The 140,987-nt window shown below is 30.8% G+C and overlaps 1 protein-coding gene across 6 annotated transcripts; it reads left to right on the forward strand.

Moving 5' to 3' along the window:
• Positions 1-26,856: 26,856 nt before the first annotated feature.
• On the forward strand, positions 26,857-116,732 carry LOC129920720 (putative uncharacterized protein DDB_G0286901). 6 transcript variants are annotated; one of them, XM_056002269.1, is made up of 14 exons: positions 26,859-27,400; positions 35,389-35,565; positions 37,374-37,481; positions 37,952-37,990; positions 74,309-74,474; positions 79,636-79,833; positions 100,225-100,418; positions 100,479-100,706; positions 108,614-108,717; positions 108,801-109,008; positions 109,367-109,462; positions 112,237-112,722; positions 113,065-113,172; positions 116,512-116,732. In XM_056002269.1, the coding sequence occupies exons 2-14, from the start codon at positions 35,400-35,402 to the stop codon at positions 116,673-116,675; spliced, it is 2,265 nt and encodes a 754-aa protein (XP_055858244.1). In that variant the 5' UTR covers positions 26,859-27,400; positions 35,389-35,399; the 3' UTR covers positions 116,676-116,732. The 6 variants fall into 6 exon arrangements, with proteins under 6 accessions (XP_055858242.1, XP_055858241.1, XP_055858245.1 ...); XM_056002267.1 differs by having other exon boundaries at positions 26,857-27,400; positions 37,955-37,990; positions 100,225-100,706; XM_056002266.1 differs by having other exon boundaries at positions 26,858-27,400; positions 100,225-100,706.
• Positions 116,733-140,987: the final 24,255 nt, after the last annotated feature.

The following is a 140,987-nucleotide window of genomic DNA, read 5'->3' on the forward strand; positions in this document are numbered from 1 at the left end:
TAAAAAAATATGAAAAGACTGGTCAGAATCTGTCCAAACTTGTTTTGTCTGTATGTGACGATTTTGTTTTATTGAGTGACCTTTGAAATTTGTACCAATTACCATTTGCAGCAAAACAAAATTCAGTAGCAGTTTTTGAAGCAGTATTTACACCCAGTATTCGAAAACATAATTATCCAAAGATATCACATGTGATTGACCTTAAAAACAAGACACCGTCATTAGTTCTATAAAATGTCTTTTTTGCTGTTTTTAAACAAAAAAAAACATGATTTTTTTTCTGTTAAACCATTTTATTTTGAATGACACTTCGATGGCATCAACACAATACAAATTGAAACGTTACCTCATTTTAAATAAAATATGAGCTCAAGTTGTTTCTTTATGCGCAGTGTACATGTACATTGTACAATGTACATGCAACAAGAGATTTATATAAAATCGTACATATATTATAAAAATAAAATATATATATATATAACATACATACATGCATGTAAATAAAGTATCCATATGGTACGAATAAATAGTATGGTCTTCTTTGTCTTGGAGAAGCAATTTCGAATTTTTTTTAATGTGTCTTAAAGATGGTTTGCTAGTTTAAAAAGCCTTTGGAGCATGACGCCACGAGCCACACGAGAAAATAGGAAGATTTCTGTGTTTTTGTTTCTTTTTTTTTATTTTTATATGCCAACTCATTAAACAGTACATTCAGGTGCAGCTGTGGCTCATGGCAAGAGAAGCTAAGACTTGAGCGTACTTACAGTTTTCCTTTTTTTGTAGATCAGAATGGTTATGTGTTTTTAATTACGATATAATTTCGGTAGGTATACTGTAAGCTAGCCATTCATAAGAAAGTAAAGAAGGTGCTTTGCTCATACAAAATATAAGTAGCAAATATATAATTTTAAAAATTTCATATCAATCACAAAAATTCTTATCCACTCTATACCTGCAAGAAAGATAATGTAGAAAATATTATGTAACTTTTAAACAGCAAACAAAAGTTACTTTAGTAAAGTTTGACAGGTGATTCGCTTCAAAAAAGAAGATATCAAAAATATTTTCCCTAAGATCGATATCTTTGAGAAGACTTTTCGTTTTGAAAACAATTTAAATGTCGTAAACGACAGTTTTCTCAGGCGTACTGCCTCTTTCCAGGGTTAGATTTTCAAAAAATCTCCAAAAAAGAGGTATTCAATAAAAAAGAGGCCCTTATAAAAAAGTGTCAAAATAGAATAAATTAAGCACGACAGTCACGCAAAATACCTCAAATGCGTTATTTTTAGAGAATTCTTTTTATTAAAGTTAATAAGTTAAAAGCAAAGTGCATAAATACAAATAAAAGAAGAAAAAGAGGAACCAAAACATCAAAAAAAGGGATTTTTTGGCAATTTAAAAAAAAAAAGGGATCGGGCAGAAAACAAAGGAAAAATGTTTCTTTAGAGCCGCGAAGGTAGCCCTGCCTCTTGCCTCCAAGAGGAAGCGAATCTCACCTAAGAGGTTGAAAATAAGCAAAAAATAAAAAGACTCCTTCATTTTAGCAAAATTAAACGGATATTTTGTGGTGTTGTCTCCATGTTAAGTGATTAGTTGTATATATAAATAAAAATAAAAAAATTATTTTGATGTTTTTTAACTATTTTATTTTTTTTTTTTATTTTCGTTTTATACACGAAACTAAGTGGATTAATTGTTAACTATCAATAGCTTAAACTATTTCAGAAGTTTATTTCAAGCTTTGCCTATTGCATTTTCAGCTAAATTATCTAATAAATCCGTTTTACAATAATTATGTTTACCATTTGGGTAACTTTTTTTAAAACGAAAAAACCTGATGATTTTATTATATTTTCATGGCAACGTAATATAGTATCTATTATAATTATTATCATTACCGAATTCTCGAGATATCTTATAAATATAATGTTTTTTTCAAGCTTTGATGAAGTCCCAAATTCCTTTGTACCTATAAAGATTTTTATCGAATTAGTCAATACTTGATACATACGCAACTTAACTTAAGAGGTTAATTCTGTCAAACTTGACTTAAAATTAAATCTAAAAACCTACTACTACAACTTCAAATACATAAACGAACAAGAAAACTTTCTGATGGTAATGACTTCTTCCATCAGTCAGCCCCTGTGCAGTTTGAGTGTGTTTCAAGAAAACCATATAAACTGCGAGAGTAAAGTATAAGGTACAACACAAAATCATCATACAACACACAACACCATACATACTCTCTGCTGCCGTTCTCGACAAAAGGAATCACGGTCCGGTGATCCTCTTCAATTAAAAAGGTCGACATACCAATTCTTTGATATGTTTTCCCCATTCGGTGATATTATGGTTCATTTTCACTGTTGTTTTTTTTTTTTGATTTTTTTAGTTTTCGTTTGCAACACATACGGAACTCAACAGATAATTATTTGATATAATAAATTTTCGAATTAACAAAGAAGTGGAATAAAAAAAAAATAAAAAAATAATGACGCATAGTGGTGGAATAAAATGAGTATCTCTATGGTCTTTAAAGTACGTCTATCTACCTTGATAGGGAAATCGCATAAGTTTTCACTATTTAATGTTATGAATGAGTTATACACACACACACACACATGTTGCTATTTTCATGTTATTTGTCAATAAAGACGTGAAGTTGAGCGTAAAGTATGAGCATGACATTTACATGACATATCTACCTACCTATTGAAATTTCAACTACTGCTGGAACATTGAACTTTCTCGTCGTAAACGCATCAAATTTTCCAAGAATAATCTCTTGTTATAATTAACATTAACTGCCATATTATTCACTAGTTTAAAAAATACATCTGGATGTAAACAATGTCAAATGTCAAAAATAAATCCAATTCCATAATATTCACTACTAAAATCCAATCTTAAATCCAATTTTTTAAATCCAATCTCGTTAAATCCAAACAAATTTAAACTGCTCTCTGGAGGTCTGTTTAACTTTATAAATCCAGATGTAAAATTAATTTTCACAGTGTTCAGATGTTTTTTCACGTATTTTGTGAAGGAAAAATAAAGCTAAATGGAAATTATACAAAATTTATTGAATAAACATATAATTTTTTTTGAGTGAATAATATGACCAAAAAATTAAATCCTTGGATTTATAAAATTCAAATTTAATGGATTCGATTTAAAATTAACTTAAATCCAAACTAAATCCAGAGTGAATAATATGGCCGTAACACTGATTCTAAATTCAAGCTCTAAGTTTTTAACAAATCCTATGGAGTTAGTTTTGTTAGTTTCGATTTTCGCACCCGATATATGTTTAAATTTGCCGAAAAATTAATCCTCCGTCCCCCCTCAAAGATTACTAAAACATGTTGACTTAATTTTGTTTTACCCATAGGGTGCCTTATGAGACAACCAACAAGTGCTAGCCAATTATACGCTTCAACATAATACCGTATCAAAAGTGCAACCCTTATTAGACACTATAGAGGGTCAGAAATTGTTCAGTATATTTTTTCCGTCTAATTTCGAATGCGGGAGTAGAATTATAATATTTTTAGTTTTATAGCATTTTGTCCTGGTATTGTGTAGTTATATTAAGTTCCCATAGCTTTTTTTTAAATACTGATGAAGAAAGGGAGTCACAGATATTTTCTGGCAGTTTACAGGTATTTATATCGTGCGATACACTTGGCACCATGCAGTCCATACAACATTTAAATAGGAAGTGAGTGTGGGAAATTAACGTTATTTCAAAAAAAAAAAAAAAATACTTAGCTATAAGACTCAATCATCCCTAGAATTAATGAGAATTTTGTTCTCATTCAGAAAAATAATGCGATGATTGACGGATGACGGGTCAGTGGTCGAAAAAGGGAAATGAAAAGAGAAAACTTAAAACAATTTAGAGAAACCACCTGTCGGGAAAGGCTTATTGACATGTAGACTTTTTGGCTGCTTACCTGTATCCAAATGCATCAAGTTGAACTTTTAAATAATTGATGGATTTCATATTAGTTATGGGTAATGGATAAAAAATGGAGGATCATAAAACATTGCAGAAATAAAGAAAATGGAAAGAAGACAGAAAGATGGCATTATAAGTATTATTTTGATATTTTTAAACAATATGTGTGCAATTTCATTGAAGAGACAAGTTAATAGTTGGTAGGTAACCAAAATCAATATTTGTTAAGAGAGAGAAATTGTTAAAAAATAAAAAAAAAATAATCATTTTTATCAAAAAACAAAACCGACTTCCATGGCTAAAACTGGGTTTTATAGTTTTTCGAATAGTTTCGAATATGGCCAAAACTGAACTAAATTGCATTTCATACATTTCAGCCACCAGCTTTCCAATACAAAAAGAATTATCAAAATTGGTTCGCTCAGTCCAAAGTTATAAGGTAACAAACAAAAAAAAAAAAAAAAAAAAAATACAGACGAATTGAATACCTCCTCCTTTTTGGAAGTCGGTACAAAATAATCCAGTTTCATTTCTTATCTAACACGAAATTGTATTTTTTCTCTCTTTCACATCCTTCTTTTTAAATAGGTCGTTTATTAAGATATAGGGCGAGTACGCGAGTAGGTACTCAGTTGAGCATTCATTGGAAAAATTATAATTCGAAATTCTACTTTTATTTAAAATGTTAATTTCGAAATCATATTTTCGAAACGGAAATAATTTTGTTGTATTTGCATTGTTTTAAAATATTCATAAATTCTTTTTCTTGTTGCAAGAAATTTTTTGTCTGTGTACCTATTTGGCAAGTTTTTTGATCATAACTTTATCAGTTTATTAGACAGAATGATTGATATATGTATGTATCTATTAGCAGTTCAGAAATGGTATCGCATGTATTTTTGAAACTTATTTGGAAACAGGGCGTGTGAGTTTGACTTCAAAATCAGTACATCACAAAACAAGAATACGCTAAAAGAGTGTTCAGTGTTCCCTTCATTTCAGCTTTCATATAAGTCTCTACTGACCCTGCTGGCAACGGTTGCGGTTGCAGATTCCCCCTTTTATAATTATGTTTCCCTTCAATAATATTCCTTGTTGCATTGAAGTTATTCCCTATTTTTGTTTCTGGTTTTGGTCTAGTGAGTATTTTGCGGATGTGACTGACTGACGAGTAGAAAAACCGAAGAAACAAAAAGAGAAAAGTTAAAAACCTACAAAATAAGGGAAAATAAGGGAAAACAAGCAAAAGGAACAGCAAGCAACAGTTACAACAATAGTATTAACCACTGACAGTAAAGACCAGAGATACCCAAAAGAGATGAGAAACTTCTGACGTCATACGCGGTTTGCCTACAAGCTGCTTTAGACATTTTTGGATAAGTATGCGTGAAAAAATATACATTTTTGGCGAAGTATGCGTGAAAAATTGACATTTTTGCTTAGGTGTGCGGAAAAACACCGTGGCTACACTATGTGTGTTTTTCACATTTATTCACGAATACAAAAGAGATTACAACAACACGAAATAAACAAATGGGTTTTGGGGGGTAAAACGTACGAAAGTTTCCCATCTCCTTTGGGTATCTCTGGTAAAGACACCAAAGTAAAAAAAAGAAAGACGGAAATATAAGAGCTGTTGCAGCATTAAAAAGGAAACTTTGAAGGCATAAGAATGAACTTGCTGCCTAATTCTTGTCATCATACAGCCATCGCATCGGTTACACGGGGATGATATTTCTTACGTCCACGTCCAGTTTGGCCTGTAAGACAGTGTCGTAGCAAAAGTTTTTTTTCCACACGGGAAAAACACCCTCGGAAATAAATAACAATAAAATAAATGAAAATAATCAAAATTTTTTTTAGAGCGAAACAAAAAATAATTTGCAAAATAAATTCATATGTGCAACTCAACTAGAATCGCCAATATACCCATCTACAAACAAAACACGTTAAATTTTCAAAAAGGTGAATTATTAGCACTCGAAATATTTTTTTTTTACTTTCGGAAACAGATGTTTTCGGATCGAGTTCTTGAAGTTAGTAAGATATTTTCGGCAGATCTATTTACAGTGAACATATCTGTAAACTGAAACATGTTTCTAGAAGGAAGAAAAAAATTTCTATTATCTATTATAAATAGATCTTAAAGAAACCTTTGATGACTCACTCAATGGATATGGAGATAATTTTCAAATACATTTTTGAAAATCTCAAGAAATAAGTTTGTATGCCATTAGGCACAACAATTTGAAATTTATTTTTATATATCTAGGGTTTTCTAAAAAAAAAATCCAAATCCCCTTGCCCAAAAAATGTATTTCACTAAATTTTCTCCAAACCTATCGAGTGAGATATAAAAAGAAAGGTCTCTTTAGACTATATTCATATTTGAAAACTAAAAGCTTTTTCCAGGCCTGGTTGCTGAATTATTTTCAATAAAAATACTTTTCTTTTTGCATTCGGAAACAGTGATATTTTCCGATCAAATTGTCGAAATCAGTTTTGGCTTACAAATATGAGTTCACAGTGAAGTTATCGTGATTCATTGGTATTTAATTCAAACCACCAAGAAAAAGGTAGAATGTTGTGCTGTTTTGATCTATTAAATAACTGAATGCAATTTTATTTATTATTGCTCAACTTGAACCAAACTCTCAACTTTTCGAACTTGAGAGTTGACTTCAACTCGAGATTTTTTCATTAATTTTTCTCAACTCTCGAAATTTGGCCAACTTTTGGTTCAAAATAAGTCGATATTTGTGACAACTACTTAGTTTGATATTGAAATTGATTATTCAATTTATATTCTGAACTACTTTGGTTAATTCAAAACCATAATTGAACCTAATTTAGCTTAAATGGACTTAACTAAAATTTAATTATGACAAATTTTTGTTTCAAATCTACAAATATGCAACAGTCATACCCGGGCGCCATTTTATACTCTGCACCACAAACAAAATTCAAGTTGATAGTCGTGAATATGGAGAATTAGACCAACAAAATTGGAAAAAAAATTTAGTTATTATCAAGTAAAATCAAAAGAAAATAAAGAAAGCCAAGTTTCTATTTATTTATTTCTTTAACGCACCTTTCTCTCCTATACAGGTACCTACCCCCAACTACAATGAATTTAAAGAAGTATAAAAACATAATAATATATAAATCACTTAGTCTACAGTCAGGCCAGGCTAAGGGCGCTTTAGATACAAATGATTAAGTGTGGTAGATATATATCTTCTATTATATACCTATAAGTATTTACATATCTAATGTTCGTCTAAACGCCTTTCGGATAAGGTACATATATAAGAGTGCTTTACCGTCGCCATTTTCGTTGTCAGACAGTCGTTTTTATTTCCTAGTTGCTATATATGTACATAGGTATGTAAGCCTTAAAAAACACAACTAAATAGAAAGTATAGAATCGAGTAAAAATAGTAAATCTTTAATGAAATAAAAACTAAAACAAAAATTATTAAACAATACGGTTGGTCGACGAAGAGAGGGAAGGCTGGCTAACTGAAAGAAGTTCAACAGCAATAGCGCACTCCGATCACTTTGAAACATGACATAAGTCCAAAATAGTTAGAGACTGTAACTATACCTCATTATAAAGTTTTTTTTGTGCTTGTTTGTTTATGAAAAATGTATGTTTTGGATTCTTTTTTTTATGGAAAAAAAAAAAACAAAAAAATTAAATCACCGCCTCCGTCACGATCAAAACCATCAGCGATACAAATCGTGCCGCCCATTTTCTTCGCGTGTCTGGCATAAGTAAAGATCTCATTGGGTATTGATACAATTTACTTTTGTGTGTGTGTTCGTGATGGTGTAGGTATATATAGGCAATGACGATAGAGCTGCCATTAGTGCAAGTTTTTTTTTAGTACTTCTAAGTACATTTTCAATTATGTACACTTCATCAACATAAGGAAAGGAATGTTATGTTTGTGTAAATGTTAAGACTTTAAATAGCTCTTGCTCTGCTGGTCTTCTTAACACAAAGGACAATGGGCATTGCAGTGAATTAAAAAAGTCATTTTAGAGCTTTATTTCACAAAAAGTGAAAAAAAGTAGTACTAAATATTTTGATTTTACCTTATTTTTTACATTTTTTTTATTAATAAATCATTTTTTTCGAAAACTAATAATAGAAATAACTTTATTTTAATACTAGATTAAAGGTGGGATGTCTAGCTTTTGAAAAAGGTGAAACACTTTATAGTTAGTGTTGCCACTTTTTTTTAATATATTTTTTTTTTTCATTTTAAGTACTATTTTATAAAATGGTCAAAAACACCACTTTTGCGCTCGATTTCGACCTTACCCCCATATAATAAATTAAAGTACTCTTCAAGACCTTTCATTTGATATGCGTTTCATCACTGTTGAGCAATGTTGTAAGTGGGCCCAAAGTCCATACAAAAGTGCCCATGGTCCTTTTGTATTTTTTTTAAATTGCGAGTCCAATTGCGAGAAGATTCAAAAGGAAAACCTGTGTAGATGGATATATTAGTACTATTAATACGTTATTCTGGCAATAAAACATCCCCTATTCATTATGGCCTATTTTGTTTTATCTGGGAGCAAATGTAGGTCCGTTTTACATTGCGGAAGACACTATAGCCGGAATCATACAAAATTTCCAAAAAAGGTGATGATCAGTTAAATCAATAACCAGACGACAATTTTACGTGATAACGTCATCATGTCACAAGAAAAAAATGTTTTTACATTATTTCCAATATAAATTTTATATCATCTAAAAGCTTATTATTTTAGCTAAAAATATTATAATTTATGTACGGCATCTATACAAAAAGAGTTCAAAATTCTTTAATGCAATCAGTTTCCATAAACTCGACCATGTCGAAATTTGAAACCATGATTAGTCTTCCTTCCTAAAAATAAAAAAAAAAATAAAAACTTACCCCTAAAAATAATTAATATTCAGAAATTATAATATAATAATAATAATAATATTTTATTTGAAATGAAAGCAGATATTTACAAAAGTAATTGATACATTTCAGTTTCTTAATATTAACATTCAGTACTTCGATTAAGTGAAGTTTTAACATTACTTATACAAATAAATCAAAAAATATTTTGACATTAACGTTATGTTGTATGTCAGATTTAGCATGTTGAAAGATTAATATTAATCTGCTAGAACAATTATTCATCTAAATTCATTTATAATTAAATATCGATATTTTAATGCATTTGATAGATAAAGGTAGAGACTCTCATAATCCTGGTCGTTCAACAAGGTGTAAAATTCTTCCTTTGTTAAAATATAATTTCCCAAGTAATTTTTTCTCATAGCCTTGTAAATTGGGCATCTTGCTACCAGGTGGAATGTATTTTCAGGCTCATCAAAGTTGCAAATTGAACAAATGCCATCAGAAATGCTATTCAGAAATTCATATTTCGAAAACTCAAGTCCCAGAAAAAAATCCATATCAAACCCCTATTTTTTTTTTCATTATCATTTTTTTAGTAGGTACATTTTTTTAAGTTTCTATAAAAAATGTCGAAGAGTTGATCCTTAAATTGTTTTAAAAAAAAACTCTCCATAACTCAATATTTAATTTTTAAAGAATTTTGTCAACATATCTCGTTTTTCTAACCAATTTATGTATTAATTTTTTTTTTTTTTTTTTTTTTTTTTTGACGGGAGGAAATCTTCAAAAGACACTTGGCAGTATTCGACACCAAGTAGTGTGGGACTCTTAACCACTAAAACCACCTCTTTATCAGGACCAATCTTGAGAGATCGACATCAGATTTTTCTTTCTTAACTTTGTAAAATCACTTTGGGGGAAGTTTAAACTTTTAATACTTTCCCATGTTTTTTTAGACCATAAGCTCATGAGGCTTGGTTCTTCTTAATCTCCGAACATGGTTTCTTGTATTCAAGACGGACACCATTTCAGAATTGGTATGAAGTCTCTGCAGTCTCTGATTATGCGATACAGAGTATTTTTTAACAACTTCTGTAACCGTTTCTATTTGTAAGTCACGATGTAGATCGCTATTTCTTATGTACCAAGGTGCATTAACTATTCCACGAAGGACTTTGTTTTGGAATTTTTGGATGATTTCGGTATTTGTTTTCTTTGTACAGCCCCATAATTGGATACCATAGGTCCAAACAGGCTTTAGTATTTGATTATACAGCATTATTTTGTTTTGGGTTGATAAACCAAGTAACCAGTACATTTTTCTATATTTCAAGTCTATTTCTTCTCTTTTCTTTTTGATGTGCTCTTTCCAATTTAGCTTTGCATCCAAAGTCATTCCAAGGTATTTGGCCGTATTGGCGTAAGGTACAGCTTGATTATTAATGAATATTGGAATATTGTTTATCTTTTTATTTGTAAAGTTTATATGTGAAGATTTTGTTTCATTTAGTTTGATACGCCATTTTTCGGTCCAATCTCTGACTGTGTCGACGGCATTTTGTAGTTTTACTGCTGCCTTAGAGACACATTTGTCGGGTACCAAAATTGCGGTATCATCTGCAAAAGTAGCCATTATGGTGTGATTCCCAACTGGGATATCCCTTGTTTATAGTAAATACAGGGTAGGACCTAGGACACTTCCTTGTGGTACACCGGCTTCTATTTTCTTCAATTCCGAATATTCTTGATCGTACCTTACTCTAAACAATCGGTCTGAGATGTACGATTTTAATATTTCATAGTACTGTCTGGGAAGATCCCTTTGCAGTTTGTACTCAAGTCCCTCATGCCAAACCTTGTCAAAGGCTTGAGCAACATCTAAGAAAATAGCTGAACATACTTGTTTTTCTTCTAATGCTTTTTCTATTACATCCGTTATTCTATGAACTTGGTCTATCGTGGAATGTTTATTTCTAAAGCCAAACTGATGATTTGGGATTAACCTTCTTTCTTCTATAATTTTGCTAAGTCTCTTCAGAAGCAGTTTTTCAAAACTTTTGCCATAATTGGTATAAGCGATATTGGTCTGTAAGACATCATTTCTGTAGGTTGCTTACCTTGCTTGGGTATGACAATAACTTCAGCAATTTTCCAATGGTGTGGGACATACCGTTGCTTAAGGCATGCATTTATTATATATTGGAGTTTTATGAAGGCTTTCAATGGCATTTCTTTCCTAACCTGAGCAGTAATTAGATCGTAACCTGTTGATTTTTTATTTGATAGTTGATGTAAATACATACTTTTTATTTCTTTTAATCTTACAATTGGTATTTCACTTTCATCTATCTTATCAACAAACTGTAAGCTATTTTCAGCCGCGTCTGTTGGCTTAAAAACATTCGCAAGATGCTCCGCGAAAAGGTTAGCTTTTTCTTTTGGGTTACCGATCCACATCCTATCTTGAGATTTCAAGGGAGAGTTTAGTAACTGCGGTCTTTTCAGGCGCTTGGCTGCTTTCCATAGCGAAAAATCGGTCGTTAAATTCTTTAGGAAAGTACTGAGTGAATCATTTTTGAATTTATAAATTTGTTTTTTTAAGATTGTTGCTTATACGGTTAAGCGTTGTTTTATCATCTGGAAATGTAGTATTTTGCCATTTTCTTCGAGCTCTTCTTTTCTCTATTATCAGCTCTCTTATCTCTATAAAGGATATTTTATTTCATTTTGTCTTCTATAAGAAAATGTTGGAGTACTTTCTTCAGCGGACTGTTGCACATCAGCAATAAATTGTTCAACTTCATGGTCAATTTGCTCGATTGTATCCATGGGAGATCTTAAATTTATAAAACTTAAAAGCCTTTCTCTAAAATCACTCCAGTTTGTTTTCTTATTTACAAGCTTTGGATTAATTTTTTCTATCACTTCCGATTCACTTAGTGATAGAACCACTGGAGTATATGATCTGATGACAGGTCATAATCAAAACTAGTTGTTTTATTTTAAAAAATCGTGCGATTGCAAAATCGGGATAGTAAAAAATTAAAATAAATTAAAAAATGAGAGATTTTTCTAAACGCATTTAATTATAATCTTTAACAAAAAAGTATAATATAAAAAAAAAATTAAAAAATAAAGAATGTTATATTAAAAAGAAATCAATTGAATCGTTTATTTCAGAAACGACATAAGTCCATGAGCATAAACTTTTCAGGAGCAACAAAAAAAAAACTGTTTTTTACTTAAAATTCCACAACACTTCAAATTTAGAGTATGCCGAGTTATAATCTAGCCTAAGATGCATTTAGAAACCTTTAAAATATAAACTTTTTTTTAGGTCTTTGCGGGTTTTTAAGCCTTTAAAGTCGGTGGACTTATGTCGTTTCTGAAATAAACGAAATTTTTGTGGTAAAACTTTTGTTTTTATTTAGCTATAGTTTTTGAACCCTACTTTCGATTTTAATAAATAGCAGTAGATAGAGTAAATCTTTACCTTTTTAGATGTATAACTTAAAGGCTTGCGTGTGATGATGTTTGCCAAAAAAAATTAAAACTGGTAAAATGTCATATTATTCAAGAGTTAAAAATGCTGCCACCACCAGAAATCTGGCTATAACTTTTGAATCTTGAGTACAATTTTAATGAATTTAATAGATATAGATAGAGTAATTCTTTACCTTTTTATAGATATATAGCAAAAGGGGGTGCGTGTCAAGATTGCTGCCAAAATAATTTAAAACTGGTAAAAAGTCATGTATTTAACAGTCAAAAATGTTGTCACCGGGTGAAAATTTTCCATATATTTTGAACCCTTTTCTTTCAGTTTTCGTATTTTGGGGGGTCTGACATACTTAATTTTTTTTAGAAGATGAATAACTACACATAAATGAGAAATTTCCAAAAAAAATATTTTGGGAAAAGTGGACTTATGCTGTTTCTGAAATAAACGATTCAATTATTTACTTTAAAGTTTCAGAAGAACAATCAAATCGTGATAATCCTATAGATTTATAACATAAAATGATCACAACACCTTAAAATAAGTACACACTACACAATCAAAAGAAATTTCATTTAATTATATTCCCACTTATATTTGGATGCATTTCAACAGTTTTGATATTTAATTAAATGAAATTTCTTTCACTTGTGAACTCAATTAAAGGTTTTAATCATTTTATGTTTTTATTAAAGAAATACCGTCTTCATAATGTACAAATGTATTTTAGGTATATATTCTGTGGGCTTTACGACGCAAAAAAACAGTTTCACTAATTTTTTGTCTATTTCTCAAGATTTTTTTTTTAATTTATGCATTAAGCATTTAATATGTAAAAAGAACGGGATTTTCGGTATTTGACGGGATTTTAAAATGCGGGATTTTAAATAAGCGGGATTTCAGAAGACGGGATTTGAAAAATCGGTATTTTAGTAGACGGGATTTTGAAACTTTTTTTTCGGGATTTTCGAAAAACGGGATTTTAACACAAAAACATGAAAAAGTACGTATATACAAATACATACCACAGTGAACTTTTTTTCTTAATTGACCTGGTGAAAATCTTGAAAATATGTAGAATAAAATAAAATGCAAAACTTGGTCAGATAAGGAGCGTCAATTATTATAATAAAGTTTAATATTTAACACAAAAACAAGAAAAAAGTACGTATACACCACAGTGAACTTTTTTCTTAATTTGATGATACCTGATGAGAATTATGAGAGTAAAATAAAATAAAATGACATCCTGGCTCTTAGAATTAAAGTTTTTTATAAAAATGAATGTTGTAGTTTAAATTAATGAAAAGTTTGTAATTCGAGGTGGGAAATTTCAAGGTCCAGGCACAGTTCAAGCTCTCATTGCATTGAATTGAATAATACCATTTTATAAATATAAATATCACGCCGAAAACTGGTTTAACTCATTGTGTACAACAAGATGTCCCTAGTTGTACAGATTTGAATACATTTTTTCCGTTTTTTCAATTTAAAGTGGAAGAACAAGTACTTGCGACCACGGTTGCCACTCGCATAAAAAATTTCCTACCAAATTTTTCAAAAAAACCTACCAATTCAAAGAAAAACCTACCCAACGAAAATTTTCGATTTTAAGAGAATAAATTCTTGTTTAAAAAAATAAAATCCACGACTGGGTCGCACGAACTTGCTCTTGGAGTTAAAGTTGCTTACATTTTTAAGACTTTTTATATAGAAATAAAATTCGTTTAAAAAAAAAAAATAAAATAAAATCTGAAATTAAATTGCCCTCTAAAACAAGTATGCAATTTTGATTGATATATTAACGTGCATTTTTAGAAAAAAAATTTCAAAATCGTTAGAGCCGTTTTTTAAAAAAATAATTTTTTATAAATAATTTTTTGGAAAAAAAGTTTTAGGCTAGGCGCACACATGCGATTTTAGTCGCGCGATTATTCAGTCGCAAAAATGGATCACAAGGATTTCAATGCCTGTGAACACACATGCTTCCCGCGATTAAAAATTTGAAAATTGTGTTTACAGTCATTGAAATTCTTGTCATCTAATTTGCGACTGAATAATCGCTCGATCAAAATCGCATGTGTGCGCCTAGCCTTAAAATAAAATTGTAATCCCATTTTGTAGAAATCACTAATCAAGAATGTGAAATTAGTGTCAACACAAAACATGAAAATGGATGAGTTCAGACACCAACAATGAGGATACTGCGTTTACATACACTTCTTAATATTATTACTCTCGGTTTAGATGGGCACATTTGTTTGGCACAAGTATTTTGGGTAGATTTGACATAATTAAATTTTTTTTGTCAATTATTAAAAATAAAATTATTTTAGAGAAAGAACTTGGAAAAACCTACCAAATTGACTTCAAACCTACCAACCTACCCAAGGTAAAAAAAACCTACCAAACTGTAGGATCCTACCCACTCCGGCAACCGTGCTTGCGACGCACAGTGTGACAATTCGCATATTAAGCGGGATTTAATTAAAAAAACAACATACATGAATGTAAACAAAAACCAGTTTCTCTTAAAGCCTAAACCTCCCCCTCAATGAATGTGCACATTTTTATGAATTAGAACTAAGCACAACAAGAAAAAGTTTACTTAGAAATTAACTTTTGTATATTTTTTAGGAGAATGTCAAGTGGATTTTGCTTCTGTTGCAAGTGGTTCGTAAGGTTTAAGGGAAAATTTTATTTTTTATATTTAATATAATATTTGTGATTATAAACTTAAGTTTTTTTTTTATAAAGTGTTGTCATAAAAAATGGGGGTGCTTGGAAGCAAAAAATTAGTGAAAAACTAGCTATGTGTTTTATGTGTTCATTAGACAAAAAGTATAATTTTACAGTGTTTTTCAAGGTTGAGATCCTTTTTGTTTAAAAGCTGTATATATGTGGAACCAAAAACTGTTTTGTCTTTTTGCTCACAGGTGCGACACTCATACAAAATTTTTCGTATTCTAGGATGCCAACCGAAATTAGGAAAAAACAAATTTTTGATATTTGGATTTCTAAAAATCAAAATTAAGTGCTGCGATGCTGTGTTTTAATTCGTTATGGATAACTTTAATAATTTTCATTTTCTGAAGAGACAATTAAGTCAATAAAGGCAACCTTCAAAACTTTATGCTTGAGGTTTGACGAAAAAATGGCTAAATGTGGTCGTCATAAAGAAAGCTTTGAAAGCAATAATTGTGATTGGTTAAATGAAATCATTAAACTGACACAAATTGTTTTAAATGAAATTCCCTTATCATCTATAACATCTTCGTCACAAACCTGCTACATTTACGCAAAAAAAAACCATCTGAAATGAACATTCAGCCAAACTTTCGCAAAAGGAAGTGGACCAACAAGCAATGTCCTTTGGGTTAAGTCCGCTACACTCTTGGATCCGGTTTATGGAATATATCCTACACATCGCTTATAGACTAGATGTTAAAGTTTGGCAGGTTAGAGATCAAGGGAGTCAAGAAAAGGTCAAAGCAAGAAAAAAATGATTCAAGATAGATTTAGAGCTGAAACTGGTTTATTGATTGATATGCCTACTCAACAGTCCGGCAACACAGATGATGGCAACACGGCCAGAAGATTTTTCAGAGATGAAGAAAAAACTGCTGAAATTACAGGAATCGATATTGAAATCATAAAAAAGTTTCACATTATTTAAGAAGCGCTTGGGTCTGGGTATGTAATTGACGTAGATTCCTTTGAAACATTTGTAAGAGAAACGAGGGAGCTATATATCAGAAACTATAGCTGCGTTTATATGCCAGCAAGTATTCATTGGTTATTTCAAAAACTATTTATTAAATATCTTGATTTAAAAATAAGAATTTAGTATAAAATGTTGGCTTTTGAAAATGGTATCATTCATAACTGTAAGTGTTGCCATCGTTTTTAAATATTTTTTTCTTAATTTTAAGTAATTTTTTTAGAAAATTGCCGCTCCCTCTTAAACGGGGGGAAATTGACACCCTTGTATTTACCTCCTCTACATGAATTCGTTACATTCTTCACCATGAGTTATCGTACTTTTGCCCAAAAATGACCCCCATTAAACCTATTTTGGTTAAAAATATGAAAGAATATTAACAAAATTGTTGTTTAATTTCATTTTGTATATATTTGTTATAAATTCTATAAAAAAAAAATCCTCGAAAAGTTATAATCACATTGTGCGACGGCGCGGCGCAAGGTGCACAAAACATTTTAGCTATCACTTAGGAAGTTACCGTTGCTTTTGTTTACAGCTATTGCGTAATCAATTTAAAATAGTTTTTTTTATATATAAAAAATTTAAAATTTTTTTCAAAAAAGATTTTGGTATGCTATTAAAGAGGAAATATTATTGCACTCATAAAATCAAAGTTAAAAACATTGGCTAGTTTAAAAACAAAATTTCAAAAACATTGAAGTTAATAAAACATTTTATGAAATGCAAATGGACTTTGTGACCTATTCAGATTTTCTGTACATACTCAGAATTTATTTCAAAAACTGAATGCGAGATTAAAATTAACCCCCTTATGTTTTGGAAATACGTTAGTAATAAACGTAAATCTGACGGTTATCCAGCTAGTATGAACATTCAAAATTCTTCTAGTCATATCCCAGAGACAATATCTAATATGTTTGCTGATTATTTTAAAAGTGCCTTCGAAGATTTCTCTTCAACAAGCACTTCTTTTATCCCTCCTAACACACTAGAATATACACATATTAATTCAATTAATTTTTCTATTTCTAAGGCTGCTATACGTAAAAATATTTTAAAACTAGATGAATGTTTTAGTCCTGGTCCAGATGGTATACCATCATTTATGCTGAAAAAATGTGTGTCTTATATTTCTTATCCATTGTGTATTCTTTTCAACGAGTCTTTAAAATGTTGTAAATTCCCAAGTATTTCGTGAAGAAAAAATCTACGGTCACTAATCTATTAATTGCAGTTATCTACTTTTTGTTTGGATTCATTCGAAAATCATTCCCAAGTAGATTGCATCTGCACAGATTTTAGCAAAGCATTTGATAAATTAAGTCATAAAATACATCTGGATAAATTAAAAAATGACTTAATGATCATTTTGTTATGTGTATTTCGTCTTACCTTAAAGAAAGATATTATAGTGTTATGTTAAGAAGAAACCGTTCTTGTCAATTTAAAGCCAATTCTGGTGTTCCCCAAGGGAGTCACCTTGCCCCTTTGCTGTTCATTTCATTTATTAATGATCTTCCATCTGCGGCTCCCATCAACCTCATCAAATTACATGCAATACGTTGAAACTGGATTATCAGAACTATTCACAAAAACACTAAAATTGCATTTTGACTATATTATTAAGGTAATGGCACTCCCATCCAATCGACTTCCGAAGCTCACTGCTACGTATGCCCTCCAGAAAAAATCACTCTGGTTCAAGGAATGGAACTCTCTGGCGATGTACTGCGGTATAACCTTGGACCTAACAATCGAAAACGTCGAGACATGGAAAAAGCAGTTATATATTATTGTGTCATGTCTTGATCTTGATGAAAAATGGATAAAAGACTAACAGCTAAAAGCTGAATCATCAGGTCATCGATCGATTTATGCGGTATTGAACCATAACCTTTTGGAAAAAAATTACTTTCGACATGACTTAAGTACTATTCAAATATCTGCCATATTCAAAATAAAAGGTGAACTCATTTATCTTAACTTTCAACCCCACATATCTATCTATCTATCTATCTATCTATCTATCTATCTATCTATCTATCTATCTATCTATCTATCTATCTATCTATCTATCTATCTATCTATCTATCTATCTATCTATCTATCTATCTATCTATCTATCTATCTATCTATCTATCTATCTATCTATCTATCTATCTATCTATCTATCTATCTATCTATCTATCTATCTATCTATCTATCTATCTATCTATCTATCTATCTATCTATCTATCTATCTATCTATCTATCTATCTATCTATCTATCTATCTATCTATCTATCTATCTATCTATCTATCTATCTATCTATCTATCTATCTATCTATCTATCTATCTATCTATCTATCTATCTATCTATCTATCTATCTATCTATCTATCTATCTATCTATCTATCTATCTATCTATCTATCTATCTATCTATCTATCTATCTATCTATCTATCTATCTATCTATCTATCTATCTATCTATCTATCTATCTATCTATCTATCTATCTATCTATCTATCTATCTATCTATCTATCTATCTATCTATCTATCTATCTATCTATCTATCTATCTATCTATCTATCTATCTATCTATCTATCTATCTATCTATCTATCTATCTATCTATCTATCTATCTATCTATCTATCTATCTATCTATCTATCTATCTATCTATCTATCTATCTATCTATCTATCTATCTATCTATCTATCTATCTATCTATCTATCTATCTATCTATCTATCTATCTATCTATCTATCTATCTATCTATCTATCTATCTATCTATCTATCTATCTATCTATCTATCTATCTATCTATCTATCTATCTATCTATCTATCTATCTATCTATCTATCTATCTATCTATCTATCTATCTATCTATCTATCTATCTATCTATCTATCTATCTATCTATCTATCTATCTATCTATCTATCTATCTATCTATCTATCTATCTATCTATCTATCTATCTATCTATCTATCTATCTATCTATCTATCTATCTATCTATCTATCTATCTATCTATCTATCTATCTATCTATCTATCTATCTATCTATCTATCTATCTATCTATCTATCTATCTATCTATCTATCTATCTATCTATCTATCTATCTATCTATCTATCTATCTATCTATCTATCTATCTATCTATCTATCTATCTATCTATCTATCTATCTATCTATCTATCTATCTATCTATCTATCTATCTATCTATCTATCTATCTATCTATCTATCTATCTATCTATCTATCTATCTATCTATCTATCGATCTTCCATCTGTTTTTGTTGTAAATTTTGTTGTATTTAAATTTAGTGTTAAGTATTTTTTTTTGTAATTTTTAACGTTAGTATATATTATCGCATTGAATAAACAGCAAATTATCAACAAAACATCATTATTGTATTATATCTGTCACAGTTACTTTACATTAAAATTCTAACTTATTTCACAAAATGTTTGGAGCAAATTTAATATAATACTATCATTTAACACTTTAATTCTAAAGTGGTAACACTTTTGTCTAAGTATCGTACCAGAGAACGGGTGGCGTCTGGCTTGCAAAAGTATGCAGTAACACATACTGTTATGTTCATGATTCATATGTAGCTTAGCCTAATGTGTGTGCAACTTTATCCATTTGATATGTGAAGAAGCCACAAACTGGCATACAAAAACAAAATAAAATAAAATAAAAATTGACGATGATGAACAAATGATGACCGACGATGCGAGGTGACGCACGTGGTAAAAGGCGTGTTTTACTGAAAAAAAAATAGCTAACCTTAATTTGTTGCCTACATTTCTGGCAAGAAACCTCAAATAAATATTATTCTGCAGCTCGTTGTCATAGTGTTGTATGTATCTAATATCAAAATCACGCACAGTAAGTGTAAGTACAATACCAATCTGAAGCGACACGCGATTTACCTTTATATAGGAAAATGCCACGCGCCATCTGCAGCTGGGTATTCTCTTAATCGAGAATTAGCCATGATTATATATTTAGGTATTTAAGGTTTTCTTAATGTTAGAAATCCGAAAATTAATAAGCCCATAGATTTTATTTTAATGGGTAAGTCAATTTTATCGGATTGAACACCATGGTATTGCTGTAGCGGTAGTTCGTAGATCTGGCCAAGTTGTACGATATGATATTTGAAGTAGGTGTTGTTGTTACTGTGTGTTGACAATATTAACTATGTTGATGATAGTGAAGATAGTGATAGCGATGTTGACGGTGGTGATTTTTAAAAAAATAATACCCTATTACCTCTTTTAAAATCTTAGATTCTGTAACAGGTGTGGTTGTCGTTTTGTCAGGATATCTGTCGGTCTGTAAAAGGACCTACGAATTGGTTAATTACTTCGTACTTGGTATGTAGCGTTTCCAGGACCGTATGCAGAGGGGTTTGTGGAATTAATTTTTTGGATCAAAAATAACGCTAGGTACCTGTCATATACCAATTTTAAAAAAGTATAATTTTCTCGAAAACGGCTCCAACGATTTTTCTTAAATAAATTCAAATGTTAGTTTTAAAACAATTTATATTATTTAATGAGATTTTTTTCGAAAATAACTACTAACGGTATACCTGCCATATAACCGCTTTTTTTTATCTGATTTTCTCTCAAACGACTTATTCAATATCAATGAAATTATTTACAAAAAAAGTTTAAAAATATGAAAAAATTGAAAAATCAAATTTTCGAAATCACAACATTGATTTTTTTTTTTAAATTTCGATTTTGAAATTGCATGTTATTATTAGAAATTTAACTGTATAATTTTTTTGGAGCTCAATTTCAATTAAAATAGTTGTTTTTTTTTTTATATTATATTTTTAAAAATTTTGTATGTCATACCAAATTTGTGTAGGTAATAATAGTCTTCAACATTTTAGCAACTTGAGTTCTAAGACCAAGTTCATGCGAGTAAGTCGTTTTTACGTGTGTTTTTATTTAGTGCGATTTTAAATGTGATATTAGAAAAAAATATTTTCAAATTTTAAGTGGACTTTTCTAAATATGCTACAATATGGTTCTTGGGTTTTTTTTAGTTTTATAATAAACAATGTGTCTATAAACCGAATAAAAAAAAACTCTGGCGCAAGTTTGCGCCATTTTAAGTAAATTGACATTTTTAGGTTCAACTGCGTACATACAAAATGGTGACTTATTCACAATATGGCTCGATTGTGAACATTTCAAACTTTTCCAAAAAAATTAGGCAATTAATTGGATTGAAAGAGCTTATTGAAGGAGAAAATGCGAAATTTTTAGACAAACACATAAGCTTCTGTTTGATGAAAAAAAAAATATTTTAGAGAACTTCAGGAAAAAAACGGGACTTCTGATGGACATACCCAAACCTGGTTATGGCACAATAAATGATGTCAATACTAGGCGACGTTCTTTTTCGAATCCAAAGTTGAGTTCCGAAATAACCCGTACAAATAAGAATCTCATCTTTAAATTTGTATTAATTTTTACACCCTCGCTTCTGGTCGAGAAATAAATATGGACACGTTTGATAGTATGGATCATACTCTAAAGAGTTCGATGTTGAATTCAATTACCGACTTGATTAATCATTTGCTTAAAACGTCAGATCCTTAACCCTTTCGGACCCAGCGTTACTCTCATGTAACATTTTTTTAAAAAATTCGTAAAAAATATTAAATTAAACAATTTTTTAGGTTACGATGGCTTAATTGAAAGATAATAAGGCCTAGTAACTGGATTATTACAAAAAGTTAGTCAAATATCATACCTTTAATTTTTTTTATCGATAAAAGGACTGAAAGGCCCCAAAAGCCTTTACTTCAGGGCGTCAAAAAAAAAATTAAATTAAAAAAAAATGTTTTTAAATTAAATTACATTTGTTGATGGATTACTAAATATTACTTTAGGAGCCCCAAAAAATATGACTTCGGCGGAGCTCCAAAAATATTATATGAAGGGTCCCAAATTCATAATTTTTCAGGAACCCCGTTAGTTTAGAGGCAATCAAATATTAATTTAGGGGACCCAAAATCTATTACTAAGGAGCCCAAAAATATTCATCAAATTTTCTGATGGTATAACAAATATTATTTGAGGATCCTCAAAAGCTATTTCTTCAGTGGTTCAAATCAATCAAATGGAAAATTAAATATCAATTCAGGGGCCCCAACATAAATACATCAGGGCCCAAAATAAAAACATTACGTTATTGGTGGCATTCCGAATATTACTTCAGAACAGAGGCCCCAATACCTATTAATTCTTGGCTCCAAAAAAAATATATTATATTTTAACGGCCTCTAAGCACTTAATTTTGAGGCCCTAAAAATAATTTTTCAGGGGCCCCAAAAGAAATAAACTATGTTTGATGATGGAAAATCAAATGTTTACATATTACTTCAGAGGCCCCAAGAACAATCCATTCTAAGCTAAAAAAAATTTATTTTAAGGGTCTCTAAATATTTAATTTTGGGGGCCCCTAGTACAAGTATTTATTGCTTTTATGATAGAAATTTTAAGTAAGTATAGCAAAGTGCATTACGAACATATTAAAACATTAAAATAAACCAAAAAATAAATAAGCCATACAAAAATAAAAAAAAAATGTATGGCGTATACGTACTTTTTTTTGTATCTAAGGGGCCCCCAAATATCAAAGGGGCCCCAAAATATAGTCTTGCCCCGGGGCCCCGGTGACTCAACGTACGCCACTGCGTATCACCCTTCCCTTTGTATAGGGTAAGGTGGTATAAGAGTGCGCATTTTAGACAAAATGCCAAATAAAACAATAACAAAAAGAATTTAACTACTTTTTTTATATATAGTTTTTAGTTTATAATCAAAGCAACGAAAAAAACTAAAAACTGGTAACAAAAATGCATTAATTCAAAAGTTATAAACAAAATACCACATTAGGAAATTCGCGCACTCTTATACATCCTATTGTGTAAGAGTGCGCGGGTTAGTTTGTAAGAGTGCGCAGCTGCGCACATGTGTAAGTTCGCACAAAAGTCGCAAATAAAATTGCCTATCTTTAAATAAACAGAGTATTGTTCAACCCATCACTCCTTGCATGAGGAACAATCAATTTAGTCTTCGATTAATGGTTCCGAGAAAATTTCAATATTTCCTAGTTACTCTCATTAGCTTGTTTTTTGTAAAACTTTTATTTGGTTTCTTTTTGGTTGGAATTGCTTTTTCTAGCTGCTGTTTGCTGGTATATACAAATGCCAGTTATTTTGAAGCCTTGGATAGCATTTACTGCTCTTATAACCCGCGCACTCTTATACATCATCATGGTGCGCACTCTTACACGCTCAGACATGTAATCGAAGAATATATATATATTTCACAATGCACTTTATGACCAGTCTTACGTGTTCCTCAAATGTTTCTTTTTGTCGACTTTTTAATGTCCCATACTTTGTTTATTGTTATTTTTTGTTGATAAGCGGAAAATTTAATTTGTTTGGCAAGAAAAATTGGAAAAAAAAGTGCTAAAAAACTTAAACTTAACTAGCACCTCTGTTTACAAACACATTTACATGAAATTTTGACAGCAGATCAAACTCATTTAGATCTTTCCAAAATAAGTGCATTCAGTCTTATATTCCCTTTCAAACCGTAGAAAATGGCCTTGCGCACTCTTATCAACCGCGCACTCTTATACCATCCTACCCTATTGGAAAAAGGTAACTTTCCCTTCATTGATTAGGCTTTCGATCACATCGTATAAGCTTGGAAAAAAGAATCATGAGTCACCCGATGTCTCCCATCCTTTTCCAAAACTCTGAGGGTATTTCGTCTTGCCCAACAGCTTTTCCCTTTTTAGAGTATTTTACAGCCTCATAGTCTTCGACTATGACATGGGATACGAAAGAAGTTTACCGTTAAACTTCTTTTTTCACTTTTCTTAGGCTACAAGTCATATCACATGTGATGTTCTGGATTTGTTTTTTTAATTAATCTTTATGACTCCTTCTTTCGCAGAAAATACTTTTGAATGTTCACTTTCTATCATAAAAAATGAAAATGTTAAGAACGATAACAATTTGATGAAAAATCACAAAATTTACCGTAACTCTTCGGCGTCTCAACTAAACTTGCTAAAACTTACAGAAATGATCGATTAAATTAAAAAAGTTGTCGCCAAGAGGGATTTCCACTTTAAGTGTCGATTTTTAATCCAATGTGAGTTTCAAGCAAAGGAAAAATGCTTTTTAGAATTGTGTTTTGTCAAAAAAAAAAAAACTGACTACAACTTCTGCAAGACAGCAGCAGCAGCAGATGTTCTCAAACTCAAATGAATGGATAAAAATGTTCAAATTCTATTTATCCAAATTTACCTACAACCTGCTGCCTTCGAATTTTCAATTCAATTGCATCAATTAGGGTTTTCCTTGAGCACAAAAACAAAAAATAGATATCTTACATGGTTAACAAAAGAAAATAGGAAAACAGGTGGAAATTAATGGCAGCACGCGTGCTGTCTTCCGATGGAATTAATCTAACGTCTGTGAAAAAAAAAAACAGAGACAGTAGGTAGTTGAGTTTTTTTTTTTTTTTTTTTTTTTTGAAAAACTGACAATAAAATTTTATAATCTGGAAAAAAGGAAAAAGAAATAAAAAAAAACACTTTATAATTTTATACAGGCTCTCCCTACTCATTTCGTTTATAATATTTTCACCTAAAAGACTAATGATAACACACCTGCTGAATGATACCTTTCTAAAGTCCTTAAGTTAGAGACAAAAAACATATGGGGTTTTAATGTACTAATAGGAACCAGGTTCTTAACCCTGCGGAAGCAATAACTCATTATAATGCAAAAAAATTTAAAACGTCGTCATCGGGTGAAAAGTGTAACTTGGAAAATCTTACAAGTTATGACATTAAATCAAAATATGCACCCAAGAAGTAGAAAAATGGCACCCTGAAAGAAATATTTGCCTCATTGAAGATGAAAACAAAATTCAATGTTTGATACATTATATACCTATAAAGGTATGTCATTGAAAATTTTGTTAGTCTTTATTCTATTTATTCTAGAAATAGGTTCTGAGTTTTTAAATTGTCGTGTTCGCATTTTTTAAAACGACATCGCTTTGAAATAATTTCAGTTGCACTATAATATGCAATTTGTATGTACGGCAGCGTTCGTTTTTTAAGAAGGCGCCCCACTAGGATTGAAGTTTTTTTTCTCATTTTAAATAGATATATGTTGACTTTTGAGGTTCTTGTCTTCGTTTCAAAAAGGCATAAACCATCTTTATAGGACAAATGGGTTAAGTCAGGACATGCATGTTGTTTTTGGGTTTTATTTTATTTTTCATACTATTTAATGTGCTTTTTTAAATTAAGCTTTCTAATTAAACCAAAAAAAAAAAAAAATGTCCTGGCTGAAGCCCTTGTCTAGAAAGTTTTTCGAAATTTGAGTTATTTTTGATTTTAACTAACTGATCTTCGAAGCCTTATAGAAAAATAATTATTGGTAAAATGTCGCAAAGCGAAACAACTTACTAGAGTCCTTGATATAATTACCTCCGATAAGTCACCATTCTTGTTAAATTGGGTAAGAATGTGAAGAAGATTTTAAGATTTATAAGAAAAATGCCTTGAAGGTAAGTATCGAATGGCATTCGGAAGTTAAGGAGGCCTTGAGAAACTCTTTGCAGTTTCTTCTTCTTCTCTACCATTAAACTGCTTCTTGAGTTAATTGGAGTGAAATTGCTTCGCAGAACTATCTTACTCTGACATATATATAACCCAACACTGACAATAAACTATCTATATCTACTATTAATATGTGAAGCAAAAAGGTTAGCACACTAGCTCCCTATGTGCTCATCCAAATATTTATTTTTTTTAAACAAGCAAGCACCAAGAGACTTATGTTCTTTATCACGTTCATATTACAATGTTATAACCTATCTACCTACCGGATCAAGAAAATCATTTTTAAATGTTCAACTTTTTTTATTTGGAAACTTTCTTATAATATATAAATTGAGGAATACCTGGAAGAAAAAGGTGAGTTTTATTTCCGAATTCATATAGGATCATACGTTTTTAAGAACTCATAATTATGGATTGCTTTCCATTAAGATCATAGATAGACAGATAGTAAATTTGAAAAAAATCACAGACATATTTAAACAACAACTTAAGATAAAATAAATGAGGAACAAAATTGAGAAAATATCTAGGTACCTGCTCTTCAAATCCATCATCAGAAGATCCAATCCCAACCAACCAAAAATTTGCGTTGAGAAAACAATATTGGAATGAAGCCTAAAAACAAAATTCGAATTCTCTGCATCCAATACGAGACAGTTGAACAGTAAAACAGAATAACTTATCCCCCCTTCTTTTTAACACAGATGTACACCATGTGTTCATGTTTTATATTATATATCAAACAAATTTCTATACATACACGTAACGAGACTACAGACGCAGCAATGCATAGGTAACAGGTTGCCGTTGCGCACCGTAAGAATCCTCGATTTCCAAATCTCTCAACAACTTCAACAGGTAGGGGCAGGTCATCAAAGCTATACCACGCACACACCTTAACCATCACCAAACAACAATACAAAATATATCCAAGAATACGAGTGTTAGTGTCCGCACCGACGGCGGACTGGCGGCGACGACGACGACGACGACAACTCACCTGGGTTGGCCAAGCGTATCGGCTTTGCTTGAGATACTTTGTTCGTTCCTATATGCAGTTCTGCTCGAGATCTCTTCGTCTTCGGACAGGTAGTCGCACAAAGAGAGGTCTTTTAGAAATACTTTTAGAAAAAAAAAACAAAAAAAAACAAAAGTTTCAAAACAACAACAACATTTTACGCTATCAAAAGATTTCGTTAACTTTTGTATTCTAAATTTCTGTGAAATTTTAAAAATCTACGATCAGTGAGTCTACTGTAACACAGCTTTAGGCTTTATGAGTTAACCCAATTCCAATAAAATAAAAAAAAAAAATAAAGTGTTAACCTTATTATGAATTAAACAAAAGAAAAAAAAATCTTGATTTTTTAAATATTTTTGAAAAATTGAAAATTGAAAATTTCAGTCCAAGTGTTTCGTGTTGTTATCAAAGTGAGAAAGCTGAAACGATGGAAAATAATGTGAAAAAATAATAAAATTCAAATATTTCAAAACATCGATTGAGAGTGGATTATACATACGAAATATACACATATTTCGGTGTATTTAGTTTTCTATTGGATCTTCCATTCCATTAGAGCGGATTAGTTTAACAGATTGAACGAAAGGGATTTTTTTTACTTTGTTTGGTAAGAAATACCTATATCAATAACATAAATAATGTCATGCTTATTGAAGGAAAATAGAATAGTTTTTTTAAGAATTTATAATACAAATTTCTTGTATCTCTTGTAAGGAAACGAAACTATTTGTATCATCATTTATTATTAATCTTAAAATTTCAAAGTAAGCTTAAAGTGTATGACAAATGACAAGTGAGCGCAATAGCAAATAGTTATATCATCGATACGGAACATTATAGTTATCAAGTGTATGGGAAAATTTTTTCAAGCTTATTATTTTTTTTTTTATGAAAACATCCCCTTACACTTTCCTATTTCTCATTTTCTATAGGTATCTAGTTATTAAAAAACTCTGTTAGGCCAAGAACTCTGTTTCTTTGTGAACCAAATTTATATATATTTCTTGCTACAGTTTTTATATAGGGAATACAAAACCATTCAACTTCTTAAGGGCCGAGGAGCTTTCTTAAAACAGATCAATACAACCTTTATCTAACATTTACAATATATTTAAAGAAATTATTGTAGAATGCTGTTCTTCCCGTTCCCAAAGTATTTGCTTTTTTTTCAACGAATTTCCCCATTTTTGTTTAAGAGCATTTTATAAAATATATTAGGTATTAAGATCCACATATCTCCCCAACAGTCACAACTTCCGACAGTCCCAAAAATTCTCAAAGTTGTGATCTCCCACGGAACGGAGCAGATCACAACTCAAAACAACTTAACGACGAATAAATATTTTTTGGGACTCTCAAAAGCTGTGAATGTGGGGGAGAACCCGGGTATAAGCTAGCATTATCTCTCAAATTTTCCATTTCACTCTTTATTCATTTTTGAAATGAAGCTTTCTTCCTATGAGGCGCAGTTTATCAGCATAGTGAGTTGACTAGTTGGAAAAGCAAGGGTATCAACGTCCAATTCCTTGAGACTGTCAATTTCACACAGCTTTGATGTAACGCTTTTTTTATCTAAATCAAAGTGGTTTTCGTTGATTTTAAGTTTATTTTCCTCCAGTGTTTTTTTAAAGTTTGATCGCATAAAAATGAAGCTAATTCAAACCAAATTCAAATTCTTAAAGAGAATACCTACGTTATAATAACTAAAAGGAATCAAATTTGTTTTATGTTTTAAAACAATTTATCTTACTACTCAAAATTCAATTTAAGAAATTATCGAATTTCGTTTTTCTTTATTTTGCTTTTTATATATCTAACTTTTATAATATGTAGGTATAAAAGCAAAACGAATTATAAACAACTTGAACATTTATTTATTAATGAAAAAGTGGTTTTCTTTCATTTGTGGGGTACAACAGTAAAAGATTTTTTTAACTGGAAATGGCCTTGACGGAGGAAAATGTCGGAACTGTTCTTAGTAACAAATAGTTTATACAATGTAATGTGATGTTTGGCATTTATAAATCAATAATTTTTCAAAAATTTTGTGAAACTTTATAAAGCAGCAACATCCTAAGAACGACATACATGCTACAAATTCAAAAGAAACATTTCACTTGCTTTTGCTTGCGTATTATTGAACGTCATTTCCTCAATTTTTTTGCGTTTTCCCTTTAAACCGCAATATTTGTTGAGGGTTAATTAAATTTTCACTTCAAAAAGTAGGTACACGTCAAAGTTAAAAAAAAAAAGAGAAAAACTTGTAACAAAACCAACAAATAAGAAATATCGCAACCTGAATTTAGAGAGCGTAAAAAGTGATTGCTCCCAATTTTATATATTTTTTTTTTGTTTTTATTTTTTGTTATTTGTCAACACAGCTAATGATTTTTGATTGTATTTGTGTCCTTATGAAGATGCAGAAATTTGTTTTAGTTTTATTTTTTTTTTTAATTAATTTTTAATTTAATTAAAGCCAAACTTATTTGTGAAATTTTTTATTGATGGAACTTATTGGACACAGTAAGTTGGCTTATATATGTATGTGTCAAGTTTTTATTGTTTTTAATTATTATTTTAGAACTTTCTTGTAAAAAAAAAAAAATATGTACTGCGTATACCTATGTCAAAATATCGAGATATGGAACGTTTCAGAAACCAAACCAATGATTTTTTCATAGGTACAATATTTGTTTACTATATAAATAGATGACCAAGAAATTTAACTTCTAGTACCTACATGAGTGGAGAACTGTTTTATCTTTTTTTGTTTTGGTAAAACTTAGTTTAAAAAATGTAAATATTTTAGTATAAATTTATTACAATATACTTTAAGAAATCATTCCGGAGGTTTTGGGTCTCATACACAAATTAAATTAGAACTTCATTCGCAAGGGGATACACAAAACAAGAAAAAAAAACTAAAATGCACTAAAATGGATCGCACAAACTTTCCCAAAGTACATAAATATTAGTTAAAAATTGGAAATTTTTCGATTTGGCTAGATTTCAGAAGAAAACAACAAAATGTATGCACCTACAAAAAATATATACCTACAAACTAATTTTTTCGACTAGGTACCTACACATAATTTTTAAATCGATAAGAAATATTTATGTGTACATTTTAAATAAAATCGGTTCAACATTATTTAACTAAATATGGGTACATGTACGCAAAAAACGAAAATGTCAGTTTTTATTCAAAAATTGGAACTCAATATTTTCCACCATCTGAATGTTTTGAGAAAAACTAAAAGCGCAGTTTTGTTAGAATGTCTCAAACGATGACGTATACCAATCGTTAGAAACATATTCGACAGAATTACAAGAATTGAAAAATTGGATGAGAGGTACCTACAAGTTCTCAGCAAGATATTAAAGCAAACAAAAAAGAACCTTGGAAACTACAAAAAAAATTTCTGTACCAGATTTCAAGCAAATTTTCTCACTCGTTAAGTCTTTAGCTCGTTGTACGGATGATTGCACAGAAAAACCGACGTTTGATTATAATTTATAACCTGGAAATTTTTTTTTACACCAAACCAATATTTGCCCTACCGAAAAAATTTGGTTTAATTTATAAATTAAAAAATATTAAAACTATATTATATATAGCAATATTAAAGTAATGTTTTTTAAAGACGAATGATGGATTGTCTTATGAAATAAATATTTTATTACAAAAAGAAAACTACAATAAACAACATCTCAGAACTAGCTATTTAAAAACAAAATATAAATCACTAACCGTTTGGAGCAGTGTTTCCCAACCTTTTTATAATATGCCCCACCAGAACCTTTCAAAATCCTCATGTCTCCCTGACATTTTGTGTTTGGAAAAATTTAACACCAAAAATATTAAAATGCTCAAATACTTATAGATTTCTAACATCTCCGAAAGAGTTATATTTCACAAAAAAAAAAAAAAAATACTGAACGAACAATTGACAATATGAATATTATAAGATAACAACTATAAATTACCTATTTTTTGCTTATTCGAACACTCACAATAAACTTTTTTTAAATTAATTAAAAGAAAAACGTATTGTTTTTTATTTATCTGTGAATGCGTGTGAATGGAGGAGTAGAATTTGTATAAGTAAGAAATTAGGCTTGCGAATGTGGTTGAATCTTTTCATCTTATTGCTTCAAGCATAATATGAGGTTTTGAATTAGAAATGGGAAAAAAGTCTGATGACTCACGAGTGGTGAACTTGAAATCTATTTGAGGTTTAAATTGAAACTTTTGTCAAACAAAAACAACATTCAATATCACATAAAAAAAAATATATATAGCACTTGTTTTAAGGCTAGTTGTAATGGTCAAAAATTAAGACACAAAAGCCTTACAAACTAATCCAATCCATTCAGTTAATCCAAAGTTAAACTGATCAAATGATTTGAGATAAGGAGCTGGTATTTTTCGTTTATAGCAATCAGAAAATGTATGTCAGTTGAAAAACTACAAGATCTAGCTAATCTCCTCTTTTTCTGATTGAAATACAGACGAAAAAGTTTTCCATTTGCAGTGGAACAGGAAAAAAAATTTTTGATTTGTTTCATTACGTTCCGCTGGCACCAGAAACGAATTGCAAAAAGAAAACAAATAAATACTATTTTAGCAATAAAAAATATTTCTTTCAATGAAAATTCTTTAAGTCATCTATTACACTGGATTACAAGGGTTTTGTTGCCGAAAAAAAAATGTACTTTTCTGAAGGTTTTCGGTGTGCTGAATTCGAATCCGAAGTCAGAAACAACTAATCAGCTCCCGTTTTTGAGATACTACTACTAAGGATGATTTTTTGCTTCTCATAACCTAAAATAAATCTAATCTTGCTTTTCGTTATTTTAAAGCTTTAAAATTGTGTCTCACATATTTTTCAAGTAGTGCCATCACAAGTGTGTTTGATTGAAGAAATACAGAAAAAAAACAACGCGTCTAGACAAGACATATTTTTCGTGTGAGTGCAAACAACAATCAACTACTATGATACATTTTACCCACGGTTTTGACCTTGGGCCAATGGCATTTGTATGGGAACTTTTTTTTATTTTGTATTTTCTTTGTTTAGTTCCATCATTTGTTGTTATTTTCTATAATTCTGTTATGTCATCCACACCGGCAAGTAGAAATACTTCAACAATACCAACGACGGCGGGAAATAGTTATCAATTTATGTGAACCTTGGAAGTAAGAAAAATAAATTGGCACAATCTACAACAGAGGAAGACATGGATATTTGTTTAAAATTATCTGTTTCGTTTTTTTTTTTTTAATGAAAAAAAAAAAAAAATAAAACTGAAAGTGGGGACATTGCAATTGGTGCCTCTTAATCATATAACAGGGGTCATATTAGCCCTGTTCCTTTGGGAGGTGGCAAAGTTCCACTAGTAGTTTACTAGCGATTTTCAATGGAACGCATTTTCAACGAATTCAATACAAATCGTAGCTAATCGGGAAGAAGAGCATGATGATAGTACTAGATTGATCAAAACATCTACTATTAGTAGACTAGCACCTCCAATGGAACAGGGCTGTTTTTAAAATTTTGAAGTCATGGTTCGTTCCTGTCGGGAATTTTTTACTTCTTGGCGAAAACCACCTCAAGATTATGCAAAAAGGAAACAAAACTAGGAATTTATTGTCTAAAATTTGTTTAAATGTATAGGTACTTCTTGTATACTATCTGAAATGTAAGTTTTTGGGTTTTTTTTTTTGGATTTTATTCAATTTTTTTTTACAAACTTGAATATACACAATATAATTTTTGATGGCATATTTATGACCACAACCACAAGCTTTGAAGAATATCTGTAAGCTCTTTTATGAAATATTCTTAGGTGAAAAATCAAAATATGATCAATTTAAGCAAAAAAATAATTTTACTGGAGAATAACTGAAAGTGCAGATTTGTTGCAATCGCTTTGTTTTTTACGTGTGGAAGATTTTAATCATAATCGTTTGAGCCATAGATACGTCGAAAATGTGTATATGAGAGATATCTAAACGTTATAAACGAGATATTTAAATGATATTAAAACAAATCAATAACGTACAAAGTGCTGCCAATTCTTGTATTTTTTTTTCTCAAAATTATGATGAGACAACACACAAAAAAAAAACACTAGCCTGGGAAAACTCACAGTTTTTTTTTTTTTTTTTTTTGAAAACTGACTTCCGACCGGGTGTAAGATATAGGTAGAGGGCGTGCAAGACTTTTGATCTTCATTTGCATAAAATACAAATATAGGTACCTATTTCACGTCATTTATATCTACTCCTAATAGCTGTAGCTCAAAGTGGCTAACCTGCTGATGATATTCACATTGAACGACACGACGACGCGAGACTGACACCTGTGACCATGAGTAGTACGAGTACCTATTAAAAGGGGGAAATATGTGTGTGTACGTAGGGTTACTTCTATTATCATGGTGAAATATAAAAAAAAACAAAACCTTTGTTTTTTTTTACCCCTAAATAACGACACAACAACGAATTATTTAGGTTAGATATCCAGAATTTTACCCCGCATTTGAATGAAATTTATAACTTCTTTGTACAGTTTGATAGTCGTCTTAGGCTACATAGTACCTACAATTGCGCCTGTTTGTTGAAAATGGACTACTTTCAAAATAAACATCCAGCTCGATGGAAGAAAATAAAAAGAAACTTAACACTTATTTGCATATCCCTTTAATAATTGTGATTAAATTTAGAAGATAAGTGATTGGGTGGAAGGCTTCAAATATGATAAACTATTATTTTTAGACTTTATCATTGTATATTATGGGGGATGTATCAACTTTTTATGTCTCCAACCTCTTTTTAATCGGTCTTTTACTTTTCTACATTGCGTTCAAATGTACAGTTTCGGGCGTGAAAGAAATATTTGATGTTTAGCAATTTCAATTCTAACTTGCTTGCAGCTTAAACGATTTTTGATGTTCCTTACAAGAAGACCTTTATTAAAACAATATTATTATATTCGAGTTTCAGTTATCAGAGGAAGAATGGCATTAATAATATCTCGCTGTCCTTAGAATTTCGGGCGAGTTTATAAATGCAAATCTGCTGCAGTTCTATAAAATGGAACTTCCATTTATCCAGCCAAGTAGGTACCTACTGTGTTGGAAAACTTATCGAAATTATTAGAACCTTTCTGAACGAGTATTAAACTAGTCAAAATTCACTCGTAACTATAGCAATATTATCAATTCTCTTTTGCAGAACTGCTGCAGTCCTGCATTTATGAACTCGCCCTTCGTATTAAAAATCAAGCTGCAATTTTCTAAACATAGAATGAAAATTTTTTTTTTTTTATTTTAGTGCCCAGTTGCCACACCAAATTTCTTCAGTTGGCTTTGAACCAACTTAACATGTGCATCCTTCGCATATCGCATTCATTCCATGTCGATTTTTTATTAGATAATTTGCATGATGAACAATTTACTCTGAATTAACTAACAAAAGTAAGTTGTACCTATTACTCCTTCAATTTATTCTTATGCTTAACTTCTCTAAGTATAAATTTGTCAACACTTCAAATATATCATTTTATTGAATTTGAATTTCGTTTACCGTTTTTTTTTTTTTTTTTCTTATCGCATAGTTTCACATCTAAGAACCGTTAATATTTCGCGTTATTTTTAAACTGTTTGCACAAATGTGCTATAGATCGTTACTAAAGAGAATACCTTTTGGCCTTTCGGAGAATCTCAATCTACTGCACTTCAAACTTTTGGCCATGGGTAGTTTTATATATTATTTATATTTCATTGAAATACATATGTAACAGAAGTACAGTATGCAAGCTGCGTATTGTGCAACTTTTTCCCATTTTCATTTTTTTTTCTTCCTGCAACAGGTAGGTACGTTGCGGGAAGAGTTTATTTTTTTAATGTCCAAGGATGAAATACCCTCGAAGAAAACTGCTGCACATGTCATGACATGTATTTTTTTTTTTGTTCTGCTGAATAAATGAGAGTTGTTTTCATCGCTTCTGTTGATTAGAGGGGTGAAAGGTGCGCGCGTTTTTTTTTTGTATAAATATTCATTGTAAAAACTGTTGTCTAAGAAAAAGGGCAATGCTTCCATGCCACCCTTAAAATATAATTTATAACAGAAAGGAAAAAAAAATACAACAAGTGGCCGTTAATGTGCGTGAGAAAACAAGTAATTGACTTGGGGGTTTGTTTTTTTAGAAGTCCGAGTTAGTAACACAGTTCACGTGTCGTTTTGACTTTTTTGGCGCGAAGAACATTTTATGAGAAACTCCTAACTTATTTTAAACTCCAATAATAATATACATACACAACACATGATGTATTAAGGTCTGTCTTAAATTATGCAAAAATGCATTTCAAGGGAAAGAAGATTAGGGCGAATTTCTCCAGTTTGTCAAACTTGAGACTAAGGGATGAGGAAAACATTGTTTTTTTCCTTTTAAAGAATGTAAATAAGTATATCAAAAGGAGGCAACTACTATGCATTCAGTATTCAAAAGCAGTTTTGTTTAAAATTATTACCTAGGTATAACATATTAATTGAACATTTTAAAAATATTTTGTTTTCATTACTTTTAGGTTTCTGTGATATGCTCACTATGGAACTGCAGTCATCAGTGCATCTTCAGCACTTAAACCATGGATTACCAACACTGCAATCACACCAACATCACCATCATCATCACAGTGGATTTATGCAATCATCGCACCATCATCAGCATCAAATTAATATGCACGATGAAAAATCAACAAAAGGTAAATTTTTTTTTTGATTTTTGATTTTTGGTATATTTAAGTTAAAAAATTGAACCAGACTTGTTGAATAGACAAAGATCACACAGAGGGAAAGAACAATTTTACAAGCTAGGTAGGTAAGACACGATACAATGAGACCGATTGTGATATTACAAATTCTAGTGAGTTAAGAACCAACTAGTCCAACAACTCGTAGCTTCTTTTTTTATAATAATCGCGCATTAAAGGGATTAATGTACAACTTAATATAGTGAACACAGTACGAGTTTTAGGAAAATAGGAAATAATTTGAAAGGAGATACCGATGAAGATTAGTTTTGAAGTTCTGAGTTTTGTAAATGGGATGGAAAGACAGAGGCGGGTAACGCGTTCCACATTCGTGTAGTGCGGCTAAATAATGAATCTCTGTATTGGACGGTACGTCCGAAATTGGACTCGAGGGTAAACTGATAAGCATTCTTTGAAGCGCGAGTATTACTGTTGAATTGTTTCAGAGGAGGAATGCAACTAGCTATTTCATCGAAGAGAGTTTTTACGTCTTTTTTAACTAGATTAAGAAAGATTAAGAGAACCTTCATAGAAGAATTCTTTTACTACACTGAATGTCTTTTATGATTCGTGAATCACAATGTGACTACATATTTGACTGGAGAATTGTATTGACATTTTGAGGATGTCACATTTTAAGTAGGTACATATCACACCTATTTGATAAATTGATTCAAATCTTCGACTCGCGGGTCATAATAGAGTCCTAGTTTCTCGACTTAAATTTGCTATAAACGCTTTGATATAAGCTTCCTAAAGTTTATAGTCACTCACCACAAACTGTCTTACCGATTGGAAAAAAGACAAGACAGCATGCTTATTTTTTTTTCTTTCTCAAAACTTTAAGTGCTTTCTAACAGCTTTGCTCTACCTATGGGAAAAATTTCCTTTTAAATGACTTTGTCTTGATGCCGCCAACAATTCTATTTTAGGGTGAATTTACCTACACTTACTTCCATTACCCATTTCCGTTTTACTGCTGCTGCTGCATGCAACAAAAGGACTTAAATGGAGTCGTTATTGTTATTCATTCATCGCTATTCTTATTCCTACTATTCATACATACATATGTAGGTTCCAGTACCAGCCATCCCTACCTACAATAAAATTCTAAAAATTTACTTCCATTTCGGAGAGGGTCCTCTCTGTCGTGGCTTGTATCCGTGTACGCTAGCCCTAGTAACTAAAGCTCATCCTCAAAGCAAACAGAGAAGAGAGAACAAAAAAAAAAAACAATCGTTTTGTGCGCAACCAAGCGTTTACTTTCCACTTTTCTAACCATGAGTGTGTGGAGTTTCTGTTTTAGGGGGGAAATATCTCTTTGGTCCTCTTGATTTTATCTAAACTAACTCGGGTCTAATGATGCCACAAATGCAAATTGGTCGGTTTCCTAAAAAAAAACAACCTTTTGTAGCTTAGTTTTCTGGTGCTGGTGCTGATGCTGGTTGGTGTTGTTCTATGTTCTCCAAATAAAGCACACACACTGCACTGCACATCATTGCATGCATCGACCCAATGCCACCACCGCTATCGCAAACCACCGAACCGCTATACACATTATTGTCAAGGAACAATTGTCCTGTTTTTTTGTTTTGTTTTTTGTTTTTTTTTTTTTATTTGATTTTGCGGTAGGAAATGTATCTACGATTTTCGTAAAAAGTCTGGCATAAGATTTTGTAGATTTTGTTTTGCTAAAGATGTAAAATGCAGATAGAAAGGTTTATCTTGACTTGATTTTTTTTTGTTTTCGTATATTTTAGGTCACAAATTGGAAGGATATTGTGGAAGTAGCAGCGGAGGTGGTACGAATTTTTTGCCAACTTCTGCTGCAGAATGGATTTCTATAAATGAACATCAAAATAATGCAGGTCAGTCTATTTTCTTCTTCTTTTGTTTTTATTCGGTATATTCAATATAATATTTCAATAGAATTTTGCGAATTGTGATGAGGTTTTATCACATATTTATTCGCCTATCTTACATAGTATTTCTTGCACACGATTATTCGGTGATGAGAAAAGCATTTCACACAGTAAAAAAAAGCGCAACCACTAATAACAAAATATGCCAACGCTATTTGGTAAAGAATATGCTTGCTTTTTCACTGTAAGTTCAAAATAATTAGCCTTTAAAGTTGACATGCCATGGGAATGTTGTTGTTCAAAAATTTTGAGCATGTTGCGACTTGCTTGCCAAAAATTGCACGTGTAGCCGGAAAACTTAATCTCCTTTATTGACATGCTAATAATATTTTTTTTTCTGTATAATTTTTGTTTTGTTCAATTTGGTTACACATTTATTTATTTTTCAACTAATTAACTGTTTTTATTCTTTCCAGAAGATTCTCACAGCTCTCAGGGAAGCATATCTGGTGATGGTAAGTAAAATCTTAAAATTTTATAAATAGGTTACATTGAAGCTAACAACTCACATTCACATCCGATTTCTGCCAATCTCAAGTGTATCTAAGCTGAAAGACAAAACAGAAATCCTATATTTGTTATAAAAAATAAATAAATAACAAATAAAACTACTTTCTGCTTCACTTAAAGTTGCTCAAGTTAAATTCACTTCGGACTCAAGCAAAACGAAAAATAGCATAAGGTCATTCCACCCATTTTATATTATTATATCGGTACCTACCCTATTCTAGTTTTTAATTATTTGTCAATGTTGACGTTACTCAAAATCACCCAAGGATTGTTGTATGATACAAAGTATATTAACCTCATACACCTCAAGTCGAAGTTTTAAACATAGTTCCTTTTTTTTTTATGATTTCTGGAAGACCGGTAGCAGCTTAGTAAATGAAAAAGCAAAAAACTTTCAATTCGAGGAACAACATACAGTGTGCAACATAATCGTGCCATGTTGGGTGCAAGTATGGCTTTATACAGCACACGAGACGTATGGAACAATTAAACATCCATCGAGAGGGACGTGTTGTCGTTGAAAAATGCACGCGCGCTCGCGGTATGAGTAGTTTAGAGTAGCAGCTATAAAAGAATAGACCCGTAAGTCAGATGTGCCCACCCAATACGAATCAACAAAATACCACCGTCCGTTCAAGATAACAACAACATCAACAACAACGACTTGACGCTGCACCAGAAGAGATAAATAAGACGAATAAAAGCCCACCACGATTAAATTGTTTCTCTTTACATAAGAGCAAAATGTATCGCGAAGGGCTGCTTAGCTGAGGAATCTGATTTGTTGTAATTTTTTTTTTTCGAACGCTGCTGTTATAAATCCTTATATGTAGTCTTTTTTTTAGTCTTTATGGATATTGTCACAGTTAGAGTGCAGGCGTTTTCCTTTGGCAACTTAATGCAAACAAAAACAAGCGTCTTTAAAGGTAAGGTGATCAAAATAATAAAACATCACAAACTCAATATGAATATCATTTCATCACCTGAATGGAAAGAAAAGCAAAGTAGCAGACATGAAAATTCGCATCTGTTCGTCAGACTCCTTTTTTTCCTGAAAATAATGATAAAACAACATTATAATGCACTTTAGAACTGGACAGAGAGAAAAAAACCTAAAGTAAAATCAAGTGGAAAAATTGATGTTTTTTAAAGTAATGATTTTCAGCGTTTTATATTTGTTTCTACTCTTTTTTTATCTGAACAATGTTTGAACAAGATGGTTAAGTTTAAGTCATTCTACATGAAACACGCTTGTTTAAATTTAAAATAAAATGAATTCCCGTTTGACTAAAAAAAGATTGAGTGCAAAATTCATGACAGTGACAGCTGGTTCTTGCATTCATGTGACGATTTCCAAAAGTTATAAAAATGTAGAATTACTTAAAAGTGGGTTAAGATTTTATAAAAATGTGTCAAAAATCTTGAAGCTTAATAAAAGCTTGTAGAGTATTCTAAATGCTTAAGAAATTTAATGAATCAAACCAAGTTAAACAGCGCAAAGGTTTACAGATAAAAAAAAATATTTGTGTTCAAACTAGTGAAGTTAGGAGATTTTTTTTCAAACTCTGCGAACATTAGTTTAAAATAATTTTCTCATAAAAGTTTTGTGACTTATGAAGTGCTCCATTTTATAACTTTGTCATCTATTCAGAATTGTAGTAACTGCTTTCTAACAGTTTACTCACCATAAACAAAGCCTTGTGGCTTCAGGTCATAAGAAAAAAAAAAAAACTTGTTTTATTGTTAATTTTTATAAATATACACACATTTAACGAAATAACTATATGTATATTTCAAAGTCGAATTAAAAATATAAAGTGTCTTTGTCACAGAGATACCCAAAGGAGATGGGAAACTTCGTACGTTTTACCCCGCAAAACCCATTTGTTTATTTCGTGTTGTTGTAATCTCTTTTGTATTCGTGAATCAATGTGAAAAACACACACAGTGTAGCCACGGTGTTTTCACGCATACTTAGCCAAAAGTGTACGACACAGCTTGTAGGCAAACCAGTATGACGTCAGAAGTTTCCCATCTCCTTTGTCAACAAATCATTAAGCGATCCGAATTGTCTAGTGTGTGCGGTTGATCGCAATCGAGCACTTCAGCCAGCACCTCCACGCATACGCGTGATGGTGACATAAATGGTTGCATATAGTGATGGGGTGAAGAAGGACGAAACATCAAACCACCTACTGGGCGTGCGATTGAAACAAGTAGATTGGTAGATAAGTGGTTCTGTGGCTCGGCCTAGTAACTAACAACGCATGGTAACGTATTCGTATACACACGCCTCGTCTGCGATTTCTAGCAAATAAGCGACGGTCAATGTAGAATATACCTGTTCGAAAAATTCCAAACGCACTTTAGCAGTCTCAGTCACTTTGTGGTTTAATCCAACACACTTAAAACTTCTCCAATTCTTGTATTCGTATACGGCAAAGTAATTCAATTTATAGGTGGTTATCTACATATATACACACGCATATCCTTTATATGATCGTTTTTAACTTGTATGTGGGTGGTTTGTTCGTGGTGCAAGAAATTTGAAAACTCTCAGCTAATAAATACCCAAAAAACAACATTATCAAAAAGTTCAAACACATAATTCAGTTGAAAGCTCATTTTATAATACCAAAGTCCAGCAGAGTACAGTAGACTATGGTACTCTTGTTATTGCACCAAATGTTATAGAGATTATTTATCAGTCTGTTTTGCGAATAGCAGAACTGAAATTCACACAGAATTCGAAAAAAAAAAAATTAAACCCACCATTCTTTAAGTATAGCTGAAGAGATTCTGCACCGAAAAAAAACCAATATCAAATTAACATTTTTTAAATATCAGCCAAAAATGCTCTATAAAATGTGTTTTATGATAATTAAAATATTTAAACAATATTTTTATTATCAGGATGATATTTAAATATCACATTTTTGAAATTTTTTTTATATTTTATTATCAATTTTTCATATCAATTTCTCATTTCAAATTGTTGAAAAATAATTAATAAAAAATTCTTAATATGTACTAATTTAAAGACGCTTTGTGTTCGTTCGAAGTAAAAGTATGATTTACTAAGAAAATTTGATCGGCAATAAGATTTTACTTCACATAGTTTGGGAGAAAATAACAAAACAATTATATCACCTATAATAGAGAAAATAATATCACCATTAGCTGCGTTCCTTTGGAAATATTTATCTACTTTTTAGTACTTAAAACTACTTTGAACTACTTTTGCTGTATTGAAAAAGTATTTCAAAGCAGCTTTAAGTACTAAAAAGTAGATAAATATTTCCAAAGGAACGCAGCTATTATTATGTAGAGAATATTAGTAGGTAATGTTTTATTTGATTTTAAAGAAAAAAGAAAGAAAATACTTAAAATAATGGAAATAATAAAAAAGAAAAAGAAAGTAATATCATTATAATAAACTGAAACGTAAAATCTAGTCAACATTGATATTTGTCAGAGTGAAATTTTCACTATCCAACTTAAATTAAAAAAATGTCAAAATGATATTTTAATTGTCAAAGTGAAATTTTCACTATCCACCTAAAATTAAAAAACGTTGATATTTTAATTGTTGGACGACTTTTGTCACTCAAAAATGTTAATTTGATAGCTCTTCCTCTTATTATCAAATTTTTCGTCGGCGTGTCACAGGCTATAGGAATTGATTGGTTTTCTTGTTATTTTCAAGGGGCAAGACCGCCATTTTATTGTTTAACTGTCTTAATAACCAATCAAAAACATCATTTAATTAAAATAAAGTCTTTGTTCATTAAGTTTAATGTTTTTGCAGGAACTCTGTTATTATAATAAAAATAAAAAGTACTGCACAAAAGATAATACGTTTTGAAAAAACATCTAACAAAAAACGGTCTTGCCCCCCCCCCCCCCCCCCATATGGAGGTTAGACCGACCTATCAAATTCTGTTTCTTTCTGTAAAAATGGAATTTTTTTTTCCAATAATCAGACACACATGATATTTCTCCATCGGTTCCCATCTTTTATTATAAAAAAGAAAATGTTAAAATATTTAATTATTCCACTTTCAAAAGTAAACATTATTTTTCACATAAAAGTTAACGATTTCATGAAAAAACACTTTAACGTATTTTTTTGTGGTTTCAACCATACTTGCTCATACCTACAAACATGATCTATCATACCAGAAGCCACTTATTTTATAATAAAAGTATGTCCAATTTTAATTTTTTTCATACAACATAGTACATAAACGGTCTTGTCCCCATAGGTGGTCCTATCCCCACTTTCCCTATGTACCTAGCCTAGCTCGTTCCATTAAGGAACTTTTTTTAATAAAAATATTTGTCAAAGGTCCATTATACATAGGTAACATACTTGACATTAGACGAACTTACTTTATTTTATTTTATTTTATTTTATTTTATTTTATTTTATTTTATTTTATTTTATTTTATTTTATTTTATTTTATTTTATTTTATTTTATTTTATTTTATTTTATTTTATTTTATTTTATTTCATTTTATTTTATTTTATTTTATTTTATTTTATTTTATTTTATTTTATTATATTTTTATTTATATGTTTAAGCTATGTCGTTTGATTTATGGCCAACATAAAATAAATATTTTTCTACTACACTTGCAGTGCAACACACTCAATATAGAGCAGGTGTTGGACATAGAGTGGATTTCCCAATAGCAATTTCAAATTGCGAAATCATTTTCTCCCCCCACAGATACTTTTATAAGACAAAAAAAAATAGAAGAAAAAAAGAAAATAGATCTATGCCCGATCAGTAGCACAGTGCAGCACCTAGTTATGATGCTATGAGGCTCTAGCCTGAATTGTACAACCGATAATTTCCTAAAAAATAAAACAAAAAACTGATGTAAGTTTGCTAAGTTCCATAGCAGTCCCCACGGCTTGAAAAAAAAAACCTGGAAACCAATAATTCCCTATAATGTTGTCGTGATCTTATCAACTATTAGAAGACGTTCATTTTCAAAGAATAGACAAGCGCACTGGCACTATGATGGGCGAACGAGAACAATACAAGAGCCTCAACTCCATCTAGAACAACCAAAGTTAAAGGCAAGAAGCTAAGAACGCAGTTGCTTTTGCTTTTAAGCTGTCAACAGTTTGAAATGCTCTTTCATCGAAACGAAAATTCTATAAAAGATCATCTGGTATTTCTTCATATTGTTATAGTGCACAAAGTATACTGGTATCCCGCCACAATTTCTGAGTTCTGACGCCCGACACACAGACGTTATAGGGCGTGAAAAATGTTTGAAATATAAGCAAACACGTTGCCTACTTTACCTTGTTATGTAACAGGTTAGAAGACGATTCCCTGTTTTATAAAAAAACAAAAACGAAGAAATAAAACATGAAACAAAGTAAGTTGCAAGAGGAAACTAGAGAACCAACCCATCAACAACTATCGATCGATCGATTTCCTCTTGCTGTTGAGTGAGAAAACTCTGGCGTGAGCCTGAATTTGCTGTACACTGTAGATATTGCAAACAAAAATACCAAAACAAGCGCTCGGCTGTTGGTTTCCTTCTACCTACCTGCCGTTTCGTCGCGTCGCATGTCACGTAGCTGTCTGAAAAGTGCCTGGCACGCGTTTGACTACCGATTATGATAGTTTTATTTTTTTTTTGTGCTTTACCTCGGCTTATCCTGAAAGTTCCGCCGTTTTTACTGCTGCTGCTGCTACTGCTGTGTGCAGTGGTAATCAGCTAGCGATCATATATCATTTTGATACGAAAAACCGAAGCTATACACAACAGCATTGCAGTAGAGTAGGTATAACAGCAAACAAGGGCATTTACGGCAGCACCATTGGAATTTTGTTGGCGCGCGTTTTCCACTCTGCGCTGCGCTCGTGTCCGTTCCATCGTTGGACTGTTTTGTGGCGATGCATATGCTGCAGATGTATGTGCCAAAAGAATATTGATCTTGACTTCCTTGTGGCCATATACAATGGAGACGGGGGAGTGAATTCGATTTAATGAGACTACTCTGTTTTGGCTTCATACCTACTTGTTGGCTCTTGGCTCTGACTGATTGCTTATATCCAAGTATCGAGGTGTTTTTCTTTTTTGAGTTTATCGACTATTTGCGTGTGGATTTCAAAGAAATTAGTAAGGTACCTTATACACAGATTGCAGATACTCACGAGTACAATCAGTAGAAGATTTGCGGTTTTCGAGTTTAAATATATAGGCCAAATAAGTAGTTATCTATAGGCTATAAGAGAAATTAAGATTTACCATTATAATTTAAAAAGAAAGAATAAGAGTATCTAGACAAAAAAATGTTTTTAGGTTTTATGATGATGTTGCAAGAATTTAAGTTAATTTAAGTCGTTTTCTTGAAGGATTGGCACAATTTTAAAGAAATTTTATACAAACCTTTTGAATAGATTTGACATACAAGTTATCGAAGTTGTAATAACTCGATTTAAAAAAAACACAACTGCTTTGGTTGACTAACAAAGAGTGACTTTATTATTTCTTTTACTTCTATTTATAAAATATACAAAAATATGAATTGACAAAAGGTTGATTAATGTAAATGTTTTAATTTCTAAGAAATTGCAAAATTAACAAATAATAATATTAGGTGTCTGCATTGTTAGCAACGGAAGTTGGGTAGGAATGTAAATGGGAATGAGAATGAGAATGTGTCGTGTTAACTTACATACTTATATATGTATTAGGGTGCTTCTTAAAAATCAATTTTCGAAATTTTAATGGGACACCCTTTCATTTTGTTCTTCCTGCCTTAAATATAAATTGGGTAAAATTTGGTGCAGTTTAAACACGTTCTAGGGGTCGCTACCACAATTCAAAGTTTTGAAAAATACACCAAATTTTGTTTTTTTTTTCTCAGAAAGTTTTAGAATTTTTATCAGAATTAAGTACTTTATTTTGAAAGAAATTTTGATAAGAATACAGCGGAATAAAAATGACGTTTAATTTTGAATATTTTTGAATTTGACATTTTTTTTGTGTTATTCTGTAGAGTAGCTAACTGAGTGATCTTTCTTAATTGAAAAATTCAATGTTTTTATCTGATTGTTTATGAGCCTAATACCTTTATTCGTCAGACAGTTATCTGACTGTTTATTAGAAGATTGAAAAATCGGGTCTTAAGCGTACTTTGTATTGTAACAAAAAAAATTTTGTTGAAATTGATCTTTTTTTTTTTTACTTAAATCTTCAGTGAATGTTAGCGACCCCTAAATTTTAATATTAAAATCGGAAAAAAATACCATATACTATGCTTATATGGTAGAACATAATGAAGGGGTGTCCCATTAAAAAATCGAAAAAAAAAATTTTTCGACCATATAAGAAGCACCCTAATATGTATGTACAAATGTAGGGGAGGTGGGGCTAAAAGTATCACTTTTTACTAAAACCGATGGTTGTCCTACAAATTTGAAATAAGTCAACCAAACTTTTTTAAATTAAAGACACATGTTTTAGTATGTTTTAGGTGCTAGATCAATCACAAAATGTTAGCAAAACCTAACGGTAATATTGAAAAAGTAAGCTTAAAAAATCGTGTTATTTCAACTAACCCCACATGTGGGGCAGAGTGTAACACATACCTTTATTTTTTAAACCAAATTATTTTAAATGAGTAATAAAAAAAATTGGGAGCAAATTTGAAAAAAGTGTAGCAAATCTAAGATTTCCGGAGTAGATTTGACACTAGTCTTAAACTAAAGTCATTGGAATTCATAAATTCTTTTATTTGCTTTAGTAATTTAAGTGGTGGTTCAAAAGTGTGTTTGCAGTTCTAAAATAAATACTAATTCGATTTCAAACTCTCATATCCAGGGTTGTTCTTGTGGGTTATATTAGGTAAACAATGTTCTAGTAAGAAAAAAGTGAAGTAAGTTCCAAGAAATCGTTATGTTGAAGTAGATCTTTTTTCTCCGAAAGTGGGACAAATATGCTCCAAACAGAGAACAGAATATTATCATTCATTTTTGTCAAAACGTGTACGATGGATAAAATGTTTGAGGCTGAAACCTAACCTGTGTAGTGTGTACCAGTAAATTATCCAGTTTAAATAGGTTCCTTATTGGCTGCGTTAGCCAATCAATATTTAACCTAACCAACCAAGTACCCATATACAAGTTTTCCATTCGTAATTGAACGAAACAAGAAAAAAAAACAATAAAATCGAGATCACGCATAGCGTATACTTGATCACTATAAATGTGCGAAAGGTATATGCGTATGCGCTCAAACGCACGCATGTGGCATTAACCAATGAGGAATTAGTAATAGATAATGCACGCAATCCATACATGCTCTATGTATGTATTATAAATAAATATATTTGTGTATTTTTGAGTGAAACTATAACTATCACATAGTACTCGTAAGTCGTAAATAAATTTTAGGACTGCTTTAAATTAATTGAAAATCCGATTATCCAAAAAAAATCAAAACAATATATGTATAATAAAAAATATACATAATGACAATCATAACAAGAAATTTTAAACACCGCACCGCGCCAACGACACTGTTGCATATACGAAAGCTAATTCAAGTTGGTTTTCAGGTAAAGTTTTATAGACACTCTTAGGCACATATGAGTGAATTGATGAAGGTGGTTATAATGCTATGTTTGTGTTTGTATCGAAAAGCGCTATTGGGCTATGTTATTAATTCGTTGAGGTTTTTTTTAGGAATGTTACTGCTGTGATATGAATTTCTATCAAAAAGGCTTTATGATGTGATGTGCTTTGCTGCTATTAGACGTTAAGAGATTATATTTATATAAGTGAAATTATTTGTTTAGTAACGCATGACCCTTGAATTGATATATAAATATTTAATTCTGTGAAGAACTCATTGTGTGATACACAGTTTCCGCTACATTTATATACATACGAGAAGAGAACAAAAAAAAAAGCACCAAACAAAAGTGAAAACTATACTTTCAAGGCCAAACACACTTTGCCTATAAATCTCTTGAAAAGCCTGAAATACCTTAAGATGTGTTTCTTTTTTTTTGCTAAAGTTTTGTTTCTATATTTTAAACTTAAAAATAAAAAATTAAAAAAACTGTTGATTGAAAAAAATTCTCTCCGCAGGCATTCATTTCCACGAAAGATAGGAATCCAAACTTTTGTGCATTCGTCGCGTCGATTCCACGGCCGCCAAACTTAGGTCTGTCGTCGCCTTCACCGCTATCTGCTTTGTCTACATAGCAATATTGTGCCAAATCCATACCCAAATCTATCCATTTAGATTTTTCATTTGCCTTTAAGGAAAAGAGCTATCTTACTATATAATACTCAACTCATGCGCCTGCGCTAGTACCTTAAAAATAGGTGAAACTACAACTACATTACAGTGAAATAGACCACAAAAATGAGGTTTAAGTGTAGTTATACTAAAAGGCTTGGTAGACTGGCAGAAGAGGAATGATGAACAAGAGGGGCCACAGTGGCCTTAACTCACTATGTTAGATAGGACAATAATATAATGCATACAAAAGTAGACTGACCATTGTACCAATACACGCGCAGCTGCACATTATACACCGGTCAACCAAACATTACAATTCAGTTATATAGGCACATACAAAAATTGTGAACTAACTTTTTTGGCGAGCACTTTGCCAAGGTATTTAATAAAATGGTTTTCGATACAAATTATGAAAAGAATCATGCAGTGTTGGTAAATAACAAGATTTCTAAAAACTTAAGTCAATGTCTGTGGAACTTAATACACGAACATGAATTTGATTTAAATTTTAAAAAAGCCTATTTAAATTAATTTAATGAAAAATAAAAAAGGGATTTCGGCAAGCGAGAATTAAGTTGGGCCAACCCAAGTGTATTTTATTGAGTAAGAAGTCAAATTTAGGGCTTTTTTACCGAGGAATGAATGAACAGTTGGTAGAAGAAAAAATTAATCGAATGGAATAAAAGAATATTCTGACCATATTCACATGTTGTCGTGTTAATATGTACCTAAAGTTATAGAATTAACCCTAACTAAAGCAGCGTCATTAACAATATAGAAAAATTTAAATCTGACAGGTCTATATGAAGTCATTTTAAGAACGTTTTAAGTAATTCACAATTTTTTTGCACGAACAAATTTGACTAACATGTATCTAACTACATGCTCTGCACTGTACAATTTAAAAAATGAATTGAGCTTAAAAGATAAAATTCCAAACTATTTTTGGTGTATAGTTGTAGACGTACATGTACATTTTACAATGAGTGTGTATTGTATAGTATGCTGTTGCCAGCAACAGCAGCAGCAGCGAAAACACTGACAACAAGATACATATTTTCGTGTGGTAAACATTTTATATTGCCACATAGTAATTTGGTGTGTTAATTTGTGATTAATTTTATTGATATTACTTAACACATAAATGACACTTAAATTTATTGCAATCGATTTGTGTAGCACAAGAGGTAAACAAAAAAAAAATAAAACAGGATTCTTTGACTCTATGTCATGTGTTTTTGTTTATTTGACATAGAAACCAGGATATCAAGATGATCGATCTTAATACACTGCCAGAAAAGGAGATTGAAATTATTTAAGTATGTTCCATTGAAAATGGCTAGTTAAATACTCATTATACATGTGTATAATGTATCACTGAAATATAAAGATAAATCGTGATTTTGAAAGTATAGTGAAATTAAAACAAAAATATTACGCATACACCACAGTGACCCGTTAAACTTAAATTTTAAAAATTGATTAATTACTTGAAAAAAAATTATAGCAGTTTTTGCTGATAAATGGATTGACCCTTCAATGTTATGGGGTACATCTTCAAAGACACACGAGTAACATCGGCGAATGTGAAGATTGTTCTAATTACTCAAAGGTCCGTGCTAACTCGAACGAAAACCAGGAGTTGTATGCGACTGATTATTTCGTTTACTAATACAATTTTTTCATTTCATTTCATTTTTATTATTTCAAAAAGCCGTGAAATAAAACATCATTTATGGATTAAAAATATATATGTATTACAAAACCTAAAGCTAAAGTACGAAACTCATTTATGAAAGCAAAATTTTTGTTCACAAAAATCTTCAATTAAATTTAAAAAATCAAAACGGCAACAGCGGCAATGTTTAATCTATAGACTTTAAAGTATTTTTAATTAAAGACTTTTGAAAAAAAGATCATAAAAATCGGCCGGGTTCCTTAATATTGCCATTTTTTTAGCTTTAGTTACTCCAATAATTAATATGTAGGTATGTATTAGCATATAAATAATATAATATGGGAACATTTTTGAAAAATATATAAACGACAAAAAAAAAATAAATAAATGTTTTACAGAACAATAGGTCTATATCTCCAGAATTCTTTCATACTTTTTGATAAAAAACGAAACTCTTAATTTGTAAGACCTTAAAGCATCCAACCTATACAGAAATGGACTTCACCCATTATTATTCTGAACACCTCATTTATCTGTTAGCTTGCAATATCGGGTGTATCATTGATTCGCGATACTTAAGAGTTCTTTCTAGAGTTGGACGAACCTAGCGGATGCCATTAGATAGTTAAATATCTACCTATCACCTTATCTTTTCTTTTTATTTTAGATATATGTATGTATTTTGTTATTTCTTCGGGCGTCTCCCCAAATCATACACAATTAAAATATATTTCATTTTTACTTTGGTTTATAATATACAGCCGGGTGGTGCACATTTAAAATCGATTGCCTTAAGCTCCAGTAGGAAGTATCGAACACAAAAAATAAACGAAAATAAAAAAGTATCTATCCTAGTCTATGTTAGTTATACAGTTTCCTTATTGCAACTTCTGTTTTTCAATATGTATAGATACTGTCATTTGGGTACAGATACTTTGGGAATCCAGTATATATCTTCTTGTGCGCGCGCGCGCCCGTTATGTTACATTTGGTTATTACCTCACTTAATATAGCAGCGAACAGTGGCGTAGCTAGTTTGTACGACAGTCGGTGTGGATATCAAAAATCAATAAAATAAATGAAAAAAATTCTATAAATGGGTCAGTAACATTATACCTTCATATGACATTGCGTCAAATATGGAAGATGTGATTTTTAGTTTAGTTATTGGTGATGGATTAACTCAAGTTTTCGATTTCAATATCATACACAACAATATCAGAAACTTGAAATATGTTTTTAAAAAACCCACTTTATAAAGGTATAAAAAACATAATCATTTTTTTGAGCTTAAGTCAAAAACTGTTTTTCATCAATATCAACATCAACAAAACTCAAATGTACTTACTTACTTACGTTATCTCCGTAATATAAAACAGCTCCCCACAGTCAAATATCACTGAAATAAAAAGAGAAATTGTGAGTTTGAAATAAAAATTTAAGTATAGTGAAAAAAAATATAGTACACATACACCACAGTGACCTGAAAAATTTTTAAAATTGATTAACTACGTGAAAAAATTTAAAGCAGTTGATCTTTTCTGATAAATCGATTGACCCTTCAATGTTATGATTTTAGTTGGATATTATAATATTAATCTTAGACTTTTTAAACTTTGATTTAAAAATTATATAAAAAAAAAATCATAAAATTGGGTCGTATTTTTTTTTGTTTTTTGAAACTTTTATTTAAGATTTTTATTGAAACACTTTTGTGAAATTTTTTATAAAAATCTTATAAGGTTGACAATTTTGAAAAACGAAACTCTTTTACCATGCTTAGAAATATAATCTGCATACACAACCACATATCACTCGTTTACTTGAACAAAACTAAAAAAAAACTGTTTTTTCAGAAAACGAGTTTTAAATTATAGTCTCGGTCTATTTTTGTATGTAAAAAGTTTGTTTCTAAAACAACACTAATCAATTTTTAAAGTTAAGAAATGACTTTTTGCAGGATTATAGATTACTTTATTTCAATAACTTCTGCATTAATAACATAAAACTCGTGATTTTTTAGTTATGTCAGTATTCAAGTGAATAAGCAATATGTACATATGTAGGTATATATAATACACAATCAAAATCAGAACCAAAAACCAATTCCCATTAACATAAATGAAAACCATCTTGTTTGAATTTTTCATTACATCATTCCTAGCTGTTTTTTTTTTGCATTTTCATGCCCATGCCCCAAGAGACTGTTTTTAAATCATCAAAACATAATTCGTTATTACCGAACTTGAGGTGGTTGTTGATGGTTTTTTTTTTCACTTACTACCATAAAAAATGATTGGATAAAATGTTGTTCTCGAATCAAAAGCTAAAGTTGAAAAGAAAAACCCAAAGAACATCTGTGATTTATATTTTCCATATTTTCTAGAACACTTTTGTTTACCGATCCAACGTTGCAAGGACATTTTTCCTTTCCAACCCACCACCCTATCACACCGATACACCACCACATATTCAAGAGGGTGGTAGATATTTGTATCTGTGTATATTCGTATCCTGAGTCATGAATCCTGCTTCCATAGAATATGCGTTCCATCGTTAGTAATTGTCTTTTTAAAGGAAACCAAGAATATAAAAAAAAAACGACTCCATTAACATAACTTGATTTCTAATTTGTGGGAATTTAATTTTTATCCCCCCCCCCCCCCCCCACCCGTTTTTTTGAGTGGTACATGAAAGATCGCGTAATGTCATTTCTGGGAAGCCGAAGCACTCAGGGCTTTCGTTAACGTTACCGTTACCAATTTACCATCATGATATATCTTCGTTCTATATCCTCTCGCTTCCTGCCGCAGTCGTTCTCGTAGTCATTCTAGAAAGTTTCAACAAAAAGAAGGGAGGAAGCTTAATGTGAAATGTAAATTTGTTCTGCGGATTAGGGTATGTTTATATTTTATTTTTATTTTTTTTTACTTTTTTTGGGGATGGTTCGAGTATCGCGGAGAAATTAATACCTCTTTGGGAAGATAATGGGATTTTCTCCTACTTATCTCCCGCCTTTGGAGTTGCATTTATGTTTTGGGGGAGACATATTTCTACTCTGTACAACCACCGCACAGTTTCCATGCTGACAATTTTAGATGAATACTGTAAAAGGTAAAGTGTTTTCATAGGCGAAGTGTGAGCTCAACAACAACACAAATATAGGTAAAATAGAGAGATACCTACACACAGAGTAGAGCTATCTATCGTAAAAGATGAAGTCATATTTCACGGTGTTGTGGTTTCAAAGCTAATTTCAAACCAGCCAGCCAGAAGAGAAAGCAAAAAAGAAGGGAAAAAAATTGAAAATAAGTTGTGAGCCCTTATACCACTTCCATTATTATAAAAAAAAGAAGAAGAAAAAATAAGACGAGAAAATCATATATGATAGGAGGAATTTTCCATTTTATTAGTCTTATTCGTCATAATATTCTTTTATTACATTTTCCATTTTTACCAACAAATAAATGATAGGAAAATATTTCAAGGGCTTCATTTTTTATAGAATTTTTGTTAGTACAAATTTTCCTAAAAATGGAGTTTTTATGAAAATTTGTTCTAACTAACAAAACATGAAATTCGATTAAAATATGGTAAAACATATTTTACCGTACCTTCCTTGTTGTTCTGTCTAACCATTGGGAAAATCGGGGAATAAGTTTTTTGGTAACTTTCGACCTACTTATTTACAGTTTACAACTCAGTTAATTTTTGGCCCCATTCTAACGGTTGTACCAAAAAATTTCAAAAGTTTATAATTCACATTACTTTTAAATATGTAAAACCAAGAATAAGCTGCTTGTTATTTCCAGCTTTTTTGCATGCGTATGTGTAATTTTTGAAGATAAGATTCCCACTGTTCAAAGTGTACTGGTTTTTCACTAAAATCTGGACTTAATTCATTAACTGAACAAGTCGAATGATTTACTCAGTGAGTTTCTTTAAGAAGGTAAAGAAAATTTTTGGACCGGATATTCGTCAAAAGTAAAATATAAATAAATAGTCAAAAAATTAAATAAGAACTTTCGTTAATTTTACATCAAGACGTTTGATTTACAATTTTTCGTTCTAGAGATTGAAAAGAAATTTATTTTAAATTTGGTCGCGGTATCAAATAAAATGAATCGTTTTCAATTTGTTTCTATTTTTTTTAATAACTCCACGTTTCCAATTACAATCTCTGTTCGTAATATCAAATCCAATTTTAAAATAAAAACACAAAACACAATTATACTTGAGAAAATGTCACATCCGAGTTTACTTATTTTTGTATATAATTGCTCATTGAACATAAAAACAAATGCGAAACGCAATGAAAAATATTAGCTACTGGCAGCATCTGGGAATTTTTTAATTTCCACCCATAAAATATTTTGTTTTAATATATTATTCATACTTGTAACCGGCGCGGCGCAGACACATTGACGACTTCCTTTGAGGACTTATCGTTGAAAACGCAATGCAATGACATAAAAAAAAAACCAAAGAACAAAACTAAGAAAAAAAAATACTACCATCCCACCCATGTCATGGCTTTGGCTTCATTCAATTTATGTGGCAAGATCACTTGAAATGAGAATCCCAAGAATCTTGAAGCTGGTTTAGGTTGCCGTTGCGCCGCGGCGTAGCGTAGCCCAGTTTCCGTTCCCAGGTAATTTTTGTTGTTTTTAGGTTTTTTTTATCTTTAGAGAACGAAAGTGCATCCACCTACGATCGTGCGGACAAGGAAGGCAACGTTGGATGTTAAAAAAGGAAATGAAAATGTCTACTGGCGCAACTTTTGCTTTCTTTGGATAGCAGGTACATACTACTCGTAAAACACATTTGTTACCGGTGGCGGTGGTGTAGTGTCGGTGGATGGCGTGGTGGCATTGTGGCGGTTACGTTGGTTGTTCTGAATTGTGATGTCAAGGTAGGAGATTATTATGAGAATAAAAAAAGATTTGTTGGATAGAAGGGGCTTTTGGAAAAATTATTCTCTCACAATATATTTGAAATAATTTAATTTACCTTGGCCTTGAACAACACACTTTTTATTACCTACTAGCTACGAACTTACTAATGGAAGTTACTTTAGCTGAAAAAAAAATGTGGAGATTCCTGGATGGGTAGTTGATAATTTAAGTAATTTATTTCGAAGATATTTTTCGCTCTCTGTTTCATTTTTTTACTAGACAGTTTTGTTTGTTTGTATTGTTTAAAAGTGAAAACATCTAGTTAACGGTTTAACATTTTGGAAGAGGTTTTTTTATATAACACTGCCGCGCTGCTTTTAAAACAGATCCTGTAACTCATTTAACGTGCCATATTAGAATGAATGAAAGAAGAAAGCAAGTAACAACACAAGCCAACACTATAGTGGTACAATCTTCTGCAACTTAAGCTAAAGTCTGATAAAATGTTTATTTTCAAAATCGTTTCAACATTAAATCAAAGAGATTTTATATGATTTTTAATTAACGTTGACGTCTTCAAAAAAGATATCAAAACAGCGCCGATTAAATAGTGTTAGTCTGCCTGGATACCGAAAATACCTACATCTTCGAAAATTTTAAATCATTGCCATCCATCGATTCAATGTTAAATTAAGATTCCACCCTTAACTATTTATTTGCTCTTGCTTAAATGCTTACTGGAACATCCATTCAAGCAAAATTGATATTAGTCCAATTAGTACTAGGTATCTTATCAGAGTTTAAGATTTTCATGTGATAATTGGAATCGAAAAATTATGTAACAAGAAAAGGCATAAACGAAAAGACCATTGCAATTATGTACCAGTTAAATTTCAATTCAGAACAACATTCTACCTGGCAAGTAATTGCAAGAAGCTAACATGAACGATAATATAGAGTAGGTACGACCTACTGGTCGCTAACAGATATGGCGATAACATTCAATCCAACTGCTTACTAACAGTCTAATTGGAACTTAACTAGAGCTGTCTTACGCCTGAACATTCATTATTTAAATCACAAAATAAAAAAAAATTAAGAAAATAAAAAAAATAAAGTTCGCATCTCAGCTCTTTTGTTTAAACAAATGACGTCAATTATGCTTGGTTAAAAGCCCTCACTTATGTATTTTCAGATGTTAGATATGCTGTTATTCTCATATATTTGTTCCACTGTTTGAAATGTCCTTTCATTAAAAAAAAAATTACAAAACCCAAAATACGAAAAAAAAAAAAAACTGACATTCCGAAAACACAAATATATGTTACAAATATTTCTACGCAAATTGTGTGTTTTAAATAAAATTATCTGAATATCTATACAAAAGTTTTCAACTCTTTTAAGTGGCGCTATCAGCGTGCGTGTTGACCGTGTTTCTAATTCAACTTGACACCTTATTAATTAATTCCTGACAACTTTTTTATCTTATAAATAATACAAGTAAATTCAAAGTTCAAGTTTATTTCCAACTAATTTGTGGGTGTATAATACACGAATAAGAACGCATAAAAATACAAACACATTAAGTTTATAAAAAAGTCACATCGCATTGCTCTTCAAGTTTGACATGGGTTTTAGAAAATACAAAGAGTATGTTTTATTTTGTGATGATGGTGTTTGGTACTTTTCTTTGACAATGACAATTATTTGCGTATACCTCTCTACAGGTCACGTCATTGACAAGACTCTCACATTGAGACCTTGAAAAAATAGGTACGGAAATAAGCTTTGTTACGCAATTTCAAAAATGTAAACAATGAGATTAAGTGGAGCATTTGTTATTTTTTTATAAGGTTTTTGAATTACATATTTATTGAAGTTCAATGAAAATTAAACAATAAACAATCCTTAATTAGCTTTATGTAAAGGAAAGTCATTTATGAAATTTAAAAACATCCATATCAAAATAAATATACGTTATGTTGGTATGAAAATAAATCTCATATTAGGATTCAATAACAAAAAAAACTAAAATACCGAATCCACAAACGAAACTAACTTGTACAGCAATAAGCTTGAAGAAAATTTAAATAAAAAATAAACTCAAAATTTGTAATAGGTATAATCTTCTGTTGGTAAGTCTACCTTCGACATATTTATACAAGGGACAGAGGCAGCTTGAATTATAGAGTGTGGGAAAAGTTGTTGCTTTCATTGTTAATGGATTGAAACAAAAGAAACAAAAGAAGTAAAGCCAACAAAAATACAGAACAAAAAATTGTGAATGAAAAATTCCTGCGTATAGTTCTTATATTTGTTTCCGTTGAAGCCTTGTTCTACCTACTATTGCGGTTTTCCTGATTTTGGTTTCCGAACCGATCCCGCATTATAACTTTGCACAACGTATATCTGGAGCGCTGACCATTCTCCTTAGTACATTTGTGTATGAAGCTTGTGGGAACAGGTTGAATAAAAATGAAAAAAAAAAAAAAATGTGTGTGATACAATTTGATTGAGAAATCTCACATTTTGTATACAATAAAATAAATAAGTAAGGAAAATACATTGAATAGTCGTGGTGCGGTGCGGTGGTGGCAGTGCGAAACTTCATAACCGCATATGGAGATGGGGGCAGGAGCAGAGGGAGGATTTGACTCTTGAATTCGCACACCTTTATTGCCGTTTATATTTATAACAATGATGATGGTGACGGATTGATGATGTGGTCATGTGAAATTCAATTCTCCAAGAACTGACGGACTCTAATAAGGTACATATACACTTACACACTCTCTTACATAAGGTAGCTATCTTCCTAAAGGTAAAACAAATTTTTTATTGTGAAGTCCAATCCTGTCTCGACTATATTGTATTGTTCAAGGTATCGGAGCTTCTTTTCTTTTTAAGATTCTGGCACTGGGATATCTCTGATCAAACCGCAGAAATTGAATCTAAATTTAATGGGAGCATTTATCGCAGTGGGTTTATGTACCTACTGTTCTCTTTTTACACATCTAAAAAATAAAAACAGTTGGAAATTGCCGCAGCAAGACAATTTGAAATAGCTTTTTGTCCCTAAACCATTATTTTTGGGATTGAATGAATTTTTCACATTCCGTTTCGTTGCACTTGGCAATCTTGTGGATGTTACACGGGTCGTTTGAACGCGACACTACTCGAAGTGTCTTGCACTCCATATGTTTTGATGCAGAAATGTTCCTTGGGGTCTAAATAGTAAGAAAAAAGCTTTTTTAAAATTTTCTATCGAGCTATTCGTTTTTTATGAGCTTAATAAGTTGTGAAAAAACGTACTTTTACGTACTTTTTCACACGTTTTTGTTAATAACTCTGTTAATAATAATATTAGAAACTCAAATAATGGCTCTATTTTTAGAAAAAATATCCCTCTTTTTAACGGCATTTCAATCAAATTAGTGGCATTTTTAGATCTTCAGATATTCGAATCTAAGTCCGTTCATTTTTTCTGCCTAATTCGATTTCTCTAATCAAAAAGTTTTTTTTTATAAAAGTCAGGGTATAGTTTTCTAATGGTTTTTCGTATGCTGAACTCGAATCCAAAGTCAAAAAAATTCCATCACATCAAGTTTTTGAGATATTACCGTTAGAAAATCCAAAATACAATTTTTTAACAGTTTTTGAGGTTATGTCATCTTGCGTGATAAGTTTTTATAATTACATTTGTAGCGGTTTCTTTAAGAACTAAGTTTCTTCTTTTAAAATCCGTTTAAATCATTTAGATATCGCTTTTCTTCTCCGAGAAATCCTAAAATCAATTCAACATGTTTGGTGAATATTCTCTATGAAAAAAAAATCTTATGTTCGTTTGGGTTTCATGGCAAATCGCAAAAAATTTTTGCATTCCTTTAAGTTTTTTGGTTAGTCAAAAATTTTCTTACCCATAAACTTACCAAAAAACTTAAAGGAATGCAAAAATTTTTTGCGATTTGCCATGAAACCCAAACGAACATAAGATTTTTTTTTCATAGAGAATATTCACCAAACATGTTGAATTGATTTTAGGATTTCTCGGAGAAGAAAAGCGATATCTAAATGATTTAAACGGATTTTAAAAGAAGAAACTTAGTTCTTAAAGAAACCGCTACAAATGTAATTATAAAAACTTATCACGCAAGATGACATAACCTCAAAAACTGTTAAAAAATTGTATTTTGGATTTTCTAACGGTAATATCTCAAAAACTTGATGTGATGGAATTTTTTTGACTTTGGATTCGAGTTCAGCATACGAAAAACCATTAGAAAACTATACCCTGACTTTTATAAAAAAAAACTTTTTGATTAGAGAAATCGAATTAGGCAGAAAAAATGAACGGACTTAGATTCGAATATCTGAAGATCTAAAAATGCCACTAATTTGATTGAAATGCCGTTAAAAAGAGGGATATTTTTTCTAAAAATAGAGCCATTATTTGAGTTTCTAATATTATTATTAACAGAGTTATTAACAAAAACGTGTGAAAAAGTACGTAAAAGTACGTTTTTTCACAACTTATTAAGCTCATAAAAAACGAATAGCTCGATAGAAAATTTTAAAAAAGCTTTTTTCTTACTATTTAGACCCCAAGGAACATTTCTGCATCAAAACATATGGAGTGCAAGACACTTCGAGTAGTGTCGCGTTCAAACGACCCGTGGTTACCTACTTACCATTTAGTTTGCAGTAAATTTAAGCGCAATCAGTCGCATGTCCACCTAGCGTTATTTAGGTTAACTAAACTCTTCAATCAAACAAATTTAGTGTTTGTCATTTCTTTGCATGTAATATCGATATCCACCTCGTTTGTGTCTCAAATAAACTCACTTAAAAAAAAAACATTAGACATTCAGCCTTATAGATATGATGATATTTGAGCTTTCTTCAGAGGTCCTCAAAAATACAGCAAAAATATACAAAATAAAACAAAACCTATCACCCAGGTTATTTTTTTACCAATCTAGTGGCAGGTATGTATTTTAATTTACGTTTTACATTACTGAATTTTCTCATAATTTTCTCCCAGTTTCACTCAGGTTTAACTGGTGACATAGGTAGAAGGTAGGTATAAGTACCCAAAGGTACAAACAAGTTTAAGATATATTCTGAGAACTCAAAACAAAAAACTGTGTAACTTTACCAAGTCTCAGCAACCATACCCTAAACATCTTCCTGAAACTATAAAGATTCCTTATACCTATTTTAAGTATGAAGAAAGAGACACAGTGTGTGTGTTTGTGTATGCGAGAGAAATTAACTTCTCGAAGCGAAAGTTTTACTTTTAATAAAAGGAAAAACAAGAAAAAAATCCTTTCGATAACACATACGCCCTAATTAAATATTGCACAGCGATTGGTTCAAAATATTTTTTGTAAGAATCCTTTACAAGGATACCAGATACCAGCAAGGATACACCCCTAATAATCCATAATGTGAGGGTTGGACTTTGGTACAACTACTATACGATATGATATTCCTATTAGACCCACCACTTTCTCTCTCTCTCTTTCTCTCTCTGCAAACTGCAACCACCATTCACCATATTCACCACACACAACCATGCCTCTGAGGAGACTGCCACCGGCCGTCTTACACACACCATTAGTTCAGCCAACCAAACCTAAGTAAAGAGAACCCAGTACCTATACTCTCGATTCTCGGAGACAAAAAGATTCAACCCCCATCATCATAATCATCATCATCATCATAATCAACATCATCATTATCTCTATTGCGCAAATGAATGTTTTTTTTTTTGTGTTCGAAATTCGAGATATATTTGGAATCCGATGCGATGCCTCAGAAGTGTAGCATCATAATATTGTATACGTGTTGTGTTGACTATTCACACATCCACCCTCGCTATAACAACAGATAATGTTGAAGTAGAATTGTTGGTTTGACGTTTAATGTTGCTGCAACCATCAACTGACACTGGCATCATCGTAACACGTCCTCCTAACTACCTTAGCGGCATCTGTATCTGTCTCTGTATTCTTTCGACGATATCGTTGGATTGCGCGTTCAGTTTGTGCATCGTTCGTATACTTATCGTTATCTCGTGCAGTTTGTTCCGATTACGATCCGTCGCAAAATTTTCTCCGCAACATTGTCTTCTTCTTCTTCGTGCCTTGGTCTCTTGTACTATCATCCTTGTGTAGGAGCAATATTGAAGCAGTTTTTATTTAACTGTTTTTTTTTACCTACAATTTTATTTTTGTGAACGTGTCCGTGTCTTTGGTTAGACGAAGACGCACGGTGGTGTCATAGTCGTTCCTGTTGTCGGTGTGGCGTTGTTGTCATCCAATCACATACTATTGTTGTTTGGTTATGAGATGGTTGTGTTGTGCACAGGAAAAACATTTGGTGCAATTTTTCGTTTTCCATAAATAAATGTTTAGTTTTTGTGCAACTTCTAGTCCACAAATAATTCCACAAAACACAATATTACCACAAACAAGTTAGAGTGTCTAACTAATGTCCTTTCTTGTTATATCCCTCTATTAATCGCTTTTGCTGTCGTTCTCGTTGTCCTCGGAGGTGGTAGCGTTGTCATTTTATCATTTTGTTATCATTTTTGTCATCGGCGCGTATTTTCTTTATCAAGACATTGATAATTTTTGTGCGTGTTTGTTGCAATGTTGTTCTCGTTTTGTTTGTTAAAAAAATAATAAAACAAATTATACCTATACCTACTCAACTTAATCCTTATGAAAAAGATAACGTTTCTTGTGTAAGATATAAAAGTGAAGAGTTATTTTTTTTTTTTTCTTGAAAACAACTTAAGAAAAAAATATTTTTTTAATTATAAGCATATAACACACTGTATGTTATGTTGTGAAAAATCTAGTCAAAAATCCTTTTTTCATCGTCATAATATTCCTACCTATCCCCTCGCAACAATCGAGGTTTTCAATTTTCAATATTTGTGCATATATATTTTATAAAAAAAGAAAGTTTCTTACAATCTTGTGATCATGGATTTATCTACAGCATATCGGTACAATCAGAATATGATGGAATACTACACATGTAAGTTTCATAGAGTTTTGTATTCTAAAGCATACGAATTTTACACTCAGGGAAACTGTTGAAAGTTACCTACTGTCATATTTTTGACGACGTTGAGGAAAGTGGATTACTTATTTGAAATTTGTCGACTATCGTTATTTTTTTGTCAGCGGAAATCAAAACAAACTGTCTAATACCTATGAACAATTTTATTGGAATAAAAAAAATTTGTATAATATCACGCAAACTATCGGGTTATATAATAGCCTAATGTGTAAAGTGTAAAATTTTTCATTTCGATATTTTGACTTGTTAACGTATGCACCTATCGCCTCTATGACTTCTAACAGGCCGATATGAAAATATTCGTCAACGTCAAATCAAGAGTCTAGTCGAAAGTACCACTTTTTCTTTTAATCAATCGGTCGGAGAAAAATGGCCTCTGTTGCATTTTCTGTTAATGTTTGCTTTGTTTTGATTAGGTTTTTTAGAAAAACTAAAGATCATGAGATGAGTTACGTTGAGCGTCGATATGTTGATTATTATTTTTTGAAAAAAATTTCCTCATTTTTTGCAATTTCCGTGCAAAATGCTTCGTTTAACGGACGGACGGCTCGACTTTCATGGGTTAAAAATATACAGCCGTAGAGCGACTAGGATTTGGAACCTCCGAAAAATTCATATCTTCATAATAGAAGGATGTCAAGCGATTTTTTTATTTTTTGTATTTGAGTTTGAATTTGCTATGTTTGAATTTTTAAGTTTTTAAAGAGTAGATATGATACCTGTATCGTAAAATGCTTAACAGTATTTGAACCAATTTTTAACTGAACTGTCCTTTGATAAAAATCCGTCGTTTGTTAAGTAAAAGACAAATAATACGTCATAAAAACCTATTTTTTTCTTTAGCAACAGAAACACATTAGAATATATTTATTACGATGCATTTGTAGATTGTGGCGTTGGCACTAAATAAAAAAAATTTTAAAACGTCAAAATTATTAGAAAAAAAACGTTCCCTGAGTGTTAAAGTTAATGTAATTTCTAGCAGCAACATCTTTTAGTTTTTCGTTATCTGTGAGACAAATTTTGATAGGATATATGAGTTTTTTGGACCTAAAGACAAAATTTGTTTTTTTTTTTTTTGTAATATTAATTGGAAAAAATCATTTTTAACATAAATTTAAATTTTGTATGCCTACCAAGATTTATAGACCATAAATTATAGATTTATATATTTGTGACACTGATTGAATCAAAATCAAAACTAGCTATTGTATACCTATCACAACAGTTTAAGATGAAAGTTACGAGACTGTTATATCTATCATAGCACCAATCATGTAAGTTGTAAGTACGATGGACTGTAAAGCCGGATTCAAATCCAGCTCTTCCCACTTTCAATTTCTCTGTGCCTTGAAATTGACAAAGCTTCGAAAATTGTTGTTATTAAGAAATGCACCTCGCCATAGTTTTTCGAGCATGAAATAAAATCAAAGGTCCCTTCCATTCCATTCCAGTCTCGCAATTTTATTACATGTACTGAGGAATAGTTGAAAGACTTCGTCACGCCATAAATGTATTTGTCATTTTGCGATTTTGTCAAAATAGTAATTTTTGATAAGTATACTCCATTTATTGATAACCATAGAAATAATTAAAAAATGTCTGATTAAAAAAACAGAATTATTTTAAGACCGGAATACTATTTGCGAAAATAATAAACCATTTCAGTTGTTTTCTTGTTTTAAGTGGTTGGGTATATTCACTTTTTAATTTCGAATAAAGTGTTTTTTTTTTTGTGATTTTGTGATTTTTTTGTGAAGAAGGCTTTTTATAAAATAAATACATAGAGTTGTGTATACATTAGACTGATTCAAAAAACTTTAAAAGTTTCCGCCCTTAATATTAACATTAAGTACCGCCGCACCAACAATTTCTATTTCCCATATGATTTACATGGGAAAGATTGTGTTTTTGAGTTTGGAATTTTATAACTTTTTAATGGTTCATCAAGGCTAGATTTATTCATTTTCTTGTATAAAATTGAAAGCTCTACAAAAAAGCTCTGAGTAATTTTTTTGATAAACTGCCCCGTTTCGAAGTTATTCAACTTTAAAATATAAAATGTAATTTTTTTGACGAAACTATTAGGTTTTTCAAAAAATTTGGCAAACTTTTCGAATACCTACTCGTATTCTATGTTGTGTTTTGGTTTCACAGATCCTTTTATATAACTCTCAAACCCCTAATACTATCATATTAAATTTCTTCAATAAATTCGAATTATTCATTTTTTTAACTAAAAATTATTTTAATAAATTTTTCGCGTCGGTTTTTTTTAAATTTTATAAATGCAATTTTGTAGAGCGTTCAATTTTATACAAGAAAATGATTAAATCTAGCCTTTTTGATGAACCGTTAAGAAGTTATAAAATTCCAAACTTAAAAACACAATCCTTCCCATGTAAATCATATGGGAAATAGAAATTTGCGATGCGGCGGTACTTAATGTTAATATTAAGGGCTGAAACTTTAACAGTATTTTCTTTTCGTAATTTCCAACAATATTTTCGGTAATGCTTTGAACAAAAAAAAAATTTTTTTTTGAATCAGTCTAGTATACATACAGCGAATTTAATGTAGGTACTTCAAGAATTTGAGATGTATTTACAAAAATATTAAGTTCCACTGTCTCCACAAAAAAGGTGTCTTGAGGTGAGGAAAAGATCTCAGAGATACAAATTATCGGAAATAAAAGAATAGGTATATTCTATATTGATACCTAAATGTCATATAAGTGACGACTAGGAAAACACCGTTTCACAAACCATATAAAGTCAGTTAAGGCGTCTTTGTAAATACGCTAATTTCTCCGAAAATACCTATTTGCCAAATCAATGTAAAACTTTCAAAGAATATTTCTTGTCGGCTGGATGCTATCTTGTTCAATGTCCATCTTTCAAAATGTTGAGAAATCGGTTTTTTAAGTTTAGATTAAAAAATTTTTTGTAGATATAACAGAAAGTTTTTGAATAGTAATGGAATGATTTTGTGCTGGAAGCCTTGATAAATTTGTTTTTGAAACATGCAACACAACTTTTGTTTCCATTGTTTTGAACTAGTTATAAATTAAAATCAAAGAGGAAGTCATTTTGGATATTGAACAAAGGTACACCCAGAGAAAAAACGCATAGTAATTTTTAATCCGTTCTACATTGAATCAATGGTGAAAAATATATTCATTAATTTTCTAAAAATCGTCCTATGGTTAACTTACAGTTTGTCACACCAATTTTTATAAGTGAGATGGCACAGTGGTAAAGCACAAGCTTGTCAACCCAGATATAGCAGGTTCGATCCCCAGCGGATGCCAGTTTTACTTTTTTTTATTTTTTTTAATGTGTGAACAACTTAGATTTAAAGTGTGCTACTTTGATTCAATCATTTTCCACTTTAGGCTAAAAATGTAGTGATTTTCCATTGATTCAAAGTGGTTTCGATTGATTTTACGTTGTTTTTTGGTTCAGTGTACACCGAAAAAAAAATTTGATAATAACAGCTATCAAATTAGCATTTTTCAGTGACAAAAGTCGTCCAACAATTAAAATATCAATTTTGATATTTTATCATATCATTTTGACATTTTTTAAGTTTAAGTGGATAGTGAAAATTTCACTTTGACAATTAAAATATCAATGTTGACTAGATTTCACGTTTTAGTTTATTATAATGAAACCTATTTCTTTCCTTTTCATTTTCATTATTTTAAGAATTTTCTTTCTTTTTTCAAAACATAACTGAAAGGGAATATTCTTTACAAAATAATGGTGATATTATTTTTTCTATTATAGGTGATATAATTGTTTTGTTATTTTCTCCCAAACTATGTGAAGTAAAATCTTAGTGCCGATCAAATTTTCTCAGTAAATCATACATTTTACTTCGAAAAAACACAAAGCGCCTTTAAATTAGTACACATTAAGAATTTTTTATTCAATATTTTTCAATAATTTGGAATGAGAAATTGATATGAAAAAATGATAATAAAAATAAAAAAAAAAATTCCAAAATGTGACATTTAAATATCATCCTGATAATAAAAATGTTGTTTTAATATTTTAATTATCATAAAACACATTTTATAGAGAATTTTTGGCTGATATTTAAAAAATGTTAAATTGATATTGGTTTTCGGTGTAAGTATATGGAGTGACACAAACTTATAAGAATTTTTTTGATATTTAACAAAGAACCTCAATATTAAACAACATAGAAAAAATACAACAGAGAAGGAACATGAAGTGGATTGTGTAATATAGGACAAAAATTAGTTTTATTGTTGAAAGATCATATCATTTCAAATCTTTATTTTATCACAAAATACATTGGGGCAAATTCATAGTCATTTTTAGACCTCAGTTTATCTTGAGTTGCATATAGCGTGCCCTTCCTGCCAAATTATGGTAAGCGCCAAATTTAAGAATGAATTATGAAAAAGATATAATTGTATTTTTCCAACTTTAAGAACGAATAAGATGTAACTTTTTTGTGATTATCTAATCAACAATTGCTCAAGAAAACATTCACATCAAAATTGTCATAAATTAGTCTAAAAACAAAAGAAAATAAAGATTTTTCTGAAAACAAAAACACCGCAAGTTGCCATGTCGCTCACGATAATTTGGCGGGAAGGGCTCGATATGTAATGTGATTTGAATAGGATAAACTCTAGTTCTTTTTAGAAGCGGCTTAGACAGTGTCTTAAATATATCTAGTCCATTAATTTTTTACAGAAAAAAATAAATACATTTTCCTTAGCCTAGTTCTTGCTATATACTTTAAATTAGTTAATACAATAAACTAAAAAAGTAGCATTCTTTATTAATTGACTTATTTCACAGCTTCACAGCACTAGAATAACATCATTTTGTTGTGTACATTTTATAAAAGTAAAAAAATAATTTTTTTTAAGTTTTGAGGATGATGGACAAGATAATTAATTATGTAATTCCAATTTTCCAATGTAATACAAAAGAAATTTATTGAACAAAAAGAACATTATAAACCGTTGAAAAACAGTTCTCTGTCATTGAGAACTGAAAAAAGAATAGGACAGAATGGTTTGCGCCAAACGAAATAGCATCGCAATTACGAAGACTGCATACCTAGCTCAATATCCTTAAGAAATGGCTTTTAGAACAAGATAGCATCCAGTCGACAGTACATTTTATTTTTGGTATTTTTTTTTATTTAAATAATAAAATTCAACAGTCCAAGTCAAAAAGGGCTCAAAATAAAGAAATTATCTTAAGTTTATGTTATTATTAATTTTTATGTCATTTCGTTTCCTAAACAATTTGTATTTTTGACTTATTAAAGAGATATTGTTCCAGGTCTACGTTTTACACACTGTTTTTTTTTTTATATTTGATTACTTAACGCATAACGATTTTTTTAATATAAATACCTATGTAGATCTAAAATTTACAGTTCACATATCAGATCTAGATTGAGTTATTTATAAAAAAAGATATTACATTTCAAGAAGGTATTATATTAACCAAGTTCTATATACGTGTGTATCTATGCCACAATTGAAACAAAATAAAGAGAATAGTTACAACAAGTCTTAGGTTTACCTTAGTCTTAGATTTACCTAAGTCATTTTATTGTATTTGCTTTAAAATTGAAAAAAAAAAAAAATAAGAAGAGAAATAACAAAAGTTAAGAATGCGATACGCAGTTTGATATCACGTTTTCATTTCATGTAATATTTTTTTTTCTATTTTTATATTAGTTTTAGATCTATGCCATACGAAGGGGGAGGTAAAGATATGTCACGAGTTTTTATAGATATGTCATTTCTTTATAGCGAGAAGTACAATGGCAAAACTTAAAAAAAAAACGAAGGTATATATATATGGAAAGATATTCAATCTGCTCAAAGGTGTTGGAGTTATGCACTATGCAGCCCTAATAGGGTTTAAGTTTATTTATATTTCTCTTTCAATTTGTTCTAAGATGCATTTCAATTGAAAGTAAAATATTTATTTAAGATAGGTACTCCTATTCAGTATGTTTTTTAAATTTTATCGACTGGGTTAAGAGAAAAATTAATTTTAAATTACATCGATAAATCCCTCTACCTGAAAGAGTTTTAACCAGGTGAAGGATTTTCATGACCTAAAAAATTCAAAAAAGGCCAATAAAAATCAAATAAAAAGAAAAAATAGCTTTTGAAGGTTTTCATGAAACAGCCAGAAAGAAGATTCTTAAATGAGCTGAAAGACCTTTCTACTTGAGAAGAAAAGAGTAGACCCGATTTAAAACTGGATAAGTTATTCACTTCAATGTTTCCGGGAAGTCTGGAGTTTATGTCGCCATTTGCAGAATTTATTTGTTCAACTATTTTGTCATTAATTGAAGTTGAAAACAGTAGTGAATTCTCAATAATTAATTTTCTTTAAAAAGGCGAACACTTTTACAATCGGTGTCCTTTAAAAAAAAACTTAAAAATAAAGATACGGACATATTTTAAAGCAAATAAATCCCAACTAAAGTGAATGAAATTGTACCTAATAGGTTTATAGAAATAAAGATTAAATTTTTTTTATAAAAGCAATATGCTTAAAAAAGGCATAAAAACAAACAAAATTGACAAACAAGGCACTGATGAGTAAAAAAGGCATAAAAGGAACCAGTGCCCATGTTCTGTAACTTTTATCACTGGCGATAAAATATTTGAATGACTTGAAAATCCATTTTATTTCATCGAAATAAAAGAAATTTCGTTCAAAATCATAATTTCTTATTTCATAAACTCTGAATTTGAAAGAAATTTTGCTTTATATATGTCAGAAAATGGATTTTAGAGACGTTGAAACACAGTTATCGCCAGTGATAAAGTTACAGAACAGGGGTCCAGGGCCCAACCCAGATTTTTTGCTGCTTTGGACAAAAGCACTATATGCCGCCCATTAAAATCATAAGATCTAAATACATTCAAAAGTAATTGCTATCCTATTCAGAGACGGTCAAAATTGGTCAAATGTGTTGTCTTTTTGTGAAAAAGTTGTAAAAACTAAATGTTGTTTACATACCTAAATGAAATCGTAGTACGTTGCTTTGTTGCTTGTTCGATTTTAAAAAATAATTGAATATAAATCGACTAAGCACCACTAAAAGCAGTCTGATGATCGGGTTGGTCCGCGTAAAATAGCTATAACTCTAGCCAATTAACTTGGTGGTAACTCATACAAATTGTTGTTGTTCGATCAAAACTTTTAATGAAATCGTTTTATTTTTCTAATTTTCTATATCAAAGCACCATATCGTCGCTGTAGTTCTAATACCTCGTAACGCAGAAAAAGGCGATTTTGGACTAATGATGCAATTATATTGTTGAAAAAAATCCGGCTGTAATGGAAAAGACCCTGTTTGCCTAACATCGATATTGTCAGAGCCTCGCTTAATCAAAACCAGATCATTTGTATTGATTCTCATACATTTTATACTTATAGTCTAGTTTTATTAGATTTTTGCGAGGTATTAAAACTACAGCGACGATATGTTTTACTGATATAAGACTTTTTTAAATGCTTTATTGTACAAATATGGAGAGTGTGAAATTGGTGTTTGAACTTGACCAATTCTGCTCGTTTTTGAATAAGGCTTTTTTCAATATATTTAGTTCACTTAAATTAATTTATCTATCTATCAAATTGTGAAGAAAAGTTTGGAAAACTATTAGGTTTTTCACTTTAATACAATTCTAAAGCTCATCACGGTTGAATTGTTGGTTTTTCGTACTGCCCTAACAATTGATTCAAAATCTTCAACAGCTGGTGCTGACAGATTCGTTAAATAATGAAAATTTGCTCTCCTTAAAACCCTTCTGATGTTATTTTTAAAAAATTGCTCTTACCAAGAAAAAATAAAATTAATTATAAAAAATCCGAGAAAAATCTTGTGTTTCAATGCGTTTTTATGCAAATTTTTATAGGTATGACAACTGGCAAACAAAATAATTTACTTATACTCTGTTTTCAGTATCAATTACAACAAATCAACGATTCGAAATAAATCTCCTTCTTTCTACCTCCAGGGAAATAAACAACAAGGAATAATTCAAAAAACATGTCTAACTTGGTGCAAAAATAAAAAGCCAAAGAATCTAATTGAATTATCCAAAACACCTTTGGATTCGTGTCGTGCGTATGTCGTATAGCAGAAGCTTATCGATTTTAAAGCTAGGCAGGTAAATGTGCCTATTTTTATTTAAGTTTCCTTCTCAGATTCCATCAAATAACAAAACAATAAAAAGACAGATAGTCCCAACTTCCTTTCTCGAGAGATTTCAAATAAAATACGAGAAGGGCAATACTTTGATTCTGATAGATTCGATTAAAAATCCAACTGTCACCCTGATGGTTGTCCTTCTTTGCTTTTGAAAGTTCCCATATAATGTAGGTACTGGCATTGGGATACTGTTATATCGGGGAAGATTTAAGTAACCATATGGTAGGAATCTGATAAAAATGAGACATGACACTTTTCTTTCAGATTTGGAACTCTTGATATATTTTTGGGAGGGTTGTTTTTTTTTTTTTTTTTTTCTCCTTTATCAGCTTATGATGAGCAACAATGAGACTTAGGCTATGTAATGGGCAGGGAAAAAAGCATTCCATTAAATCGAATAAGATTTGAAAAAAAAGATCAAGAGCAATTGAACGGTGATTACATTAATATTGCGTACATTATTGTCTGTTCATGAGAATGAAACATCAATTTAAGCCAGTGGTGATTATGATATACGGCAAAAGAGATAATATGAGCGAAAAATTAATAAAAGTTTTGGAATGCTTGATGGAAAAAAGGGTTGATAAGTATTATTGGCACACTTGCTCTATTACAAGCTGCGAGCGAGAGTTGAAGTGGGCGTTACTTTATACGAAATATATTTTTAAAAATATTTCAGCAATAAAGATATAAATGAGACCTGTATCATATTTGTTAATTATTGGCTAGGGATTAATTTGAGTCAGTCTTGTAATAATTAAGGGTCGAATAAGACCCGCAAACGTAGGTACTACCCAACTACAACGCGTACCCTCAGGCTGTTTAGTAAGCCAATTGAAAGTAAACAAATATTAATGTACTGCCGCTTTTTAAAAAGCTTTATTTAGCAGATAGGTTTCGCATCAACTAATTTTAAGCCAACAAAATAACATATTTTTTTTTAAATCTTTTTGAAAATCCTAGTCTTATCTTATCTAACTCCTAAATATCCAAAAAATAAAACAAACACAACCTGTGATTCATTATATTATGAAAAAAAAAAAAATATATATAAATAAAGACAAACATGCCAAGTTTTAGTTTTAGGAAATTAAAATCCTCACCATTATATTCATCACCATCTCTACACATGGTTAGATGCCTAAGAGCACAGAAACATATTTGTGTTTCTGTAATTCGCTTGGTTGCCGTTGCCTTACTGTGTGTCGAACATGTCGCGTACTTACACCTAGCATCTTCCACTACCTACTGCTATGTTTCCTCTCATTAATTGCTCATTCTTTCATTGCAATGTGTTCGAGGATACAAAACTAATTAATGTCGCCAAAACGAGAGTTTTTTTTTTGAAAACCAAATATTAATGAATCGTACGACTTTAGTTTTTTTATTTTTTAATAAACTTTAAGGGCTGCTGTATGACCCTGTTGCTTGAGATTAAAAATAAAAGAATTTAATTTGATTTAAACACGTCTGATCTAAAATTTTTAATTTCAGACATATTTGATAATTTCTAGTTTATTGTGTACGAAACTGAAAAATTGCCAAGCTTTGTTAAAATATATGATGAAAATGAGATTAAAAATTTTGTTTCTACAGAAGAAATGATTCTGTCAAACTGAAATTTGCTAGACAATATATTTAATAAAGAAATATTTTATTATATTACTGACAGAAATGTCATAACTCATACCATAAAATTTTAACAATCTAATTCGGGGTCTTGAAAAACTGGAGCAATGCTTCAGGAAGTTGATATAGATTATTTTAAGATGCTTTTTATAAGATTTAAATATGTTTTGGGAATTCCGTCTTTAAAAGCCAAGTTCTTCAAGTGACAAATAAAATTATTTGCGGGACACTGTGGTGTATGCGTAACATTTCTTTCTGCGGAAAAAACTTAAACAACGAAATAAAATAATATAATATTACCAATGGATTTCTTATGATCGCTTTTTTATTCCTTAATAAATTTGTAACTGGCAAAAATTTAAAATGTACTGTACATACACCGAAAAAACACAACGCCAGCAATAACTTTACTTCTAGTATATTTAATCAGAATAAAGTTAAATATGGGAGACATACACTATTTCGGCCATTCCATTTGCATTTTTAGGACATTTTCACGCTTATTATCCAGTGTATCTCGTTGAAAAAGCAATCTTTTATCTTGAAACTTGGTAGGTCAAGGTAGGGCTCATTATAAAGTTAAAGTTCTAGAAGTCTCAAGAAAAACTAATTCAAAATAGCTGAATTATTAATAGACAAAGACGGTAACGGAGAAGATCTGTACGCGTATATCTTCTCCGTTACCACTTCATCTGTGAAAAATTTGGTTACGTTTAGTTAGTTTTTAGTGAAACTTCTAGAACATCAACTTTATCATGAGCCCTTAAGACCTACCAAGTTTCAAGAAAAAAGATTGCTTCTTCAACGAGATAAACTGGAAACAAGGTCAATATGTCATCTCCGTTACTTTGGAATGGCCGATCTCCAAAATCCGATCTTAATCGGATAAAATCTCCAGTGTACCTTAACCATCATGCTACTTTACTGTAGGATACTGCAAGTTGAATCAGTGGAATAAATGTTTGATGTAAGTAAGCGCATATCAATATGATGCACAGACATATTTAGGGAGATTATTTTTTTTTTTTGAGATTTTTTCCTGGAGATTTTGTCTTTATCTAGATATGTCTTGGGGATTTTGGCTTTGGAGATTTTCTTTTTGGGATTATGGGTTTTGGTAATTCATCATCAACCCGTTAAATATACCAGAAATAAAGTTAAATACACCAGACTAAGTATAGTTATGCCTGCGTTATTTTTTCTCTGTGTAGCGTGCAGTGACGAGGAGTCCATATGAGACGATTCCTTCTGTCTTACCTTTTATAATTCTATAACTCAATAATGTTTCATTCATTTTATATAGCTCAAGTTTTTTTCTATGCGCATACATAGATACAATAGTCTATTTTTTCAATATTATCGCTGGATAGAACTGATTTGTTTTCTTTTCCTTTTTTCCCTTATAAGTTACTCTTTTTGGCTCCTCTCTGTTTAACGCCTCTTTTATGCAAAATAATAACACTGTTAGTATCGTCTTAATTTGAAGAAAATTTGTATGTATTTAATAAGCAGCAGCAGAATATTCAAACAGAGAAATGTAGGCACAGGAAGGTCATAGTCGTAGGTTTCTGTTTGAAAAATTCAGTTTGTTATACAAACAGACGGTTTTCATCGACTTATTTGTATCTCGCTGCGCTATGTGACAGGGAAGGTTGACTGTTTCTGTTTGAAAATATTGTCTATGAGGAAAGCAAATAAATATAGAACAATATTATGTGTTTCCTTGAGCCATGACATAAATCTTTCATGCAATTTTTTATCGATAGATAAAGATTCGATTCATCAATTATTTGTAGGTTCAGGTTGATCTTTAGAGCTTATAAAATTGTAGAGGATTAAAAAAGAAAAAAAAGAAAAAAACTTTTTTGAGACTTTACGAAAAAATATCCTGTTTGACATTTCCTCTCTAATTTTTTTGGTATTTTGAAAAAAACTAAATGAAGGTTCTTCATTTGAATACCTATTTTTTAAAAGGAAAAAAAAAATACCTATATAATTCATTAAGAGTTCTTGAAGTATGCTAACAAAGATTTAAAAAGATGAGTCCTGGTAAACAGATAATAATAATAAAAGCCTGTTTTTGCGGTTAAGATAATCAACTATAATGTTAGTTAAATATTTAAACTCCCCCCACAACTTTCATTCATTCATTCATAGTTACCTTTTTATTTATTGATATTTGTTGCAAATATTATACGTGGAGTTTCTGTGTAGTAAAGTTGTTTAATAAATGTACTTTAAATTTTTTTGAGGAAGTGCAATGGATTTTGGTAAAAATTTCTTTTTGTCGACTTTAAACATTATGGTGATGAAGTATGCAAATACAAATTCTCTTGTCTATATATTTAGCTTAGTTTCAAGTAGGTAGTAATAATTTTCTTTTGCAGATAATAATTAATTTTTCATCGACTTCCCTTTTGAAATTATGGACGCCTCGCCGCTGCGCTGGTTGCGTGTTTTTTTTTTTCTGGAATATAAACTGAAAGTTCTATAAATTTGGAGACTGAACCAAAGAATATACTAGAAAATATTTTATGTAAATGTAAATATAATTTTATGTTAATATGTATAACTCGGATCAAACACAAAATTCTCACAAAGTGAAGTAAAAGCATTTTTTTAATAGCGTGCCTTAATCTGATTTAGCTTTTCAAATATATAATAAATCACATGATTTTCTTTATTTTGACTACATTACGAGCAGATCTTCATAGTTGTCTATTCGGAAGACCACGATTGGAGTATTTCCCAAATCGTTCGATTTGCGAGTCATAAGGACGCTAAAACTCAGATAAATGGAATAAAAGTATCTACTTGATGTTACTCAACACGTTTCGAAAACTCTTTCACAGTTTAACACTGTTTATTTCTCTCTGTTCAATTTTTCATTCTCTTATCGAAATTTGACTTACATTACAACTTAAACAAATCTTTATAAAGTCTGCTACTTCGCCTTTCTAGCGATCAATTTCGTGCGACATCGTTGTAGATTTAAGTAATCAGATCTGAGGGAAGGAGGAAGCCTACATCAATAAACAATAAAAAAAAAAAAAAACTTTTGACACTCTCAGTGTACTAATTAGTGTGATGATATTTTTTCACACATTTTTCTATGCTGAGTTTTTGGTTGGCAAAATGAATGCATTTTATTTCGCTTCATGGCAAATTTAAATTGAAAAAAAAAAACTATGTAAAATCTGCGGTCACAGAGTGGTTTTATTTTGTGGATGATGATGATGGTCGGTTCTGTTATGTCATTGACACATCAAAGGAAAAAGAAGGTGGCAAAACGTCACCAACTTTTGTGGCAACATTTTTTTTTTAATTTGTTTTTTAATTTTTGTAGCATATAATTTAATGAACATATGTTTGTTTTTTTTTTGTTGTTATATCTGCCAGATAAAACTGGTTAATTATAAATTTAGTGCTTCATTCTTTTGTTTGTTTACAGGCCACGGTGGTGTCAATCAATTGGGTGGTGTTTTTGTTAACGGCCGTCCATTACCAGACGTCGTGAGGCAGCGGATTGTTGAATTGGCACATAATGGTGTCCGTCCATGTGATATTTCTAGACAGTTACGAGTTAGTCATGGCTGTGTATCCAAAATACTATCGAGGTAAGTTTTTTTTTTATTTTAAATGATATTTTATATGCTTTGATTTTGATTTTTAATTTTGTAATTTCGTTGTTTTCGTGGTAGAAATTAGATTGAACCCAAAGAAAGACAGCTTTTCTCTTTCTCAAACGGGTTAACATTCTGAAAAAAGAGATCTGGATACCTTAAATTTAATATGTATCAACATAAACATGTTGTGCATGACATTGTTCAATTTTCCATCAAATAATAGGGGAACAACCAAGGGCGGATCCAGGATTTTTTTGGCGCAGCGATATAAGTCCCCGGGACATATGTCCCACGTATTTTTTTTTTTGCATAAATATATCTTAAGAGACTATTAGAGACTACAGATGACGAAATAATAGAACCGATATTGTTCTCAGGATATTTTTTTCGTAGTACCTACCAACTCCAATGTAAGGTACGGTTACAAGCTGTTGGAAAACAAAAGAAAAGTTTGCAAATTTATTGGTTAGTCGAAATTGCATCGTGACAAAATATAAACAAATGTATAATAAAGTGAAAGTTTAATAATTGAAATTTGTGATATGATACCCGATATGAGTTCTTACCAGGGTGAAGCGGAAAAAAATTTCTCAGATTCGAATCTCTTTAATTTGCGCAACCCAAACGCGAAGCGGAAAACAATTTTGTCCACGGGAGAATCCATTTTGAGGTGTGGAAATAAAAATTCGCGCACAAGGGACGAACAGCAATCATAGTTAGAAATAAATTGAAGTATATCATACGACTGACGGACAAGCAGCGAAGTTTAACGACGCACAGTGCGGTATTTTGGTCTAAAACCTGGCCAAAAATATTTCGGCACATTTTCCACATCAAATATAGGTACCAAATGACAAAAAAGTTATTCGGAAGAAAAAATTTTCATTTTCTTGGTACAGTAAAAGCCACTTACCTCCCGATTAGCCCGGATAAAAAAAAATATAAAAATCACGTACAATCCTCTGCTTTAACTTTTCCTAAAGTTAGTAACTTATTCCTTATTTTATTTTTTGACTCAAGTTGTTTCATTAAATAGTTTTTGAGAAATTAAGTTTTAAAAATGAAATTTAAGGCGTGTTTTTTCTACAACTCAGTAGCTACTCATTTTTAATAAAACAATAATAAAAATTACACAAGTATGTATTTGTTTTTATTGTTTTTCGAATAAAATAAAAAAATGAGAAGCTACTGTGTTGTAGCAAAAACACGCCTTTAGAAAACAATTTTTTTTGGTTTTTAATTGATTTTGTATACAATTTGCAATATTTTGGACCTATTTATACCACTATTTAATGACCTGATAGTTTTTAGTCAAATACTAAAGACTTCATTCTAATAAATATTAAAGTTCCTATAAGAATAAAAAAAAAAACTGAAACATACTTTTTTCCCGGAAAACCCAGTTTTGTTTGTTTTTTATTTGCATTAAAATTTTTTTATATCTCAAGAATATTGTGTTCAAATTTTAGGTCTATTGGAGCCAAATTGATCAAGCTATGAGTATTTTAATACTTCGCTTACGAACGTTTTAGTCCAGAGCTCAAAACTTTAAATCGTTCTCCCCACAACTAACGTTTTCAAAGCCGGGGTCTTTATTTTTGGGAGTGCAAACTTGAGCAAACTCTTGAAATTCAAGATTGTTCTACATATCCAGCAGTTCAATAATATAAAGGTTATGCAATGTTGTGGCGTGTTGCGCTATTTAAAAAAACACTACCTAATGTTAAAAAATAACGACGAAAAAAGTGCAAATTTTTTAAGTGTGTAATTTAACCCCTCCATATGAAAAAATAGAGTTGCATATAGAATTAGTTTTTTTTTTAGAATACCATTCATACCTTGATTGTGAATGTCCATATCAAAATTTTTCACCAAAATCACTTTGAAGTAAAAAAAAAAAAACACTTAGAAAATTCACTTTTTTTTAAATCGAAAAAACAAAATCGTGTTTACCCAACAAATAGTCGTGTATTTATTTGTGAGGTATAGCTTTTCATGGGAAAGGTTTGCAACAAACAATAAAATTCGCATTTCTAGCCAGAAATAGATAAGAGTTTCACTCAAGTTATTTCTGTTATTATTCATATATTTTAACAACTCTTACAATTTGATTTGCTTAAAATATGAACCAGTTCTGGGGAAGCATGTGCCCCCGTGCCCCCCCCCCCCTGGATCCACCGTTGGGAACAACTAGAGTTGCTCTTTCTGACTTTTGGAAGCCCCCAATGCTCATAAAAATAAAAACTATCGCTCCAGAAGCCAAAAACGTACAAAAAAGAAAAAATTCTCACGAAATTAAAAATTAAATGATAATAAATGACTGAAGGTGGTCTTCTATTAATATTATGGTTTCTTAAATTTGGTTAGGAAGTCAGAAATTAGTGTTTCCTTATTATTAAGTATTTCAAATTTTTGTTTTCAATATACAGGGTGTCCCACAGTAGTCATCACCCCATGAGAAAACCATGGATTCCTAGGGTCATTTAAAGTCGAAAAACTTAAGAGGTAATTTTCTCGTTTTCGTCCCGTTTTCGAGTTATGACTGTTTTTATGGTTTTTGCTCTCTTTTCCCTTAACTGACTTTATCTTTGCCAAACAACATCTGGTTCGAAAAAAACCAATCAAGAATTTATTACAGTTTTAGTTTGTTCGAAAACTTTTTTTTCTGCGGAAACCCGTTTCTCCGCAAACCCAATTTTCTTCAATTTTTAAAGTTGTTTTTTCACCTTCATATTAATTTATTTAAAAAAAAAAAAACATGTACATAAATGAGTATTAATTTTTCCGCTATTAAAGCCCAGTTTATGTTCTTAAAAAAATAAGTTTTTTTTTCATAAAAAAGACAACTGAAAGTTATTTAAAAAAAAAATAAACAAACTAAGTGAATTTATACAAAAAAATAATTTTTAAATACAAAATTAATTAAATACAAAATTAATTAAGAAAATAAACTGGGCTTAACTAATAAGTGACAAAAATTAACACTCATTTAAGTGTTTCTTTAAATAAAATGATATGAAAGTGAAAAAAAAACTTAAAAAACGATGAAAATTGGGTTCGATGCAAAATTGCGGAGAAACGGTTTGCCGCAGAAAAAAAAGTTTTTGAACAAACTAAAAATGAAATAAATTCTTGATTGGTTGTAAAAAAAAATTTTCGAATCAGATGTAGTTTGGCAAATTTAAGGACAGTTAAGGGAAAAAGAGAGCAAAAATCATACAAACCGTCATAACTCGAAAACGGGACGAAAACGAGAAAATTACCTCTTAAGTTTGTCGACTTTGAATGACCTAAGGGGTCCATGATTTTCATTTGGGGCGGTAACTGTGGTACCCTGTATACATTTGAAAAAAAAATATATATACATTTGAAAAACAAAAATATACAGGGTGCTCCAAAAGTAATAGATCAAACGAAATATGCTGATAGGTCAACTTAAGGGCTCTCAGAATTTGGTAACCTGTTCATCCCAATTCTTACGGTTTTCGATTAAAAGCATTTTTTGTGAAATTTTAAAAAATATCCACTTTGCAACAGTATTTTGCTTCCTCCGCTCAAAATTAATTTTTGTTTTTCACAATTCGTTCACTAAAACATTGTCTAATAATAAGAAATAATTAATTAATCAAAATAATTTGTATTTCATACGCCATTTTGCTGCAAATTAATTAACAGTTCCATTTTATAAAAACTCAATTTCTTACTTTTATTTCAGAGCATAACCCTGAAAAAAATTTGATTTGTATGGTGTGACACTGGTTTATTATTTTGAAAACTTGCCGTGTTATTGCAGTTTTCAAAAATATATAACAATTTCTAAAGTTGAAATTAGAACGAAAGATATTACAATTTGAAAACAAAAAAAAACAGAGGTTTTCAGGCAAATTAACAAAATAACTGTTGCGTATTTAAGGTGGAATATTTTCCAAAACTAATTAATAGTTGCGTCATTTGGGTAAGGAAAAGATATGTATTTAGATTTCACCACTTGCCAAAAACACACTGAATCCGACATTTGATATTACATTCCCATGCTCAGGCTCATGATGTTCATGCATTTGCACAGTTAATTTACGAGATCCGCACAAGCAATTATTCTTTTTCGTACTCATACCATTTCTTTTAAAAGCCCATTTTACCCCGGATTCAATTCCAGAGTTCATGATATATTCCAAACAACCCTGTCCTATATATTCTGACAAATATTCTTCGTTTAACTCCGGAAACCAAAACCAAAACCAAACCAAACCATACCTAAAACCCAACTTCTATTCCCAAAACACAAAAAATAAATCTAGAAAGAGGCTTCCGATGTAAAACATTGTCGTCATTGTCATTGAAAAACAAAATTTGCAAGTGCTTTCCTTTTATCCGTACTTCAAAAACAGTAAACTCCCTCAATCTTGAATATTTTTTCTGCAAAAATAAAAAACTATAGAACAAACTATTTGCGCCTTAAATAATATGGGAATATTAAATAATGCAATGTTAAAGTAAAACAGCTTCAGTAGGTCTTTTTTAGGTTGGGGTCAAAATTCTGCCAGGGTCTAAATTCTGTTTCCAAAATTCTACTTTACAAAATTCTGCTTTTCAAAATTCTATTTATCTGGTTTTTATAATTCTGTTTTAAAAAATTCGGAAAGTGTTCAAAAGCGCGCGCTTATAGGTATTTATATTTTTCTTTAGTTAGCATAGGCAGAATTTTGAAAGACAGAATAGAAAAAAAGCAGAATTTTTGTTAAAAAAGTAGAATTTTGAAAACGAGAATTTTGAAGTCAGAATTTTGACCTACTCCCTCTCTTTTTTCAACCGGTGTACCTATTTAGATATTTTTGCTTTTACAAAAAAAAAAAACTTTAACATTGCCTCACCTTAGCATGAAAAGTTCTTCGACTGTATATGTGAAAGATAATACAGACAACAGGAGAAATGCATCTAACGTATCGCTACCCATGGAGGAAAAATACACAAAAGCATTTAAAACCAATTTCCTAGGTGAAAAATAAATCTATACTGTTGTGATAAAGTTGTTTTGCCAAAACATTTTTGTATTCCGTTAAGGCTTTGTAAATATTAAATCATGTGTAATATTTTTGTTAAAAAAAGCTCTTAGCCATGCTTCTAATTTCTTAACGTATATTTTTTTGCCTAGATATTATGAGACTGGAAGTTTCAAGGCCGGTGTTATAGGTGGATCAAAACCAAAAGTTGCCACACCACCTGTAGTCGATGCGATAGCAAATTACAAACGAGAAAACCCAACAATGTTTGCTTGGGAGATTCGCGACAGACTGCTTGCCGAAGGAATATGCTCACAGGATAATGTGCCTAGTGTTTCATCAATAAATCGGTAAGTGTATTTTACGTATTTGTGTTTCACATATCTATCATTTTTGTTTTTTTATTTTCTTTCTTCATAAATGTTTTCATTCCCAAAAGGATTGAGGAATATGGATTTTTTGATTTCATTGTTATCTGACCCGAAAATAATATCCTTGAGTGCGAGTGAAAATATAATTTTTTTTTATCCCGATTTTTTAACTTGATTATTTGACAAAATTTTGACTTCCGGTGTCTTAAGAGTTTTTTTTCGTTTGTTGTTGGAAACGACGAGCACAAAAATGTCACATAGCGCGTATATAATTGTGACGCGTGCCAGGACACGTGACTTGAAGTTCATTTCCGTAAGAGGTGGTTTGAAAACAAAAACACAGACAAAAAAAGCCAACCAAAATAAATCGAAATAACTTTTCACTCGTCGACGACGACGGCAGTGATGACATTGCGTATTACTTATACATGCCAATGCTGTTAAGTGTGCGTTGGTTAGCTTGAGGAAAAAAGGGTAATAAATTAAATGTTCGATACATAAACAGAGACATTAATATATTGGCTAGCGAAAAGTCAAAGTGGCACACGTGCTCGACAAATCAATTTGATATGGATTTGGCTACAATTATGTGCGGTTATAGTTTTTTTTTCCTATTCTTCATTGGGATTTTGGTTTTAAATTAATTTGATTGGACTTTATTTCTCATTTACAAATTTAAACTTGTCTTCAGCTTTTGAAACGCATTTCAGTCTGGATTTACTCTGAATCTATAGTCATGTGTCGAGCCGACTTTTGCCTAAGACTGTGAGACATGTATTTAGATATATAGAATATATTTTCCAAAAGACATTGCATCTTATTAATTTTTTAGACTTGATAGGTATCCCCTCAAAAATAGAACACGCAATTTTTTTTATTTTAGGTAACTCAATTTAACAATTTTCAGCACTCCAGAAAAAATTTTCAAGTCAGAAGTTTGGTTTCTGGAGACAACTACTGGTAAAATGTGGCAGTTGGTCGATTTTTTTTTTTAAATAGCTATTTGAGAAATAGTAATAGCTTTTTAGTAATAGCTCTTTTTGAGTTGTGATAATTGAAAAAGAAAAGCGCGAAAAAGTTCAGCACATTTTTTATAAATCCTTAAAATAACTTCTGTATGTGTCCATAATTATGAAAGTGGACTAAGTAACTCTTTGCATGGTTTCAAGAAAAACTAATTTAATAATTTTATTTAAACAATTTAATGGTATTTCTTTTTTCATACAATTAAAGAAATAACAAATAAGTCATAATTAAGGGCACATATAAAGTAAAATCCACCTAAAAATAGCATTTTTGTGAAGAGTTTCGTATTGATTTCATTAAAAAATGTGATGATAAATAAATAAATCAAAATTAAATATTGAATAAAATAATTCAAACAAAACTATACAAATAAAAAAAATAAACAAAATTAAATTAAAGCTATTATGACAAACACAATAAGAGGAACTACTTTGTTTGTCATTGATTATTTCTCTACAATAACCCCAAACTCCTTTAGACTGCACCAAACTTTTCTTCTTCTCAAATAAGCAAAGAAAATATCCGTACACACACATTACAATAAAAACAAAAAACGAAACAAAAAAAAAAGATAAAAAGAATGAAAACATCCTTAAAACTACCACTTAAATTCGAGTGCTCCTTAGGGAGGAATAAATTACCCTTCCTACTGTACTTTGATTTTAGTCCTTTAGGTCTATCTTTTATGTATATACAATATTAAGAATGCCCTCTTCTATTTTAAATAAGTGTATGAACTTTGACATCACATCGGTAGAGAGTCTTTTTAAAGAAAGTAAAATATATTTATCTTTACATTCTTCTTTGCATTCAAAAATTAATATATTTCAAAAGTAAACTAAAGAGGTTAATTAAAAAAAATTAAGCGCAACTAGAACTTGTGTGACTATCTTTATAGAATTGTGATCCTGAAAGCTTTCCTGGAACAAAAAAATTAAACAGAATTGTGGCTTTACAATGGAACCTTGTGTGACATCTTCTAAAAAAAAAAAAAACAACCAAGGGCCCTTGAGCTTATCATAGAACTAGTGGTGAACTGAGTTAACTTTGAACCAACGACTAATTTTTTTTTTTTGACAGAGTCTTGTCAAATGACGTGAAATCAAAGAGTTATGATAATTATAGGCGCAGGGACATAAGTCCTCGGGACACAAGTCCCGAATTTTGTTGGGCCTAATGTCCCACTTAACTGGGTCATAAGTCCCGAATCGAATTCGGGAATTATGTCCTACCTTACTGAGACAGAAGTGTCCCAAATTTTTTTGTCGAATTAAATTAAAAACTATTTTATATTACATATTTTTACTATAAATGTTCATATACATAGGTACTAAGTAATCCAAAAGATTATTTTTTGGTGCAATGAAATACGCCCAAGTGAAATAAGGCAGCCTTTCGAAAATTGGCATAATTTAAGTTTTCAAAATTTGGCTTTATTGCTCTTTCACGTCAATTTATTTTCAGAAAAAAAACCAACTGTGCCTCGTTTCGGTTTATTAAAGTGAAATAATTTCAATATAAATTTTATATCATTCCAAATTTTCAAAGAATAAGTTTTATTTAAAGTTTGTCTTATTTTTGTTCTAAAGAGATAACTCGGTAAACGCGAAGAGGAAACAAATTTCACACATGCGAATCTCTTTAATTTGTACAACCCAAACGCGAAGCGGAAAAAAATTTTGCCCACGGGAGAATCCATTTTGAGGTGTGGAAATAAAATTTTTTTCGGGACTAATGTCTCAGTAAGGTGGGACATGATTCCCGAATTCGATTCGGGACTTATGATCCAGTAAAGTGGGACATAAATCCCGAAAAAAAAATTCGGTACTTATGTCCCGGGGACCTATGTCCCAGCGCCATAATTATATACACAGTACAACGCACATAAATGTATGAAGTACAGACGGGTATGGTTTGTTTCGCTTTTCTTATTTCGGTTTTTAGTTGTTTCGTTACAATCGATTCGCTATTTTACTGTTTCGTATTTTTGTTGTTGAGTTTTTTATTTATTTCGTTCTTCCTTATTTTGACAAACTAATATTTCGCTTTCTTATGACTTCGTTTTTGGTTTATTTCGTTATTGATTACTTCGTTTTTCCATTATTTCGTTTTGGAATTGAGTCGCCTTTAGTTCACTTAGACTTTAATTATTTCGCCATCATTTGTTTCGCCCATTTTTTTGTGGATGTTAATTCGCGCGAATTTTAACGCCCTTAGGCTATTAACATCCACAAAAAATGGCGAAACCAATGGTGGCGAACAATTCGCGTCAATTTGAGTGCGCTTTAACGTTTAACATCCACAAAAGATTTGTACAAGGTAACAGATCTTTTATATTATAACGATTTGCTTGTTTTTAATCAAAAATTTTTCAATACCCAAAACAATCCATAAAACTGAAGACGGAATAACCAGATGCCAAAATAAACTAAAAGCGAAATGAACCTTGGCGAAATAACTGATTGGACTTGTAATGAAAATGCGAAAAAAATAAAAATCAAGAAAACACAAGGTGAAGTTATAGTTGGGCGAAGTGATCGAAAAACGAAGTAAACTAAAAACCAAATAGAGGATGGCGAAATAACCAAAAATAATTGTGTGAAAAACGAAACAACAGAAATCGAAGTAAAAAAGACAAAACAATAGGAATATCGACTGAGACAACTTTCTATAGTTGTGTTTTTTTTACAAAGCTATCCGCAGTAGGATTTCCGAAATAAGAATTTATATGCAATGCACGCACCAAGATAAAGGAAAAAAGAGACTAATATACTTCGTCAAAATTATATTCGCAGCTTGATTAGGCTTCTATTCTCATCGGCAGCTGCGTGTTGTTTTTGTAACACATGGAAACGCTCACTGCGAATACACGAATAGCAATGCAAAATAAACACAGCTTATGTTATTCAAAGTTAAATTTACATATTATAATTATAATTCACAAATTTGTATTTAACTTAAAGTATAGTGGGTACAATATACATATCTCATCAATTTATTGGATGCTGTTTTCCTTCAAGATCAATAAGGACGACGAACCTTAACACTTATTTTGGCAGAAAAGTGAGCAGGGTTATATAATTTGATTTTTTTTAAATTGTATTTCAAGACATATGCTACAAAAAGCAATTTACTTCCAAATGAGTGGAGCAAAATCCCTTTCAGCAAAAGCGAAGCGATAAACAAACTCCCTTCTGGATAGAGAATAAAAAGAGGTGCGTTTACGATAATTATTAAACTGAATCTAAAAACAAAACAAAAAAGACCCCGACTCACACATGCTCTTAAGTTATATATTTTAGCCAAATTTCTGTGAGAGAATAGTTCATGTTGGACCTGTTCAATTCAATGCTCTAACTCTTCGATGTCCCTTGACAATTTCATCGTTATGTCCTTGCAATTGAATTGAATCATCAAAAAAAAAACCGAAAGCAATGAACAGAATTGAGACATATGCAACAACTGTGATTTCTTTCTTCATACATTATATAAATCATTGTATCCTTTACCTGGGGCAAATGCATTGTAAAATGTGCCACTCGGTTTGCTACCCTTGGTCGATGGTCGTCGGCCTTTTATTTCTTCCCCTTGCCATTGCCATTGCCAATAATAAATACAAATCAAGATCAACAAAAAGTATGATATATCCCTACAATTGAGGATAGTAGTCAATCACACAAAGCAGAAAGGACAGACGCAACAGCATACAGCACGCATTGACATTGACAATATTAAAAAAAAAAAAAAAAAATACAAGACCCCGTGGTTAGATTTCTAGGAGGAAAATTCAAAAACCAGCAGAGAAAAAAAATCGAAATGGGTCTATTGTCTCTTTACATTACAGTATATATAGAAGATTGACTGGCTGTGGATTCTATGTCCAGTTGAAATAGCCTGGTCCGCATGACATCAGCGGACTCAAACTCAATACTTGATAAAGATTGTTACAACAAAATATCGATTAAATTTCACTTCTGCGAACACACAGATACCTATACTTTTGTTATGTTAGTTTTGAGTATGAGAATTAGGTATACGGTATACCTATCTATTTAGATCCTGTTTGATGTGTGATTTAGTGATTTGTGTTTTTGCTAAATGGGATAGAATGGCAATCCCGGAAAAATATCGGAATGACGATGATGAATTAAATCTATCTTGACAGCATAATCAAACACAAATGTTTAGTTTTCTGTTCTTCTTTGGTGTAAGGTCTGTGTAATAAAATTGGCTAAAAGAGTTGATTTACAATATAAAGTGAAAATGAAGCTTTAAAAACCGTATTTAGATACTAAGCGCGAATTTCATTATGCCACTGTTTGATCGGAATTTTCTATTCAAATCAATAATAATAATTCATTTGTAAATTTATTTTCAGTGTCTAGAGACGTCCCTCAACTCCAAAGTTATTTGCCCTTTCTTTACACAAATTTAATAACCCATCACCTTCTGCACCGGCACCCTTCTTCGTATACCCAATCGCCATCATCATCCTATCCCACCAGTCCCATAAAATAAAAATCATTGGCTTTAAAGAGCACAAAACCCTATTGGAATTATACTTTCGTGAATTAATATACCAAAATAATATACCACCACTTTACCACCCTCACTCGCGCCAAAAACAACTTAATTCAAGTAAAACACAAACGAAAACACTTGTGTACACCTAACTACATACTTAATACTCTCACACCATACAAATTTCTATTTTCGCTTGAATCTAACACATCAGGGTCGGTACGGGGATGAAGGACCAAATGCTTGCTTACGTGAGTATATATTCGAACAACAACAGGGAACAAGAAAAGTGTATTTTTATTGATGACGATATTATTACGATTGTTAGTTTGCACTTTGTAGGAAGATATATGTGTACGATATCGACAAGTCGGTATAAGGAATAAAAATAAAGGATTGGGATTTCAGGAAGCAGGGGCGACATTCGAAACATCACCCTCATTGTTGCTCTATACAGCACATCCTTGTAATGCAGTCGACAAAACCACTTAAATAGACATCACATTAAGGGTAGATTAAGGGATCTAATAGGCCAGTTCAGGATGAGATCTGAAGATGAAAATTTTCTCTCTCTTCGGTAAATTGATTTTGTGAAACGGAACATAGGAACACTTGAATTAAGAACACAACACCAATGAAAGAGAATAACTCCAAGCATCAGATTTTTGACAGCTTGGTAGAGCCTTTTTACAATCAGATTACTGTGGACTTATAAATATGAACAGACCAAATGCGTGCGCACTTAGCGATAAAACATAAACAGCAGCGAGATTTAGATTAAGATATGGCAACCACTTACTTGCTTTGCATTTGTGGGTGATTGTTGCGATTAAGTGAGCCTGAATTCGACAACTAGTCTTGGAGGCCTTCAGATGTTGACGTATGTTTGATAATAGTTATAAAGCCATAATTTAATTAATTGGGGTTTATCAAATCAAAATTGGGTTTTGTATGAGGGCTTATACAATATACATATTGTGATATGGAATAGGTATAATACTTTATATTAATGTATGTGGATAATAAGTGCATTTGTAAAATATATAGGAGAAAGTGTCCTAAAACGGCACCTCATGGTGAATGGACATTATCTATATACGAAATTGTATTTTGAAGAAAGCAGTATGTACGAAGTATTTCTTATTTATTTACCAAAATAAGTTGGCTTAGAACGGTTTTAGATTGTTCGGTATAGAACTTAAATTTACAAAAAAAAAAAAAAAAAAAAAAAAAAAAACGGGAAAACGACCTTCTTTGCCCTCGGGTTAAATGGCATACTTACTTTCACATTTGAAGCGTCCCGAGGAAGAACAGCACAAGTCCATTCCAACTCATTCCGAGAAAAACGCATTTTAAGATTTTGTTCTCCATACAACTCAGTACATTTTTTTTAGCAAGATTTAAATTTGTTTTCCTAAAATAAGGATGCTCAGTAAATACCAGAAGACCTCATCATTAGTTTATTTTTGACAAAAAGTGGGCATGTATCGTTTTTCCTCTGGACCCTTCATTTTCATTTTTTTTATAGTGAAAATGATTCAGTTCAAAATCTGGAAAAAAGCATCCAAAACATTCGAAAAGGGTTTTGAATGACTCATAGAAATTTAGCACCACTTTTTCCAAGAAAATGGAAAAACTGCTCTTTGACTATATGTTTGGACAGTTTGCATTTTACCCGGGTACATTTAATTAGTGTGAAGACGCTTTAAAAATTTTAAAAAATTTAAATATTTTTTGGAATTTTTTAACTTGCAGATTAAAAAAAATGTGAAAATACCTTGAATAAAATATTAATTCATACATAGATTCAGTTAATGTTGTAATTTCCAAATTAATATGCCTTTCTTATCCCGAATTTTAACCATAACCATAATTGATTGAAAATAAAGGCCATGGAAATCAATTAAATGCTTGAGAAATCTATTAAACAAGTTTGAAAAAAAAATATATAGATACCACGTGTACAGATATACAATGAATATATAAACCTTTTACCACTGAACAATTTGCAAAATAATTAATGGCCGACGAAAGTGTTTAATTTTGTAACAATACATTCAGATTGTAGAACCTTTGCCCATTGCTCGCAACCACAATACAAATTAATCTCAATGATTCAACATTGCATATTAATGTATAGAGGACGGAAAGCAAAAGCTGTAGCAATCCCAAATACACACTACACTCAAATGGTAAAGTCAAATTGATTTGTAATCTTCCGTCCACAAAGGATGAAAATAAAGCCCCAATCTCTGCCTCACAATAAAAAAATAATAAAAAAAGAAAAACAACAACCAAAAACACACCGAAAATAATATATCACAACCGTAAATCGTTATACGAGTATATAAATACATTTACATCCAACCGACAAGCAACAAATAATGAAAACCAAAACATTTGCACTTCAATTCAATACCAGGTGTAGATACAGATGCCTCATGGAGGTTTGAAATTCCATTAAATCCTATATTTTATTTAAATTTCATAAACCTGGGTGATAGCTTTTTCGAAAATTTTGTGTTATATTCTGTTGGGTCTGTACTGCACTGAAAGGAAGAAATCATGACTACAAGTTTTTGGGATGAGGAACTGATTTTGATTATGGATTTTGATATTACCCAAACATTGTTTCATAAGTTCAAAAGATATAATCAAAGAGAAATTAAAAGCAAAGTGGAAGGCGTTCTGCTTTTGAAAGACAAGGCTTTAATTGACAAGAACCATTTTGCGATGACTGCCTTACAGAAATGTGGATTCGGTGTATTGCAACACCCGCCTTAAACATCAGATTTGGACCTTCTGATTACATTTTATTCCAAAAACTGAAAATAGAATTTCGATGCAAAAAATGTACCGGCGATGAGTAGATGAAGTCGGAAATTTGTGCCTATTATGAAGAGCTTGACAATTTATTTTGTTAAATGTTAAAAATCCATTAGGCCTAGGAGAGAATATATTGCAAAGGAAACATAAAAACATGTTAAATTGAATCCCCCTTTTTGACCTTCCCTTGTATAAATTTTAACTTCGAAAAACTTCGTAGACCATACACTTTTGTAAAAAATGTACGACTCTTTTCTTTCTCCGAAAAATCGCTTATAAGATATAACATTTTTTTTTTGTGACAAAAGTCGTCCACCAACTAACATATCAATTTTTATATGATTATCATATCATTATGAGATTATTTAATATTAGGTTTATAATGAAAATTTCACTTTGACAATTTAAATATCAATATTGACTAGATTTTACGTTTCAGTTTATTATAATGATATAATTATTTCTTTTTTTTTATTAATTTAAGTATTTCCTTTCTTTTTTCTTTAAAATAAAACAAAACTTACATTTTACTTCGAAAAAACACAAAGCGCCTTTAAATTAGTAAAAATTAAGATTTTTTTATTTGATTTTTTTTATGTTTTTCAATAATTTGTATGAGAAACAATGAAAAATTTATAATAAAATATCAAAAAAAAAATTAAAAAATTTGATATTTTAATATCATCCTTATAATAAAAATATTGTTTTGATATTTTAACTATCATTAAATACATTTTTCTAGCATTTTTTGCTGAACTGATAAGTAATTTAATTTGATATCTAAAAATGTTAAAATGACATTGGTTTTTTTTCGGTGTACCTACATTAAATGAATGCACCTTTATTGTTTTATTTAATAAAATCCAGGTTTTTGTGGCAGAATACATATCTAAAGTAAAATTGTATCCCTGAACTCTGAACTTTGTGGATCTGTTTTGTACACGCACAACTACATACCTACAAAATATATATATAGAAATGTCATTGCGAGCAATTTGCTAATTTTTAATCAACACAATAGAACAGATTTTCCTTTCATTTGTTTTATTTTTATTATTATTCTTTTTTTGGGAGATATTTTGGTATTTAATATGGCGATGATGGCCCAATGATGGCAAAGAGGATATCACTAATGTTTTCGGCGGGGACAATTTGATGACATCTGTTGTGTGCTTTTTGGTCTACTAATTGCGATATATACATGAATAATTTTTTTTTAGCTCTATACATAAACCTGACATTGCTGCCAGTGTTTCTGGAAATACCTATTTCAAGAGTTGGAGGCTTTAACATCCTATTGCACGTTTTGAACATTGAATTATATTTCGTGGGCTGATGTTCATATTTAATAAAAGAGATTAAATTTAACATATATTTAAGCTTTTTTATGGACAGTGGACAGACTTTTTTATGGACAGAGACAAGTTGCTACTTGTGTTTATATAGAGATTTGTCTTTAAAAGCCGAAACAAATACCTAACCTATAAAAAATTTGTGTGTCATTGTCAAATATTTGTTATTGGGCGAAATCACGTGGCAACATTTATTTATATAACACTTGCTTGAAAAAGAGCTTAAAATTATAAATTGTAATGTTTTATTTTACTAATGCCTACCTTTATTTTAATTCAAATCCACTAGCTACCTACCTACGTCATGTCAATCAAAAATATAGTCAACGAGCTCCTGTTCCATTTAGCTTGGGACAGTGTTAAGTCTCCCAAAATCTTGTTCCTGCTGGTTGCTCGTCTTTTTAGAGTAGTTTTTAGAATTCCGAATATGTTTGATTATTTTTTTTGAATGGCATCAAATGCTTTTGATTATGCGTTGTCAGTCTGTAAATGTTGCTCTGTAAATCGTTTGAATCTTCCAACCACCTTCACTGTAAATAATTTGTGAAAGCAAGTATAAAATGAAACTCTATATCTATGTCATCTAAGCCGAGTGTTTTGGTCGTTTTTATGCTGTTTTCTCCAAAATTTTATGTTTTCTATTGAGTTTTTTTTTATTAATAATATTGTCACAAAATTTTAGTGGGTCTACTTTTTGATAAGCCACTTCCCCTAAAATAATCAAAGTACAAAATCAATGATAAACGTATTTGTCTTATTTATTCTACTTCTCAATTTTACACCTTCAATACAAGAATTTGTGGCTGATTTTGTGATTAACACTGACATAACACAAAAACAGCTCTAGCTACATATAATCTGCTTGCAGAATGCAGATTAAAGAAATTAAACCAACCAATTGTAGCTACCTACCTAGACCGAACTACCTATCCTACAAAACGAAAAAAAAAGAAGAAACCCACAAGAAATAAATAGCTTTACACATTTTATTTTTAAACAATCAACAATCCCTAATCAACTATGAAAACGGTGTCATCTTCTCACGTATATAACATCTGTTTGTTTCTTTTGTGATTCCATGGTCACCCATGATGACACAATAATATTCTTGATTATTTTAATTTTGTTTCCTTTTTTTTAATAGGGTCCTCTTCAAACTACACAGAGTACTCGACTTTTAAAGACATACCTATATAGTATGTATTTCTGGATGAATGTAAACAAACAGCAATAATTGCTTACAGCAAGAGGCTTTTGTAAATCCCAGAGTCAGACCGATTCTCGGGGATTCTTGTACCTGTGTGTGCACTCAGAATTGTGTTATTGTGCATATGGAAACGAATCTTGTCAATTCCCTAAAACCTATCGGATAGAAAATTGTATACAATATAAATACAAATACTATTGTGATTGACCCTTACTTTTGTAAAAAAAAAAAAAAAAACTGAAAGAGACACTCGTGCGCGTTTGCGCGCCTCCCTATAGATTTTTTTTTTTTTGGCACACCGGTGGCTGTTTCGTAGCAGATCAAATATCCGATCACTAAAAGGACAACCCTCTCCTAGGTGAAAATGAGCATGAGAGTGTGTAAAGAAGGATATTTACTAGGCAATAATTCATTCGATTGCAGCAACAAAAGAATGGTACTTTTGTTTTTTTGTTTATGTTTGCTTTTTAAATTGTTTAACACCCTTCTCCGCTTCTTATACAATTTCAATTTAATACGAATTAATAAATGTAAAATATCTGCTTTTCGATCCCTTTGCAATATTATGAACTTGGAATAATTATACATGTAGAACGTTGCATATGGTTGTCAAAACAATGAAATATGAGAAGTCAGTTATATCTTTTCATTTTGCAATTAAGAATAAAAAATAATAAAATGCACGACTGGGTCGCGTGTAAGTACCTTCTTGCTCTTATGGTAAAAGTAACTCTAATGCTTAAAGCTTTTTATAAAACAAAATCAGGCAAAATTTATAATTTGATTTTTTTAAAGGGATTTTATAAGAAATGTACAATGTACAAGAATATAAAATCTGTTTTTATAATTAATGAAACACTACTTTAAATGAACTTTCTTTTCACAGTACCAAGTAGGTATGCCACTTGATTTCTTGTATAAAAAGGAATTAAAAAAAAAACCTGAAAAGCATGAAAGTCGTTTTAAAAAACAAATATTTTTTGTAGGTTGCATACAAATTTTCTAAAATTGTACAAAATAAATTTGGTAGATATGCCATTTTTGAGAATATATTATTCAACACATAAATACGAATTTCTATAAAATTCATCAACCCGTTTTTTAAATATTGATTGCAAAAATATTGAACAAAATTCCAAAAATCTGTTTTTTGAAAAAAATTTATACACGATTACCTACTTAAACGTCTCTGTATTAAAGTTTTGGTTGTCGTGTACGAGAAATTCAGAAATAAACCAAAAACGTTCTATGTGCAAAAAAAACAGCAGTGCTTCCTAAAGTTGAGTTGTGCGTTGCATGTCCAAATTAAAATTGCAGTCTCCATCTCACATCTTACTAGGTATGTAGATTTTTAACCCTCTACTGCATACGAAGCCAAATATGGTTTTGTCTATTTGTATGCACTTTTCTCTTCTCTGTCACAAAAAAATGGTACAGATTCAATACAATCCTCTTCTTTGTGTTTCTGAGAACCCATAGAGATAGTTTTTCGTGTGTCCGACTCAAAATAAAGGTGTATTTTATGATCACAGGTGAGTCGATCCGTCGTGTGCATTGAAATCGAAAATGTAGAATATATTCATACTTTAAGTGTTAATTACTGCGTTTGTTTGGAAAGAAAAGTGGAATTAAAAATTTATTTTTGATCGATTGTCTTATTATGTATGCTATGAACCAATTTTTATTGAAAAAAAAAAATTATTGGCCTGGTCTTGGAAGGGCAAAAAGGCAAGAAGCCATATTTGGCTTCGTATGCATTAAGGGGTTTTAAATCTACACAATTTGTTAAATTTTTTTGTTGGAAAATTTTGTTCCTTTACATTTTTATTTTGCTTGGAAGCTATGTTTTACTTCAGAAATGGAGCCCCTTCGCTTTTAGAGACATTTTTTTATGTTAACCTCATTTCCAGGGGCGTAACCACAAAAAATTTAGGGGGAGGGAGGCTCACCTATAATATTTTTCAATCATTTTACTACTTTTTTTAAGATCTGGGAGTGGGTGAAAATGTTGGAGCAAGACTTACTTTGACAGTGGAAAGAATGTGAACCACAAAAAATATATATAACGGAAAAAACAAATTGCTTTTCTCGGTTCCAGGGCTTAAAATGAGCCAAATTTGAATTAATTCTTAATCTTTTGTAATGCAATGTATTTATTTTACTTTATTTTGTTTTTAAATGATAAATATTTATGTTTTGATATTTTTAATTTTATTCTTTACATAATCTGAATAAATAAAATTAGTAAAATTTCTTACCCCTTAATGCATACGAAGCCAAATTATAAACAAACAAATTTTTTAAACAAACTAATTTAAACAAATTTTTTTTAATGTAAACCGTTTTGAAACAACCCAAAGAACCCATGTAAAGTATTTTTTAATTTTTTCGTCCGCTAATATTAATTCATGCAGTAGAGGGTTAGAGCGAGCAGGTCAATCGGTATTTGTATTCATTAAAAAACCTTTACTCAGATTCACAAGGAATAAAATGATATGTGTAAAATAATAGCATTGCATTTTTCTTAAAATAACTTCCCAGTTATTTTAAGAAAAAAGTATGGATTCCAAAAATTATTTGGATATCTATCAGAATGTGATGCTTATATGCCGAATGGAACATCTCAATAAATTAGACTTTTCAGCAGGATAACGACCGAAAGCACGCCAGTAGGTCAGCAAAAAAAATGGTTTGAGACAAACACAATTGACGTTCTGGTATGGCCTGCTCAATCGCCGGACAATCGCTAAACTCGCAACCGTGTGCCGACAGATATCTACTTAATTAGTTAATTTATATTGTCAACTGGTCTAGATAAATTCAATGAACATTTTGGAATAGAAAATTCCTGCTGCCAATTGTACCTATAGAGCCTTCATTTCTATTCCACAGCTTAAAAACAACACGATGCAATTCGATGCAACATGTTGCTAAAGGGCAATTTGATTTCGGTGTCGAGGAAATGTTGTAGGCAAATATGTTCGCGAGGATTCCGTTTTTCTATATACAAATAACTTCTCTGTAAGTATTTTGTATGTTGCCGGACGTAGCTTCAGCAACGTTCTTCAAGAGTGCTCGTAGCAAATATGAATTTGTCATAATGTGGTATCTCGTAATAATTTCCTTTCTCATCATTCTGTTTTTTTTATATGAAGATTGACTATGGATGGGTGTGTTTGTATGTTTTTTTGAGGGTGTGTAAAAAGTGGGTTGCCACATTATACATCTAATGGGAGGTCACGCGTTGGGCGCATGTGCATAAATACCATCACCATTTTGTTGTATATGTCTATTGTTATCGTTGTCGTTGTTCGGTCAAAAATATTCCATATCTATCTTCCATTTTAAGACACAGAAAGTTTACTACAAGGTTTCGTATAAGAACATTCTACGGCTCCACAGATATGTGTCTCTTCTTAGAGATTTCCATCTCATCTCGAGGCTACCATTAGGTTTTTTTTTTTTGTTGTTTCTGCTTTTATTGTTGGGGTTGAATTTTAGAGAGCGACAACAGTAAACCCTTGTTCTATATTTTTTGGTATACCATAACACAACCTCAAAGCGCATAAACATTTTCCTCTTTCCGCCAATGATATGGAGTCAAATCTAACCAAAAGTTTGTACGCGTTAAGATATTAAGTTCAAAAATGCTTTCAACCGCTCGCCGCGCCTCCTACAAACTCAATCTCTTCCCCGCAAAATCTCATAATCAAGGCACTCAAATAGAGTTCTCTCCTATTTTGGGGGGTTGCCACTGTCGGTTACTCGTGTTTTCAGCATTATTTTCCTACTGAAAAGAAATTTTCACACTCTTCTTGCCTGCTGCTTGTGGTATGCTTTTAAGAGGAAAGAAGTAAAATTGAGCTTGTTTTACGGTGGCGGTTGTTAACCACCTTTCTGGGCAGATTTTCTACGTGCTTTCAAGGGTTTTTAAGGGTGAGTTTCTTATTTTTTTTAGCTGCAGAGTCTTCTGGTACCTGCCTCTTAATAAGAACGAAAGATTGAAATGATTGGGAAAATAAAGAATACCTTGAAGAAAAAGGATATCTACTTAAGTTATTGATTACTTAACCGTGTAAGTGTTTTTTTGTATGGGTAAATTCGAAGATTTAATTGCTTTAAAACGTTATATATTTCTTACTGTGTCAACTTAAGGAAATAAATACCACTAGATTCGATTGCATTAAACTAATAGCTTCGGATTTCTTTCAATGATATTTAATAGATAGCACCTTTTCCAGCTTGAGCTTGGATTTTTTTTTCAGTTTCAAGAGCTAGAATATTTTTTTTAGTTTGAAGCACACGGTACGTTTATTTTTTGCGAAAGTTTAAATTTGTGAACTTTTGTTAAGAACTTAAAACGGAATGTCAAGACAAAATGCAGACAATTTGTAAATCAAAATATACCCAAGAAAAAAAACCGTAGGTAATTATATTTGTTTCTATTTTCTTTTGTCTTGGTGCATGCATATAATTTTTTGTTAGTTATTGATATTTGGCGAAATGGTAACGGAGTTACGAATAACAGAGTTACGCGCGACAGAGTTACGGCCGTCAAAGTTACGCGAAACCGAAGTTACAAAAAACTAGAGTTACTGCGGATATATATAGCTTTGTCAAAAAACGCACTTAGTGTAAAATTAAAAGAATGAAACAATTTATCGAAATGATACAACCTCAAACATGAAAGTTTTAAAGTAAAAGTGCCTTCGTCTTCGGTACCGTTAACCTTATTTAGAAATTGCTTTATTAAAGCTGACTTATTAATACTGAACCATTGTTACCAATTTAATATTCAACTTAAATGTAAGCGTTAATTTTAAAATGGAGAAAACATGTTTCCAAGTTAAATTAAATTTTATAATTGTAACGAATAATTGCCTAGTTTCGGCCGTCGGCAAACACAAAATTCACAAAAAACGCAGCGGCGGCGGTTAAAATGTAAGGTCGATTCCCGTTTTTGGTTATTAACCGTGTAAAATTATTCACTAGTTTCAAAAATACATCTGGATGTAAAATTGTCAAACGTCAAAAATAAATCCAAATCCAAAATAGTTGTCCCGATTTTAACTATGAAAATAGTTAAAAATGACTATTTTTTGTCTGTGTAATAGTGAATATCATGGATTTGCATTAATTTTTCGAAATTTCAATTTCTTTACATCCAGATGTATTTTTTAAACTATGGAATAAAATGGCCGTAAGTGTATAGTAAAATCTGTAGTGTTTTATTGTGTTTTATTGGTGAAACTGGTAGTGTAAACTTAAATCTAACGATTATAGCTTTTATGGTCATTTAACTTGTAAAAGTTTTGCTAACCTAAGTTAAAAATAACACGCGGTGATTCGTGCGTGTGAAAGAAAATAAAAAAATATTTTTTTGACAAAAATTTTACGAAATTACCCACAAAATGTGGAAAACTAAAATATTTAAAAAAAAAAGATCCTAGAAATAAATGAATGTGCTTTTTAGGCTAACTAACCCCAAATACATTAAGTTTAGTATACATTTTTCTGGAAAATTTTAATAAACGCTCAAAAACTTTAAAGTTATCATGAACATTCTTCTAAATATGAAAAATTCAGTATTTCAAAAACTAGAGCTGCTAAAAAAGAAACCAATATGATTTTTGAGCTTATACTAAACCAAGACTATTATACTAAACCGCAAATGACTTCGTACTAGGTGAAAATGGACCCCAGTGCGTGCGGTATCTGGGGGGGGGGGGGGGGAAAGGGGCGTGGGAATTATTAAAAAAAAAAAGAACAAAATCCACAAAGTTTGATATATATTTTTCTGGAAAATTATAAGAAGTTGAAATTTGTTGGTCAGTGTTATAAATGACTTTTCACATGTCTTCTTCTAGCTACATAAATTGAGTGATAGTAGCATTATATGAATGTGACATTTTTAGATAACAACCTTTTTCATATCTACCAGTTTTCAATTACTTTATTGTGATGATTATTTGGTAAACTTTAATGACATTTTAGAGAGAACATTTAAATCCCTTAACTCATATTAAAAACTATGTATGTATTTGTACCTACAGCAATTTATTAAACTACCACCGTTTTATTAAAATTACATACTTTTTTATAAGTGCGATTCGTTAGTAATTGCTTCATTCAAAGGAAGCTAAATTATTTCCATGACCTTTTAACTAAAAGGAAAAATCTTTTTTGACATTTTTGTAAAATGAAATTTGCGAACTAGCATTTATTTAAATGGCAGATGCTTGTTTTATTATTGTTATTTAAATAATGCTTCGAGAAAGGTGAAAGAAGGGCAAGCCATTTAAAGTTCAAATTTTAAAATAAATAGTGATGAATCATGTAAGCAAAGGGTGAATGAAGTGGGGAGAAAACTCTACCATCTTTTAAGACCGAAAAACGCTACCGATCTAAAAGGTACTTACCTACAGTTGTTAATGGCACAGTATTAACATACGGTTTCCAATGTTGGACAATGTACAAAACTTAAGAGACTAAAGATAGACGGCAGCTGAGATGAAGATCCAAAGTAGCAGAAGTAATATAATAAGATAAGAAAGCAAATCTTAGGAATTTTTCACTTCAAAAATACCATCTTGGACAAAATACAGCACTGACTAAGTTGTTACTGACATGTACGTCAAACAATAACTTAAAAGTATTTTCAATAATAATATATGTTTGTAATTATAGATACATATTAGTGCAATACATACAAAATTTGAATACTTTTTGAAAAATCATCAAAATCATCAAAATTAAATCGTAGAATCACCCTCACATGACTGCAATTTATTTCTTATTTGAACAGAAACCAACAACAGAGTTTTTTTCGTTAGGTTATCATCTTAATATAATAATCACAAATGTATGAAAATCATAACTTTTAAGTATACGAGAACTGTGTAAATTACTTTTCAAATAAATCAATTAAAAAAAAAAAAACTTTCTATTAACATTCGAGGGCTATCCGTAAGAAAATTGATTTGAATTCCACATTTTATTAAAAATGCAACTTTGTGCCTGTGAATTTTATTGAATTATGCTGAAAGTGAAGACACAACTTTCTTGTGTCCACTTTTTATTTAACTATTGATTGGTCAGTAACAGTGTTGCCAGGACCGGCTATTTATAGCCAAACCGGCTCCTTCAAGTTTTCTCTGGCTCCTTCAAATTCTGATTTCCGATTTATCAAAATTTGGCTCCTTAAGTTTTCAATTTGGCGATTTTTGGCTCCTTCAAAATTAAAAACTTTTATAATAAAAGTACTTGATTATTATGATCACGCCTTAAAAGTCTTCGAAGTAGAATCTGACAACTGACAAGTCTTGCTGAAAAGCGCAATTGTGAATGTACCTACTTCCATTTTCATTCATATATGAGGCGTTCAGAATTATAATGGGTGAAGTCCACTTCTCTTTAGGTTGGATGTTTTAAGGTCTTAAAAATTAAGGGTTTCGTTTTATGTCAAATAAAATAAAGAAAGAAATTTTGGAGATATCGATCTGTGAAACATTTATTTCAAAAGTTCCTTCAGTTTCTGAGAAAAAGCTTCTTTAAGTTCAGAAGAATGCACAAATTTCAAATGGACTTCACCCATTTTATTGTTTTGAACGCTCACTCATATTTTGTTTCCACTTTTCCACAATGTATATTTGTTTTGTTATTTATTACTAAAATAAAAATTAAAGAATCTAACTTGAAGTCTGATAAATTTAATACCGAGTTTTATTTATTTTTTATTTTTTTTTAAATTTTTTGTTTATGTTATCATATATCTGAGTTAATTTGAAGTTGGAAAAAAATGAAAAAAAAAAATTTTAAAAAATGGTACAAAATACATTAATATGAGTTTTTATGAACAATTTTTGAAATTGGCGATTTTTGGCTCCAAGATTTCTAAAATTCGGCTCCTTGCCTCTAAAATTCTCTGGCAACACTGGTCAGTAAATCATCTTTAATGAACCATATTTATTTTTTTTTACATAGCAGGGACAAAGATTTTTTTTAATCCAGTGTTTTTCAAAGTGTGGGCCACGACTGGGTTGCCGCGAAGAGTTCCTAAGGGGGTCGCGGCAGCAAGCCAAATACTGATACAAAAAAATTAAAAAAATGCTAAATAAAAGCAAAAGACAAACAAAATTTCTCAGTGCGACAAATGTGTTTGTATATTTTTTAATAAATGTTGAAATCTTGGATTGATGTTTGATACTTTAACGATTAAATCGTTTTCCAAAATAAGTCTGTTTCTCTTCATAATTTTGATGTCCAACATTGAATAGAATTTGACTTCACATACATACACAGCTATGAAGTGGTGTAGGGCACTAACAACCGCAAATCTTCGTTTGCCAGCACAGAATACTTTCCATTCTTAGCATGCCACCTGCAGTTGAATCTATAAGGTTTTCTTTCAGTTTTACAAACGCAGACGGTAGATTAACAAGTTAAATCGAACTACTCAAAAAATTATTCGAATTCCATCTTAGTTCCATTTTCACTTTCAATGACCATTTCTTAAAAGTAACTCACTAGTTACTTCTACTAATTTAATAACCTATGAGAGGAATATGGTAACAGCAAATATATATTCTTCCAAATCTTTAAGAATCTTTTGAACGAAGGAATAAAAACAAATTTGTTTGCTTGTAGAGGCACGAACCATAACCGAATTTTTGTGAGGTATCCTCTGATTTTGTCTTTTCCACTTAAGGTTTTCCTCTCTTCCTTCCTTGGATGCTCTTATTTAGGATGTAAGTGGTCAAAAAAATCAGATTTTGAATGTTGGAAAAAAAAACACCAATAATTATGCAAGTAGTTTCAATCCAAAACGTGTGTCAATACATTTCCCTTTGACAGTCAACTGTGTGGTAAAAAAGATTATTGTTAACCAATTTCATCGCATACAATGACAATCCTAAACAGTCGACTTTACAAGGCCTTGCCTTTTTTTAAATTCACTTCTCTGATCACATCTTTAGGCACATCATTTAACTCAGCAGGCAGTACCTTCGTCGTAAGAACTTGTCGACGAAGAAAGCAGTGTATTAATGAAGAATTTGGCATTATGAGTTTCAATTTTGTAAAATAAGTAGCATCGCTACAAAAGCAAAACAGTTTGTCGAATCCATTTTGTAGTCGCTACTCGCGACAGCTTTCTAAAAGCATGTTGTACAAACACTGGCCATAAGTGTAAGCGGAAGAGCTTTACAAAATAAAATGTGCAACACGGGAAAAATCCGGAGTTTTGAACGGGTACAGTGTATATAGCTATTTAAAAATGCTGACACATTATATTGTGCCAAAATATTTTTCCTCTCAAGGAGGTCGCGAGCTCAAAAATTTTGAAAAACACTGCTTTAATCTAAATATGTTTAAAAAAACAAAAAAAAAAAAATATTTTTGGTGAATTTTCATAAATTAAGTTTTCAAATCTATTTACAGAATTGTGCGTAACAAAGCGGCAGAAAAGGCTAAACACGTTCATCACCAGCAGCAACAACAACAAACTCAACAACAATCTAATTCCTCGGCAGCAGGAGTTGGCACTGCAGGCGGCAGTACTGGCACAGCAGGAGCTAATGGCAATAGCACTGGCGCTGGTGGAAGCGGAAGCAGTGGTGGCGGCGTCGGTGGAGGTAGTAATGCTGGTGCAACCGGTTCAAATTCTGGTTCGGTTCAAAATGTTTCTGTTATAGCTCATGCTCCAGCCATGCAACAAAATCAACAACAACCCCCACAAACACTCATAAATCCAGGTAATGGTTCAAATCCTGGCGGTGGTGGTGGTAGTAATGTCGTTAATGGAAGTGATGGGCAAGGTGAACATAGGACAGCTGGTTATAGTATAAATGGAATTTTAGGTATACATCATGCAACAGACCCTAATGGAAATAATATCAAAAGAAAACGGATCGATGATCATGGTAAGTTCATATTGCTTCATTTGTTGTAACCGTCTTCACCCTAAAAATAAAGCACGTCTTCAACGTTAAACTTTTTTTGTATATGGAAGCTTAAAACTATCTTGCCTTATTTGTACATTAAGAACAAAAAAAAAAACAGAGAACTTCAGTCTGGATTCGATTCTTCGGAATTAAAATCTTGTTTATATGTACCTTCAGGTTTAAGCTTTTTATCCTTCTTTTGTTTGGTATCAAAACTTCCAATGACTTAAAAAAAGGGTTAGGACAAAGCTTGAAAAAGATCCCTATTTCTCTTATCTCTATAACATTTCTTATGCTCAGTCTTGTTGTGGATGAAACTAAAACAAATTCAATAAAAAAAATAAAATTAAAATAAAATTTTCTTTCATAAACTTTCGTAATTCAGGTTTCGATAATTTTTTTTTTCATCTTATTGTCTTTTTAAATACTTTTGGTTACGACTATAATTCTTGAATTTAACTTGAGTTAAAGCCAGTGATTTATAACAGAAACAAAAAACAACAAAAAAGAAAGCTTTTTCATTTCATAAAATCACCCAAAAAGCCATAGGACATGCATCATATCCGGTCAAATGGGTGAACATCCGTTAAGGATTTCCGCCGGGTAACGAAAACATATACATTTATATACATATGTGTATACACAAAAAAATAGAAAAACGAATGTAAAACTGCGTCTTTTCGTATGTTTGCTTTCCTAGGAAGAGTCAGCCCTTTGCCACCCCATTTTTTTGTAATATAAAGATCCCAAATGGTAAAGTTCCCCATAATGCCCCCTTACATGTGGATATAAAACTTTACGACAATGTTGTTGCTCTTAACCAGGCAGAACGGAGTTCTTTTATGTTTTGTTTCGATTCTTCTTTGATTATACGTTAACGATTTTTTTTTAACTTTCGTTTATAAACTCCGACAGAGAAAAAGGACCGCACCAAAAATAAAAACGAATCAATTTTATAGTTGAAGTTAATTTTTTTGTTCAAAATGTTTATGCCTTTTCTGATTATTTTTCAAAGAAGAACACAGGGTGATTTGGAAATAGGCAAGTGACTTTTGAAACTGACTTTAGCAGTTTATCTTAATGAGAAGTACCAAAAGTACAACGCAGCCTGAAAAACTGTATGTGACTTTTCAAATTGAATTATATCTTCTTGTAAATCGATAGAATTCATAGTCAAATATCGTATTAATTACATGAACAAATGAAAAACTGACAAGCATAAAGTTTTTTTTAAGAAGGTTTTTGATTACTTTAGTATTTTCTTAAAATTTCTTTAAAAAAAATGGAGAATCTGACCTTTATCCACTTGATTTTTTACTAAACAAGTTAAAAAAATATGATATCTACAACCATATATTGAGCTAAGATGAATACAAAAGTTTTAGTGAAGCACACCCTGTAGGACATAAAAAAATCCTATTCGGAAGCACACCATGAAATATTTTTTTTATACAATTTTTTTAAACATCATAAATTCCTTTTTGGAGAGCTTTACTTTTTTTGTATGTAGAACAACGACCCATTAATATAAACCAGACCTTTTTTGCCTAAGAATGCCGGACAAACTGCGAAAATTTATTGCAATTATCCTTTGACTCACATCTATGTAGTTGGTTATATTGAACATAAAATACGCTCTTGTTTCTGATTTTTTTTTTATTTTTAAACAAAGCGCAAAGGTTTTTTTACTGAAAATTAATTATTTTCCTGTTTTGTGAAAGATGTCAAGTAGGGAGGTTAAAGTGTTTTTTTTTTTTTGTTTTGTTTTTTTTTTTTTTTTTTTTTGTTTTCTTTTTACTTTTTCTTGTCAATTAATTGGCGAGTTTATTTGGAATGCGGTTTTTGAACATTTCTTTAAAATTTATGTAATTTAATTACAAAAATTTGTTTAATTATTAGCTCTGAGATACAAAAACTGAATTAAATTATATAGAGGAGCTTTGAATTTTTTTCGATGACATCGAGCATTTGACGAAAATATATAATGTCAAAAAACTCAAAGCTAAGTGCAAAAATTCGCAATTTTTTAGTTTTGGCGAAATAAAAATAAAATGCACGACTGGGTCGCACGAACTTGCTCTTAGAGTTCAAGTTGCTTAAATATTTAAGACTTTTTATATAGAAACTTGGGAAATGTAGGTACATAAAAAAAAAAAAAAAAAAAACAAAACAAAAATTCATTTTTCAAAAAAATAAAACAATATCTGAAATCAAATCGCCCCACAAACCAAGTATGCAATTTTATTTGATATATTAAGGTGCATTTTTAGAAAAAAAATTTCCAAAATCGTTAGAGCCGTTTTTTAAAAAACTAATTTTTTATAAATAATTTTTTGAAAAAAAAGTTTAAAAATAAAACTGGTATGCCATTTTGTAGAAATAACTACTCAACATCTAAAAACAAAATTTCAAAAAAATTCAATGTCCCGTTTTCGAAAATTTGATTTTTCAAAAAAAAAATTTCAAAATTTTTTTAAAAATCCAAAAATTATTTTTTTCAAAATTTTATTTTTGGCTTATATTAAAATTGTATAAATGCTTTTGTATAAAAAATTTCGTTGAAATACAATAAGTAGTTTTGCAGAAAATCCGATTTGAAAAAAGCGGTCCTATGGCAGGTACCGTTAATAATGATTTTCAAAAAAAAATTTTTTTTTCAAAAGATAGATCTTGTTTAAAAACTAACATTTTAATTTTTTTTAACAAAATCGTTGGAGCCGTTTTCGTGAAATTAAACTTTTCCGAAATTTTTATATGACAGGTACCGTTATTTTTGGTCCAAAAAAATTAATTCCAAAAACCCCTCTGGAGAGTCTCCTAAAACTGCTACATAGCAAGTTTGAAGTCAATCGGTCCATCCGTTTAGGCTCTAGTTCCTTATACAGACAGACAGACAGACTGACAGACTGACAGACTGACAGACTGACAGACTGACAGACTGACAGACTGACAGACTGACAGACTGACAGACTGACAGACTGACAGACTGATAGACTGACAGACTGACAGACTGACAGACTGACAGACAGACGGACAGACGGACTTCCGGGACCCACTTTTTTCGCATTGTCTACCATCGTAATGTCATGGAAAAATGTTATCTCAACTTTTTTTTTTGTACGAATGCATAACTTGATATATAGTACCTATATCGCAAGTAAAAATAAATTATTGCAAATCTAGGTGTGTTTTTTAATTTCTCTATATATTTTTGCACAAAAAAACGACATCGAGATATTTTAAATCAAAACAATTTACGTATTAAAAACAAAAATAATATAATTTAATGATGTTGTAGACTGAGTTTTATCTATAAAAACAATTTATTTTGATTGGTTTTGTTTTTATAACTATAGGATTAGAGAATAAACAAATTGCTATGCATTTTTTAACACACATTAATATCCTTTTTCATTTTTCCACAATTAAATCAAGATAAAGACCTGGCCCAATAATTTTGTGAGTGACTGTGTTTTTTTTTTATTTGACAGCAGATTTTTTGTTTCAATCAGCTGTTCGAAGTCAAAGTGACAGAAGCGCGCTTTGAGGATTTCTCAACGCGTCTGGCAAAGCGTGATTGTGTTTCTGCTTTCATTGACACCAAGTACATTAAGTTTAATACACATTTTTCTGAAAATTTTAATAAACGCTCGAAATAATCAAAACTTAAAAAGTAATATGAAAAATTCAATATTTCAAAAGTAGAAAGAAACCAATATGATTTTTGAGGTTACTGAACCCAAATGTATAAAATTTGATATAAATCTTTCTGGAAAATTTTAAAAATTTGAAAATTTGTTGGCCAGTGTTGGTAATTAATAATTTGCATTGAATCACTTAAAAAAGAAAGAATTACACTGGTCGGCAAAAAACAAAAAAAAGTCGGGAGCAAGAACTCTGTAAGGTGATATTAATTAATTTGAGTGTGCTGAATTCAAAACTTTTTATAGATTTATTCCAGCACGTCTAGTTTTTGAGCTATGCTCATCAATATTTTCGCTATAAACTCCCAAAAACTAATTTTGAATGAAATGTTTTTTGACTTTGATCTTAAATATGTATTTTTCTGTAATATTTTGTTTTTTTGTTTATCCAAATCAAGAGTCGAAAACTGTAATTTACTTCAAATCTGCTTCAAAAAACCATATGTTACCTTAACCACCAAGATTTTGAGATATCACACAAAAGTACCGTTTTTGACCTGTTAATATTCAAATATTTTAAAAACTTGACGTGCCAGTGAAATTTTGACTTCGGATTCGGAATCAGCACCCAAAAGTCCTTTCAAAAAGTATGGTTTGGTTCAAGCTCTTTTTTCGTTGCCGACCAGTGTTATTAATTGTAACTTCTTTTTGTACCACCCCAAAATAAAAGCTTTTAGGATGTACTTAACGATTAGCATTAATTGGATTTGAAATTCAATTAGAAAAAAAAAGAAAAAATTTCTCCACCCTTGTGTTGTTTAAAAATGACATGATGTAAGATATAAATCTATCCACAAGTGCCACAAAACACATTCACATTGCACTTAAACACTTAAAACAACACAGTCTTAGTATATCATTATTAACCAGATATGATGATACTACTCTGAGCTTCATCACTCCTCTTTTTTATTAGTAGATAGATAGATAGAGATACATAATATGTAGGTGGACTAGCTTTTCTGGTGGCATTAGTAGCTCAATTGATTTTTATCTCCATGTGATGTGTACTCCCCCTTTGTAATATTATTGTGGTACTTGTTGGGGTGCATTTTGTAGATTAAAATTCTTTTCACATATTTTATCCAAAACATAACAGAGGGATGTTTACTGATGCAAGTGCGTCGCTCCTCAGCGCAATAAAATAATAAAGCATCTGTTTTGCTACATTATCCTAGAGACGAGCCAGGGAGATATGCATATACACAGTTGTAATGTCCCTTCTTGTATCGAGTGTTATGTTGCTGTTGGTGGCAAGCCACAAGTTTGTTACAATAACAACAATAATATTTCTTGGATAAGTCCTTTCACCACCCAAAACATTCTTAAGCAAATCACAAAATTAATCTAGTTTCTGTGTGTTCCCCTTCAGTCAGTCGTCGTCGCCCGGTTAAGACCACGCTACCAAAACCGCCCTTATCATGATTATTGGAATTCTACTGCAGTAATCATATAATATAGTTACCCTTATTTCAAATATACTCTTCAAATTACTTATGAGTTGTTATGATGTCTCTGTTTTCTATACAAAAGTATTTAATTTCTCAGCAGGTTCGAGGCCCAAAAAAATGTTTCTCCCACGTCGCCATCGTCGTCGGTCGCACTTCTATTAACTCCCTTGGTCTTCATCGTTTCCATAAAAAAAAACTTTGTCCATTAATTACAGAGCTATGAGATGAACGCAAAAAGTCACTTTACGGCACGTGGCCAAGAAATAATGTTGGCGAATCGTTGCCACTATCATAACTTTTTTGAGGAAACTTACAAAAAGAGGTCAGAGAGTCAGCAACATTTTTTTTTTTTTTCAGGGGCGGTTTTAGGTTGTTTTCACCAAATTCAGAGATTTTATAACTTCGTTTTTTGTTTTAACATTTCTGAGCCATAAGCTCCGTAGCATCTCATTCTAGTACCCTTTTCAAACCGAGATGTTTTTAGCTTTTTGCAATACTTTTTATCAAGATACTCTTTTAGCTTTTTTAGGTGAAAATGTCAAACAAAATCTAGTTTATGTTGCCGAAATCCGAGGTAAAATTTAAGTAAAGCCATTTTATGGTACAGTTTTTGAAAAATTAATTTCAAAATTAAAATTTTGAAAAAATAATTGGAAAACAAAATTTCAAACTAATTTTTTTCAAAATTTTATGTAATTAACTAATTTATTTTTCCAAATTCGATGCTCTTATTTGTTTTTAAAGAAACACAGAAAACTGGATCAAAAAATATCTTGTCATTTTCGAGAAATTAATAAAAAACCAAAACTCTTTATTTTTTGTTTTTATGTGGCTGGACTTGTTGATAAATTAATTAATGAAACATTAACCATTCGTCTATTATTTTTTAAACGTTCAGACTTAAATGAGGATACAACAAAGTGATAAAGTATTGGATTAACCCTGAATTGATCAACTGTTTTCATTGATCAAACTGAAAACTCACCAAATAGGGAAGAAAATTCAAATGGTATCTAGAAAACTTATTCAAAGAATATGATTTAAAAAGTCTTTTTTCTTATAAACTGCTTGCGCAAGTATTATGTTATTATTTTATAGAAAGAAAAATACTCAGGATAGTCTTCAGGTGTTATCAATGAAAAAAGTTGATCAATTCAGGGTTAATCCAATACTTTATCACTTTGTTGAAACAGTTGAAACTCGATTATCTGGGATTCGAATTACCGGGACGCCCGGTTATCCCCGTGATGAAAATAGTTGACATTCTTTCTCGACAATAAAGACAATTTATTTATTTAAAGTCTTTTATTCGTAATAAATTCTAATATCCGTAACTTGAGAACAGGACCGAGCAGTACATTTTTTAATAGAAACTATTATAGGTACTATTATTCGGAATTTTCGATTATCCGTAATGGGCTGGGTCCTGACCATCCCGTTCAATCGAGTTTTAACTGTAACGGCCATATTAGTCACTAGTTTAAAAAATACATCTGGATGTAAATAAATTGAAATGTCAAAAATAAATCCAAATCCATGATATTCACTGTCACATAAACAAAAAAATAGTAATTTTTAACTATTTTCATAGTTAAAATCGGGATAACTATTTTGGATTTGGATTTATTCTTTACATCCACATGTATTTTTTAAACTAGTGAATAATATGGCCGTAATAGACAAATAGTTAATTTTTCATACATCAATTTATCAACAATTCCAGCCACATAAAACAAAAAATAAAGAGGTTTCTTAGAAAAAAATTAGTTTCGATTTCTTGTAAATTTCTCGAAAATGACAATATATTTTTGAACCCAGTTTTCTGTCTTTGTTTAAAAACAAATAAGAGCATCGAATTCTGAAAACTAAATTAGTACTTAATTACATAAAATTTTGAAAAAAATTAGTTTGACATTTTTTTTTTTTTTTCAAAAATACATTAGATAATTTAAAGGTAAATGAATTGAATGCATGCGTCTTGTCTATTTATGTTTTTCAAAAAACTATGTCCAATTTAATGGTGAGGTCTACGAGCAAATTGATGGCTTAACGAAAGTAACGTTTCATTACTCGTTACTGAAGCAAATACCCGCATTTAAGTAACGAATACATACGATTTGCTATAGCTCTAGTTCATAGGCGAAACATAAAACCCTTCTGGCAGCTAAACGCGTGGAGCTACAGAAACGGCAGGGGTATCAAGTGAAAGGTCAGAGTTACCTCATGGTAGTGCTCTGGTTTTTCGTTGTTTTTTTTTTATTGTGAGACAAGCAGTTTTTTTTATTTTTATTTTTGTTTTTTTTTTTTTTTGAGAAAAAGCGGCAAATTTTTGTAAAATTTAAAAATTTATTTACCTTTGAAATATTTCATAAGAAAAAAACAGGATTAAACATTCCTTAATCTTTAAGCTATTTACATCAAATGTACCTATGTAATTCAACCTGACATGCTTGTAACGTCCCCAACATTTTTTAGCCCACATTTTACCATTACTGGCAAAAAGGGAATATATAAATGTATCATGTTATCAACCAGAAAGCTTCTATAAGATCTTAATATACTCTGACACTTTTACGCAACACGAACAACCTAGGGCGTACCTAAATGTATATTTAGGTGACCAATGGGTCAGTTTTTTTTTTTTATTTACTTATTTTATCCTTTAAAAAGCAAAACAAAACAAACAAATCTGCAAAAGGAATAACTTAAATCTAAATCTATAAATTCACAGTGATATTTTTTTCAGACGACGAAAATCGTGACATCAATATTCATCCCGAAGAGGATATCAAACGTCAGAGATTAGCATATAGCGGTGATCAATTATATTCAAATGTGAGTTATTGATAACAACAGCAAATGAATCGCAAGACTTCATTTTCAACAACTTTTTTCGTTATTATCCTTTTCTTAAACAGATTTGGTCTGGTAAATGGTGCATCAAGGATGAACATAAGCTCCTGTCCGAATTGGGGAGTGTAACAACAAATGGTGGAGCAACATATTACGACACGCACAACGGTTTTCCTACATCAACTGGAACCGAATCCATACTTTACGATAGCATAACGACGATTTCACAATCTCAGAGCTCGCTATACACACCACCAATTGGAACATCGATTGGTAAGTATTTCTAAAATGAGAATATAAAAAAAATACCTAGCTTGTAAAACAAACTTTTTCGGCAATCCGTATGGATCGAATTATTATTCGTTTACTGACAAATAATGAATTAATTGTATTTGAAATAAGAAAAACTATTGTTACAAGATATCGATAAAAGTTTGAACAGCACATTGAATACTTCGATCCAAACGGTTAACCGAATGTATAAGAACACCACCAACAGGGAAAACTGTTAAGTTTTATGTTTTTTTTTCTCATAATTTGTTCACTTTATTTTATTACATTTTGTCTGATTAGTTTTAATTTTTTGTATGCTAAAATTGAACTAAAAAAAAACTATTATGTATAAATACAGCTGGTGGTTCATTGACACCATTAGCACCAATATGTATGCAGGACATGAAACTTGGCACAGGAATGCTTGATCAATCCCTATCACCATATCACACAGGTAAAAAAAATTGAAGCCTGCACAGATAAAAATTTTGGAAATCTGCACAAATAAAATCTATCTATCCCATAAAATTGACATATTGTATACTTAAAGTCATTAGAACACAAATAATATATTATTTTTGGTAGTTCAATTAAAAAATAAAAGTCCTGCGGTTAACAAACTGAATATATTGCAATGCTGCAAAATACGTTTCCATATAATCCATCGTTGCACAGTGATTTAAATATAATTCTATAATTTTATTTCAATAGTGGCAAGGGTGCAGTTGATGTAGTGCTTGACTGCTAACTTAGAGGTGTGGGTTCGAGCCCTACCTCAGGCAGCATTCTTTCTTTATCCCGCAGTTTGGAAGCCTCCTGTGGGATTATATGAGATAATAATCATCTTATTGCTTATTCTCAATTCACTGTACCAAAAAACAAATTCTTTTCTATCTTTCTATTCCTTCTAACTAGTGCCGTGCAATATGCATTTGAAAGACCTTAGGTCTTACAGGCATATACCTAGTTAAAATTACACTGGTCGGCAAAAAAACAAAAAAAGTCTGGAGCAAGAACTCTGAGAGGTAATTTTAATTAACTTGAGTGTGCTGAATTCAAAACAGTTTACAGATTTTTTCCATCACGTCTAGTTTTTGAGCTCTGCTCATCACAATTTTAGCTATAAAGTCCCAAAAACTAATTTTAAATGAAATGTTTTTTGAAATTTGATCTAAAAATATTATTTTTCCGTAATATTTTGCCATTTTTTCAAGCGAATCAGGAGTCGAAAACTAAAATTTACTTCAAATCTGCTTCAAAAACCATAAGTTACCTTAACCACCAAGATTTTGAGATATCATACCTTACTATACCAAATATCTTTTAGAAAAAAATTATTTTGAAAATAAAAATAAACGTTTTTAAGATGATAAAATATGGCTTTTGAATATTGCATAATGTAGTTTTGCGGAAAAAAAAATTAACGGTGATGAAATTCAAAGCCAAAAGTACCACAAAAACGCGCTTTTGACCTGTTTATATTTAAATATTTCGAAAACTTGACGTGTCAGTGAAATTTTGACTTCAGATTCGGAATCAGCACACAAAAGTCCTTTAGAAAAGTATGGTTTGGTTCAAGTTCAATTTTTGTTGCCGACCAGTGTTATTATTATAATAATGTATTATTATAATAGTCAATTCGGTAGACAAGAAATACAATTAAGGCTGATATTTTTCAAGAGCTCATAACTTATGAGAGCTCATAAGTTAAGTTTTAGGAGTTTTTTTTTTGAGTCAGCAAGTTGTTAAAATAATTGCATTCAAAATAAGATATTTATTGCAACTGAAAAAATTTGTATTGGAAAAAAAATGTTACTGCCACTGCGAAATATTTCCATCGAAAATAAAATTTTTATTGCAAATAAAAATAATTCAGTGCAAATGTGTGCTGTAGATATTTATTTTTTGAACATTCTTCGAGTTTCTTACAATTTTGACTATTTTGCCATGCATTATGGTTCAATGTTTAAGTTTACATAGCTGATGTATGGTCAAATGGCCAAATTGTAAGAAATTCGACAAATAAAAAATGGTAAATGCACACATTTCGAACGGATTTTTTTTTTTTTCAATGCATAAAATTTTTATTTGCAATACTTTTTTTTTGTTTAGTGAAAAATGTTTTTATTTGCAATAAAAATTTTATTTTCAATGCAAATTTTTTTGAGTTGCAATAACATGTGACGGGTCCAGGGCAAAAACGGCATATGTCCACTTTTGGTCAAAAATAAACCAATGATGAGGTCTTGTAGTATTTACTGAGCACTATCTGATGGCATCCCCACTTTAATAAAATAAATTTAAGCCTTGCTGAAAAAATAAATAAATTGTGTGCTTTAAGTACTAAGTTTTTCTCGAAATGAGTTGGAATGGACTAGTGCTGTTCTTCCCCTGGACCCTTAATTTTTTTTAATGCAATTTTTTTCAATTGCAATAAATATTTTTTTTTTTGTCTAATGCATATAATTATTTTTTTTTTAATTTCATTTTTCATTAGAGCCTTGCTCATAAGTTACATGAATATTATAGCGCTTGAAGAATGAATTACAAAAACGATATGAACACATGTTTTTTTTATTTAAGTTTGCTTTGAACCAAAAAACAAATCCATTTTGTCAATTTGGCAGCCGCTGGCGATCGAACCTACAACTCTTGGGTCTCTAGGCGATTGCTTTACCAGCGTGCTATCTGACTGTTGGAAATAAGGGTGACAAAATGCGACAAAAGCTGAAGTCCGAAAAAATTAAAAAATTTTTTACGTTGTTTCAATTTTAATTTAAAAATGTTTCATGTAAGTTTTTTTTTCAACATTAAATCAACGTTGGGTTTTTCCCCTCAGTGTAAGCAAAATGTTTTGTCTAAATTTTCAAGTTCGTGCATACCAATCGTTCACTTTAATTATTCAGCATATTAGTGCTGGTTCTTCTGTTCAGATTGGCCAAAACTTTAAAAAGTAATACATATCTCGAAAACCTATCCATAAACTCTTTTTTATCGATATGATTTTCACGTTCTATGGACGCAATCTAAACGAGAAGTGTAACGATACTTGGAGTCAAAAAAATGTTGTTTTTTTTTTGTGTCAGGTAGGGTAAGTGCATAAAACCATTATTTGTGCTCTAAAAACTTTAATCAATTTCCAAATTTAAAAACAAAATAGAATACAAAGAAAATAAATAATAAAGTAATGAGAAAATTTCGTTAAATTCACACACAAAAAAAATATAGTTGTTGAAAACGGCCATTATGCGACAATAACAAATCTCGGCAATGTCGTCTCACCCCATGCCGAAACGGTTTCATCGCCAGGGTTGCCAATAACAATTATAACTTCAGACACTGTAGTACCGGATATGCATCAACAGCAAAATGGTGGCACCAATTCATCATCGAATCGTAATAGTTCTACAAATAACAACCAACAATCAGATCAAAATGGCGGCGCGGGTAGCGGAAGTGGTGGTGAAACATCATCATCATCGAGTGCAAATAACGCAAATGATGATGGTGTTGGTGTTGTGACATCACAAACAATGAATTCAAACAACAATTTAAGTGTAAATACTAATGAAAGGGGAACTTCGAATGTCTCACCGAGCCATCACCATCACGAACATCAACAAGATAATTCATCATTGATATTATTGCAACCCAGCAGTCATAGCAGTGGCGGTTATTCTTCGATGTTGCCAAGTTTTAGTCATTATTCAACAGGCAAGTTTTAGTTTGTTTTTTGTTCGTTGTTTTTTTTTTTTTTTTTGTTATTAATTTATTTTAATTTTTTTTATTTTACTGTTGAATAGGAATCACAATTAGTTAAGTTGGTGAAGGTGGCACAATTATACATAATAATAAATTTATATTTCTGTATCGTAATTTATTGAGGATTGGAACCAATAACAGTAAACAAAATCCTCTATCTATATTGTTTACAATTTCGCAAATTAAATGAATAATGCAAAATTTTTTAATCAAACCCCATACCAATCCTCAATAATGCTTTGCAGATTGCGCAAAAAACTTTTAAATAAAAAAAAATATCACTCTTTTTTGCAGGTTGTGGATCTGTTGTTCCAACTACAGACTACGCGTACAGTCCTGCATATCCGCAGTATGGCAGCGCTTACGGGTCATACGGGTATAGCACAACTGGCGGACTCCTCAGTAAGTAAACAGTGAGTATTTCACATTAATACTTGCTGTTTTTTTTTTATTTTTTATGGCGTTTTCAATTGGTCGTCCAGAAGGATTCTGGGCGCTTTTAAGTGTTTTATTGTCCTCACATGACATTAATTCTTCTGGATTTGAAACGAGAATCGAAATCAGAATCACTCAAGATAAAGGCGTTTATTTTTAAAAAAATCTTTCTATAAACGTAAAAAAAGTATTTCCGTGATAAAAAAAATATAAGGGCCAAAATACTATTTAGTGCCTAAAAAGTTGTCCCTTTGGACAGTGAATTTTGAAAATAAAATGCACGACTGGTCGCACGAACTTGCTCTTAGAGTTCAAGTTGCTTAAATTTTTAAGACTTTTTATATAGAAATTTGGGAAATGTAGGTACTATGTATTGTATATAGGTGAAAAAAAAACATAAAACTCGTTTTTTTTTTTAAATAAAACAAAATCTAAAATCAAATTGCCCTCCAAAACAAGTATGCAGTTTTGATTGATATATTAAGATGCATTTTTAGAAAAAAAAAGTTTCAAAATCGTTAGAGCTGTTTTTTAAAAAACTAATTTCTTATAAATAATTTTTTGGAAAAAAAAGTTTTAAAATAAAATTGGTATTCCTATTTGTAGAAATCACTAATCAACATCTAAAACCAAAATTTCAAAAAATACAATGTTCCGTTTTCGAAATTTTTTTTAAAAACCAAAAATTATTTTTTTCGAAATTTTATTTTTGGCTGATATTTGAGTTATATAAGTGCTTCTTTACAAAAAGTTTCGTTGAAATCGAATAATCCGTTTCGGAGAATATCGGATTGAAAACAAAAAAAAACGGTTCTATGGCACTGTTCATTACATTTGAATTTCTTAAACAAAATGAGCAATTTCAACTTTACTAAAATCGGTATATGACAAGTACCGTTATTTTTGGTGCAAAAAAATTAATTCCAAAAACCCTTCTGGAGAGTCTCCAAAAAATGCTACATACCAAGTTTGAAGTCAATCGATCCATCCGTTTAGGCTGTAGCTCCTTATACAGACAGACTGACAAGCAGACAGACAGACAGACGGACTTTCGGGACCCACTTTTTTGGCATTCTCTAACATCGTAATATCATGGAAAAATGTTATCTCAACTTTTTTTTCTTGTACGAATGCATAACTTGATATATAGTACCTATAACGAAAGTAAAAAAATATGAACATTTTTATCAATATATTTTCATATATTTTAGTTGACATAGAATGGTTATACTTTAATCTATTATAAAATAACATTTGCACCGATATATTTGGAATGATATTTTTATATTTATGAAAAATGATCGGTTAAAAACAACGTAAAACTCGTGTAAAATTAACAGAGAAGATAGCACCTGCACCTGCAAACTAACCCCGGTTAAAATTACAATAGTCGACTCGGTTATTAAAAATTGTTTAATATTACCCACTTTCTCGGTTAAATTTTAATAAAATCTCAAATTTTAACCGAGTGTCTTGATCAATACAAACAAGTTTATCGGTTAAAATAACCTTCTAATATGGTAATTTTAAACAATTTAACTTAACCGAGGCGACTACGTTTATTTTAGCAACGAACACTAAGTAGTTTTTAACCAAGACTACGTTATTTTTAACACATTTTATTTAACCCACTTCTCGATTTTTCTGACAACTGCGTTACTTTACTGCAAATTTCAGTTTTATTTGTAAAATCATATAATTAAGCTCTCTGATATTCCTATTTGAAACTATAGGAACAACTTAAGATTTCCATGAAGTTAAATCAGAAAAAAATTAATTTCAATTAAATATTCGTTATAGTTTACTACCAAAAATCAGCTGTAAAACTTTAAATACCACTGCGTTACCAAGATAAACCACAATGTTACCTTGATTTGTAAACAATACGATCCAAATTTGGGTTACAAACTTGTAAAAGTAAATAATGTTAATTTTATAACTCAATATAGTTTTTCCACTAAATTGTACTTTTTCTCTAAGAAAAATGAAATTCAAAAAAGGGACATTTTTTTAGGCAGTAAATAGTATTTTGGCCCATAAAACAAAAAATAATTGATAACTGCAGAAATAAGAAGTTTGGTTGAAGATAAATCAATTCTTATAAACTCATGTTTGTCGCGTTTTGAGATCGGATTACCAATTGAAAATGATATTATATTTTATGTTGCATTATTTATATAGTTATTATTAGCTTTTTAATCATGAATTAAAACCCACATATGTATGTATGAAAATCTCATCCCATCCAATAAAATACAATTTCAAGATCTGCCCTGAATTAATCTCTCTCAAGGGCGATTTCTCTCAGTTAGATAGTTGAGCGCCGCTAAACCAAGAATTTAAATGAATTTAACATTTGAAACACATTTTATACGCAAAACGCAACGAATCACCATTATTATTTTGAACTATGAAAATGAATTTTTTTTTATTTATAATTAAAATCTCTTCTTTTTGCTCTTTTGAGGAGCACGTACCTATAGCTAAACCATTGCGCTAACGGCTAAACCATTATTTAAGGTCAGGAATCGGATTGGGGTCAAAATCCCGAAAATCCAGGATCCCGAAAACACAAAATCCCGAAAACCCAAAATCCAGAAAACCCAAAATCCAGAAAACCCAGAATCCGAAATGCCGAAAAATTGTATTAAATGAAAAATTTGCGCAAAGTTTTTATTTTATATAATTTTTGGGATTTCGAACACAATCCTAAGTGTGAAATTAAGGTGATAACACGTAAAAAACAATATAAGTGTATGATTCCGTTAATATCTCTTTTTAACATGATTTCAAATTCTTACTGTGCTTTCATCGGTGTTTTTGAGTTAAGTTAGAAAAATCGTTGAATGGAATGAATGGAATTATGAGTTTTAATATTTAACTTGTAATAATGTTTGAATTGCTATTTAATTGGTTTATTTTTATGTTTAAGTTAAAATTTCAATGGAACAAAATTTTGAAGAGTTTTTAAATTTTTCTGTTTTATTTTCGGGATTTTGGCCTTTCTGGATTTTGGGTTATCGGGATTCTGGGTTTTAGTGATTTTGGGTTTTCGGGATTTTAGGTTTTCGGGATTCTGTCCGTCTCCCTCAGGAATCGAAACTGATCTCTCTCAAAATATTCGCAACGACAAAAAGTCGAAGAAGATCTGCATTTTTTTTTAAATCGTCTTACATATTATATATTTTCAAATTCATCTTTCTTGCATGAAAACACAAAAGAGATTAAAAAACATATAAATTTGTTCATGTGTACACTTTCTTTTACTTTTTTGTTAATTAATTAATGTTTTATTTTCCTTAACAGATACGTCATATTATTACGAAAGTGGACAAAACCAAACAACTGCCCTCAACCAAGATATGCGCTCTCCTCTAGCTGCAACGCGTGCCAATTCATTAGCAAGTGCAGCATCCCCAACAGGCAGTGCTTGCACAAAATCGGAACCATCTGATATATTTCTAGTTTAGTATTCGCTAAATTCGAATACCCAAATTTAAACTAAAATAAAACTTATTTAAATTAAAACAAAAAAATATATATATAATATATATATTTATTGATATATGTATACATAAATTAATACAAAATTAAGAAAACGAACAAGATTAAATGTAAAAAAAATCATAAATTTATGTCCATTGAGGAAATAATTTCAAAAAAAAAAAAAAACAAAAACAAAAAAAATTTTAAAATTATATTTCTTTTTTTCAACAAAAAGCAAAAATTATTATAGCACAAGTTAGTTAAAAAAAACAACTGAAAGCAACAATTTCTTTCTTGGTAACTGTCAACAAAATCACAAATGAGATTAAAAAAGAACAAAACACAGAGAGCGAAAGGATTTAGTTTAGTTCCCAACAATCAGTTCTTATTGTTCTTGTATCGAAATTATTTATTATTATATTGCTTTATTTTCTTTAAATTATTTAATTGAAATTAACCAAACATAATTATACTTAAAAATTTATGATATACGTCACTAAAGGAAATAAAATTTCCTCTAAAATATTTTCCTTTATTTATTTCTCTGTCTTAATTATTTACTTAATTATTTCTATTCAATTTATTTATTTAATTTATGTCAATTGTTATCTTTTTTTCTAAGCCCAGTTTTCTTTTTCTTTATCAAAACTTAAAAAAAAAATTAAGAAGATTTCGCGCGCATGGCATTATAATCAAAAAACAAACCGCAAAACTTTGACATGTTACATGCTCTAAATTTCAAAGACAATTAAACAGGTGTTTTGTTATTATAAACGTATTTAAATAATTATTTCAATTTAAAAAAAAAAAAAAACTAACATATTGAAATCACATTTAGGCCGTTTTTCTTGAGTTAAAATTTTCACATTGGTTAAATTTTAATCCTGCAGTAGGATAAATGTTAAACTTTTTTTAACCAAAATTTTAACGCTTTCGCATAATCCTTAATCTCTGCAGTACATTTTTGTGAAGCGAAAGTTAATGATTATCGCACTGCGGAAGGTGGTGAATACCAGGGTCAAAACAAAATAAAATAAATTCAAGAAAACTTTACTAAAAAAAAAAAATTACAAAGGAAAACTAAAAATGCAATCAGATATTTTATTAGAGAAATGACCTCACTAGTTTTATTTTGAAATTTTATTAAAGTTTATTCAACTCAACTCAAATTCAAAACAACAAATTCTTAAGAGCGCACGACTTTAATTATAGCCCTGTTCAAAGTACTACATACAAGTAGTTTAATAGCGATTTTCAATGGAACGCACTTTCAACGAATTCAATACAAATCGTATCTACTCGGGAAGAAGAGCATGAGTAGATGATAGTACTAGATTAACCAAAACATCTACTAGTAGTAAACTACCACCTCCAATGGAACAGGGCTTATATTAATTTTGCGTGGGAATTTTAAAATAATATGTTACTTTCCAAATATGTAGTTTGATCACTAGTGTTTATTGTTGAAACGTGCATAGATCGTATTTTAACTTCAATTTTAAACATTTTGTTCCCTAACTTCTTTTAATAGTTTTTTTTTTTCAACCATTGATCATGATTTATTTAATATTAACAGTATCTCTTTAAATAAATTCTTTTTAGTCAAATTCAACTCATGAAAGGATTTTTGTTAGATTTGTTTTTATTTTTTTGTAATAGTTTTTGAAAAAGAAAACAAACAAAATAAAAAACAAAATACTCAACCGAAAATACTAACCGATACTACCTTGAAACAAAATTTTACTGTGTTATTTGAAATGGGTGAAATGAAAAGAAAATTCTTTGAACATTTAATTTTTTTCTTTAAGACTGATTGTTAATGTATAATAAAGAAAATGGAATAAAACAATAAATTCATTCTATTCTCAGACATCCTTTCATGAGTTGATGTTAATTTAAATGAAACTATACAAAATAAATAAAAGCAAAATCTAAAAAATATTACAAATAAATAAATATATATATATATATTATAATGACTTATATGAGTATGACCAAAGAAAGATATTAATTTATTTTAAGATTTTTTTATTTTTTTATTTATTAAATTACTATCTTTTTGCATATTCATCCCGAATTCAGAAATAATCTTAGAGATATTTTTAATTATTAAAAAAAAAAATCTTTATAAAGAGACAATTGTCAAAATACATATCAATAAGTTAATTTTAGTTTTGTTTTTATCTTCTTGCAATTTTTTACATAGAAATATAATTTTGATTTATTTTTACATATTTATATCACCAAAGACAAAGCAATATAAATGCATTAAATATTTTTTTTTTTTATTATTACTATATTATTTTTTCCAAAATTTTGTTTAGTTGAAAAGGTTTTCCTTCCGCAAAGTTAAAATCTTTATAATTATATTCCATGAAGCAAAGGTAAACTTTGAGTAAAAATAACAGTAAGGAAAAAACTTAAGAATAGTAAAATAAAATAATTTTTAAATTAATTCTTGTAAAGACTAAAGAGAAAAAATATCGAATACTTTTACTGGTAAATTTAAAAAATAAAAAAAAATAAAAATTCTTATAAGTGCACATTTAAAAAAATATATTATTAAACAAAAAAACATATGATAAAAAAAAATTTTAAAAAAACTGGAACTTTGTATAGTAAAATGCATAAATTTAAAATTATTGATATAAATTGAGTAAAAAGTTATTTTCTATATAAGTTATTTATAAAAAAAAAAACACAAAAATAACTTTTTAATTACTTATATGAATATAAAAAAAAACTTAAAAAAAAAAAAAGAAAAACGAACTATAACTAAAATAGAAAAAGTTTAAAAATAAAATAAAATTTCAGAACTTGATTATTTTTCATTGTATTTATAACTATTAAAACTCAGATTGAACACCTTATATTGAGTACTCGGGTTGGGTTCTTAACTTTAGTTGGGTTCTTAATACCGTTATAAAACGACCATTATTTAAGCGGTGGAATACCATCAACAAAACTGAAGTTGAAAAAAAAAAATAGGTAATTGTACTAATGTTGGTATATTTTATAGGGAATATGCATATTAGATTGATGTAGAATTTTCCGAAGACTTCGAATATTTCCAATTTCTAAAAAATATACTGTCACCATTATATGGAGACTGTTTTGCGAACACTTTTTTGAAAAATCGTCGATTTTAAAATGTTTGTCCTGTCAATTCGCACCCGTATGCCAGAACAGGGTTAAAAAAAAATTAAAAAAATAACAGCATTGAATTTTTAAAGCTGAATTTGTACTTAATAGACCAGTGCCAATAATTTTTGAAAATTGAAAAATTAGCAGCATTTGGTGGGAAAATTTAGAATAAATGGTATATAAAAGGGGAAAAATAAATTGCCCACAAAAAAATTGTGGAAAAGGGGGTGGGTGGGCGTAAAAGTTTGGTGGGTGTCAAAAATCATGGTTTTTTACGATTTCTGTCAAAATTAGACGTCCTATCGAAAAAAAAACAAATGCAAAAGTTGTAGGTAGTAAAATGTCTACAACTTTTACTCAAACAATTTTTTTCTATAACCTCAAAAATAATATTGATTTTTTATTTCTATCTTTTACAAAAATAGTTGGATTTCAACAAAACTTGGTTAAAAATTACTTTGTTATGTTTTCTATCTAAAAAATCCACAAGAAAAATATTCTTTGATTTCTATAAAAAAAACTTTTTGACTTCGAACAGGGCAGAAAAAATCGAATGCCTTGTTCGATTTCAATAGTCAAAAAGTTTTTTTTTTATAGAAATCAAAGCATATTTTTCTCACAATATTTCTTTCTGAAGTCAGAAAAATTCAATCACATCACGTTTTTGACATATTACCATGCCAAAAATCAGAAAAATAGTGTTTGGGACGTTCAAAATTCAATATCACAAAAACTTTGCACGTTAGAGCTATTCTAGTGCTTGATTCAAATTAAAAAGATCAATGACCATTATAAAAGTATAATTTGGTTTCTATGGAAAATTGATTCTCGCCAATATTACTGTCATTTACGGAAAAATCAATCTTAAAAATCATTTTTTGTTTTTTTCAATTTTTCTCAATATTTTCTAAAACAAAAGTATAGTTTTTCCACAAAATCTTTAAAAAACGGTTTTAAGCTAAATAATTGGGATCGGGTCAAAATTCTGGCTTCAAAATTCTGCTTTTCAAAATTCTGCTTTTTCAGCGAAAATTCTGTTTTTCAAAATTCTGCTTTTTTTCTATTCTGTTTTTCAAAATTCTGCTTTTTAAAATTCTGTTTTTCAAAATTCTGCCAGCATTATATTTGAACAAAAAAATTCTGCTAATTCTGTTTTTTTTTTTTTATAGCATATGCGCTGGCTAAAGAAAAATACACCTCATTAATGTAATTCAACATTGGTACTTTCTTAAATTTTTTTATTTCAGTGTCGCAAATATTTTTTGAAATGCTTATACTGACTTTCTTTCAAATAAAATATGTATACTAATTGGAACCGATGTTGTATATTCCTTTTCTTATTCAAATTTTTGAATATTCATCTTTATTTGATAAATTAATAAATTTTTAGTTATTTTCGGAAATGTTTAATATTAAAAACCTTTTCTTAATATTTTCAAATTTATTCATTTATAAAACAAAAATTAATTCGCATTTAAAAAATCACAAATTATGTAGGTAAGTAATCAAATAAGCAGATAATTTTTCAAAAAGATGATTTTACAGAATTCTGCAAAAAATTAAAAAAGGGTTTGGAAAATGTTAAAAAGCGCGCGCAGAATTTTGAAAAGCAGAATTATGAAAAGCAGAATTTTGAAAAACAGAATTTTGAAAAGCAGAATTTTGACAAAAGAATTTTGACCCCGGCAGAATTTTGACCCCAACCCAAATAATTGCATTCCAAATTTTCAAAAATGAAAAATTTTTTCGGTAACTTTTTTGATTGAAAAATAAGCTATTTTTTCAAATTTAATTCTTCAAAAATCCAAAAACTAACTTTTTGCTCAATAAACATTTTTAATAGATAGAAAACATAACAAAGTAATTAATTATCAAGTTTTGTTAAAATCCAACTATTTTTGTAAAAGATAAAAATAAAATATTTTTGAGGTTATTGAAAAAAATTGTTTGAGTAAAAGTTGTAGACATTTGTATACCTACAACTTTTGCATTTGACTTTTTTCGATAGGACGACTATTTTTGACAGAAATCGTAAAAAACCATGATTTTTGACACCCACCCCACTTTTTCCCCCACCCACCCCCTTTCCCCAATTTTTTTGTGGGCAATTTATTTTTCCCCTGTCATATACCATTTATCCTAAATTTTCTCACCACCCTTATGCTGCTAATAATTTTTTCAACTTTTGCCTTCTGAAAACCGGATCGGCACTGGTCTATAACATAAAATTTTGAAAAAAAAAATTAATTAGATTTTTTTTCAAAACTTTGACTTCGTAAATTTATTTTTGACAAAAAACTTCATAAAACAGTTTTTTTTAAACAGAATAAACATAAAGAGGTTTTAGGTCTTACAAAAAAGTATGGCACGTTATTTTAGGTGTTAATTTTCAATAATTCTTTTTCCAAATTTGGTAAATTTTTTAGAAAATTATCCCTACTCGCTAAACGGAGGCCACGCTTGATAGGCCCCTTCCTAAAATTCGATTTTTTCTTGCCTTGACCCAAATTATAAACTCTACTTTTTTGGTACATTCCTCCTGAATCAAACTGTATATTATATTTTTCAACATAAAGTTGGTGGATATTATGCTAATTTCATAGAAAATCTCGTTTTTTTTTTGTTTTAAGTGATTTTTAATTTTCATGATTCTACCATCCACCATCCCTGCTGCGTTATTAGTTTGCCAAATTTCATTTTACAGCATTAATTTTACGACACCCGAGATCCGAGTATAAATTTTTGAAATTTTCTTCTGTTCTTGTACAGGGTGATCCAGGAGCAATGTGCCAAAAAGCTAGTTGTTTAGGTTGGGTCGAGACAAGAAAAAAATCTTATGGGAGGGGTGGTCTATTTCATAGCCGTATTTAGGGGGGGGAGGGTTATGGGGTTTAACCCCAAAAATTTGTTGGTTAACGGACCGTTTGGAAACGGATCTTTCAAAAAAGAAGTTTTTTCCTCTTTCACCATTTCCTTAAGCACCATGTTAACACCTTAAAATGCTCTTTAAGAACCTTTCAATACCACAAGTATTTATGGTTTTTGTTGGCGAGACTTAACTATACTTTTTCAAAGGGTTTCGGTGTGCCGAACTCGAATCCAAAGACAGACTTATTCGATCACATCTCGTTTTTGAAATATTACCGTTAAATCTATTTAAATCTTTCTGACATCTTTTCTGCTGTCCGAGATATCTTCAGTTGTTTGTTATTAGTTGTGTTCACTGACGCTGTGCTGGACTGTTCTAGGCAGAAAAGTACAGCTTTTTGCTGTTCATTGAGATTTTTTCTGTGCTGAACTTTTCTAGTTTGCTGTTCATTGACAAATCTAGAACAGTTTAAAACAGGATTTTCTGTTCTTGCTTTTGAGTCACATCAGGTTACAACAGACTCGTGAGAAGTGTCAAAAGCAAAGCTGTCATTTTTTCTTTTTGTTTTGATTTAATTGTGCGAATTATTCTCGGGTGCTCGTGGTTTTTATAAATAAAAACAATTTTAAATTATTTTTTTCGCAGTAAAAACACAAAAAATAGAAAAAAAAAACGAAAACCGATAAACAAAAAATTCATATAATTTACAATTTGTTTTTTTTTTTTTGTATATTGACAACTGATGTTTGAATGACTGTTCTAAATTGTTCTGACGTTTCTCACGAAACTGTGCTGTCCTATCCTGTTCTGATTTAGAAAAATCCTCGGTGAACACAACTATTAGGTCTGTTAAATGAATCTGATCCGCACAGAAAAGTACAGAAAAGATCCAAAAAGTACAAGTTTTTGTGTTTCCACACCCCAACTTGTTCTATATTCTGTCATTTTATGTTCCATGAAGTTTTTCAGCACAGAAAAGTTCAAGTTTTTCTGCTCCTATTGTTGGGGTAGAGCAAGTGAGTTTAAAGTGTCAATTGTCAGCTGTTTGTTTGATTGTGATACAAATATAAGAGAAAATAATATTTTTGAAAGCGAATTTCTTAACGATTTTGAAAAATAACAAAAAAAAAAAAAATAACGGGAATGTTAAAAGTGCTAGTAAATCATTTATTTTAGTAAAAAATCATTTCAAGAAATTATTTTGAATTACAAATTTTGCAACTGATATAAACAACATGTCAATCTTGCTAAATACGAAGTTGAACTTTTCTGTTCTTTCTTGTTCTGACAGTATTTACAAACTTGTGCTGCTCTGTTTTGTTCTGTCCTAGATTTTTTTCACTAAACAGACCTATTGTTACCCACTTTTGTTCTATGTTGAGCTTAAATCCTGTATATAAGCGAAAATAAATGTATCCATTTATTCAGAGTGCAGTACAACATGTACAACATTTCGTTATTTTTTTGTTTCAAATTATAAGATTAAACAATTTCAGTTTATTGTTAAATTTCAAAGTGAAGTATAATTAGCTCATGTCAAATAACTTGGATTATTAAAAATTTTTGTTTTTAAGTATTGTCAATTGCATTTAGAACTCAATAGATAGAATGTACCTATCAATTTTCTGCTACAAAATTTCAGTGCGAGAAAAAGTCCATTTTTCAATGTTTTATATATAAAATTTACGAAATAATTTTTTGTATAAAGACTAACAATGGTTAAAACTTGTTTCTTCAAAAAAATTTTCTTGCTCGCTAACGCTCGCAATTTATATCAGCCAACTTATCACTCTTTGAAGCAATTTAAACTAGAGATGCCGCGGAATATTCGGCCATTTTTAAATTCGTTTATGGCAAGCAGAGCTATTTATAACTTTTAACTACGAATTCCAATTTAAAAAAAAATTGACTTGATTTAGAAGTTATTTAAAATCAACGGTTACACCTACAATAACGTGCTATACCTTTTTGTAAAGCCTAGTCATTTAAAAACATTTTAAACAAAGCCATTTTATGGCACAGTTTTTGAAAAATTAGTTTTTAAAATAAATTTAAAAATATTTTTTTTCAAAATTTTATGCAATTAAGTACTAATTTAGTTTTTAAAATTCGATGCTCTTATTTATTTTTAAACAAAAACACAAAACCGGATTCAAAAATATCTTGTCATTCGAGAAATTAAAAAAAAAAAAACCAAAACTACTGTTTTCTAAAAAAAAAACCTCTTTATTTTCTGTTTTTACGTGTCTGGACTTGCTGATAAATTAATTTATGAAACATTAACCATTCGTCTATTATTTTTTAAACATTCAGACTTAAATAAGGATGCAATAAAGTGATACAGTACCTATTGGATTAACCCTGAATTGATCAACTTTTGTCATTGATAACACCTGAAAACTTACCTGAGAATTTTTCTTACTGTCTGGGGTGTTCGCCTCCCATGGATTCTAGGTTTAAGCGCCTTAATTGCATTCGAGGTTGGTATATCTTCCAATGTGTTTTTTATATAAAAACACCACATTGGGTGCGTTCACGTACGCATTGGATAGGCTATCCAAGATACCTTAGTATCCGATACGTTTGTGAACACGAATCAGCTGTTCTTCAAATTTCCCATAAGATAGTTAGGTATCCAGAAATGTTCAGGATACCTTTGGATTTTTTTGGTTGTCAACACATGTTTCCGATCAGCTGATATTTTATATGGGATTACAACAACACAAAGGTATCCGGATACCCTAAGATCAGTACGTGAAAGTACCCATTTAAATTGTCATATAACTATACTATATACAGTGTCGTAACCAGAAAAAAATTTGGAGGGGGCTGACAAATTTTTCAAACATTTTTTAGAGGGTAAATGTACGAAAAAATTTGTCTCTCTTTCTTATTCATCCTTGATCGAAAGTGAAGCTCTGTTCTGCGGTACTGAAAGTGGTATAGTAGCATTTTACTGCTCTCGACAGCTTCGTACTACTGTCCCCTCCTTTCACATTCAAAGTAGTATTTTTTCAAAGTTCCTGTGTCCCAAACATTTTACACAAACAGCAAGGAATTGAGTCATCCTTAAAAAAAACACTTTATTTCGTTCGAAATTTGTCATGTGCTGAATTCAAAACTGTTTATACAGATTTATTCCTATCACGTCCTTCTACATCTACTCATCACTATTTTCGATATAAAAGCCATGTTCCGCAATTCGACCGAAAGTGAATCGAAATTTTTTTTCAATTTCAAGTGAAATATCAAGTGAAATATGTATATTCTTCATTTCGATCGATTTCGAAAACTTCGAAATTACTTCGAACTGTCAAAACTGAAGGATCATCCATTTTAATTTTGAACTTGGATGCAATTTTATTGGCAATTTTAATGAAAAAAAGCGGAGTTTTAAAGAAAAACTAAGAGGACACATTTTGCGAGACAAATCAAATATGCAAGTGACATGAAAAACATGGGCGATTTTTTTTTTTTTTTGTCCGTGGGTAGATGTTGAAATTTTCAAAAGATTCTATGAGGCCCGGAAAACGCGTGCTCATAGATATGTGGGACTCTTAACCACTAAAACCACCTCCTCCTCCTGATTGCAACTAAGTTCAGATGGAACTTATCTAGCAATTTATCTTTCTCGAAATTAAGTAACGTGTTGTAGGTTAGGTTAGGTTAGGTTAAATGGGCTGACAGCTGATGTTGTTACCGTCACACTTAGATCAATGTAGATCCCTTGTGATACCCTGAAGTGTTTAAAACCTCATTAAAAAAGTGTAATCCTATGAACCCTATGGTTTGTCGAGCCATTTGGTAGACTTGACAAAGTTCAGTAGGCTGTTGCCTGACAGTTCTGATAGTTCTTCTAATTCATTAAAGAAGTAGTTCCCTAAAAATGGGTTTCTAGTGCTGCAGAGAGCTGGACAGTGACAGAGGAAGTGAGTGGTGTCTTCCTGTTCGTCCTCATTGCCACAGCCTCTATATAGGTCATCTGTGCTAAGTCCTATTTTCTTTTTATGGTAGCCCAGTAGGTTATGTCCCGTTAAGACACCTATAAGGGATCTTAAGGAAGGTTTACTGAGTAGTAGGATCTTATTCGATTTTCTTCTCGTCGTAATTCGGCCAAAGTTTCCTGGTGTGACCGCAGGTATCTAGGAGGTTCCATCTTTCATTGGTTTTTTGAAAAATATGTTTGACGATATTTCGTTTCATTTCACATTGTGGGATTTCAATGTTATGGTCTATGAGAGAAGGATCAAGTACTGAGCCTTCCCTTGCAAGCTCGTCCGCTTTTTCGTTGCCGAACACATCACTGTGGCCGGGAACCCAGCAGAGTCTTACATTATGCTGCATACCAAGAACCCTAAGCTCTTCGCGACAGCAAGAAACAAGCTTTGACTTGATTAAGGTGGCAGAAATCGCTTTTATTGCCGCTTGGCTATCAATGAAAAAGGTGATGTCAGCAGGTGATATCGCCATCATGGATATTTGTGTAGCAGCATAAATTTTGATGGGCTCGATGACTTCAATTATGAATACATGAAAATTGAACTTTTTTAAATGAGAAAAAACACTTTGCGTCACTCATTTTTCCAGCTCATATGGAGTCTAGAAAATTCTAAACGAATACCTTTTTGTTTCTTGTTTAAAGGTGTTTTCTTTTGGACTTTTAATGGGTTAAAATGATCCGTGCTGTTAATTACACTGCGGAGTGTTGAAACACTTGCAGAAATACCAGCTTTTTGTTTGATTTTTCCCCCAGAGTCAAATGAATTGGAGGCAGTTCTAAAAATTTCTCGTCGATTAACTGCTATTTTTGCCGTTTTTTACCTCAATTCATATTTTTCCTGTACAAACTTTTATTTCTGAGGTACGAATAGGCAACACACTAAAACTCCGATCAATTTTGGTAGCTATAGTAGACCCGGTCAGTACTTGTTCCGTTAACAAATTAATTTTAGCTCTGTCGACAGTATTCAAAGCTTTTAATCTAGTACTTTTTTTTTAATTTTAATTAAATGACAAACTCTTACCAACCTTTGATTTGGTATGCCAATCACCTCAAAACTCTCATAAACAACGAAGATATTGACCTTGAAAGATCGTGTGTCTATTCAGTTGACGCAAAAAAAAACTGCATTTTTCCATATGGGACGCTTTGTAAGAGAACACGAAAAAAATAGCGGTACTTTGAGAATTATTCTTTCTGATTTGGTTTCTCAACATCGTAAGCTAACTGTCAACATCATCAAATGTTACATGAAAGATCAATCTTAGGAAAAAATGGACAAAATACCTTTGAAAATTTGTGTGCTTATTCAGTTGAAGCGGAGTGTATAAGATCCTAGGAGAATAGAAATTCTTATTATTTTAAAATAACGAACACCCTATTGTGCACCTTGCAATTCACATCATGAAAAGCCACATTTTCTATTTACGAAAAAATAGCATAGATTCCGCAGTTTTGGTCAAATTCAATAAAAAAAAAAACGCCATTTTGTGCCTAAATGCATATTCTTTCAGAATATAACCTTATTTTATTTTTTTGTTTGTTTTATTTTGCAAAAAAAATTTGAAGTTGAAAAAATTGGGAAAAAAATCACTTTTTCAAGATTTGTGGGATAAAAACCTACACTTAATTTGTTTAAACAATAGACTTATATACATCATTCAAAAGGTCTGGAAATCCTCTTTCCAAAAACATATAACATATTGAGAGTTGTTAGAAAAATGACTGAAATATTGATAGATTACATCGTAAGGTTTGTAAAAATGGTTTTTTGTAAATAAAAAAAAAAAAAATGGAGGGTTCCAAAAATATAACAAAAATATGTTTTTGCATTATTCGACCATACGAACAGCCTACACTATGTTATTTCTCGAGTGTATTTTCAGTGTCGCACCGTGTTATTGGCTGAAGGCGCTGCAAAAATATTCTCTCAAAAACCTTCGATTCGATACTACAGGAAGCAGTGAAATGGGTCTGTATGATTTCTTTTCGTGTGATGGTTTGCCAGGTTTCAAGACCATTATTACTTCTGCGACTTTCCATTGGTTTGGAATATATTCTAACCTAAGAGTGGCATTCACTATGTATAGGAGGTTTATTAAACCTTTCCGTGGGAGCATTTTAAGAATTTCCGCAGTAATTAAGTCGTATCCTGGTGCTTTTTTTGACTTTAGCTTCTTAATTTCTTTGTTTAATTCGGCGAGCGTGACATTTCTTGTGACGAAAAACATGGGCGATATTATTGCAAATTTTAAAAGAAAAATAATTTAGGTAAAGTGTGAAGCGAATGAGATTACAAACACAGACCCATGGCGCAATTCCCCAGGCTGCCTGGAAAATTGCGAACTGCAAACATAGAGTCGGTGATGAATTATGATATTTCACGCATGTTTAATATTTTTTTCTATTAAATTAACAACAAATAAACATAACAAAACAATACAATTTCAGATTCATTGAAAAAAGCACCAAATTCAAGAACAAAACAAAGTGAATTCAATTCGATCTGAAAATCTACATGAGTGTGTGAAAAAATGCATTATACCGAATTTCACTTTTGGCAAATGAATGCACAAAAAGTGAAATGCAGAACGTGAATGTCTCAAAAACTAATTTAGAATGAATGTCTTCTCTCTGTTTAATCCGAAAAAGATATATATTTTTTCATAGTAAATGTGTTGCTTTTTTAATCCAAATCAGAAGCGCAAATTGGAAAATTGCTTAAAGAAACCATTAGTTGTGTTGACCACTAAGATTTTGAGATATCAAATATTTCCAATATCTTTTTCAATTTTTTTTTTTTTTTAAGTAAATATATTTACATAAGGTGATAAAATACGGCGTTTTGAGATTGCATAAGAAGTTTTGCAAAATTAAACGGTGATGTAATTCGACGTCACAATACTAAAAAAATGATCTGAAGAAGTGGACTAAATCCGAAAAAAATTTACCCCAACCCTCAACGTCAGCGAAGTTTCTTACTCAAACAAACACAAAAAGCCGTTTCAGAGTTTGGAGGGGGCTCGAGCATATGAGCTGCCTCTAAATCTATAAGATTTATGAACAAGTTTCAATTAATCATGTACATTATGATGAAATCAGCTAAATAATAACCTGATTTTGGAGGCTTGGCTTGGATTGTTGAACACAATCGCTTTGACTTTATTTCTTGCAATTTTTTTATTTTCAAGCTAAATAATCGCTCGAAAAGTAATCAAACTAAAAAAAGCCAAATGTTTATCAGCTGATCACTCGGATACCTGAGGTATACCACAAATTCTCGGATACCTACAGATTATTTTTTGAAAGAAAATGCTTCATTTCTTTGCTAGTTTTTAACATTGTTTACAACAACAAAAAGCTATCCGATAGCTTTATGTTCCCATTTAAGAAAAGTAAAAAGTGTCCATGGCAAGTGTCGCGTTATTTTTGGAGGGCGAGTCCAAACAAATAAGGGCAAAAAAGCTCAATAAAAAATGAGGATTTTAAGAAGTGAAAGAAAATTTATCTGTGAAAGACTTTTGCCTGTAATTATCAACAGTTTTATTTTATATTGGACTTATAGTCACGAACATCCTTTTTTCCATTCACCAACATCCCTTTGTCGTGGATCGTGGTCCAATAGAATTTAACTGATTAGGCAGATCTTCCAAATAGGTACAGAAACAATTTTTGGTGATCTTTTTGTATATATGTACTTATGTTTTTTTCATTTTACCTAAACACAAAAATCCATAATAAATAACAAAAGTTTACTAAAACACTTTTTTTTCTTTATTATTTACATTTTAATAATTTATTTATTCCACAACAAAAACTTGTCGGAGGGCTTCGAAAAAAAAATGATTTGTATCTGTAAAGAATTACCATTAGAAGTAGGTACTTCATCGCATGCGTTGAAATTTGTCAGAGAAAATTTCCGATCAGCTGATCGGAGAAATACCTCGAAGCAAAAAGTCTCAAAATCCGCTCCGACGGATTACCTCGCTAGGGCCGATTATCATCAATTTTTGGTTATTTCTAGATATTTTTTTACAAACCATCAGTGAGAGAAAAGTCCATTTGTCATTAACCTACTGATTAAACCATTGATTGTATCTAGTTTTTTTTTTTATATGATAATTTACGAAATAGTTTTTTGTTTAAGGCTTAGGAAGGCTTCTAAAAAAATGTTCCTCCCTTACGATCGCATGTAAAAGTATGTAAACAAGTTTGCACAGTCTGAGCAAATTTCTTTGTAATTTGTATGGAAAATCGGAAACTCAAACTCGACACTTCTAAATATTTTTATAGGTTCATTTTATAGCGTTATATTAGGCGTGTTCTTTTTTTGACAAATCTATCAGCAGCATTCCATAGTACTATCATGAAGTGAAACGATCTTAGGAACTCTAGTGGTGACTTGAAAAAGCAGAATTTGTATGAACAAAACACACTGGCGTGCCACCTCAAAAAAGTGGCGACATGAACTAATACTACATTCGACTTCATGATAGTACTATAGAAATATATATACAATGATCAGCAGTAGGATTTCCCGAATATCAACACTGAACTATTATTTATATGCATATGAGAAAGGAAAATGTAAACTTACTCGTCAAAATTCTATCCCCAGTCGCAGCTTGGTTTAGCTTCTATTCCTATCGGCAGCTACGTGTTGTTTTTGTGATGCATGTAAACGCCAACTGTGGATACGAATGGCAATGCCAAAAAAACACAGCTTTTGACGAAAAAAAAAATGTGAAGGGTCCAGGGGAAAAACAGCACAGGTCCATTCCAACTCATTCCGAGAAAAACGCATTTTAAAATTTTGTTCTTCATGCAACTTAGTTTCCTAAAGGAAGGATGCCATCAGACAGTGCTCAGTAAATCCTACAAGACCTCATAATTAGTTTATTTTTGACAAAAAGTGGACATGTGATGTTTTTCCCCTTGACCCTTCAAGTATAATTAACTTTTTAGGAACACTAGACATATCTATGTACTGTGAAGCATTCAAAAAATACTCGGGCGGAGACCTGTCACCTTCTGTAGGGAATGTACGAATTGGTATGTACAAATATCATTTGTGTTTGGGTACTGCCTAAAACAGAAATATTTCTACTTTTTTCAACAATTTCAGCCCAATTTTTGTTTGAGTACTCATGAATGGTGTAGCGTTGTACATTATTTTTGACAAAAATTTAAATATTTCAGTTTTAGGCAGTACCCTTCAAGCAAACGAGTCCGACCTCGGTCCGAATCGGCTCCGAAGTGAAGGCCCAACTATACTAGGCATATGCGCGCATGGGCGTATGTGAAAATCGAACGAACTGCTTCGTCCTCTTTCTGAAAACATGAGGAGTAGCCATAATGAACATACAAGTGCATAATAAAAAAACGTGTTGAATTACACAAAAATATTTTTAAAGCTGTTTTAAATCAATTCACAATTCGTTTATCACATTTTTATTAAGTGAAACTTAATTAAATTTTTCCATCCCCTTGCATTTTATTCTGAGAAATTTGCTCATGTCGTGGGGTTCAGTGCGCACGGCATATGGTTAACGAAAGTTCACGAAGCGCGCATATGCGCATTATGGCTATCCCATAAGAATTGTGTATGTTCGACAACTCCCTCATGCCATTTTGACATAAGCCCATGCGCGCATATGCCTATTATACTGCCCATAATCTCGTAAAGGCCCTAACTACACTTTTCTTAGTTCTGAGTTATAGAGGGAAATAGTAAATGTAATATCGGAAATTTCATATAAAAATGAAAAAAATCAAAAGTTCATTTTCAATTTTCTGACGTATTTGCAGACCTAGGCTAAAAAAATAAATGAGGATAAATCAGAGACAATGCCCTAACTCCAAATATGCAAAAAAATCAAAATCGAAAATTTACGAAATTATGGGCAGTATAGTTGGGGATTGAGTCCGAGCTTGGCTTCGCAACGGGCTCCACGGGCGGCTCAAATTAGTATGGAAATTATAATCACCGCGGAGCCGATTGCATATGTTTTGGTGTGGTGAAAATCTCTACTCCGAGAAAACCTACCAGAAAAAGGAACAAAAAAATAAATGACGTTTCGCATTTGCGAACAAAAAATGAACATGATTTTTTTTTTTCACCGAAATTGTTTTATTTTATTTTTTTACCTTTCACCCCACAAACAAAATTTTTGTTATTATTTTCTGGCAAGCGGCAGGAGTAATTGATGTAATTCCACAAATTTTCTCTATTGAATGTTGTCGTGGGTGGTGGGGGCGTCAGGCTGCAGGAGAAGATGATTTCCTACGAAAACACACAAAGTTATTAATTAATAAAATTGCTTCTGAAGCACACTAACCAACATTTCAGCGATGCATACTTTTTTTAAGATTAAAATATTATTTATAATTAAATAAAACAAAGACCCACAACAGACTTTGAAAAAAAAATGACGCTTTTGTTATTCTGTTGTCTCCCTTCAAGCAAGAAAACTGAGTTCAACAAAGACACTCCGACCTCAGAACGCGAAAAAAGGGGTTGCACTCACACACTTGCAACTTTTTGTGTATGAACACAAAAGTCGAAGAAGAAGCGTGGTAAAAAGTGCAAAAAAGAGAACTGACGAAAGAAAGAAAAAAGCAAGAAAATGACAAAGCGCCATTTTGTTATTTATTTGTTATTTGTTGCAGTTCCTCGCGTGTCGTACTCGTGACTCGTCAAAAATATTAATAATAATATTATTAATATTAATTGGAATAAAAAACAGATATGCGTTGCTGAAATGTAGCTTAGCAAATTTCTAATCAATAACACGGTGTTACAAAAATGAGGTTTTAAAATATACGCGGGCAGAGACCTATCAGGTTTTGTAGAGCTAGTCGCACTGAATATGAAACGGTATTTGAAAATCCCCTAACACCCCCAAAATCTGGAGTTACGGGCAAAAAACGGTTTTTTGGACCTTCACCCATTGAAAAAATTCTAGCTTTGACAATTTTTTACCCATTTCTGTATCTGGGTTGAAATCGAAAAATTTTTTTTTCTAAGCCAATTTTGAAGTGATTTTCATAAAAAATACCTCGATTAATTGGGAAATAGATATAATTTTAGAATATATTTTTTAAATAGCATGTTGTTTTGAAAACATATACTTTAAATTGATGCCGAAGTTGGGCAAATGACAAAAAAAATTGAATTTTTGAACTTTGACATCTTATAAATTCAAAGTGGTTTAACCGAGTTACATGTTTTATACATTGTTAAAAAGGTATATTTATCTTCTATCAGAAACTGTAAAAAAATCGAAAATGGGTAAAAAATTGTCGAAGCTAGAGTTTTTTCAATGGGTGAAGGTCCAAAAAACCGTTTTTTGCCCGTAACTCCAGATTTTGGGGGTGTTAGGGGATTTTCAAATACCGTTTCATATTCAGTGCGACTAGCTCTACAAAACCTGATAGGTCTCTGCCCGCGTATATTTTAAAACCTCATTTTTGTAACACCGTGTTATTGTTATATTAAAATACTTAGGCCCAATTTATTGACTCTCCATTAAACTTAAATCGCCATTAAAAAAGGGAATTTTAAAATTAAAAACAAAATTCGTTTAATTTAGTCTCTGTTAAGGATTTTTTTGAAGTTTGACATTATTAACTAATTGAGCATTAAATTTAAAAGTCCTTTTAGTTAAAAAGCCAAATTCGACCTTTTAAGAGGGATTTTTAGAGCAAATGGAGGTTTAAAAAAGGATTTCTATTTATTCACTCTCCGTTAGCGTCAAATGTCATTTCAGTTAATATTTCATTATTATTTTATTTGAAAAAAAAATTTGTTCGTCAAATAAACTAAGAAATCATTAAAACAAAAATGATGTATGTATGTACATATAACAGTCCAGAATAGAATATTTTTGTAGGGACATATGTACATAGATATTTATTCATAGGTATTTATTCCGTAAATAAGTTACAATTTAAAATGACTACGGCTCGCCAGAAATTTTTTTCTATGGGTATGACGTATGATGGTTAAATAGACAACAATTCATTTAAGATTTTACGGCTCCAAAATACTTACTTATGTTTTTTGTATTGTTTTTTCTTCCTTCAAATCTTCAAATCTCCTTCAAATCTTCAAATTTAAAAATATTTGATTTGACAAATTTCCGCTTTTGACAGTTTTATTTTTCAAAAAATAAAAAATCCCTAGGATATTTTTAATGTAGTTTTAAATTTAAAGTTTCCATTAAAAGTAAAGACTTTAGCTAAAGTAGAGTGAATTAAATGAATTTTTAATGATGTATACTTAAAGGCGTCAATAGTTAACAACGCTGTTAACTAAAACGATAAATTTCAAAATTTAATGGAGGCTCAATAAATTGGCCCTTAGACAGAAAACTCTGATAAAATAATTTTTCAATTTTTCCAAAAACTAGAAGACATAGAAACATATAGTTTTCACGGTTCGATAAGGAATCAATTGAGGTAGTTTTCTGTGTGAGAAATTTTTTTTACTAAAATTCACAGTCTGGACAAAAATAGTATAAAATGAGTTTAAAAGTTTTTTTTCCCCTATTTTTAACTTTGAAATCGATTATTTCAAAAACTATTTGTAATATTATATTGATTTAAAAATTAGAATCAAATGCACAATTTTGCCTTTTGGAAATGGTATCATTTATTACTGTAAGTATTGCCGTATTTTTTTAATAATTTTTTTTTATTTTGATTATTTTTTTTTAGAAAAATGCCCCTCCCACCTAAACGGGGAGAGATAGACCCGCTTCCCAAAGAAAAAAATGTTTGTATTGAGCTCCTCTACAAAAACCCGTTATCAAATCCTGGCGCCCAAGTTATCCTACTACGTGCCGAAACAACATTTTTGTTCTATACCTAAAAGTTCGAATTTCTCTATCTGGGTTGAAATCGAAAATTTTTTTTTTCTAAGCCAATTTTGAAGTGATTTTCATAAAAAATACCTCTATCAATTGGGAAATAGATATAGTTTTAGAATATATTTTTTAAATAGCATGTTGTTTTGAAAACATATACTTTAAATTGATGCCGAAGTTGGGCAAATGACAAAAAAAATTGAATTTTTGAACTTTGACATCTTATAAATTCTAAGTGGTTTAACCGAGTTACATGTTTTATACATTGTTAAAAAGGTATATTTATCTTCTATCGAAAATGGGTAAAAAATTGTCGAAGCTAGAATTTTTTCAATGGGTGAAGGTCCAAAAAACCGTTTTTTGCCCGTAACTCCAGATTTTGGGGGTGTTAGGGGATTTTCAAATACCGTTTCGTATTCAGTGCGTTTAGCTCTACAAAACCTGATAGGTCTCCGCCCGCGTATATTTTGAGTGTTACACCGTGTAATTAATCTTTTTTATGTTTTTCGTAGGAAGTCATCTTCTCCTGCAGCCTGACGCCACCACCAAACACGAACAACATTCAACAAATAAAATTTTGGAAAATCAATTATTCCTGCCGCTGGACTGTATGCTGTTTCTCCAGTAAATAATTGTAAACATTTGTGTTTGTGGAAGTTAAATAAATAAAACAATTTCAGTGAAAAAAAAAAAATAAATCTTGTTCTTTTTTTGGTCGCAAATGCGAAACGTCATCCCTTTTTTGTTCCTCTTTCTGGTAGGTTTTCGCTACTCCGCCTCGGGTCCGACTTCGGCTCCGTTTTCTCGGAATGGAGATTTTTAACACACCAATACATATGCAATCGACTTCGCGCAATCGAATTTTCGGCGATCTGGAAGCGATTTTTTTCTGAAAATCATGTTCCATGGAAAAAAATTCGCGTCAAAAGAAGCACAATTCGATTTTTGTAATCCCTCTTTTTTGAGAGATTTACACGGATTTGCACACACACTTGGACATTTGACATTTCTCAAACGTCAAGCTGAAAGTTTTCTTCGTGTTGTTTGTTTATTTGAGAACATTAATATTCTTTTAGGTAAACTCTAAATATTTACTCGTTTTTCCGGAGTGATGGAACATAATGAGAGTAATTTTTTTTTTTGTAATTGTGTGTGTGACAAAACAAAAATGGCTCGTTTCCTTGAAGAAAATAGTGATAACAGGCCTAGGGAAAAATTTGTAAAAACTGAAAAAAAAATTCGCAGTTGTTAATATTTTTTCTACTTTCAAGGGGTCTATTACTTCATGCAAATGCTTCATGGTGTATTTTGATTTCGAATATAAGGGGGTTTCATGAAACTTTTCCCATACTCGCCAGTACAAAACTATCTGAATATTAAAACCGAGCTAAAATATATTTCAAAAGAGTTGTGCGCACATTCAGTTGGAAAATCACACATTTGTTTTCAACTATACATTTTTTATCTGTAACAATTTAGTGTCCGAATAATAAGTCAAGAAGATTGGAGAAAAAAATGAAGAAAAGAAAGAAACAATTTTTTTTTTTAATTTTTTTAGCTTGAATACATTTCATCCTTACATATGAAGCATAGTAAGCGTTCGTTGATTAGTCTGCTTCTACACGAAGACTCAAGGCGCAGAAATTATCTTCGATTTTCCTTGATTTTCGTTTCGGTGCGTCGCGCGCTTGTACACGTAGTATTTCTTAGAAGACGGCAATTTGACAGCTATTTTCTTTGGTTTTATTTTGTTCTTGTTTTCGTATGTATTTTTATTCCAAAAAAGCACTAAAATATAAAAAAAAAACAACTCCAGTGGGGTATATGGGCAACGAACACATTTGAATAAATTTAAAAAATTACTATACACGCAAAAAATACACAACAGACGAAGTAGACTTTGAGACCGACGAAATCAAATAAAGAAAAACAGCAAAAAAAAGAACAAGATAAAAGAGAAACGTCAAAAAGAGTCACACAATTTTTACCGGAGACTTATGGTAGAAAATCTTCCTTCCCTTTTTTTTTAACTTTCTTTCTCTCTTGCTCTTATGTGCGTCTCGCGCTTTGCGTCTTCTTGAAGAAGCGGACTTAGTTTTACTTTTGGTATATTTTTCATTATGCTTCTGATCGGTTTTGACACACAGGGTAAATTCACAAACGTCAAATTTTTTGGTAGTGATTACGCATCACTGCTTTTTTGCGATGCTGATCGTTGCTCAGCTGATGACGATGCGATGCTGATCGACAAAAAGTTTTACGTTTAAAAACAATTTTTGCTTAATGATGGAAATGTACTAATAAAAACTCTTTGTTATAATTAAAATCTGGAGCCTCACATTTTATCTCCTCCAGAACATTCCTCCACAATACTGACTTTGATTTTCTGCCTCCAATAAATTCACCTTCATATTAGTCCATTGAAATGTTACAAAAATTTGACCGAACCTTGCATTTTGGGTAGGACAAGATTTTTTTGTTTTGATCTATAGGGGAGGTTAATGTGAGTATACAATCCAGTTTTCGGGGTTGAAAGCCCCCCCATTTGGCCGCCATCTTGGAAAAAGGGGTGTTAACTATTTCTTATCGATATCTTGCGAACCGTAAGTCCCACAAAAAAAATGTCTGAAGGAATTTTGTAGATAATTTATTTCTCTACAATTTTGATTAAGGTACTTTTTTCTGTAAAATTGAAAATAAGAAAGATATACTTGAAAATAGATGTACATTTTCAAGAAAAAATTCTTTGAAAGGTCATAGCTTTTTTTCTACAACTTTTAGTGAAAAAATACTCATGAAAGTTTTTAAAGATCATTTAATTTCCAACAATTTTATGTGCTCATTTTGCAGATTTCGTTTATATAAAGCTGCTGCAATGGTTTTACAAAAAAAAGGTAACAAATTATTTTCGTACTTTTATATGTTTATTTATTTATTATTATTATTTATTATTTATTATTATTATTATTTATTCACAGATAGGAAAACAAGAGAAAAATAAGAGAGATGTATACCAATTATCTGAAATTAAACTTGCGGGTGTTTTAGGTAAGGGGGGTACGAGTCGGCTCTCTAGGTATTCCTTCCTTGTAAGGTCAGCTTCCCGTTGAGGACAGACTGGGAAGATGGAATTGTGACGAGAGACTTCGACACTTGTATTTTCACTGATGGCTCAAAAATGGACTGTGGGGTCGGTGCATGTGTCTATCATGAATCCCTTAATATTTCAAAATCCTTTCGACTTCCAAATTTTGCAAGCGTGTTTCAAACAGAACTACTCGCAATTAGGGAAGCTTGCAAAGTACTAAGAATAAATTTAAATCAAACCCAGAATGTAGCTATACTAACAGATAGTCAGGCAGCTATAAAAGCAATCTCTTCAGTCATGACATCATCCAAACTGGTTCAGCAGTGCAGAGAGCAACTCTCAATACTGAGCGAAAGCCTCACAATCACTCTAGTCTGGATCCCAGGACATAGTGGTTTTGAGGGCAACGAAAAGGCAGATGAACTGGCCAGGCAAGGATCGGCCCTTCATGAGTCGCTAGCAGAAGCAGTTAACATTCCAATAGGAGTCATGAAGGGCAATATCTTCTCAAACTATTTAAAAAAAAGCAAATAATAGGTGGCATAGTTTAGATAGCTGCGTCATATCTAGGAAAATATGGCCCACTTATAATAAATCCAAAACCAATGATTTAATCTCCAGACCCAGAAAAGATATTAGCAGAATCGTTGCGGTGTGTACAGGACATTGGCCGATAGGGGAACATGCAGCAAAGTTGGGTATACCACACAATACTTGCTGTCGCAGCTGTTTGGACCAGCAAGAAAAAGAAACGGTCTTCCATTTTCTATGCCAATGTCCGGCCCTCGCTAGATATAGAGCACTTTCTCTGGGGAGTGAATTCTTTAATGACATAGATAACATATCAGAATCAAAGTTTTTGTTTGAAAACACAAAGTTGGAGTTGAGCTCAAAACAATTAAAAACAATTTAAGTGCTCAGTAGGAAATAAATTCATAAAAAAATAATATAATAAATTCAAAACACGAACCTTTTTTTTTTATTTCTGTACATATTTATTGATAGGTGGGTGTCTGGAGTGAGCTATTTGAGCTATTCAAGTTCATGTACAAACCAAAATCATGTTTAAATTCAAAATTTGTGAGGACATCTACTGGTGAAAGGAAGGTATTAAACGAATTGTACTTTTCACACGTATTCACAGATAGGAAAACAAGAGAAAAATAAGAGAGATTATCTGAAATTAAATTTGCGGGTGTTTTAGGTAAGGGGGGTACGAGTCGGCTCTCTACACCCAGAGAAAAAACGCATAGTAATTTTTAATCCGTTCTACATTGAATCAATGGTGAAAAATATATTCATTAATTTTCTAAAAAGTAGTCCTATGCTTAAGTTACAGTTTGTCACATCAATTTTTATAAGCACAAGCTTGTCAACCCAGGTATAGCAGGTTCGATCCCCAGCGGATGCCAGTTTTACTTTTTTATTTTTTTAATGTGTGAACAACTTTGATTTAATGTGTGAACAACTTTGATTTAATGTGTGAACAACTTTGATTTAAAGTGTGCTACTTTGATTTAATCATTTTCCACTTTAGGCTAAAAATGTAGTGATTTTCCATTGATTCAAAGTGGTTTAGATTGATTTTACGTTGTTTTTTGGCTCAGTGTAGGTATTCCTTCCTCTATGCCGAAGTCGCGTCTCTAGGTATTCCTTCCTCTATGCACCCTACAAGCTGCAATGAGAGGAAAAACTCCACAGTGCTTATATGTGGTAGTTTTCCCGTGCATTTTAAATGGCACCAACACATTCAACTGTGGAGTTGAGCTCAAAACAATTAAAACAATTTAAGTGCTCAGTAGAGGAATTAATTCATAAAAAAATAATATAATAAATTCAAAATACGAACCATTTTTTTTATTTCTGTACATATTTATTGAAAGGTGGGTGTCTGGAGTGAGCTATTTGAGCTATTCAAGTTCATGTACAAACCAAAATCATGTTTAAATTCAAAATTTGTGAGGACATCTACTGGTGAAAGGAAGGTATTAAACGAATTGTACTCATTGTATATATATTTCTATAGTACTATCAATCCATGATGGTGTTGGCTACTTTAAAATGTGACTCCGCGGCACTTTAGCAATAGTAATCGACTAAAAATACTTTATTTTTATTAAAACCAATAATTTCAGCAAAAATATAAACTACTCAAAACAAAATAGGGCCCACTAGGTTTTTTGTGCCTAATCTGAAAAATATTAGTGTTTATATTTTTTTTTTTGGTAATTATGTTTCAGCGTCGTATTAAATAATACTGTACACATTTTTAACACTGAAAAAAATTCTTTATTCAAATTACACAGAAAAAACATTTTATTGGTAAAC

This window comes from Episyrphus balteatus, chromosome X (assembly GCF_945859705.1).
Source record: "Episyrphus balteatus chromosome X, idEpiBalt1.1, whole genome shotgun sequence".
In the NCBI taxonomy this organism is placed as follows: Eukaryota; Metazoa; Arthropoda; class Insecta; order Diptera; family Syrphidae; genus Episyrphus; species Episyrphus balteatus.

Excerpts from the sequence above, each read along its gene's own strand:
- LOC129920720 (XM_056002266.1), top strand. The coding sequence starts at position 35,400 with ATGCTCACTATGGAACTGCAGTCATCAGTGCATCTTCAGCACTTAAAC. Across the intron at positions 37,991-74,308 it reads GGGAAGCATATCTGGTGATG|GCCACGGTGGTGTCAATCAA; the intron begins GTAAGTAAAATC and ends GTTTGTTTACAG. Across the intron at positions 79,834-100,224 it reads AGTGTTTCATCAATAAATCG|AATTGTGCGTAACAAAGCGG; the intron begins GTAAGTGTATTT and ends ATCTATTTACAG.